Source organism: Trachurus japonicus, chromosome 12, assembly GCF_045865225.1.
Source record: "Trachurus japonicus isolate A0001 chromosome 12, Traja_1.0".
In the NCBI taxonomy this organism is placed as follows: Eukaryota; Metazoa; Chordata; class Actinopteri; order Carangiformes; family Carangidae; genus Trachurus; species Trachurus japonicus.
Genome location: NC_140918.1, coordinates 6035150 through 6179328, shown reverse-complemented (window position 1 = coordinate 6179328; position 144179 = coordinate 6035150). Strand labels below are relative to the sequence as shown.

Sequence of the window (144179 nt, the reverse complement as noted above, 5' to 3'; positions counted from 1 at the left end):
ATTAAAACACCTTCTATTAGGGCAAAAAGTTCTTGATTAATCCTCTATAAAATGTCATAAAATAGCTCCATAATCACTGTCGTATGAATATTTTATCGCTTTTAGAGACCAAAGAGGAAAAAGCCGCCAGGTTCTTCTGCTGCTTTTTTAGATTCACTCTCCATGAAACGATTCAGCCGATCACACAGAGAGAAGAGAAACAAACTGAAAATACGTGTTCAATACAGATGTTTCCTGTAACATAAATAATCAATGTAACGTAAGAGGAGACCAACGCTGTGTGACAACAACAGATCTTGTTTTCTCAGGCTTTTCCTGACAACGCAGTACGAAGGGAAGTGGAGAACCTGTCGGCCGCTTGCATCAACGAGAGCTGCACATGGAAAGGCAGCATCAAAGAGTACGAGGTGAGACACACACACACACACACACACTCACTCCACTGTCTTCACTGTGTGTGTGTTCGCCTGCAGCCCAGCTCACACTCTTCCTCTCTGTGTGTGTGTGTGTGTGTGTGTGCAGCTGAACCACGAGGGGAAGTGTGAGTTCATGATCATCCCCTGTCCGTCCTGCAAAGAACGAATCCGCTTCAACGAGCAGGAGCGCCACAACGAGCGCGAGTGTCCGGAGAGGACGCTCAACTGCAAATACTGCAAGGAGCCGTTTCACTTCAAGAACATCAAGGTTAGAAATGATTTAAGACGCTCATCATGTCGTAGCAGCAGCAGAAACACTCACACTTTCCTTTTTTTTTCCTTCTTCTCCTTCCTCTCCAGGCACATGATGAGATCTGCCCCAAGTACCCGATGATCTGTGAAGGCTGCGCCAAGAAGAAAATACCCAGAGAGAAGGTGAAGGAGTGAAACGTGGTGCAGACCGACCGGACGGAAACGTTCTGCAACGGAGAAGGTCACGGGGTCGTGGAGCTGCGGCTCCGCGGCTCGTTGGCTCCGCGGAGCCGCAGCTGCACGACCGCTCACCTTCACCTGCGTCGATGACGTCACAGCGCCGTGACAACGAGGCCTGTCCCCCAAAATCGAAGGCTCCTCCTCCAAATCCGGCCTTCTCCAGGAGGATGCACCGCACCTTTCCTCCTTTTCCTTTTCCTCTCATGCTGCATTTAAAACAATTCAGAAGCCGGAATTCCCAAAGCGTAATCATTGCGTTCACGCTGCAGGAACTCGGAAGAGAAGTTTCGCTGAATATTAGCTGAATATATACAGTATATCGCTGAATACGAAAAATATATGCAGCAGCAAATTATGTTTATTTTGGAGGCAAATGAAGAGGAGAGGAGACGCAACAGATGGGTGCACTTATAATGTTATAGCCTAGATAACCAATAAACATTATTTCTGTTGCATACAAGGACGACAATTTCACACAATACAACAATCACAGCTTAATATAAACGTATTTCATATACTGCAATATTACACAAAAAAATGCATTACAGCCTCAACAAATAACTTAAAAATTTTAAATTCTAACCATTTAAGACGACGGCCGCTATGTTTTGATGTTGCCATGACGGAAAATCGGAGCTCTGAAATGATACCTGAGTTTCCGACCTGTAATTTCCGAGTTCGACGCCGTTCAATTTTGAGCTCGTTTGTTGCCAAATTCCGGGTTGTTATGAACGCAGCATTAATCGCCGTTAATTATTAGCCACCTGGAGCTGAGGAGCCATTTTCAAATGTTTGACGTTCGGACGTTGATTGTGTTCGTACGCGATCAGGAAGTGCTCCGAAGGCTAGACCTTTCCTTCTCCAAAGCCATTCCCTCTGTAGACGGCGTCGCTGCGTCCTCCGAAGGATCCAGCTCCTGGACTGGGACACAGCTCTTTTCTTTAAACATTTAGTCGTTACTTTTGCGTTTAAAAAAACTCCCATATTGGGATTTGGTTCTGATCCAACAACCATATTTTATTTGCTCATGTGCATAAGAGTATAAAACAACATATAAATAGAAATTAAACAGATGTCCAGACGCCTCTATAGACTGAGCTGCTCCGCCGTCGCCATCTTGGCAGCACCTGACTCCGCCCCCTAAAACCCAGCTACTCCAAATTTGGGCAACAATAAACAAACATAATTGTTCGATGCAGAAACTTGAGACTGTTTTTGCATCAACATGTTTTCTATCTGCTGGTATTTACCTCATGTTCCTTTGTTGTTGTTTTCTAGTACGTGGATCACATCAAGTTCTGCAGCAAATTCAGAACTCCGTGTCGATTTCATGTGGTGGGCTGTGACATGTCTGTGAGTAACTGACTTTTATATTGTGGAAAATGATTGCATGAAAATGATCAGGATCAGGTTTTTCGCTGAATAGATAAAATTACATCACATTATTTTTGGAAGATGTCATAGAAACAGCTCTAATAGGCCGTGTAGGGCTGCAACTCATGATTATTTTAATGTTATCACTGCTCTATTATTAGTTTGAATAAAAACATTCATTTCTAAAATGATTAATAAATAAATATACATTTCTAAAATTATTAATAAACATGTAAAAAGCTGGAAGAATTTGTGGCATCTGAGCTTGAAAAGTAAACAAGACAATTATTAATCAAAATAGTACGAGTATTAGGGCCACATTGAGAGAAAAAAAAACACAGACTTCAATAAAGTCATAAATTTACCAGAATAAAGTCGTACATTTCCCTACGAGAAAAAAGTCATAACATTACGAGAATAAAGTCGTACATTTACGAGAATAAAGTCGTACATTTCCTACGAGAAAAAAGTCATAACATTACGAGAATGAAGTCGTAAATTTACGACTTTATTCTCGTAATGTTGTGATTTTATTATTTGTCCACGTGGCCCTAATACTCTGTCGCAAAATAGTTTTCTGTCTGTGTCATTGATTTCGATCTCTGCACCTGGAGCTGGATGTTTCAAATCAGACGTCTGATCTCCTACGTCTCATCATTACACATGTTTATTTTTATGAAGTGAAATCTGAGGCTGAACTGAAATGAGAGCAGATGATAACGTTGTTGTGCTGTGTTTATGTGTGTAAAGTAAAAACTGTTGTTGTGCCGCTTCCTGTAGGTGGAGAAGGAGAAGATTCACGACCACGAGCGCTCCTACGCCTACGAGCACCTCAACCTGCTGCTGCACTACATCATGGGCATGAAGGTGAGCATGGAGGGGCTGCAGCCCCCGGGCCTGGAGCTGGCCGGACACAAACTGCTGGAGCTCCAACAGTCGCTCAGGGAGCTGGAGGCCAGAGTCTCCCAGCTCAGCACCTCCTCCTCTGGGCCTCCCGTGCAGGGAGCCACCGCCGCCGCCGCCGTCGCCTCCTCCTCCTCCTCCTCCAGCTCCGGCCCCCCGGGTCCTCCGGCTGCAGCCCCTCTGCCTCCGCCCCCCACCCTGGCTCCCACCCTCTCCGTCTCCACCTCCTTCACGCCTCTGCCCAGCTCGGTGGGCGCGGCGCTGGAGCTGCAGCTGCACAGCGAGAAGACCAAGGTGGCCGAGCTCGGCCGCCGGTGCACGGAGCTGGAGGTGAAGTCTGGAACGTTTGAGAACGTGGTGTGTGTCCTGAACCGGGAGGTGGAGCGCTTCGCCACCACCATGGAGGCCAGCAACCGGCAGCACAAACTGGACCAGGACAAGATCGAGGCTCTGAGCAACAAGGTACAGTAGGACTGAGACCACTTAGACTTAAAGGGACAGTTCAAATACTCCTCTCACCATAATCCCTATAGTCATAGCAGTAGGTTCATTACCTTTAATTATTGGTGCATGTTGTTTTGAGATCGGCGGGGCAGAGACGTGAGCTGCTCAGTGAACACAATGGAGGTGAACGGTACAGGTCCCCTGTCCCTCATCAAACTGATCAAATACACAATCCAACAACTCCACAACGCTCTGGTGGACAAGTTGTGACCTGCACATTCACCACGCTATGAAATAATCATGTAACATTAAGAGACAGAGTTGTTTTAGAGGCAAATGCAGCCGGAACTACTTTCCAGACACGGCTGCTGGGCGGAGGGATTTCAAAAGTGCAAGAAATTCCAAGTATTTGCTTCATGTGTCGTAATGTTACATAATTATACATGATTATTTCATAGCGTGGTGAATGTGCAGGTCACACTGAGCAGCTCACGTCTCTCTCTCTATGACTATACGGATTATGGTGAGAGGAGGATTTACCAAAATGTTGGACTGTTCCTTTAAACTTAGAACACAACTTCATTTATTCCAAATTGGGCAGTTTGGTTTAAAGTCTACTAGTTGCAAGTTGTCAGACAGGAACCCAGAGATAGCAGCAAACACAGGAGCTACACATTGACCATAGCGCAATAAATATGAAGTAATAAATAAATGAATGCTTACCCCACAGAGCTCAGTCAAATCTGAACAAACAGATGTGCAGACGTCCAGTTAGAAATAGTTCGAAATAATTTTCATCTTTAGTTGTTTTTCAGTGTCAAAGTCAAAGTGTGATATATGTCTTTAAATCAGAATTCAGAGGGGCGGAGTTTAGCTCAGTTGGTAGAGCACCCGCCCCATGTGTTGAGGCTATAGTCCTCGCTGCAGGCGGCCCCGGTTCGAGTCCCGCGTCGGACGGCCCTATCCTGCATGTCATTCCCCCCATCTCTGCCTCCCATTTCCTGTCACACTCTCAACTGTCCTATCAAATAAAGGCATGAAAAGCCAAAAAAATATATATATATATAAATCAGAATTCAGAGCTGAGTCTATATATATAGTATACATGTGTAATATATATATATATATATACAGTTTATACAGTAAGTTGTAGCTCACTCACTGAATCCACTCGTCCTGTTCAGCAGCTGTAGTTTCTAAACTTAGAGCTCAGTCAGACCTAAAATAAACAATGACAAGTGAGCAGCAGTGACAACATCTATTAATACAAGTTTATTTTAAAGTTGTACTATCACTATTTTTAGACATCACAAAGCTCCAACGTGCTTTTAATGATGTAACAGCCCCAAAAGACTCAGACTGGGTTCAGTTTGGAGCAAATTTGACATTCTCCTGTCATGAAAACCTTCATATCTGAATCCAAAGTGACCAACAACAGCATCGATGGATGAAACTACAAACATCCCAGAGTGTTTCACTGCTGTAAACGAAGAACTATTATAGCCTAATGATGTTGTTGTCTTCTGTGCAGGTGCGTCAGCTGGAGAGGACGGTGGGGCTGAAGGACCTGACGGTGGCCGAGATGGAGGGTCGGCTCAGGGAAATGTCGGCCACCACCTTCGACGGCGTCTTCGTCTGGAGGATCTCCGACTTCGCCAAGAAGAGACAGGACGCCATCGCCGGTCGAGCGCCCGCCATGTTCTCGCCAGGTACTGTAACAGGTCGACGTCATCGTAAATGTCTTCACGGGTCCATGTGTTGGACGCTGCAGAAGCTTCACGTCTCTCTTGTTTGTCCTGCAGCCTTCTACACCAGTAAGTACGGCTACAAGATGTGTCTGAGGATCTACCTGAACGGAGACGGGACGGGGCGCGGCAGCCACTTGTCCCTGTTCTTTGTGGTGATGAGAGGACTGAGCGACGCGCTGCTCAAATGGCCCTTCAACCAGAAGGTAACACACACACGCACAGCTGTTAAAGGGGTAGTTCAACATTTTGGCAAATTGGCCCATTGCCTATAGTCATAGCAGTAGGTTTGTTACCTTTATTTGTCGGTGCAAGCTATTTTTAGAATGGCGGAGCAGAGCCGCGAGCTGCTCAGAGCCATGCTACAGAGGCTCATGGGATTTCTTGGTTTCCTTCATCAAACTCATCAAATACACAATCCAACAACTCCAAAACACTCTGGTGGACAAGTTGTGACCTGCACATTCACCACGCTATGAGATAATAACAGAACGTTACCAGACAGAGTTGTTTTAGAGGCAAATACAGAGACTGCTTACTGAAAAACTGCCTCCGATGGGAAGGTGTATCAGTGGTTTTGCATGAATTTACCTCTACAACAACTCTGTCTGGTAACGTTCTGTTATTATCTCATAGCGTGGTGAATGTGCAGGTCACAACTTGTCCACCAGAGCGTTTTGGAGTTGTTGGATTGTGTATTTGATGAGTTTGATGAGGGAAACCAAGAAATCCCATGAGCCTCCGTAGCGTAGCTCTGAGCAGCTCGCGGCTCTGCTCCTTCGTTGTAAGAACAGCTTGCACTGACAATTAAAGGTAACGAACCTACTGCTATGACTATAGGGATTATGGCAAAGGGCCAATTTGCCAAAATGTTGACCTATCCCTTTAAAAGTGAGGAGAAAAACCAAGGAAAACCGTCTCTTTGGTGTCAGGAAACATGTAGAGAAAATAAAAGTTTCAGTCTCACAACATTTCTCTAAAACTTTTTCACATATACTCTGACTCTCAGGAGGAGAAAAGAGAAAAAATCTTTTACTATATTTACTTTAATTCTGTCTGATCACAGATTTTCTTTCTGCCCTAGTCCATCTCTGTTTTTGCAGAACAACCTTGCATGTTTTTGTTTTCCACTCTTCCCTGAGACCTGAGTTTGACCCCTCCTGCTCTCCGTCCGTCCAGGTGACTCTGATGCTGCTGGACCAGAGCAACAGGGAGCACATCATCGACGCCTTCCGCCCCGACGTCACCTCCTCCTCCTTCCAGAGGCCCGTCAGCGAGATGAACATCGCCAGCGGCTGCCCGCTCTTCTGCCCGCTCTCCAAGCTCGACGCCAAGAACTCTTACATCCGCGACGACACCATCTTCATCAAGGCCATCGTGGACCTCACCGGCCTCTAAGGCGGCTTCACGGTGGTGAGGGGGGTCCAAGTTTAGCAACATGGCAGCTCTTTGACCATTACGGCTTCATTTTGGCTCAACCGTGGTCCTTTCAGGGCTCCGTTCAGGCTTCTTAACGTCCCCCTCGGAGCGCCGGGGGAGGGACGGGGGGACGTGTGTCTGCGACTGGACGCTGCTGCACGCGGCTGCAGTTTGCTCAGTCCAGGCGGCGCTGGCTTCGTCACACACACACGGTGGTTTTGCGAAGTAGAAAAATCCACCCACTCCCACACACCGTCACTGCTGTACATTTAGGTGTGCAAAGATTTATTTCCTGTTTTTAAAAAAAATCATCGCAGCACGACTCAGCTCGCACACACACGGGTGATGATGAAAGGTCGCCTGACTTCGTCTTCTTGCACATAGTTTCAGTTGAAGGTGAAGTGAAGCAGCGGTTGCAGATGCAGATGCAGATGTGATGATGATGGAGGGGGCAAAAGGGTGAACAGCATCCTCTCTTTGTGGGATGTTGTGGGTCTCGCAGGGTTGTAGATTACAGGCGGTAGACGTACAGTAGAGTTTAGAGCGTTGTGGTGGCTTGACGCCGTTTTTTAAGCTTTTTCTCTTTTTTTTTCCTCCTTGCAGATTGTGGATATTGTGAGCTTCTCAATTCCAGTGTCGAGTGAATTTGCATAGACAAACGTGGAGTTATGTTATGAATAAGATTACAGGCAATTATATCCTTTTCTTTTCTTTCTTTTTTCTTTTAATTTTTGCGCAAAAAGTGCATGCTGCTGGCGTTTTGAGTGTTAAAAAACTCGATTGAGCTTTTTTCCTGAAGGTTTTTTGATGTTAATAACAGTTGTTAGTGAACTAGCCATCCGTGATGGTGGACATTGCCTGCATGTCTTTTTGGAAACAGGCTCTTCTTCTTCTTTTACATGTAAAAGTTACAGTCAGTGTTGCGTATGTTGTTCCTGTTAGGGGTCGGTGGTTCTGATCGGTGGTTTGGTACATCTGTGGAAGATACAGTGAAGTTACCAAGGAGTCAGGGCAGCTTTGCCAAGTCGAGCCTGAGGCATAAAACTTAACGCATGTGTGTGTGTGTGTGTGTTTGTGTTGCTGTTGTTTTTTTTAGGACATGCACACACACACACACACACACACACACAGTTGTAGTTTTTCCCCCCCAGGATGTGCTCACTATAGCTCACATCTCAACACATAGTACTGTGCCCCCACCACAGACTGAGGTGAAGGAATTAGTCTGTTCCTTGTTTTCTGTCCATACCGTATCCAGTGCGTTCGTGTTTTCCTGCTGCTCTTAAGATAGAAAACCGATGTGACTCTTAATCATAATAATAATAACAATAATAATATATGTTGGTGCAAATATACATGTGTGGACGGCGCTTGAGAGGCGTCGTCGAGACGTTATTGTTGTCGACTGCGACGGGGCCATTGTTGACTTTATTTATCCCCCAACAAAGTTAGCCTAACGTTTAAACTTGTGTTTTAAGTGTTTTAGTCACAAATCAAACACAAAAACCTACAGTATATATACAAATATACACATATATATATATATATAAATATATATATCTTTATGTCATTTCTCTTCGTGTCCACCAGAGAGTGCTGTTCTGCTTACTTAGCATGCATGCTGAGGTTTTAAAAGGTTCACGCTGGCCTGTTTGAAAACCAGTCCCGACCCTGTATTGGAACCTCTCTGTGCATGGGAGGCTTCAATTCATATTCACTATGGAGTTTCACGCCCTCCCTCCCTCCTTTCCTCCACCTACCCCCCCTCTGCCCCTCCTACCCCCCCCCCCCCGCGAGCCGCGCGTGTGGAAGCATTTCTTTGTATTTGTTTGGGATGAAAACGAACGTTAAACCATAGAATAGTATATTATGTTATATACCCGGCGCTTGCGTCACTGCAGCCGCCTATATTCATATAGCAATTTATAAATATGTATCTTTCATAATCATAATGTTCGAAAATAATCTATATATCAATGTTAATATACGCGAGATCTTATAATAAACATAGTATTACTGAATACCTTATTAATTCTATATCTATATACCAGCCTTTTTGTTTCGTCGTGATGGTTCGAACAGGCCAGGACATCCACCCCACCCCCACCCACTCCACCCAACCCCCCACCCAACCCCTCTTTGCGCAGTAAGGATTTAGGATTTCTTCTAGAGTGCAATATATGATTATGTCTTAGTTAGATTGTGACGACATCTCGGCTTTAAAGGGTTTACAGAGTCCATACTCATACGTTGCCATTTGTTTACATTGCTCATTATGGCGCAAAAGAAGAAAAAGGAGAAGAACGAGAAGAAGAAAAAGAAGAACTGCAACCACATGGTGCTTTCCTTTTCCTTGTCATTAGGGCACGACGTTCGTTTGCTCTCCGTGAAACTGAACCGGCTAAGTGAGGAAACGCTGATATGAGGGAATTGTTCTTGCGGTTCACGCGGTTTAGTGAGGTTTCTTTTTCTTAAAACTTTCGGTGAAGACTGACGCATGTAATTAAGTATAAAAGGATTACATGAACTTTTTAAAATTTAAGAAAACCTTTAGCGTTCTTGTAATGTGCCAAAATCAAATATTACCTCCATATGATAACAATGTTGTATTTGCAAGTTGTATTTTTTATGTTCTATGCTAAAACATGGTGCCAAATATACAGTATTTATACTTAAGTTTGTATGTGTATGCGCGGATGATTGCGTGTGTGTGTGCATGTGTGCCAGTTTAATACAATGCATGGGTCACTGCTTCTGTGAGCACCAGAGGAGATGATGAATACTGTCCCATGATGTTACAGACCCTCCTGAGGTTTCTGAATGTAAGCTTTAATTCATTTGTTTATTTTGTTTTATCTTTTTCTATAACGACACAAAAGCAGTTCTGTAATGTGATGCAGCCGACTTGAATCGACTTTATTTGTGCACTTTGTATTGGTTGTTTGTCCAAACAGGGTATTATTTTCTTTGTTGAGTGATTTCTGTACCTTGAAATCAGAGCCATATATATATATATATTTAGATTCTGATGTTGACAATTGATGTATTATGCTAAAAAGGACATGCAGTAATAAAGTTTGTTGGTTTCAGCTCACTGAGTGTTTCATTAGTTTCATATTTCCCTTGTCTCCCTTGTGTTTTATTTTGAAGGTTTGATCCATGTGAAAAGATCTAAAAAAAACAAAACAAAAAACCATCTCTGTAGTTTTCCATCTCCTCTCTCAGCTACTCTCTGGAGCTCTAGTAACAACAGGCCGGTGTCAGCCAATCAGAAGAGAGGAGGCTCTGAGCCTCTCTTCTGATTGGCTGACCGTTTTCTAAAGTAATCCATTAAAAAATAGAGCAGATTTCAGAATAAGACACTCAGAGAAACCAAATCCTACAAGTTGTTGTATGTTTGGGTCCAAGTGGGGGCGGGGCTTTGGGTGATTGCTTTGTTGTGACATCACAAAGTGACAGGAAGTCCTAAAGGCTGGTTTTAAAGCTCAGTTTCTGAATACAGGCTGTGTGCATTTCTCTGTGGACTGAGGCTTTGATACTTTCACAGTATTAATATAGAACCTAGAGCTGCTTTATAATCACACTACACATGGACATCTACCTTTATACTGTATGGAGCTGTAACACAAACATCTACCTTTATACTGTATGGAGCTTTAATACAAACATCTACCTTTATACTGTATGAAGCTTTAATACAAACATCTACCTTTATACTGTATGGAGCTTTAACACAAACATCTACCTTTATACTGTATGGAGCTTTAATACAAACATCTACCTTTATACTGTATGGAGCTTTAACACAAACATCTACCTTTATACTGTATGGAGCTTTAATACAAACATCTACCTTTATACTGTATGGAGCTTTAATACAAACATTTACCTTCATGCTGTATGGAGCTTTAATAGAAACAACTTGGCTATTTAACTAATAAAATTGTAATCTTTTCATCTGAAAAGTCATCAGTAATTACATTTTTATAGGTGTAAAACTGCAAAATTGAGGCCTGAAAGTAAAAGTTACTCTCCAACTTATCCCACAAGAGGGCACTGTTGATCTGTTAACGCTTGTCCTGTTGTCCTGGATGTTGTCATAGGGCACTTACTAAAAATAAAAACCAGGGACAAGAGGGATCATTGTACTTTTACGGGCAGTGTAATTTAGAGATTACCTTCATTTTCAGACAAATGAAATACAGACCTCTCATTACTTGAAGTGAGCCACTGGGGTGCACTCATTAAAAAAATATATAAAGTCTGACCCACAAAACAACACTGTGCATTATAGGCTGCAGATGCAACAATTTCTATGGTGCACAAAGGACAGAGCTGCAGGACATGTTGTATAACACATGCACAGAACATTTTGGGATAAAAAGAATGATTCTATTTTATATCACTGGGTTTGATGCCATCTTTCCAGAGTTATAAATGCCCTGTAATGCTCACAGTGTGCTATTAAAGGGCTGGTTGGTTTGGTTGGTTTAATTAGGCACAGAGTGTATAAAGGAAGAGAACTGACGCAGTAGTGGTTACAGGATGTGGTCAGGTAAATGGATGCATGGTGACAGTGATGCATAATTATTATAATCGTTAATATTCAATTATTTTTAACTATGCTTTTCTGTCATTATTTGTAATGTTTAATGACATCCAATAAAATGCAATGCACTTCACTCTGAGTAAGTATGACAAGATAATCCCAACATGGTGTCAGTGGGAAAGTAACAAAGTAAATTTAATCAATTACAGTACTTGAGTATTTCCATTTTTAAGAATAGGAAAAAGAATGCTTTTATTCATCCCCAAAGGGAAATTCATTTGTCCGTCAGCTCATCTACCATATGCAAAAGAATTAAAAAGCCTGATGGCTGTGGGTATGAAGGATCATCTGTATCTCTCCATCTTGAAGGAGTATCCATCAGTAGTTGACATAAAATAAAATAAATAAATAAAGATTGAGTAAAAATATCAGAGCTACCAAACTTTGCTGCTAGAAGTAGATTATTGTACTTTTTTACTCTGGTACTTTCATTTGAAAGCGTCAGAAAGTTACCTTTTTCAGTCAAGTATAATACTTCCAAATTCTAATAAAATTACCCAATGTCAAGGGCATATTGTGCACTTTATTCAATGTAACTTAAGTTATTGTGAATGTAGGGGTAGTTTTTAATACGGATGTTCTACTTTTAATGTTGTAAATTATACTAATTAGCCTACTGGAAATCAGAATAAAAAAGGGAGCGTAAAGTGGGTAAGACTAAAAAAATGTAACAAATCATACAGTCAGTAAATTACTATAGTTTCCATTAGAGAATCACAACTTGGTGTCTGTGGGGAAAGTAGCTAAGTACATTTACTCAATTACAGTAGGCTGAGTATTTCCATTTTAAAGGCCCCATGGCATGAAAAATGTGATTTTAGTTATTTTTTCGTGCCTGGGGAGGTCTCTGGGCCACGTATATACTGCCTCATGCATCAAACTGGTCATAAACGGAGAAACGCACACCGCCCATTTGTAGGAACATTCTCTTTAAGACGAGCAGATAGCACTTCCTCCTTTCTGTGATGTCACACACAAGGTAACTCCGCCCACCATGACCAGTTGTTTTTTTTTCAATTCTTATGAATGCAGCTTAGGTTTCAGTTACTTGCCTGTGATTGGCCCGACCACATGCCACTCAAAAACAGTGAGCCAATCAGAGGAGAGGTTCTCATTCTCTCTTCTGATTGGCCAAATGACCTGTGCCTGCTAAAGCTCCAGAAAGAGGGAACAGAAAGGGGCAGTATAAACGATATTAAGCAGATCACAAGTACTCAAAACCAATTATACATCTTGTTAGGGATATCACCAGGTAAATAAACCCAGAGAAAAGTGCACAGCATGGGGCCTTTAAGTAGATTATTGTACTTTTTTTTTACTCCAGTACTTTCATTTGACAGCTGTAGTTAGGCTACAAGTTTTTTTTTGTAACTTCAGTTAGTTTGACAAAAGAAGAAACGTGAAGTGGGTAAAGAGTAAAAAAATAAAATAAAATCATATGTAACAGTATTTTTTTTACAGTCTACTCATGGATGTATTATATTTGGTAACAGTTGAGGATCTACTTCCTGTGTGTGCAGGTGAGTAAATCGAACGCTACGTCATCAATGCCGCAGTGATATGTAACGTTCGGACTAGTCATCCATAATGTGGCTAAAGGCTGCTAGGTCTCTTTGTAGTTAATCAAAAAGGGTCAACTGGAGAGATGAAGAGATGCTGTTACGGTGTTGGTCACTTGTTTGTTACCTGTTGGTCACCTGTGGCCGGAAATTCAACTTTAAACGCGGATGTTTTTTTTTTCCTGTCACCAGCGGAACAAGATCCAACCAGTCTCCTCCACTTCAAGTCAACAAAGCTAAGTATTAGCTTCTTATGCTAACCTTGGTATTTGTGTGTGTATCTTCTTCGGGGCAGTTTCTGGAAATATTATGAGCTGTGTGAGGCGACGAGTGTGTCTCTTGGTGGTTAACTGTGCTTCTGACTTAACTTTGCTCGCTTTTGTCGTGTTTTTGTTGTGTGTTGCTGCTCTGAGAGTTTAAGTTGAAAGTTACAGTAGCAACAACCAGCGGCTAAAGGCTAACGGCTAGCTAGAAGGAAGCTAACTCCTAGATAACTAAAGTTTGCCTCTGTATATTCAGTCCACTTTTATTTTATCAACACAGGTACTCAAATATAGGGTGCAATTGTTTCTTCCTTTTAAATATGAATTTATTCTGTTTGTTATAAGTTAGTGCTATACAAGTAAAATTAATTTTGATACTTAGTTTCATCTCTTTGGCAGATACCCCAACTTGCAAATAGCTTTTGACAAAAGTTATTATTGTGAACTGACCTGGAAAAACAAAAAATCAATATAGAAAAGACTTATTGTTTAAATATAGCAGCTTTATGGTCCACAAACTCCCATTTCCCTCTGGTTGCAATTTGATTTGAATCTTACTTTTATTTATTATTATTTTACATTATTGTTCCCACCTTAGTGAAATCATATTAAGTATATTTTTTGGACTTTTTGCCTTTAATTGATGGTATAGTTGAGAGACAGGAAACAGGAAGGCAGAGAGAGGGGGAATGACATGCAGCAAAGGGCCATCAGATTCAGGATTTGAACCGGGACCGACTACAGCGAGGACTGTAGCCTCTGCGGGCGCCTGCTCAACCCACTGAGCTAAACGCTCCCTGCCCACTGACATTATCTGAACCCATAAATTGATTTGTTGAAATCTGATGAAGTAGTTGTATTGTTGTGTGTAAATCTTAATCACAGCAGTGAGTGTCTCATCAGAAACTGGTTTTACTTTAGGAAACATGGTGTCAGATAAGAAATGACTAACATGTGTGTGTATTTGGACAAGTGATGTAGTGAGGCAGGCATGGGATAAACATTTGTGTTTTTCTTTCCAACATTGCTGAGTGGGAAGAGATGACACACTCACTCCTGCACAAATCTTGCCTGAATGAATCTCTGCAGAAATGTTGATGCTGTTGTCGTCGTTGTCTCTGTTGTTGAGGAGGTCGACCGATGTTTGGCTCGGTCCAGTTCCTGTACTGTTGTTCTTGTGAAGTGTTCTCATGCAACTGCAGAGCTCGTTACAGATAAATCACTTCGTAAACCTACTGTACTTCTTGGAGCACCTGGACCATAAATATAGTTTTTTTCTTATTTGTCTCAATAGTGCAACATAGCTGACAGCTTGAGGGTGGGCTGGAGGTGATGGGGTGTAACTGCTGACAGGAAAGCAGATGGAAAATTAATGAATTTTTTGACACACAAGCAGGGATGGTAGTACTGCATGTCATGCGATGCAATGATACACAAACCAACTGTGCTGCATTGGCTGTTATTGGAATAATTAAACTTACTATGGTTACGTGAACAGAGTAAGAGTGAAAGGTCTGGTTCACAGCCGGGCCACGGGTCACGACTGTGGTCGTTGTGCATCTGGATCTGTGTGGTGGTTTACGAGGGCAAGTCAGTGAAAACTGCTTTAATAACAATACTCAGCTTGTAATTGGACTTGTGCAGCCGAGACCTGTCATTGGCAGGTAGAGAAAGCAGCTGTGTGGTGTTTTTTCTGACTCTCAGACAGAGCAGGTGGTTTCAGAGGGTCGTCTGTCTGCGTCTGACTGAGACAAGGCAAAAAAACTGATCTGTGAATCTGACAGAGTCTTTAAATGCATTCATTCACATTTTATGGCCGTTTTCTAGGTTAGTAGACGGCTGGTTTTCAACATTTTAGCAAACATCTGTGATAATCTACCATGATTTAGCCTAACATTTAAAGGGATAGTTCAACATTCTGGCAATTTCTTCTATTGCCATAATCCCTATAGTCAAAGATGTAGGTTCATTACCTTTAATTATCGGTGCATGTTGTTGTGAGATCAGCGGGGCAGAGACGTGAGCTGCTCAGTGAACACAATGGAGGTGAACGGTACAGGTCCCCTGTCCCTCATCAAACTCATCAAATACACAATCCAACAACTCCAAAACGCTCTGGTGGACAAGTTGTGACCTGCACATTCACCACGCTATGAGATAATCATGAACAATTATTACGACATACAGTATTATGACACATGAAGCAAATACTCTGAACTACTTGTGCTTTTGAAATCCCTCCGCCCAGCAGCCGTGTCTGGAATGTAGTTCCGGCTGCATTTGCCTCCAAAACAACTCCAAAACCCAGAGCGTTTTGGAGTTAAAAGGAGAAGGTGCAAAATGAAAAAGTGTGAAAATTTAGACGCTTGATGGTTAAAAATTTTGAGTTTTTCAGTGGTTTAAAAAAAAAGTTACTAAACATAAAACTTATAAACCTTGAAATTAGTCATCATATTGACACTTCTGGTTCTCTTGTCCAGAGGTCATGCTCAGGAAGTTTTCATGTTTTATTATATGACAAATATATATTTCAGTTCATATCCCAGTCGTGATTTGACTTGTATAGCATTTTATGTATCTGTAAAAAAAAAACCTGTCAGTGGCTAAATGAGACCACAGGTTGTCAGAGATGTTTAACTTCATCACACTGAACATTAAAATCCAAACACAACCTAATGTCTATTCTTGCTCGTTTGCATAATATTATATTACCAAGTTTCTATCAAGAGGAAAAACTTTCAGCAGAGAAGTCAAAGGTCACTTGTTTCCATCCGACCACTACATCTTTGAGCTTGTACAATCCGTTCATGGTGCTCTATCGATTTTTGCCAGAGAGGTGAAGTGACACAGAACAGATGAGGTGGACGTCACTAGAAAAGGAAACAAACGAAGATGATGAGGCAGTAATGTGAACATAATCCAGACACTGAGGATGAGGATAAGGACGACAACGTCTTCAAAAGCCGGAACGACTCACCGCTCTTGGATCTGGACCTCTGATGCCGACAGAGTCGCTCAGACTAAACAACCAGAGCAATGAATGCGTTGTTTGGTTTCAGGGGAACAAGCTGCAGCTTTGAGCCTGTGACAGGACGTTGGAGCGTGATAGGCTTTTATTAAACAATGACTTCCATCTTTTATCTCTGTGGAGGTCAAAGATCAACCATTACACATGAACACGGATTGTCCAGAGCTGTTGGTGATTGGAGCTTTTTTTATCTATCAGTTTCTGATTATTATATCAATGGAGTCTTGTGTTTTATGTCGTTCAAGTCAAAAATCGACCCTAAGGCCTAAGCTTCTTCGTATGGAAAGAAAGAAAATATGGTAGAAATTAATTAGAAAAACAAAGATGGAAGAATTGAGGAAGTAGTTTAGTATTTGTCTTGTAGCATCAGTGAATCTTGTCCTCAGTCTTTGCAGGACTCGTCTGCTCTGCTTGGTTTTCCCGCTCTCCGTCTTCCCACAGATCGAGGTCAGCCAGTACGTGACATGTACAGTAGCAACAGCTGATGTCTGATGATGACCTCACCGTTTTAAAGACTCGACTGCGTAATGCAGCTTTAACGAGCGCCGAAGTTTGGAGCCCTCAGCTCATTTCCCAGTTATGCGACTGTTTAAAAGATGGTGGCTGGAGAGCAGCGCTGCACTTAATGACTTTTAAAACAAAGTGGTGTGTGGTGGTGCTGCAGGAAGCTTCAGTGAACAGACCTCTGGTTCCTTTTTTTTTTTTCTTTTTAGGCCAGAGAAGGAATGTGATGTGTTGGGTGTCAGAAGCGATTTAGCAGAGATGGTCGTGTAAGTTATTTGCCATGCAGATGTGGGGACGGTAAAGTCGGGTACTGGGTCATCATCATCATTATCATCCCACCGCTTTGGACCAGAGGGAAATGTCTATAAAGTATTGGTTCAAATTTGACATTTTCCAGAAGGCAGCTGGGTGAAAAGAGGGAGTGAGAAGAGTCTTTTATGTGTCATGATGAAGACGGATGGTTTTTTAGTTGTTTGATTGTGCCAGTGTAACTCTTTTATTCAAAATTACATAACTTTAAGCCTCTTTAAAGGGATAGTTCAACATTTTGGAAAATTGGCCCATTGCCATAGTCCCTATAGTTTTAGCTGTAGGTTCGTTACTTTTAATTGTCGGTGCAAGCTATTTTTAGAATGCCGGAGCAGAGTCGTGAGCTGCTCAGAGCTACACTACAGAGGCTAATAGGATTTCTTGGTTTCTCTCATCAAACTCATCAAATACACAATCCAACAACTCCAAAACGCTCTGGTGGACAAGTTGTGACCTGCACATTCACCACGCTATGAGATAATAACAGAACGTTACCAGACAGAGTTGTTTTGGAGGTAAATTCATGCAAAACCGCTGATGCACGTTACCTTCAGGGACAGTTTTTCATCAAGCAGTCTCTGCATTTACCTCTAAAACAACTCTGTCTGGTGACATTCTGTTATTATCTCAGAGCGTGGTGAATGTGCAGGTCACAACTTGTTCACCAGAGTGTTTTGGAGTTGTTGGATTGTGTATTTGATGAGTTTGATGAGGGAAATCAAGAAATCCCATGAGCCTCCGTAGCGTAGCTCTGAGCAGCTCACGGCTCTGCTCCGCCGTTCTAAAAATAGCTTGCACCGACAATTAAAAGTAACGAATCTACTCAGACTATATGGATTATGGCAATGGGCCAATTTGCCAAAATATTTAACTATCCCTTTAAAACTGAAATATCTCTAGATCCAATATCGATATATTTAGAGTCTAAATATATCGATATTGGATCGAATTGAATTGAATCAGGACCTTGTGAATCGGAATCAAATCGATTCAGTAAATCAGTAGCGATACCCAGCCCTAATGGTTAATATTATGGACAACTGAATATTTACTTATTTATAACGAGTCATATTGTCATTGCACATGGTACATTTTGCCTGTATAGGGAAATAAATGAAGGGATTTCTCTTCCTCACACTCATTTTTAATTGGAAATATTTCGTACAAGTATGAAGGTATGTTCAAACACTGCAACGACGCATTTTGGGATGTTTCCGTCCGTGGTATGCACTCCATCTTCTCTTCTCTACTCATGACAAACATAAATGATCTTTTTGAACCAGAGTCCACTGCTGCCAACAATATTATGTGTCCTTTGTAATCCAAACATTTACTGGAGCTGTCATAGCTGAGGAATGCTGCCCTCGTCCCGCTGACACAAAGACGTATCTTCAGAAAGGCGATCGTCATGGCACGACGCTCGCATCCTCGGTGTTTGTTGGCGTCGGTTCAGAGTGGATTAGACAGAACACCTGCAGTTCCTCTGTTTATTTAGTCGTCATACTTTTCAAAATCGTCTTCCAGGACCTGTGGACTTTTTTAAAAGCTCAGGACGGTTCGTAGTTTCCAGGAAGCGCCGCTCGACTCAACTGAAAACAGCCGACTGAAAACTGGCCCACGGTTGTATTATTGTGAAGCTCTCTGGATATTAATCTGCAGTCAGGACGAATCCATCAGCTGCAGAATAGTGCAAAGTACATAATTTCACACAATGGAGGTATGTTTGGAGGTTGCACTGTAAACAGCTCAACAGAAAGTAAAGCAACGTTGTGATCCCGTGGATTTTACAGGAGCACACACAGTTTCCATTTGCGTGTCCCGGATGCTGTTTTACTGCCTGAGCTGCTGCCAAATGAGCTGTGGCTGGAGTTTAGTAGCATGATTAAGACCATGGAAATGTCTCTGCTGCTGCGCTGCCTGTGTCTGACTGAAAATCAAGCATCATTTATCATCTATTGATACAAATACTGGACTCTTAACCAGTATAAGCTGTATTAACATCATACTAATAACTAAAAAATAAATGAAGTAGATGATTAGATAACAGACCGTTTGTGAGGATCTGCTTTTATTTAAGCTGTGTGTTTTTTTAATATGCAAAGTAATGACCTTTATCGTTCTTGCTCAACTGTAACACACATTAAATCCTAAAAGATATAGGATGCAACAAATGTGTTTCATGTCTTTCATGTCAAAAATTGGCCCTAAGGCCTGAGCTTGAAAAAAAAAGTGACATTTATATGTTTGTTTTATTATTTTCAATCATTTTTAGCTTTTGGTCAAAGAAATTTGAACATATCATCTTTTAAAAACATTAGTTTTAATCATTTATATTTCATTAACAGTTGCCCATACACAAAATTGTATTGTTTTCAACGTAAATTCATGCAAAACCGCTGATGCACGTTCCGTTGGAGGCAGTTTTTCATTAAGCAGTCTCTGCATTTACCTCTAAAACAACTCTGTCTCATCACGTTCTGTTATTATCTCATAGCGTGGTGAATGTGCAGGTCACAACTTGTCCATGAGAGCGTTTTGGAGTTGTTGGATTGTGTATTTGATGAGTTTGATGAGGGAAACCAAGAAATCCCATGAGCCTCCGTAGCGTAGCTCTGAGCAGCTCGCGGCTCTGCTCCGCCGTTCTTAAAACAGCTTGCACCGACAATTAAAGGTAACAAACCTACTCCTAAAACTATAGGGATTATGGCAATGGGCCAATTTGCCAAAATGTTGGACTATCCCTTTAAACTTCTGTATATGAATTATATATGAAATCTAGACATCAGAACAATTGTATGATTATATTGCAGATGTAGTGTGTTACTGTACATGAATATGTTTGTCCTAAAGCCTGTCAGTGTGTGTTGACATTATTTACAGTGGGTTACAAAAGTCTAGAACAGATTTATTTGTCTGGGAAGAAAGAAAATGTGGTTAAAATGAATTAGAAGAACACATTGCATAGCAACGATGGAAGAATTGAGGAAGTAGTTTAGTATTTGTCCTGTATCATCAGTGAATCTCGTCCTCAGTCTTTCCAGGACTCGTCCTCTCTGCTCCCACATGAGGACAGTTCGTAAACCTGCCACCGTTTATTGCCTCTCCAGTTATTTCACTACTTCAGCTGCTTTCACGCTCCTGCTCATCCAGGATGCTTCACATTGGAGTGGAGCTGTTTGCGCATTAGGTCATTTTCCTCCTCGGGGCCTGTTTACACTCTCTAATTCTCTAATTCTCCGTGTTTATACTGAAGGGTTTACTGAATCAAACCTGCTACTGTCCATCATCGAGTGGAGTCGGAGGGAGTCGGTAGTAACTCACGCTGCGGTCCAGTCCCTGTCGGCTGTGAGACATTTACCAGATTGTTGGATGTTAAATCACACAACCTGCTCCCTTGTTTTATTTAATCCTGTTATATTGTGCTGATTATAACACAAACACACGAAGAACATTCTCCGTCTCTGTTTTATCGCGTTCTTGTCTTGTCTGTCACCATGTCCCACTTTGACTAAATGCCTGTCAGCAGTGAAACCAGGTCACTCCCCGGGGGTTGCTGTCGATATATAATTAAAAAAGACAGGATACTTTCACACACTCTGCCCGCCGTCTGCACAGGAACGAACCCTCGGCCGTGGATGTAAAGATCTAATTCATATAAAACATTATAATTATAAGACTTATGACCGCGTACGACCGCACCCATTTGTCTCTACACCATCCAAGAGAGTCAGTCAGTTCATCAAATGCATATTAGTCATCAGAGCCGAGGTATAACGGCTGAGTAATGAAGGCCCTGCTGTCGTCAGTGGCTCCACTGGTGAAACTGGAGCGTGTGCGTGACCAGTGGGTAACTCATCTGCAGCTAATTCATCCTCCACCTGGACACAACTGAGCTCATTCACTAAATCCTCTCTGTTTTTTTCTGCAGTATAACTCATGAAATGGATTTGGACTCGTAAGCAAGGTTGTCTTAGGATGTTTCATATATTATTTTATCAGAACATGAAATGATTTGTGTCTGAGACTCTTTACGGTTTTTGGATTGTATCAGAAATAGCCAGTATACAGTACATGGCGTTTAGTTTAGTTTAGCTTAATTTTATGAGCGGTTTTCTGTTGATGTTTTGGTGACTATGTTGACATAGGTGCAGCAAATCGGAGTCTAACCAATTCTAATAAGTTGTTTTAGTACAGTCAGAGCTTCCTGTTTACACAATCTACTTACAGTGCACATAGTTGGTTGTTGAGATAGCAACAGCTGCCAGCAAAGACAACAAGGTTACTAACATGTTGTGATTATTTGTTAACCATGTTGCATTCACTGGTAGTCGTGACCGTTCAGATAGAGACTCAGGGAGCGGATGAGGTTGTCTAAGTCTTTTCCTGTTGTCAAGATACTGTACAACACAACCCTGGAGTTACTAAAAGTAGTAGTAGTATTAGCATGGATATGGATTTAAAGGGATACTTCACCCAAAATCAATAATACACCAATTTTCTACTCACTGTCATGCCAAGGAAGGGTTTGGAGAACTTTCAGAGTTATCAAAATGCTTTTGGAGTTCCAGGGGACCGGCTGGCATTGGATTTTCATTTAATGGCGGCGGATAGAGTTGTAAACCATTGGATGTATGATGTCGCAGCAAATCTCGCACATCTCGCGCAGCCACTGGGAGCTACTAGGGCTGTCACTTTTTATTCGACATTCGAATATTCGTTCGAATGTGGGGGGAAAAGTTCGTATTCGAGCAGTAATGACCTGCTCGATATGCAGGCTGCAGCAAAGATACTCTATTTACCGTCTTTGGCTGCAGTGCCCAGTGCCTGCATAGCGCCGCGGAACGGCCACCGGACGTGGAAGGGCCGCGAATAGCCGCAAAGAGCCGAGAAATGGAGCCAGTTTACTTTCTGTGCCCGTATTAACCGCTGGTGTGGTGTTGCGGCGTGCACCTCCGCGGCCGGCTCGCGCCGTGCAGCGTCTGGTCTATTTTGTGTGAGAGCCGCGAGCAATCGCGTCAAGCTGGGCAAGAAGTCAAACATGAAACAACAAGAGTATCCGGTCAATTTTCAAAATAAAACACCGCGACTGTGTGTGCTGCGGCTGTGGCGGCGGCGTGCGGGGGGGGACGAATTACGGGTCATTCAATATTCGTTCGAACCTCATTTTTCTAAAAACTGACAGCCCTAGGAGCTACTGCTACAACAAGGATAAAAACGGAGATCAAAATAATTTTTTCCCAACAACTTTTTCATGTGGCGGCTTCAGGACACTTGGGTCAGTACAGACGAGCAGTATGGAGGTATTTGGATGTTTCATAGTGTGTGTTTTGGACCATTCAAAAGTGAACTCTATCCGCCACCATTATATGAAAATCCCCCCTGGAACTCCAAAAGCGTTTTGATACTGTAACTCCGAAAGTTCTCCAAACCCTTCCTTGGCATGACGGTGAGTAGACAATTGATGAATTATTGATTTTGGGTGAAGTATCCCTTTAATTAAACATGTTGTATCAATGGAAACTTTTATGTTACAGCTTATAGATCATGAGAATAAAATAAAATCCTGTATCTTGAACTTTGTCCCTACATCAGTGTGCTGAACTAGACTGAGAGATGCAGTGTTTATTCTGTACCGTGTTTATACTGTACCATGGTTATTAAACCAAGTATTCCAATGTTGTGAGGTACTTAACTTTGGGTTTTAATGAGCTGTAACCTGTAAGCATTGAAATTGAAACTAAAACACCTTTAAATATCTCAAAAATATCTAAAACTAGTAATACAGATTACATATATACAGAAAGTTGTGATTAGTCAACAGAAACAACCTGCAGTGTGAGTGTTGACTTGGTGCAGTTTCCTCCGGTCTAATGAGGACAATATGTGGTGAACCTGTTGACACCGGGCTGGTTTGGTTTCCTCCTCTCTTTCCATGCTAGCAGCGAGTCATCATCACGATCAATAACATTATATGTGCTGCGATCAAATCTGAACGAGGGACTTTTATTTATTGGCAGATTTTACTACAATGCACTGCTGCAATGAGATAAAATAACGTTTTTATTGATCCCATGCAGGGGGAAGTGAGGTGTTAGAGCAGTGCAAGGAGAAACAGGCCAGTAGATAAAACATAAAGTGTTGGAATAAAAGAAATACATAAAATTGCAATGGACAGCAAGTAGAGACTTAACTGTACAATAAAATGAATGCATTTGGACAGTAGAACTAGAATAAACTGATAAATGGTGCGGAATATATATGATGACATAACATTTTAAGCATCACAGTAAGAATGTGTTATAGTTCAGCATTATGTAATGATAACAAGATAATAACTAATGATTCTCCATGCACAGAAACAGCAATAATATTATGACACTGAGTGTAATGACATCCAAAGAAGACTTAAGCTTTACATCATCAGTAGTTGTGAAACTCTCCGGTGCCCTCGGTGGAATTCACATATTCATTAATCACCAATATTGTTATTTCCAAAATAGCAGTGGTCTTCCACTCAAATAAATAAAGGCTCAGGTTCCAGGAGCGCCGTGTGTTTTATTGGTGTTCTTGGACCACGGAGCTGCGTTGAACAACTTCCTGAGATCTTCCAGGGCCACCTGGGGCCTCCAGCTTTTTGGAGAGACTCCTGAAGAAAGAAAAAAAGGAGTTTATAGTTTGAGGCTTTTCTATCCATTACATAATTAATGAGGTTGCCTGATACAGGACACTTATAACGAGGGTAAGACGTTGGTCACTTGATCAATTTCTGTTGGGGGGTAGAAAACCTTGTGGTTTTTCAGTATGATTTGATACATGAAATATCCTTGGTGATTAATGGCAGGATTACTCGTGTGTATGGGCACTCAACAGTTGAGCTTTACTGTTTTCATGACGTCAATAAAAAGCTAGATGAAAAATATAGTGATTGTTTTGGCATTTTATTTCAATCTGAGTCATTATTTCAGTTGGAATGATCGTTTTTGCACTTTATATTTTCTTTTTGAAATGAAAATGATGTGATATTTCTACCAACATGGTTTCTGTGTATTGCAGTTGGCCATATTGATGATTGGTTTCAATTATATTTCATTTAATTGCGCAAAAGCTACAACAATGTGATGTTACTAATGAAACCTCAATAAATCAGAATTTGCTGCTAACAAGGATTTTACATATTCACCTCCGTCCCTGGTTTGGTAATTAGAGCTTTTTTAAAGGATTGTAATCAATATATGTTTGATCATTAATTAACCTCATAGATCAGTTACCATCCATAAATTTTAACAACATTTGAGTTGCCAGGTTGTGTGGCATCTATATATTTTTTATATTTTTCTCCAGCACGACACTTTTATGAAGGTCCTCTTTGATCTCTTTCCTTCTGGGAAAGCTGGTGCTCTATTGATTGATATTTTTGCCAAATAAATAATTTATTCTGTGAAACTTTTTCCAGCTCCATTAAAATGGGATCACAAGTCCAAAACCCAAAATAGATTTATTAACAATGTTGCAGTATCGTTCATCAAAAATATTTTGGACCAGAAACCATTTATTTACTTTATAACATTAGTTTATAGTTATTAATTTTAATATTAAAAAGCAATTCATGTGACACCTTGAAACAACCAATAAACTACAGTATCATGGAGGCGGGAACACGGCGTCTGGACGTTTAAATCGCTCAGCCGTGACTTCCTTCTCTAAAATCCTGCTCATGCTCTTGCTTTGTCTGACCCAGTTTATTGTCTTTAAAAGTCTGGTGATGCATATAAAGTTATAAATTACAGTCAGTCGTCCTCCTCCCGCTGCCAGGATTCACATCTGCAGCGCAACTCCACTGAATTCTGTTGGATGTTGGATGAGAAATCTTAAACTCTGCTGCCGCTGCTGCTGCTACCGCTGGCGCCCGGCCACCGATGACTTATTAGAAACAGGACGTAGCGAGAGGTCAGCATCATGTGGTACAATATAGTTAATCTCATCCAGAACTGTTATTGTTACACTGAGAGTTTACAAAAATGCAGAGTAAGAGGACTGTTGTCGGCCAGTTTTCCCTGGAAACCAAATATTTAAAGCTCAGCTCAGAAAAAAAAAAAAAACATCAGGCGAGATGTGGAGATGTTCGGTGACCGGAGGGCATCGATGAGCAGGTTTTGTTTTAAAGTCAATTAAACAGTATAAACTTGGCTTTCTGCAGATCTGATCACTGTCGTGTTGAAACTTTTAGCAGATGCTCCCATTGTATAGATCGCAGATGGCTCGTGTTTTATCTGTCTCATTTACTCCGAAGAAGTTCCACAGCACAGACATGTTTGTTTGCTAGTGATGGTGTTGCTAGCTCAAGATTCAAAAAACTTTATTGTCTGTCACATAGTGTCAGGGCTCATAAACTCCACAAAGACACAAAAAACACATTTAAAGGAGACGTATTATTATTTTTCACAAGTTAAAATAGTTCCCAGGTGTAAAGACATATCTGTCACATGCTTCGGTCAAAATACCCCAAGGATCAAACATCACAGCTCTTTTCATGTTCAGAACGGCTGGTTTCAGTGCCTGTCCCTTTAAATGCAAATGAACCACTGCTCGCTCCTTTTACTGGTACCAGGTAGGGGTGGTATTTGGGTGCAAATTTGAAACTAATCATTGTCATACAACTGAGGGAACAGCTTGTAAAATCACATGGATTTTAACCTTGGGAGCCTGAAAATTACAGAAGCCAAGACAAACACGTTCAAGAGCGTTCAAAAGTGATATTTCCATAATATGTCCCCTTTAAACCAATGTCTTGTGGCGTTTATGTTTTGTGTTTGCATCTCAGTCAGTTTGCTGCATGGCAAAAAAAAAAAGGCTTAAGAATACTTTTGTTGATACTAAACAGTAGGCTACAGTAAGTATACAGTAAATAGACAATGGACATATTGCTCCCTTACGTGATCGTATCGTGATTGGTTATCGGTTCATTTAAACTCATTAATCTGCGATCGGCCCTAAAAATCCTGATTGCGTAAAGCCTCACATGAACTGAGCTGTTCTCAGGCTCTGAGCTGACGACAACATCACTCAATTAACAAAACACAACCTGCTCCGGCTTTTCCATGATTTTATTCTCAGATGGAGAAGCTCTGGAGCTGTTGGCAGCAGCAGCAGCTCCTTCATGCTGGAGTTACATAATGTTAATGGAACAACATGGACTGTGCTCTCTCCTCTATAAAAACAATAATACACCCTTTAATAACTGGAGACGGGCTAATCACACACATTAAAGTTCAACGCCAGCAAACCTTTTATCTCCGTCTGAGTTCCTCTCACGCTTTCTCCAGTGGAAATGAGATTATATCAACTGTGGATAATTGATTTTTTAGTATTGATACAGCAGCTCATCAAACTTCAGTTTTCTGTCCAAGTCGCTGTCTGGACTGTGTCAAAGATTGTCAGCGAGTGAGACAACATCTCACTCTGTTAGATCTCTGCTACGACCGTCACTGAGTTGATTGATCAACTAATTGGATCTGGATTACTCAAATAGTTGCTACTAGAAATTCACAGATCTAAACTCAATCTATGATTTTGTAGTTATTAATCACGTTGCTTAAGATTCAGTTCAAGATTTGGATTTGATTCAATAAAACACCATTGAACCCCAACCCCCCCTGTAACAAGGTGACATTTATTGCAAATAAAACACTTTAACATTGAGTTTCTTTGCAAATTATGTCAATTACTGCAGAGTTAACATTGAATAGATCGTCTGGAAATATCAGTTTATATGTAGAGAGATGTAACGATCCAACTTTTTCTTTTTGAGTGTCCAATGATGAATACAGATCTGAGACCATTGCTCTTTTTCCATAATCATAATATGCACTAACTTACTACATATCACTCATTGAGATCAATAAAAGAATATAATACACTACGGGATCCTGTACGTTTTCTGTTGGTCGTGACAATGACGAGGCTTAATAAGCACGTTTATAGATGCGATAGCTAGATTCCGATACGATCTAAAGCTTTAAAAATGACAGTACTGGTAATGATGGGTCATATACAGAAGTGTAAAATTGATGCATTTCCTGAGGTGCTGTTCTCAAGCATAGTTTTAAATCACTTGAAGTGTATTATGACATTTTTATGAGACTTTTAGTTTTGATCTGATAAGTATCTGATCAGTTTCTGAGTCAGAGAAGAATGTATTTCCTCCAATCTATAAACCCAAATCAAAAAACATTCAATTTTCAATAATAAAAATGAGATAAAAGCAGCAAATTGTCCGATTTAAGAAGCTTTAAAGAACAAAGGCGTCTTTGCCTGAATGATAATAACACGGATGACTGTGTGATAAATTCTATTATTGGTCGTTCTAATGCATGAATTGATTAACACTGATTTTCTCCTCTGGTTTCCTGTGCAGTGATTTCAGAAGATGACTGGCCTCTGGTTTTCTGACTGAGCTGTTAAACCATTCATGTCTCGTCTCCAGAGTTTTCCTGCAGAGATAGAGAGATCATTGTGAGGAGTGGTGGACGACGTTACACTGAAACTTTCATGACTAATGCATGGAAACAAGGTCGGACACTGGCCGAGTGTTCCCGTTCAGGAACATGATGTCAGCTGACGACACTCTGAGGTAACATTAAACATCCTCGGAGTACGAGAGAGAGAAAGAGAGAGAGAGGAAAACTGGTTACTCATCACCTCCAGGTCTCCAGATAAGAAGCCCTGAGGTGGAACAACGTCCAACTAAGGGAAACTCTTATTTTGGTCCTGGAAGTTACATAAGTGTTGTTCTCCGTTGTTCACAGAGGCTTTCCCAAAACTTTGTGTTTGTGAGGAACGACGTAAATCTGCAGCCAAATGAGTATTTCCCCCCCGGACGCTCCCACCACAACCACAACCTGAGGGCGGCCTCTTAAAGAGGACGGATCAAAGGCGGCAGTAAAGTATCCGTGTCAGCTTTTTACCTCTGACCTGCTCACTGATCCTCCTAACGCAAAATATTTACGACAGATTTAACGCAGGACCGTATACACACATGTATACTTCACTGACCTGCTCTCCTGCAGGACGCCACAGATGTGGGGTTTTAATATAATACCGGTTGTAACTTAAACCTGAAGCTTGTCTGGTTTTGTGAAAAAACATTTTCTCTAAGGGATGGTTTCCTTTTTCCTTTCACACATAAATCTACTATTATAAAAACTAAAGAAAACGTCACTTAAAGCTTCAGTTTTTGAGCTTCAGTCAGAGTTGAAATCAGCAATTTTAAAGGATTAAGACCAGGGATGCACGATAACGATGCTGATATTGATAACCGATGACATTTTTAATAGTTTATATTCACACCTGAAGTTATGAAAGACTAAAACAAATAGTATAATTGACATCATTACTGTTATCACAACAAAAACAAGAACAGTTATGACTCTTCAAAAATCAACATTTATTATTATTCTAAATCAACTTAAGCGGCAAACGGACTGAAAATTAGGAAAATAAAGGCGATGTTGTCTGATTATAAATGTCTCTAGTACTCAGACTTAACTGTGTATTTTGGCCGATAAGGGCAAGTTTCAACCAACTGTTTAGCATAGGTGCATTTATTTTCAAATGAATAGTTATAAGTAACAGAAAACTATGTAATAATAAATGTTTTTGTTGATTAAAAAGTTTTGCATTATGTTTTTAGTCTACAAAATGTTTTAAAACAGAAATGATCCAGGTGGTGATTGAAAGGGACAGTGTGATTGTTGTGTGGATCTGGTGTTAGGTTGGATTGTAAACGCATAACAATGATCAACAGATGTGTTTACAATCCACTCTTGTAGAATAATATTATAAATTTATAACATAAACTTGTGATTTATAACAAAATATTAAGAGTTGGTGACACGAGCTGGTAAATAATAAGTTGTTTGGTTATGAGTCGATCTTTAACGTCGTCTTGTTTGAAGCAGAAACAAAGCAAATGTCTTATGGTGACGACGGCAGCAATGGACAACAGAAACAGAATCAAACATGTGATCAGATGTTAGTCAGATTTTCCAAACGGCTTTGAAAGATAAAATCATAACTGTCATTCATTATTTTATCTTGGCTGCAGACGATCTGCTAAAATCAAATTCACATGCTTTTGTAAAAGCAATAAACTCCCAGTGTGTAGAGAATGAAGATTAGCTCTGAGAGGGGGGGGCGGGACTTATCCTCTGATGTGTGTGTGTGCTTGTGAGTTTATTAAACAATGTGCAAAAGTCAATAAAAAAGATAACCATCTTTAAAGCTTCCGAGATTTTTACACAATGTCTAATAAAAGAGGAAATGTTTGGTAGTGAAGCGGCTCCTCGCTCCTCAGCCCCGCCGGGCCGCGCTGCCCAGACGAGCGTGCCAGCTCTAATCTCTCTCTGTCTGGAAGCGCTGACCTCTTTTGTTCACTTGATGGCTTATTACCACTATTGATTTTGGCTCCTTTTATTTTACAGACTCCCTGCAGCGCGGCAGATGACCCGTGCACATATCAGCTCCGGCCGGCCGCCGACAACACCAACAAACTTTAGCAAATTCTTCTGCTCGAGATAAATCCTTTTTTTTTAAATTTTTAATTTTTTCTCTCTTTTACTTTTAACATCATCAGACGACCAACAGGATGAGGGATAAACTGTCTCCTGCTGTGGTACCGGGTCACGTCTGAAGGTCTGGGACTTGATTCTGTGTTTGAGTCTCATCACCTCGTTGATGGAGCTTCTACTTCAGGACGTCGTCTCATCTTCTTCTTCCTCTGTAAGTACAGAGACACGATTCACTTTGTCTGTTTTGCTTTGATGTTTCAGGGAAATAGAAAAACAAATGTTATTTTCAAACTTTATCCTTCGTCCTGCATGATATTTGTCTCAAAGAAGACAAAACTGGGACGATGAGTTAACAAATGGATCAAATACACTTCTTTTTCACCTTTTTGCTGTTGTATTGTTAGTATTTTAGTGAAGTATGAGTTGCACAGCTCAGTTGGCCTTGGGGGGGGTCGGACATTTCCGGACAAACTGTGATATTGATTGAGAGGACGACTGATCTCCAGTGATGCTGAAAATACATATCGATAACGTGTTTTAATGTGGATTTTAAACATTTATTTACACAACAAAACAAACAGTAAAACAGTCGTTTAACCATGAGTTTTCAATCAGCAGCGTGGTGATTTTAAAACTAGAGCATTTGTAGTATTTGTTGTCTTATAAATGCTAATAACTAGTAAACAGCAGCTGTAAAGTAACTTGGACTATTGTTTAGGAGCTGTTGAAAAGCAGCTGGATGATTTGTCAGCACATCTGTTTCAGCCCGACGACGTCCTCCTCCTTTTTTTTTTTTTCTTTCACGCTCACTGTTTGAGCTGTTTGTGTTTTCCTCACCATGGTTTTTAGAGACAGGAGTCACATTCTCCTGGAGATGGATGGCTGTTGAAGGAGAAACAGAGAGGAGACGCTAAATACAAGCCAGAGAGAGAGAGAGAGAGAGAGAGAGAGTCAGAGTTCAAACTGCTCAGGTCACGTCTCGGTGACCTCAGGGTGCCGACGGCAGTTTGTCAGGACGACACTTGTGCAGTTTGACGACTTGTAGTCAGTTGTACTGTAGTCTTCTTCTTCTTTTCTGTCAGAGCGTTGTTGCAGACAGTTGTCGTTATTATTAATACCAGTTGTTTTTGTGGCATTGACTCACCGATCGATTAATCACCTGATCGTTGCAGCTCCAATAATGATCAAAGAGTTTTGTTGCAGTTCTTTTTTCATTTTATTGTCCTCAACATGGCTCTTGGCGGTGGCCGTGGTCCAAACTGAAATATCTCCATGAAACTTGAAGGCATCATTTCACGTTCCCCAGAGGATGAAACATCTATGAGCAGGGATTCAGATTCACAAGGTCCCGAATCGATTTGATTTGATATTGATTCGTTTAGAGATATTTCAGTTTTAATACTTGGATATGAAAGAGATTTTCACAGAACTAAGAAATGCAACTCTCTAACCTGGTGCATTATCAAAAATATAAATGTTTACATAAAGAATTGAACCAAAAGCAGTTACATTAATGCACATTTATTTAACTGGAACCACTACAGAAGTGAAACAGTGAAACTCTTCTGTACAGTCGTGGGTGATAATCACAGATCTAACAGAGGAAACAGGAAATTACATTCATCAAAAGATCGATCTAAGGATTTTATGAATCAATATTAGATCTTTTAAATGAAGAAAAATATGAATCCGAAAATCTTTTTTTTAAAATCCAGCCCTACCAATGAGTCAGGTCTTGTCTTGTTCTTTAACTGGTTCGTTACCGGAGCCAACGAGACGTCTTCAAACTGTTTGTTTTGCTTTATGTTGTGATTTTATGTTGATGATGTCAGGGATGCAAACAGCGCGCCGAAAAGCGAAACTCGCTTTTTTCATGACCAATTAGGTGACTTGTGTGAATCGTTCAGATCCGAAGAGTTTTTGTTTTTGAGGTGGGGGGGGGGGTCTCAGCGTCTCAGCTGGGGTCAGTAAAATGTTTTTCTACAGGCTGAGACAGTGACAATCACGTGAAACTGAGGCGAACTCATTCATGGTTGTCTCTGATTATACTGGTAACAGCCTACCTCCAATGTAGACGCGCGACGTGCGCGCTCGTTACCCAAAGCGGCGCGTATCCGCGTGCAGTCGGTGCGACGGCGACGCCGTTTTTCCCCCCGTGCACCGTGGAGCTGCGGCCGCGGACATGCACGGTTCCCTACGTTGCTGTGTCAGGCAGGTGTCTCCGTGTTTCCCACGGAGCTCTGCCCCGTTTCAGAGGTGAAGGAGAGACGTCGCCTCCGCGATGTAGAATGTGTTCAATTAAAGTGAAACTAACACATTATACGTATGTCCATTACACACTGAATGAAACATCCCATGTCTTTTATTTATTCAGTTTATTTTAATAGTAATAATTATGACTAACATTCAGTGAAGACCTAAAATTCAGTATCTCCAAAATTGAAACATTGCAAAGGATTTTTTTAAGCATTTTTAATACGGTAGAAATGTTGGCCTTCTGAAAACTATGTCCATCTATATGCACTCAATACTTGGTTGGGGTTGAACTACTGGAAATGGACTTTTCCATGATATTGTAATGTAATCATTTGTTAATGGTGAGCACCCCCCCCCAGTTCCTCTCTTTTTTGGTCCTGACCTGTTTGCATCCCTGTGATGTGTTAAAAGATGGCCAGAATATTGGATTTGTGAAATAGAAAGTACAAAATATAATAAGAAAGAGGCCAAAAATGTTGCTACCATAATGCTCTTGGTTTTTTAAGTGTTTTCAAGTGGCTTTCAGGAGTTCTTGTTGTCAGCAGTGTTTCATGAGCTGTAACTTCTATCGTCTGTTTTTCTAATATTCACAGAGGGAGAATGTTTGACTGAAGTTGAGATATTTTCATTTAGTCACATTGAAACATATTAGCAATAAACTACAACTCTTGAAGCTCATTTTTCTGCTCTACAGTCTAAAACACTAAATTAACTGCAGTGTGAAATGTGGAAAAGTTGCAAATCTTTATTTTTTAGACACCAAGTTTGTGTATTCTTGATAAATGACCTAAAATCCATTAAATTGTGTTGATTCAAAAACACAAATCTTTGTGTCCACGAGAAGAATCCCATGTGACTGAACAGTAACTAGTTAGAGTCAGTTTAATATTCTGCAAAAAACCTCAATGATCACTTCTTTGATCAGCTGATTAGTCCCTATATAGTTGTTCACCACAGACTCTCATAGTCTGAACCCACTGCTGTGTGTGTGTGTGTGTGTGTGTGTGTGAATGAATGTGTGTGGTGTGTGTGTGTGTGTCTGTGCGTCACGTGAGCATCATTGATGAGTAACATCCATGGAAATGTTCCACCTCCCACAGTCGCCCACATCTGAAGGCTGCAGCGTGGTTGTCGTGGTAACCTCAGATTGTTTTGGTTGGGGTTTCTGATGAGGGTGGCTGTGGCGGTGGGGGAGGAGAGGGAGGAGGGGAGGGGCAACTCGCCCCCACTGACCCGATGTACATGGAAATTTTCGATCATCTGCTGCACCATTAACACCATCCTCCTCTGACAACACTTAAAGGGATAGTTCAACATTTTGGCAAATTGGCCTATTGCCATAATCCCTATAGTCATAGCAGTAGGTTCGTTACCTTTAATTGTCGGTGCAAGCTGTTTTTAGAACAGCGGAGCAGAGCCGCGAGCTGCTCAGAGCTACGCTACAGAGGCTCATGGGATTTCTTGGCTTCCCTCATCAAACTCATCAAATACACAATCCAACAACTCCAAAACGCTCTGGTGGACAAGTTGTGACCTGCACATTCACCACGCTATGAGATAATAACACAACGTTACCAGACAGAGTTGTTTTACAGGTAAATGCAGAGACTGCTTGATGAAAAACTGTCCCTGAACGCAACGTGCATCAGCGGTTTTGCATGAATTTACCTCTAAAACAACTCTGTCTGGTAACGTTCTGTTATTATCTCATAGCGTGGTGAATGTGCAGGTCATGTTTTAGCCTGTAACTAATTATCATTTTCATTATCAATTAATATCTACCACTTATAGTTGTTCTAAGATTTTTTCAATACTTTAAACACTGTGAAATTCCATAATATTGGGAATCTGAGATTTACTTGCACAGCTTGGCAGCAATCAAACGCACCACTGCTATCACCTGACAACATTACAACATTAGTACAGTTGTATCACGTCTCCTGCTGAAAGTCAACCTTCATTTCAGTTAATTTCACGGCTCCTTTTTTAGTTTAATTTCTGCTGACACTTCTTCTGAGCCTCGTCCACGGGACTTCACAGCCTCAAATATCTGACTTCATGTTTGGAAGAACATCACAAGCCTGGGTGGTTCGGTGCCCCGCCACAGTTTGTGGCACGTTCACTGTGCGTGGTCGACTGCAACTTTCTCCCCTGAAACGAACCTTTTGAGTTTTTGGCCTTGACAAATGTATGAATTGGAACAACGTGACGTTTGGTGATGCTTTCAAAGGATGTTTCTTCATGTTCATCTTAACACAACATGCAGCTGCTCATGAGGGCACAGAGGAAGATCCTTCCCACTGACAGAAACATAGGAGACAAAGCCACATTTTAAATGTTGGCACGTTTAATGATCACAAACAACATTTGGTTATAAATCAAAACATTCAATAGTTGGAAAGTACAATTTTAAAAGCAAAACTGTAAACCTATTGGTGCAAATTTACTGCTTGCACATGCGCAAGTAGATAGAAAATGTACTTGCACTGTCTTAAAGAGGAACTACGCAGGATTTTTATCTTAACTATGCTACTTTTTTTTTACCTTGATTAAACAGCTTCAGAGTAATTTTGATGCCGTCTCTTGGCTGAAAACCAACCTTGTAAGATCTGAGCCTCCAACCCGGTGGCCCCAATCTCTTGTTTATGACAGGTAAGACTGCACAAATATACACATCGTAACGTGTTTATGATATATGACGTTATGTACTGCTCTATTGATTGATTTTTTTCGCCGGTGTCGTTGTAAACAGATGCACATGGAGGAGAGGAGGGTTAGCAACACAGAGGAGGAGAGACCAGAGTTCCCCTTTTAAATGTTAGAGGCAAAATGCCCCCATTTAGGGTCAGTCTGGAGCCCTGCCTGACCGTCTGATGGTGCCAGATAATCAGTCTAAATAAACCTCCATCCGATAGTTGTTGAGATGATTCAGTCTGGAACAAACTGATCAAACCTCCCATGCTGCTAACGACCAGTTAACGAGGCTAAAAAGTTGAATTTCCATCCTTGCCCTCAGATTCCATCGGTGTTTATCCAGATATCAATCATTCGTGTGTGGGATTTTGTCATACTTTAGCTGTGACGCTGACCTTGACCTTTGAGCTTTTGTCTCTCCAAATAGAATCGGTTCATCCTTTTCGTCCCAGTGGAAAAATGTGAAATGATTTTCTTGGTGAGATCCCAACATGTTGAGCTCTCAAGGCTAAAAAAACATATTTTGTCAAGTCACAGAGACCCCGACCTCTGACAATAATTGTTGATGTTAAACTGAAATAAGACGAGGAACGGATCTGTGCACGGTCAGAATGAATAATGTCAGTCAGTCCTTTTAAACTGTGTCTGTAATTAATCCCATTAATGGACTCGGGCCTCGGTGATGTTTAACTAAAACCACAGAGCGTGTTTGTCCGGTAGTTTGACCCGCTGACCTTTCCCAGTAGCCTTGACGGCCATGACATCACCTCTCATGTGTCGTGTTTACAGCTCGAAGCAGCTGCTCCTTTTTAACGCTGCATGTTTGAGCTGACGTGAAATTATTTTATCATTCCACTCAAACTAAAGTCATGTTCATGTTTAACCAAAATCTATTATTAACGACGGCCTCCTGGACTCGATAAGAGGAATTCCCCCCCGCGAACACAAACACATCAACAACTCGACATGTTGAAGCTGTTTAAAACAAAAACACAGATTTTTCTCTCTTCTTTTGTTTTGTTTAGTATCGTGTTTTAGAATAAATCAGACATATTTGTGATGTGTTTTTGCGCCCTTACCAGTTTCTTCTCCTTCTACAGATGACGGCGACTGTGCCGTAGTGATAAACCTGCTTGCAGCTGGTGTGTGTCCTCCTGCACAGGATGTATGAGGTTTTCAGGGCATTACCCTCCTCGGCTGATTGGCACCTCGTTTTCTTTTTCTTCCCTTTTTCTAAATGCGTCTGCTACGCTTCTTGTAAATTTCGTGACCTCATGTGGTAAATATTTGGTTGTACCTTTGTGCATGTGTGTTAATGTTTCCTACCACATTTTTATACAAACAGAATCATGAGCAAAAAATGTGCACGGAGTTTCCCACTGTTGTGGCTTCGTCCTGCTTCAGACTGCAGCTTCCTTTGTCTTCTAGTAGAGGCTGTGTGCTGCTGACACCTGGATGATCTTTTGGTTTTTTTCCAGTGGGATATCACGGCAGAAAGTCACATGCGATGCCTTCAGTGGGCCGTCTCGTTGTAAAGATGTTCCTGATCAGGAAAACAGTCAGCGGTTTTGTTCTTCTGCGTCTTAATAGATGTTGCAGGGTGTTTTTTGGACCGGCCTATCTTTTGCAGTATCTGTTTCCGCAGAAGCTGGACAGCAGATGTTGTTCGGTCTTCTTGAATGAGACACAGCTCTGAGCAATTTTGGCTTCCCACCTTTTTAAGATAAAGCTCTGGAAGTGCAATAATGTATGTTCCAGTCTCATCTCCGTGTTTCATACTCATTTATTCACATAAACAGCAACAGCACTGGAGGATTTATAGGTTTTGCTGCCTCCCATTGTGTGGGAGACGGATCCAGATGCTTCCCATGCAAAAGGCGTAGGGAGGTGGCTGCACGCTGCTCTTTATCAGAGGTAGTCAGGTCAGTTAGTTGGCGTTCAGACCGACGTGAGAAGAAAAAAACCCAACCCAGTAATTTATTTGAACGGAGCAAGGTCGAGAGATGGCTTCAGGAAAACAGCTTTTGCTGCAGGCAGGGCTCCAGACTGCAGTTTGCCCCTAAAATTTGAGACAGCGAAAGTGAATTTTTCATCTACTTGCACATGTGCAACCTGTATTTTCGGTGAAATGTGGAAGGAGCGATTCAAACAATCTGGAATCAGTCATTACAGTGGTAACAGGTCAATGTGTGTGAGGATCATGAATGAAAATGAATTTACGGTGTGCGTCCCTAAATTTTCTGCTTGTGCTCCTGAAATTTTAAGTTAGGGGGCCAAATAACCGCTGATGTGCGTTCGAGGGCAGTTTTTCAGCAAGCAGTCTCTGTATTTCCCTCTAAAACAACTCTGTCTGGTAACGTTCTGTTATTATCTCATAGCGTGGTGAATGTGCAGGTCACAACTTGTCCACCAGAGCGTTTTGGAGTTGTTGGATTGTGTATTTGATGAGTTTGATGAGGAAAACCAAGAAATCCCATGAGCCTCCGTAGCGTAGCTCTGAGCAGCTCACGGCTCTGCTCCGCCGTTCCAAAAACAGCTTGCACCGACAATTAAAGGTAACGAACCTACTGCTATGACTATAGGGATTATGGCAATGGGCCAATTTGCCAAAATGTTGAACTATCCCTTTAACAAAATATCAGTCCTATTTATTTTTCTTTCCTATTAGACCTTTATTTAACCAGATAAAAGACCCGTTGGGATCAAGACTTCTTTCACAAGGGCGACCTGGCCAAGAAAAGCAGCACCACATGTCATAGTGAATAAAGACAGATAGATAACTACAACAAAACAAACACTGAATATAAAAGTGCAAGCACTTAGACAAGTAAAGTACAGGAGTTATGTAACAGTTTAAGAAGACAGGCACTGTTCAGTGGATTCCCGTTGTCGGTCTTTTAAGATAGAGCAGAAGGCGTCAAGTGAAAGTGTAAAAGAGAGGATGAGGGTAGGAACTTGTTCAAGCAACAGGTATTTAGACCTGCACAGAGAATTCAGAGTGAGTGTCGTCAAAACGTTGCAGTTTTACATCAGTGTCCAACTGGTTGTGTTGATGTAGATGTTAAAGATGTGTTTGAAGCATCCATGTTTTCACGGATTTGTCGCTTCTGTGTGGCAACGTCCATATTTAAAGAGTTGCGGACGGACGTGAGGCGGTAATTCAAACATGAAAGCATCTTGAAAGGATAACGATCAGCTGCAGACGTCTCCGTCCTCCCTGTCAGCTGCAGAGAAACATGGTGAATGTGTGCTGAGCTGACAGCCAGGCTGAGATATACCGTCTCTACATGATCCACATTTATTTTTAGCCTGCGTGTGCATGTGCATCTCCTCCATGCTGACAGTTATTGATGAGCGGAGATCAGTCAGCTTTTACAGAATGATATAGTGAGAATAATTAACCTCTGATCTCCGGTCAGTGGTGTAGATGTGTTTTGAATGTGCATTTCAATGAAATACAGTTTAATGGGATTCAATCTGTGCAAGTCAATTTATGCAAGAGCACATTTTGGTGCAGGGATGCTGTGCCAATACCGAGCATCTCTGAGTGAAATTGGCTGATATTGATCGTTCTTGTCGTGCATTGCTGATGTCGTATGTAAAACCAGTCTCACACACTCAGATAGTGACGTTGTTTTGTTATTTCTAATCCAGAAACCACATTTTAAATTAAAATCGGCTGCAACATTGATCTTTAGTGTTAAATTTTAGAAGCTGGCCTCGGATAGAGAAAGTGACCTCACCAGCTGTGTGTTATCATTTACCATTTCTTTATAGATTTCCCCACATAGATTTTTATGTGACTATTTCTTCGATGTATGAAAAAAAAGCTGCACAATGAAAGACGTCAATAGCAGCAAGAACGATCCCACACATTTTCCGCGTGTCACTGTCCAAGTGCAGGCCGCAGAGTTCCTGCATGTGTGTGAGCATAAAAGCGCTGAGTAGCTGCTAACGAAGGCCAGACTGAGTCGCCTCTGTGAAGACCGGCCATGTCCCACAGCGGGGAAATGTCAGCTGGATGGAATGAGGCCGGCCCGGAGAGACGGGGGAGGCCCCGCAGCACAGACACAGCACGGGTTATAACTTATCCGAGACTGCTTTCAGCTGCGCGCCGTGACTTCTGAAGGAGAAGCTGGGCAGAAAAAAAAAAAAAACATGTTTTAAACCACAGTGTCAGGCTGCCAACATATTAGAGTCAGTGGCCCATTGAAAGAAAGAAAGTAGACCACCGGGAAGAAGAAGTCCACCTCTGTAATTATAATCATTCTTATTAATAGAATGATGCACACAAGCTTATGTGTTTTAAAGCCCTGACCACACTGGACTGGACTGGAGCTGACACTGATGATGATGATAATGATGGGAACTTTAAAACTTGGGCTGAATGATGCGACCAAAAATAGAAGGTATATTGCGATTATGATGTTAATCACAATTTCAGATAGATAGATAGATAGATAGATAGATAGATAGATAGATAGATAGATAGATAGATAGATAGATAGATAGATAGATAGATAGATAGATAATAGAAACTTTATTGATCCCTTGGGGGAAATCCCTTCAGGAAATTGGAATAGGTTGGATGACCCACTTGGACCAATCAGATCTCACAAAGAGATGAGTAACATAAAAAAAATCATGGCATGCCACTATCGGTCAGCAACATGAAAAGACAATAAAATATGAATGTAGCTTCAAATAAAAGGTAACAGGTGACATAACAAGACATAAACTGATAGAAAAGTTGGAGCTAGAAAAATATCTCCAAAAGTGAGTTCCTAAACAGGACACAAGAAGAGACCAAGGCCAAAATGAAAATACATAAGTACACTATACAAACTACCCACAGACAATCTGACAACAAACATATCATAGTCACACATATAGAGAAAGTTCATCATTCAAGCCCGTAAGGTGCCAAAGTCTGTAATGTAAAAATCCAAAAAGCTTCACTTGAAATATTTAAAACAATTGCAGCTCCTGCTATTTGGCTACATTGCAATTTTGATAATATTTGACTTACGGTAATTGTTTTTGGCCCATTTTAATTCTTGTTTGTCAAATATAGAGATACAGATAAATCTTCAATAAACTGATATTTATGATTGCTGCTTTGCAGCTTTTTGCAAGTTTATTTTACATTTCTTGCAAAAAGTCGTCATGTCCAAAATGAATTCATAAGAAGACACTAAAGATGTTAACTGACCTTTCGCAAAAGCTCCACCCCCCTTAGTTACGGTTGCTAGCCCGACAAGCTTCTCAACACCGCCCGAGTGTCAACAGTGTTTTTATATTGAGCGTCTTGCTCCGAGGCATAAGCGCTATATTTATGGATATTGATAATCACTAAGCAATCTGACACCACTACAAAATTGCGTGGTCACAATGTAAACATAATGGTGATCAAAATACGGCTTTTATCGATTCATAAATTGCATGATGTAGCGCAGGGGTTTTCAAAGTGTGAGGCGCGCCTCCCCTGGGGGGCGCCAGAGAGTTTGAGGGGAGGCGCGACATGAGAAAAAAAGAAAAAGAAAAACTGAAAACATTCAAACAAAAGATGAGTTACATATCACTTGCACATAGGGCTAATGATTAATGTTTTTTGCAGTAGTCTATAATTTGCAATTATACTGCGATATGATAAAACACGATCTTGTTGTAACACACAGGCTGCGATTATGCTCGACTGATGTGTCAGGGAGCAACATACAGTCTTATCACTCCCGATGCGTCATAAACTGACGCTTGGTCAGGGCCCTTTCGCGTTGTGCACTGATGCCCAAGGTGCCCCTCAGCGCCTTATTTCTTTATTCCGACGCAGGGGGATCTCAATTGATTCCAATACAATCCCCTCCGCGGCGATATGTGACGCTCAGAGCAAGTGATCTGTGTTGCAGGGAGAGCGGAGCTCAGCTGGCCTTGGCTGAATGTAGCACTACTGTACATCGGCTGCGGAACTATTCTGGTTAGAAAAAGAAGAGCGTCAGGTGCTGCACAGCGTCAGGTAGCCTATAACTTCATATGAACGCAGCTCAAAGCGACCCGGTGCCTCTCACAGTGGCCAAGCTCAGATTTATACATTGAATCAGCTGTAGCACCGCGTGTCCTCCCGCGTAAAGCCGCAATATACCGCTCCTAAAAAAAAAAAGCACGTCGCGGCGGAGATGTAAATAGCGGAGTTTTCCTCTACTACAGCTGAACAGCTGACATGTGGTCAAGACGTACAGTGGAGACCTGTCACAGTGTCACCTGTGCATTTCATTGATATAAACTTCAACCTCAGGCTGTCTGCTTCCCAGATGATCACACATGGAGAGCATGAAGCTGCTTGTGTGATGAGTGTGTTACAGAGACTATATCAATGTTTAGGTTTATTAGTCAGTGCTTTATGTTGTCATGATAATTAATATATGCGTTTAATGAATCAAATATTGTTTTGGTCTTTTTTTTTTTGGGGGGGGGGGGCGCACAGCTGTTTATTTTTCATTAAGGGGGGCTCACTCTCTCACACTTTGAAAACCCCTGATGTAGCGTATTATATACAGTCTATGAGCGCATCTGCAAGTCTGGTCACTTCCCTGCTGTTTTGCTAAGTTTTGCTGTTTTTGTCCTCTGCATGTATTTTCAACGAAGCCTTTCATAATCAATCAGTGGATCGATGAATTATCATATGTTGATGTATAGTCTTATTTGTCATAAACAAGAAAAAAAAAAAAAAAAGGTACTTTATTAGTCACATATACAGCTAGTACAGTGAAATTCTTTCTCTGCATTTAACCCATCCCTGAGGAGCAGTGGGCAGCCGCGGTGCAGCGCCCGGGGACCAACTCCAGATTATGAGCCAGTGCCTTTGGTCAGGGGCACTGACTGGAGGATTAACCTAGCCGACATGTTTTTAGTGAAGAGAATACGGTAAGTGGTGTTTGTGTCGCGGACCGAGACCAGAGCTTTTTCTTTTCTTTTTTTCTCCCCACCGGGAGGAGAGCTGTGACACCATTCAATCTGTGTAAGTCACAGTGTTTCCTCATATGTACAGCTCCTTCTATTTTTTTTAATTGTCGCAAATACACCGCTGCATGTCTTCCGTTCATTCATCTCCTCATAGCGCTGTTTGGCATTGGCCTTCACACACAGAGAGAGGTTGCGGGGGGCTTCCACACGGTTTGACCCATTGTAGGCACCTCTCCTGTTGTGTTTTCAGCTTTGGGAAGGGAAAAAACACGACTCCCCCAGCCAAACTCTTCGGGCAACTACTGTCCGACAATACACTTTGCTTGTCGGAGGTCCAAAGCTTGACGGACCTTGTTTACATAGTAACGGTTGCGATGATGTCTGATTGGACAATGACCGTTCGGGGGCGGGGTTTTGCGAAAGGTCAATTGGCGTTCCCTTTGTAATAAATCCCTGTGTAAATGTCTGTGACTGACTGACTGAGTGATAGAGTTGCGCCGTTGGTCGGTAGAGTGTCAGACTTTTCCTGTTCCTGTCAGAAATAGTTTATTAGCTGTAATGGGGCGAGGCTCGTGATGTTTTTGTGCTGTACGATAATTGTCCCAAGGAAAAACTTATGACTAATGTCAGATAAATGTATCTGTTCAGTGCGAATTATTGGAAATGAGCGGAGAAGCAGACAGTAAAAGGGTCGTGACATGACTCCAAGTGGTTTGGAAACGGTTCTGGTTTCCTGTCATGATCAGACGTTGGTTTTGCTTTAAAGGGTCACATGTCAAAAAAAAAAGGTCAGGAGATACTGGTTTATTACATTCAAAGACACTGATGTGACTTATTATTTAAAAGTTCATGGCTCCATTGTCCATAGAGACATCGTCCAAACAGAAGAGAGAGTTTAGCCTGATCAAAGTTGGCTGGATGAATGTCATCGACACCCGGGAGAGGATTAACACCCTGAGGCAGCGCTGCTCTTTAATTGAGGCGTCGGCATCATTGTTCGACTTGACGTCTGAGTTGACTCATTCGTTCTGGGAGATTTTTGTCTTTCAGGATTTTTTTTTTTTTTGGCTTGTTCCCTAAGAAGATTTGTCGAGGGGGGGGGGGGGGGGTGAAAATGTATTTCCCACCGTGTCCTTGAGTTGGCGAGCGTCAGTGCTATTGTGACAGAAACACTGTTCCCATAGATGTGTCAGCAAAATGCATCAAAGATTTAGTACCTTGTCATCATTTGTGGTTTAAAAAAAAAAACTATACAGTTACTTATAATTAAGCAATTAGAGAAAATGCCGCCGCATGTAATGGGTTTATTATAAAACTGAGATGATGTCCACAGCTGAACTTTGTCTCTTGCTCTGAGGAAGCTCTACGTCGTTAACAACCTCTGAACATCTTGACTTTACAAGGCCGAGTTCACTGGGCCATGCAGCGCTGACAAAAGAGCCTCATAACGCAGTCGCCGCACGCTTTATATTTCTTTGTCTGCTTTAATTGACAAAGATAATTTCTCTCCCGGCTCCACTCGACGCCATTAACTCAGCAAATGGACTGATCCGAAGGGGAGAATGAAGTGTGGAGATTATTGTGGAGACGTGCGGAGCTGAGGTGGAGCGTGTTGACGGCAACACCAGAACTCCTTTTGTAGGTTTTAATGGTGCAGCAGTGTTTTCATGTAATTATTCATCGTTTATCTGAAGGAGTCTTTATCTAATATGAGTCGACATATTATTTTTATTAGCTGTCAGGGTGACAGTGTTGGTCTGACCGATGCTTTTTGGTTATGCTATGACGTTCATGGTCTCCAGAGGATGAAGTGAACGGATGATCTCATCTTTTATGTATCTAACGTCATCGACAACTTTCCACATCTGTCAGATGGATTGACACAAAATGTTGTAGGAACAGTCGTTTTTCCCAGAAGATACTTCTAATAGAAGACCTATTATTGCTTCTTTTTTTTTAGATGTCCCTCTCTTATAGTGTGTTCATGTAGTCACACCTGACTTGACAGTCCACCCACTTGTTGGATTGGCTAATAACAACATTGCTGACCTGTTAAATTGTATTATAAAGTGGTAAAATGAGGTCTGATCACTGAAGACGCAGGTTAAAACAAGGTCTGGTTGGTGGGTGTTGTTAAGACAAGCCCATGTGGTCTCTGTCTCTGTCTCTGTCAGCATCAGAGCAGAGAGGCGGAGCTTTAAGGAACCTCAGATGTATAGTATAAGAAAAACAATGTCAGTAAAAATGGATGATAGGTACTCTTTAATGACTTTTCCACTTAAGTTTGTAACTTGTCAAATACTTTGCTTTGTGACCAGATAATTACAAAACTGATGGTACTTAAGCTTTGATGGTAAATATTTTACCAGTTAGACACACTGTAATGGTGCTCCACTACAGGTAACTATTTTTTTCCAAACAAATTTTTCATGTGACGGCTTCAGGACACTTGGGTCAGTACAGACGAGCAGTATGGAGGTATCTGGATGTTTCATAGTGTGTGTTTTGGACGATTTAAAAGTGAAATCTATCCGCCGCCATTATATGAAAACCCGTTGCCAGCCGGACCCCCCCTGGAACTCCAAAAGCATTTTGATGAGTCAGAAAGTTCTCCAAACCCTTCCTTGGCGTGACGGTGAGTAGATGATTGGTGAATTATCGATTTTGATTTGAAGTATCCCTTTAAGTTGGCTGATTAATCGGTCGGGCTCTACTCATAAGAGATGAAAGCAGCGCTGTGACTCCTCCGTTTACAATGATATCAACTACATTGACAACTGACCACCTGATCTTATTAAGGATATCCGGCGCTGCGGGCGACTAAGCTGCAGCTCCACGCAGCCAAACACAGCTGTTCACAACAAAGGGTCACGACGCTCAGCGCAGATCGTTCACCACTAATCCTGAAACTAATGCCCGGTCGGACGACGTGCACATCCTCTAATCTGCAGAGCGCACACACACAAGCTCATTAGCTCCCACCACCACCACCACGACTACCACTCAGACAACAAAGGCGGAGGGAACTGGGGGTCTCATCACCAGTCTGTGGTTTGTGGTTGAAGCTGCAATCAGAAGCGGCGCTCTGGGCAGATGTGCTGGCGACCTGCGAGTGTTTTGTGATGCCTTCAGAGCCATATTAGTTCATGTTTGTGTGAGCGGTGACATGTCTGGTCTGCTCAGCGTCTGCAGCTGACTCACAGCGAGGCCGACGGAGGACGTACTGCATCGTATCGCCAACATTATGAGGAACGCCGAGCTCCTCGTCTCCGTCCAGCCTTCACCACAGATGTTAAACTGTCACTCAGCCACTCGGCACTGTTGATATTCTCAACGCGGCTGGAAGTCAAACACTATTTTGAGGGTTTCGTCAAACCGGGGCCTCGACGCGCTGCCAGTGTTTTGTCATTTGATAGTATTTAATTTATTCTGCAGTTAAATCATGTCCTTATTGCCTCACGTAAATCTCCAGCTATGTAGTTATTTCAGATATTTCCCAGCGGTTGGAGAGCAGCAGCTGCGCTCCTCCGGAGACAGACCGTACAGCCTGTGTGTCGTGTTTTCACAAGAGCTGCTCCGGGTCATTAAAACTAATGAGGTCATCTAAGAAGTAGCTTCTCTGTGTTGCTGTGTTTATGTGTTGCTGACAGTTTGTTGACCATAAATCTGATGATCCCACTGGAAAAAAACTCTGGAGACTCTCGGACTTTAAGCTAATTATTGTGTTGTTTTAATCTGTCTAGAGAATCGGCTCCTACCTGAGTGATAACACACACACACACACACACACACACACACATGTGGTGATGTATGTGCTGTTTTTGTTGGTGTTGCAGCGCTACAATGTCCAGGCTCCGCATAAAGCAGCCGGTGAATGTGAATATATTTAGTTGTGCTCAACCAAAGATGGTTTGTGCGGGAGGAGGCACCACTCTGTAACACTGCTGCACAGTCCTCCAACAAATCAAATCAATGATCATTCAATATATCATCTTTTTATAACATATAAATGACTTCAGCTCATTAACTTTATATTTTTAAAACAGCGTTTGGCTCAGAGTCTGTTCTGTCAGGTGAAACAGGCTGCAGCTGTTATTTTAAAGTATTAAATCATAATATAGAACTGAACTAATACCCAGTTATCAAGGCCAAAAATACTCAATCAGGATCATAAACTATAAATAAAAATGGACGTATCCTCCATAACCTCACCCGTAAACTTCTGCAGAAGCGCAGAGTGAGCTGCTTCACTGGCGCCGTCTTGGCAGCACCTGGCTCCGCCCCCTAACTCCCAGTTTCTATTGAACAAAGTGGCCACGCCCTCAATTCTACATCACTTTAAACCAGATGAGGAATATAAACAGTTTACATTAGCTGTACAGACCAAAATAGTTTTGTACCAGACTGTAAATATGTTTATTTGTGCTGTTTTAACATTGGTGTCTGACTCACTGTTGCAGCTACACTCCTAGTGGTCAGTGGAGGAACTGCAGATGTTCCTAATAATAAAATACACCAGATTCAGCTTTAGTGAGTCGTTGTCTTCCTGTTGAACAAACCAAAGCAACTCCCAATGAAAGAAGAAAAAGAAAAAAGGTGACAAGTAAATTTCCAAGTCAGCGAAGGTCTGAATGTTTGAGAGCAGTTACATCAGTCATTAAGGAATGGAAAGAGTCTGACACAGCTGTAAATCTAAACCATGCAGGGAGACGAGCGAGGAAACTGTTTTTATTCAGCCTCGTTTAAGAGAAAGGATGCAGCAAAGGGAAAAAAAAACTTCATCATGCATCAAAATAGGGTGAAAATAAAGTCAAACATACAGTCTAGGTGATTCTGTCAAGTAAAGACTCAGGAAAACTTTAATAGACGACATTTTCAGTTACTTTATTTCAAGGTCCACAGTCTTTAACTAGACTAGATCAAACAGCACGTACACTTGACTCTACCTCCTACATTGAATCCATTTGCAGTAACACACAGTAATTGTATATACAAAATGTTCCACCTGCATAATTAAACAGCATGTAAGTACATTTCAACGTAGTCGGAGCCTGGATGGAAAAACAAACCACGTCTCCTGTGGCAGCGTCATGATGATGATGTGATGTGTGTATATTTGAGAAGATGCAGCATTTTGTAGCTATAAAACTCTAAAATGTGCTCGTATGTAAATTAAATAGTGAAATAATTATTTGTAATATGTGTATTTAAACGTTAACTTTGTGGATGGGATGAGCGGTTGAGCCTAAACTCACCGTGACCCAAACAGCTCTGTGATTACAACCCTGCTGAAGGTCAGACAGGAGGAGACAGGACACGTCTCAGTCTCGGTCTCAGTCTGTTGAGATTACAGAGAACTGGGCCGAGCAGCGCCGGCCCGGCACCGCCGTATGGACGGGATCTGAATCTGCTGTAATTTCTAGGAAGGAACGCCACCGTGTAAACGACCAATAAATGTTTAGACTCGGGCAGGTTGTCAAAGCAAAGCGTCGCGTTGCACGGGACATTAGCGTTTATTTCACCGTCTGTGTTTTAATGCATTTGACAGAAGAGACTCTTTCAGCTGCCGTGTCTCTGGATTGATTTTATTTCTTAGTTGCAGCTCAGATATTCTCATTTTACATCAATTAATGAATTTATCAGTCGAAAGAAACATTAGAAAACTGTGAAAAATGGCCATCAACAGCTTAGTTTGTCCACAAATTAAACATAATCAACTTATTATCACACAAGATAAATAAGTTTGGACATATTTGCTCAAAAATGTACTTAAAATTCTGAAAACTATCAGCTGTCATGTTTCTGAATTGATTTTATTCCTTAGTTGCAGCACAGATATTCTCATTATACATGAATTAATCTGTCAATTAATTAACTTACTGGTCAATAGAAACATTAGAAAACTGTGAAAAATGGACATCAACATTTATAAACAGCTTATTATGTCCACAAATTAAACATAATCAATTTATTATCACATTTTGGACACATTTGCTCAAAAATGTACTTAAAATTCTGAAAACTATTAATCAAAACTGTAATTTTTCAGACATTTCTGCGTCTTTAAAGAGTTCCTGAGACCTCTTCCTCATTGTACAATCAGACTTGTATTTCTTTATTTATTTTTTATTCTGGCCACATGTTGAATCAAAGCTCAGAATGAGGAATCGGATCCTTTTAAGTTGAGGATGGTCCGTATCTGTAACGGCCACTTTCATCTCCAACACATGAACACCTGTGTTGTTTTAACAGTCGATGTGTTCGGTCTGGTCCGACTCTGCTCACCGAACCATCTGCACCGCAGGTTTAACTCCTGACTCACTCTGGACCAGAGACTGAAACATCTCATCCAACGTCCTGCTTGTTCCTTAGAAACACACGGTGTAATCTTAAACAACAACGACAACACTAGTGCCAGCGTTCACATGTACTTGTGTATAGTTTGTGCACTGAACAATGTGCAAAAGAAAATCTTATTATAGATTTTTTCATTTGAATTTCACAGAAGAAATTAAAGACACCAAGGAGTTTGTTTTTGGTTATAAAAGAGTCTCATATTAATGTGGATGAATCTACGTTACCACTTGTTAATGGGTCCATTTTCGATAAATATAGTTTTGTCTTTCTGGTTATTTTGTTATTATTATTTAGTGGTCAACCAGCATTTCCTACTTTCGGTTTCGTGGACGCTGCCTGACTGGTCATAGGAATAACGCCGCCGGATCGCTAATTGGCATCGTTTATGGTCGGACCTACGACGATGTCTGATCGTCTTCCAACCTCCGACTTTTATTCTTGATTAATGAAAACATTCTTTGCAAATGTTTTCGCTATCATCTGTCTTGCGCCGGTCCAAGAATTACACCATGTGTGCTGAGGCTCATGGGAAATGTAGTGTGAAAACACTTCGCTTTCCAAAACTCCTCGTTGTCCCTTTAAAAATGATGTGATTTATTTGTAGAAAGAAATATGTTGAGTGATGAAACTCAGGTTGAATCATTTGGGAGGAACATGCAGCTCTAAAATTAGGCCAGTGCATACCGACATCATCCCAAAGGTGGAATCAGGTGGGAGGCATCTTCGCTGCTCCTGGATCAGCTCCTCATCACGGAGGGGAAACTGAATTCCCAGGCTGACGGAGGTGTCGTCCAGGAGAATGTCAGGGTTTCTGTGCACCTGCTGAAACTCAGTGACCCTGAACATCAAAGGTAATCTGCTATAGGACTGAGGAAGTCCACTATCTGGGGTGGCCCAGACAAAACCCAGACCCCGACCCAGCAGAGACGCTGTGGACGGAGCCGAGCTGAGATTCTGTCCAGGAGGATCGGTCCAAACTTCCTGCTGAACACTGCAGAGCTCCTGAAGAGGCTGATTCAGGTTCAGGATCTTCACTCAGGGCTCATTGCTGCGTTCAATACCTGCACAAAACATTTCTCTTGTTGGTAACACTTTACTTGAATGGGTATTCATAAGATTGACATAACACTGTCATAACCATGACATAACAGCTGTCATAAACATCAATGAATACTTATGACAGCTGTCGTTAAGTGTCATTCGATAAGTTATGTCACTTTTAATGCGAAGTTGACATTATTTGAGATGTTTTTGATCTGACAACTTGACATAAAGACAATTTAAACTGTCATAGCAGACCTAATTGCCAAACTTTAAAAAATTATGTGAGGTTCTCATAATAAGGACATCTCAAATAATGTCAACTTTGCATCAAAAGTGACATAACTTACCGAATGACACTTAACGACAGCTGTCAGAAGTATTCATTGATGTTTATGACAGCTGTTATGTCATGGTTATGACAGTTTTATGTCAATTTTATGAATACCTATTCAAGTAAAGTGTTACCCTATTGTTTGTCTGACATTAGATCACAGACGGTGTGTTTGTTTACAGCTGGAACTTGGATGAGGATCAGATCACTGTTCAGTCCACGTCTAGAAACTTTATTTGTCTCCAGGTGGCGACTTAAAGACCTCAGGAAATGAAAAATGCCGATTTCTAAAACGACTCATCCTGCTCTCGAGGACGTTTTCTAATTTTGCATCCAATTAAAATAGTTTCTCTAAATTTTGCCTTGCTAACTCCTTGCTACAGTAGCTCTGCTAACCATCGGCTTTAGGCCCAAACAGCCTGAATGTGTCCCAGTCCAAAAACTGTAGCAGCAGCAGCAGCAGCAGCAGCAGCAGCAGACAATCCCACAGGTGATGCTAAATGTACATTGAATTTGATTGGCTGCTGTAGACAGCAATTAATATCCGTGATGTGACGTCTCTCCCTAGCTAGTAGCTTCGTGTTTTTACCAGAAACCCAGAAGTGTGTGGAGCAGCATTGAACTCTGAGAGCTGTTTGAGGACGTCTTTAATGTTGAACAATGTTTTAATATGAAAACTCTGATGTTGTGTGTGGAGAGCTGCTGCAGTGAAACCCCGTTCACACCTGGCATTAACATGCGTCTAGTATCCAGATTGGTTCTGGATACAGTTTTTTCAGACATTTCTGTGTCTTTTAAGAGTTCCTGAGACCTTGTTCTTATTGTACATCAGACTTGTATTTCTATATTTATTTTTTATTCTAGCCACATGTTGAATCAAAGCTCAGAATGAGGAATCGGCATTAACATGGGTCTAGTATCCAGATTGTATCCACATATAGTTTAACCAGATAGCATTTCCACCTGGCATTAATATGCATCTCCAGTGTCCACATTGAGATCCGATCACATATTTGTGCAGGTAAAGGAAAAAAGGAAAAAAGAAAATATATAGTAGAAGTATTTCCGTCTGTGTAGTTGTATGTGGATACAGGAAGCATTAGGTGTTTACACTTGTGACCAATGACGCCTTCTGAGGTGGTTTGGTCGATCGGATCACTATCCGTCCTCAATGTGTCTTGGGTGCATTGACACCGTTACTTTCATGTGGTCAAGCTCTATCTGATTGCATTCCGACCATTGAAAACACATTTTGGAAAAGGGGCCGATTGCCATAATCCCTATAGTCATAGCAGTAGGTTTGTTACCTTTAATTGTCGGTGCAAGCTATTTTTAGAACAGCGGAGTAGAGCCGTGAGCTGCTCAGAGCTACGCTACGGAGGCTCATGGGATTTCTTGGTTTCCCTCATCAAACTCATCAAATACACAATCCAACGACTCCAAAACGCTCTGGTGGACAAGTTGTGACCTGCACATTCACCACGCTATGAGATAATAACAGAACGTTACCAGACAGAGTTGTTTCAGAGGCAAAAAACTGCCCCCGACGGGAACGAGCATCAGCGGTTTTCATGAATTCACCTCTAAAACAACTCTGTCTGGTAACGTTCTGTTATTATCTCATAGCGTGGTGAATGTGCAGGTCACAACTTGTCCACCAGAGCGTTTTAGAGTTGTTGGATTGTGCATTTGATGAATTTGATGAGAGAAACCAATGCTAAACAGGATGTAAGGTGATGTAGCCTGACTGGTGGAGAGTTCACAGCCATCGACCGGTGTCAGACCCAAAACTTCTGCTGGTAACCATAGTTTATCAAATATTTCTGTCCCAGTCGTTGTGATGAAGCCGTCTTTTACTTGGAGCCTGTGAGTCCTGCGGCAGCGAGGGGCCTCAGCAGCAGCAGCAGGAGGAGGCTGATGGAGTGGAACCAGCAGGTTGTGGACAACATCACAACACTCTCAATGAAGGAGTAATAAAAGCTTTGAGGGTCCCTGCTGACCCCCCCTCAGAGGAGCTGCGGTTCGCTCATTTTACGAACCGTTAACGCAGAAAACCAGCTCTTCTTTTCCTTTTTCTTTTCCTTTTCTTTTTCTTGCCACTGCAGCAGCGCTCAGTCTGAACCACATGTGCTGCCGTTACCTCGGTGTGTGTGTGTGTGTGTGTGTGTGTGTGTGTGTGAAACACCTGTGGAGCCTTAAATTAAAAGAGGCCTCGGTGGTGTGACCCATATCCCCGGCTCCACACACACTTTAGAGACGTGTGAGACGTCGCTCACGTCGGCTCCCCGCCGTCTTCTGAGGCTCCGGAGGAGACGATGTGAGCTGATGAATGGAGGCAGAGTTTTCTCGTCTTCAGCACGGACCTGACCTCCGCTTCACACCGGCACGTGTTCCCATGTTTCCTGCTGCTGCACGTTAAAGACTCGTTGTCGTCTTTGTGTTTCTGAAGCTTTGTTCACCGTCCTTCAATGAAAAGTGGCAAATCTTCTAAGCTCGTTAGATTAATCAGGATTTATTGTTTCTGACTCTGATGTTTACCTCCATGTTTATAAAAACAAGGCCTGAGTTGTTTGTTTTGTTGAAGAAGCTACAGTATATTGTATCATTTTGCATTTGTGTATAAGCAAAAAAAAAAATCTATGATAGTTTATAGAATAGGAAGTTATTTATTTAAAACAGTGACAATGCACAAATTAACATTAATCTTGTAGGACAAGAAAAGACGTCTTGAGCCAGGTTATAGCAGCATTTGTTCATTTCCACCTGTTGTATTAACAGATGAGATCAACAGGTATGAACAGATGAAAAGATAACAATATAAAAATGGCTGAAATAAAACAGGATAAAAATGAGACGATGGCCATATAGAATATAAAAATAGACAAAACAACAGTTTAACATGGATTCAGTCTAGTTTTAACACCACACTGACTTTTCACCACTTTTCTTTGTCAGATCCAGGACTGAGCTGAACATCTTTGGATTTAGGCAAACAATTATTCTCTGTTTTCTGATATTTTAAACATCCAAATGATTCATTGATTAATCAGAATCCATCAGTTGCAGTCTCATCTTCAATACGGTGATAACTTAACCAAGAAACTCAAAACCTCTCATTCACTGTCTCTTCTTCTTCTTTTTTAAGAAGAAATGATGGAGTGAAGAAGGTTTTTGATTCTGTTTGCTGCTCTGCACATTAACGTGGATTTAAGCCTCTTTTCCACTGGTCAAAAAGAAGAAGAAGAAGAAAAAAAAGATGCCGCCAACATCTGCTTTTGTCGACAATGAAGGGAACAATCAGCGTTGGTTTTCACTCGGGTCGAGTTTCTCTGCAGCAGACGCAGGTATTTATCAGCTCTGGCTCCGATTAGCGCCCATTTTTAAACGCGACACTCGGAGTTGAACTCGCAGGTCTTTAGTCGTCTTCTGTCCTGGACGGTTAATACAGAAACACCACGGCCGTGCTGCGTTCAGGGACAAGAGGCTGAGCTACAGCAGCGAAATGCAGTTTTTTATGGGTTTTTTATGTCGGGTTATGACTTTATCTATAAAATAAAGCTGTAAAAACACAAAATCTGCATGGAAACGCTTCACATTGATGCTCTGAAGCCTGAAGAGGCTCAGAAAACCTGCTAATACCGGTTTGTTTTGGTGTAAAAAAAAGGTCGTTTGTGGCACGTCGTCTTCTTCTGCTTCAACATTCGTCTTCTTTTCATCAAATCTGAAATATTTCAACAACCATGTGGTGGATTCTCATTCAGATGAAAGTTTCCTCCTCTGGGCTCCAGCAGCAGATTGATCCGTGTGGGTTTTTGAGCGAAATATCTCAAGAACCACTGGAAGGACAATAAAGACGTTTAACATCCATGAAGACCTAATGACATTCCCATCGTCCTCTCTGCTCTCTGTGATGATGGGATGTGTCCATTTATTAGCCTCTCTGTAAACAGCGTTGAAGGCAAAACCACAAACTGTCCTGACTGAGGCCGACGGCTGCTCCAATGATCTCAATTAGGGTCAAGGAAGGAAGGACGAAAGGAAGGAAGGACAAAGGGAAAGATGGGAGGAAAGAAGGAAAGGGAAAAGGAAGGAAAGATAGAAGGAGGGAGGGAACAGATTGGGTCAAAAAGGAAGGGAGGGAAAAGGATTGTGGAAAGAAGAAAGGGAAGATGGAAGGAGGGAACAGATTCATTCAAGGAAGGAAGAAGGGAAAGAAGGGAGGACAGAAGGAAGGGAAAAAAGAAGAAAAGAAAGATGAAGGGAGGGAACAGATCAGGTCAATTGGATCAAAGGAGGAAGGAAGGAAGAAGAAGGAAAGGAAAAAGGATTGTGGAAAGAAGGAAGGATGGAGGAAGGGAACATATTGAAGGACAACAGAAGAGTTAATTTAACAATCAGACAAAACAACATGTTCTCCCACTTCGTCTTCTCTCACTTTAAAGATTTAAGCTCATCCTCATCTAATCATATTAAGGTTTAGCTGTGTGGAGTCTGTGTAACCGTATGGTGGCGCGTTGCCCGGCCGACGGTCGGTGCATGCTTTTATTTTAATCGACCATCGGTGGCTCGGCGCCAGAGTTAAATAAATATGTGTCAGTTTCCTGCTCGTCCCATCTGGTATGAAATGTATGAAAAAATGCGAGCGAGCGTGTCTGTCTGTCTGTCTGCACGAGAAATAAAACCGTCTGCGTCTGTGTCGGTCTGAGGAAGGAAGGGAAACATTTCCTCCGCTTAACACTTTTTATGACGGATAACGAGTCAATCGGAGGAGGAGGAGGAGGAGGAGGAGGAAGAGGAGGTGCAGGTTTAGGTGCTGGAGCTGCAGGAAGAAAAAAGTGGGTTTCCTAGAAGTTGACTTTCTTGATCAAAGCTTCAGATTTATTTTTGCAGCAAATCATTATTGCAAAGTTAATACGGTTGAAGGGAAACGTCTGTCGGCCATCTCCCCTTCTCCCCCTCCTCCCCTCACCTCCTCCTCTCTCTAATTTTCCTGCACAACCACAAGCTGCTGCTGCTGCTGCTGCTGCTGCTCTGTCATGACTCCCAGTCACATTGGCATCTCATTTAAAGGCAGCAGCCCAGGCTCCGCATCCATTAGTTACAGTAGAGAGAGGGAGTGAAGGAGGGAGGGGAGGGGAGGGGAGGAAAAGAAAAGAGGGTGGGAGAGTGACGGCTATTTAAGGGTTGGAGTTTAAAGCGAAAGCAATGGGGGTCAGACCTAAACACTCCTCACACTTTAAAAGACACTCACTCCCACTCTCCCTCTCTCTTCTCTCCCTCTCCCTCTCTTCCCTCTCTCTCTGTGTGTTGGTAGAGGAGCTGAACCTCAGCCCGAGCTGTGAACAAACGCCGAGGGGAGATAAGGAGCCGGCTGAGGGACGACCGACTGACTGACTGACTGAGCTGCCACCTTGCTGGAAGAGGAGCACAGCATCAATTTTTTTATATTTTTTTATTTTAATTTTATTTTTTTTATTGTTGCAAACATCTCATCATCAAACCTGCAGGAGGTCGTTGTGGTGGAAAAGAAGAAAAAACTAAAGTAGATTGCACAAACACAGGTAAGAAGATGCTGCTTCTTGTCATTCATTTTCTTTTCTATTGTTGTGTTTTATCATTTTGCTTCCTCAGTTTTCATTTCTATTTTATGCTGTGCAAAGAATTAGTTTGGTATTTGTATATTCGGAATAAACGGTACAAAAAGACATATTGATACATTATATTGACTATGAATTTTTAGCACGAGTTGTTGCATCAAATTGCAAATTGCACTAGAGGTCAGTGGAGCAGCAGAAGGTATTGATTATAGTTTATTATTGGAGGTGCATTCTTCATGTATTCTGTAACTTCTTCCTCTGTCTGACACTTAAACACACTCTTTCTCACACACACACACACACACACACACACACTGCCAGAGCAGCCAATGCAGAGATCAGAGGTGCTGACTGTCTGCTGAGGGAGTGAACATGTGGAAGAGTTATCCACAGCTTTGATCACCTTTAACACGCAGAGGGAGGGAGTAACCGCTTCAGGCCAGACACAGACTCTCACAAATGTTGTTAGGTTATAGATCAATAGCCTGAAAATTGAATATAAAACTCTCCATCTGTGTGTGATTCTGTGTGTGATTCTGTGTGTGTGTGTGCTGTTGAGGCTGTGCAGCGCCGATGATTCATCACATCACATTACCTTGGGCAGCGCGCAGTTCAGTTTTCATTTTCATTGTGTCGTTTTTCCATCGTGGAGATTAAACGGAGGGAAAACTGGGTGATGGTGCAGGGAAGATGGAAACAAAAACAACAACCAACCCCCAAATTCATCATCCATCCATCCATCCATCCATCCATCCATCCATCCATTATAACTCTGCTTAATTGAAATCAAAGTCTGGTTTAATTTTTTTGTCCACGTTCTGCACAGATGAATATTTCAGCTGCAGGAGATCGTAATCGTTCACTTCCTCTGATGTTTCCCGCTCCCCCTCGATTCTCCAGCTCACGTCATCATCTCAGCCCTGGGTGTGTGTGTGTGTGTTGTTGGGTTTTTTCTTTTTTTTCTTCTTTTTACGGCCTCTCTGCTATGTGCAGGGCGTCCCGGGATGTGAAAGGTGTCTGGGAGAACAAATCTCTTGTCAGAGGGACCAGCTGGTTCAGGAGCCGGGGCTGGAGACTTCTCCCCCCAGGGGCTCGGCCTACAATGTTTCCCTGCGTGTGACCTCTGCACACAGAGCCAGGGGTGGATCGTAATTCAGCATCATCACACGCCTCGGCATTTTATGTAAAACGTGTTAGATTTTTTTTCTCAGTGTCCCAAATTCCAGCCTCAGCGGAGGAACAGAGTTGTGGTTGTGCAGCGGCGGTCGGTGGCACTGAGGTTACTGAGGGCATCGGTCTCTGCTCTTATTTGTCCAGTCATCCATGTCTGGTTTCCTCTCGCAGCCGAGATAGATGGTGAAGTTGAAGTTCAGTCATTGTTTTACATCACAGAACGATGTTTATGTAACTGTGTCGGCTTCTGTGTCAACGTAGTAAATCTGTCCAGACTCAGGTGTTGTTGGTCATGAGGTCGACTGAACGCAGATGAGATGACAGCTTTTATTTTTTTTTAAAGGTCCCGGGTTTTCTTCATCTTCTTGTCTTGCGTTTTATTTTGAAGAGTTGATTTATCAGATGATGTATTTGTGGTTTTGTTTTTCCATCTCTCAGCTTCTCTCTGGAGCTCTAGTAACAACAAGTCGGTGTCAGCCAATCAGAAGAGAGGAGGCTCTGAGCCTCTCTTCTGATTGGCTGACTGCTTTCTGAGCGATCCGATAAAAAATAGAGCAGATTTCAGAGTAAAACACTCAGAGAAACCAAGTTGTTGGATGGTGGTAGGCGGGGCTTTGGCTGACAGTTTTGTTGTGACATCACAAAGTGACAGGAAGTCCTGACGGCTGGTTTTAAGGCTCAGTTTCTGAATACAGGCTGTGTGCATTTCTCTGTGGACTGAGGCTTTGATACTTTCACAGTATTAATATAGAACCTAGAGCTGCTTTATAATCACACTACACATGGACATCTACCTTTATACTGTATGGAGCTTTAACACAAACATCTACCTTTATACTGTACGCAGCTTTAATATTTATCCCAAAATCCTGCACAATATCATTATTATACGCTGGCAGAGAATGAAAAGCCAAGGCATTTTAATGTGCAAGTTAATGGATCTTTGCGTCAATGGAATATGAATAAATTGTTAAAAATCTAATTTCCCAGAGGCCAAAGTCATTTATTCAAATCACTTATTTTGTCCAGCCACCAGTCCAAAACCCAAAGACGCTCAGTTTATTAACATATCTGGTAAAAAAAGAAAAAAAGAAAAATAAAGAAAAGCAACAAATCCTCAGAGTGTAGCAGCTGAAAACAGCAAATGTTTTGGCATTTTAGAGTGAAAAGCAACTCCAACGTGTAAACGAGTGTGAAAATAGTTTAATTATCTGATCGGTTCAGCTCTAACACTTCCTAAGTATCTTAAACCTGTTCAGTCTGAACCTGGGAACACAATAATACAGCACGGCTTTATTATTCTTAACCGACCACTTGGGAATATCAGACCGTTAATGAGGTGTTGCTGTGTCTGTTATTGTTGTATCGACTACAGTTAAATTCTCCAATTAACTTTCTTTTCTTTTTTTTGGTGAGTGGATTTCCAGCTGTACCAGATGCTGTGAGAATCAGCTCTTCAGGCACATTCACGGAAAATAAAAATGTCACAGATGAACAAACACAGCAGATGCACCGGTTTAATGTTCGCCGCTGACCGCCGCTTCGAGTCCTGACACGCTGCTGCTGTCGAGCCTCACACACGCTTTCCATGATCGGCACAGCGTCGTCCGTCCAGACACTTGTATTGTTCTCGTGGATGACGTGCAACAGTTTGAATCCCCGGGACGGCAGCCATCCATCATCTGAGTGACTGTGCACACAGGGATGACAAATTAACCGTTAAACAGCAGCAGCAGCAGCAGCAGAACATCCAGGTTTCATTAAAAGGTAGAGGTAACCGAGCCATTGTCTGGACACAGGACAAAAAGCTCAGCGCTTGTGTGTTTTTTTTCTTTTTTCTATTCGACAAAACAGATGTCCTCAGAGCAGGGCCAACATTCCCAGTTTCTCTTTTCCACGTGGGAAAGTTCCCCTCTGGCTGCCAGCGAGGGGGAAGAGCTCTAAAGCTACAGCCATTCTGGATTATAGCTTAGTGAACAGGTTATATTTATTTCAATTTTCTCTCCAGATTGTCTTCCCACGTCCCCGTAGTCAAATGACGTGTCCTCAGTCAACCCCGAGGCCTGGCTGGCTGGCTGGCTGGCCGGCTACGCTACGCTGGCTGCGCTCAGTGGGCACCGCACCGGAGCGCTCATGGAGTGTATAGATGAGCGGCTGCAGCCAAAACAGCTCCTCTGTATAAACAGGAAATCTGTAGGTTTAGAAAAGAGACTTAAGAAACAGGAGGTGTTAAAAGTATGAAACATTTTCTCTGCAGTGTCTCTTTGGAGGAAGCTCTTTAATCCGATCTATAGCAACGACTGTTACAGGAGCTGAGCGGCTTAAAGACTCATATCAGTTTGAGCAATATACTAATTATTTTGTATTTAGTTTAGTCCAGAGTCGCCTGTATTGGTTTCCTGCATAGTTTTACATTCAAGTAGGAAGTACAGACCACAGGAGGTGAGGGTGTGGTGGTGTACACCTGGACAGAGCTGACACGCTCATACCTGTGGTCAGTGAGTCTCACCTGCATGTGTTTGGGTTGTGGGAGGAAGCAGGGAGCTGGAGAACCCACGCAGGGTCGTCTGAGGAGAAAATCTGAACTCTGAGGCCAACGTCAATACATTTATCCTCTTAAAAATGATGCAGTAGATTGATTAGTTTCTATTCAGTTAATCCACCCAGAACTTGTTGTCATTTGACAGAAGTAGAAACACCTTTTTAATTGCATCATCGCTTATTTATTGTTTATTAATGATGATTCTGAAGGCAAATATGCAATTTCAAAAGTCGCTGTACACTGAAAACTGCACGTTTGTGAGTTTTCCACCATCTTCCTGTGTGATATTTCACAATAAAAGCCCAATTAAGAAATTAATGGAGGCTGTCCACTGAAACATTAGGGCGGCTCATAATTTACCTCTAGGGGTCCAAGTACATAGAATATAATAAGGCAAGGCATCTTTATTTATATAGCGCATTTCATACCAAGGCAACTCAATGTGCTTTACATAAAGACAAAACATTTAAAAAGAACAGCATAAAAACAGTTTAGTAGCGCGATAAACGTCACAAAGTAAAAAAAATATATACCTTTCTCCACTGTTTTTCTGTTATCTCTTGACTGTCAAAAGTATGTTCAATCGGGGCGGTGGTTGGCGCAGTGGTCCATGTGGAGGCTGCAGTCCTCGACGCAGGCGTCCCCGGTTCGAGTCCCGTGGCGGGCAGAACTTTCCTGCATGTCATTCCCCCTCTCTCTGCCTCCCCTTTCCTGTCTATCTCACTGTGTTATCAAATAAAGGCAAAAAAGCCAAAGAAATATACTTAAAAAAAAAAAAAAAGTATGTTCAATCAATGTAAGATTGAACATCTTTTTATTTCATCTTCTAAAATAAAATTAAAAAATCAATGAACACCACAGAAACCTTATGTTTTAGACCAGTTTGACCAATGTGTATAATTTCATCACCTTTTCGAAGCTACCGAAGCAGATCGACCTGAAACACATGGCAACAGCAGCAACATTCATGTCGAGGGTTTTAAAAGGATTCACTTTTTACCTCCAAAACCGCAAATTATCGGTCTTAACGCCTTGTAAAAGATTTTCTACGGGGAGATCAGAAACATATTTGGAGACTTCAGTCTTGAGATTTACAACAGCAGTCAGGTAGTAACCTACCTTCACCTCGCCACTCACCAGATGTGCGAGGACTCGTGAAACTCTAGCTCAGTTTTTAATATCTGCGGCTGAACAGATACATGCAGCGGTGCACAAACACTGGTCAAAGGGGCGCATGATGAAGAGAGAGGTCAGGTCAGAGGTGAGGTCAAAGCTCCTGGCAATAAAGGAAGAAAAAGAGGATTGATGATGAGAGGAGTCCACCTAAAAGATTTAAAGTCACTGACATGACTGGAATATGTAACGCTGTATAATAGAAAAAGAAAGTAGGAAAAAAGAAAAAAAAAACGACGTTATCGCAACCTCTGATCTGCGTAAAGCCACCAGATTTCCTCTCAGCTTGTAGGACACATGCTGTTTTCAGAGAGCGGTGGCCCGAAGCCCACAACTTGTCACATCACTGTCTGTTGATTCCTGCTCCTTCTTAATCTGTTATTGTGGCTTTTCCCAGATATAAATCTTATGGGTATTCCACAACTGGAAAACCCATCATCAGAGTGAGTCTTCTTCGTAATTTGGAACAGAAGTGAATTCACTCGGGCTCGACCTGCCCATTAATCCTCAACCAACTCCGTCAATAATCTTAGCAACAACAACAGCAACAATGTGAAGCAGTGGACAAGTATAAAAAGTCCATGGAGATGCAAATATTTTAGAAGAAGATCCACCGGGATGGAAAGATTCCTGCGTTAATTTGCGCTCATGTCGGCGTGACATTTAAACGATCACTGTGAAATACCACAGATTGACAATAAAACACTACAGCCGTTCAATTTGGGTTTTTAACTGGGATGAGCCAATCGTGTTTGGCTCACATGAGACGTCTGTAGATTTATATTCAATTCCCTTATTCTACCAGGAGGATCCATAAAATTGGAAAAGATAACAGTCGATGTACCACATATTAAAAAAAAAAGATACAGAAAGCATAAACCACCAGATGTACACATGGTAGCAATTTATGTGTAAAGGACAAAAAATGACTTAAGTATGTAAAAACAAGCACTTTTTGTAATTTGCTGTGTTATGGAAGTGTAAATTATATTGTGTAATAGCGTCTGTATGTAAATTGTGTGCGGGGTGATTTATAGAAATATTTATTAGAAGAATTAGGAGTGTGTTGCTGTATTTTTAAAGCGCTTAAATTATCATATCAGATTAGATCAGAAAAACTTTACTAATCCCTGGAGTGAAATTGAAATGTCACAGCAGCAACAACGAAACGACAAAACAAAAACAGGTTAAGAAAAGCAGTGCAAAAAGATAAATACATAAAATACAGAAATATAAATTATACGTATAACAAGGACCCTACAACTACATTAACACTAATTTGATAATAGCTCGTACAAGTTGTTATCAGTTAGAAACGGCATAGCCTATAGCAATCTTGCTAACTAGCTAGCTGTCAGTTAGCTGTGAAAAATATTTATCTTACGAGTTTGCTATAGCTAGTTAGCCTATAATAACTGTTTTTCTATAATGTGCTGTGTGAGAACACTAAATTAGCCACTTAATTTGTTAGCTAGTTTAAGTTAGCCTAAGTTGTGCTTCAGTTGTGCTGTGTAACTAGCCAAACAGTTTTCCAGCTAATTAGCCTCTGTGCTATAATAACTCAGTGTTGCCAACTCCTCAGTAAGGAAAGTCGCTAGTGGCTGTCCTAAAAGTCGCTAGACATCACTAGAAGTCGCTAAATGACTGTGGCGGGGACTGCTCCATGACTCTACTGCAAGACTGACCTCCGGTGAGTGTTTTGAGACAGGAGCGGGGCTCACGGCAGTACCCGCTGTTCATTGAAGACAGCGGTGATACGTGCTTTCACGTCGGAGTATCCAAACCACAAACGTCTGTAACAACACCAGAAAAAGTCGCTAGATTTGTCGCTAGTTGCTTTTGACAAAAAAAAGTCGCCAAGAGGGTTGGGAAAGTCGCCAAGTTGGCAACACTGTAATAACTTGCTAGTTATGGTGCGTGGGATCTAACTGAAAGTAGTCAATCAGTTTAAGTAGGGATTGTAGCGATCGTTTTTTTCAGGGCCGATACAGATACCAATTAGGCTATTAATAATCAAGGAAACTGCTAACTGATATTTAGAGCCGATATTCATTTGCAGTAAAAATGAAAACTTTGGTGTCAAAATTCAGAATAACACATTGTAGGCTACTGTTTGTTTCTTTTTTGTACACTGTGAAAATCTGTGATAAAAACACTTAAAATTTTTGTAGAATGACACAAACGCCAACACAACTCCTGGTTCAGTGGTGACTTCAGGCAGAGAGGCAGCTGCATCAGAGCCAAATGACTTATTTTATCAGTTATAGATGAAAAGAATGGCTGATACCGATTATCGTAAAAATGCCAGATATCAGCCAATATTATTGGACATGCCGATAATTGGTCTATCCCTACTAATAAGCCTCTGTACGTGCTAAGATAACTTGATGTTGTTTTGTAGTGTGCTGTATGAGAGCTAACTGTGTGACTGACCTGCACATTTACTGTTCATGTTCAGAATATAGATGGCGCTACACAATGATGCTTCATGCTCCTTATTTACACAGTGGCCGTTGGTTCCAGATGTTCCAGATGTTTACCTTGATACCAGCGCTGTGGCCTCATATAGGACAGAGATTTATAGAGACATGTGTGGATTAGAGTCAAAGTTATTTATGTGCAGGAGCCATGATGTGTTTTGATTTCGTATCTGGAGGATGAGGTACAAACTTCTCATAAATAAACCAGTGTCAAAGATGGTGGTGGTGGTGGTGGAGGTGGGGGGGGGGGGGGTTGCTGTCATGGTAACACTGAGATGCAACAAATACTCCGCTGAGCCTTTTGTTGATCTACTCCAACCGAGTATCTCAAATATTTTCCAGAAGTCCTCATGAGAATCGAAATCCAAGTGCACTTTTGGTATTATCTACAACTGCGTGAACACACTCTGTCTCTGGAAGTCGTTTTTCATCGGCCAGCACGTGCAAAGTGCTGACAGCAGCAGCTTGACAGGTTAAAAAAAAAAATGTCTAGAGATCATCTCCTCCATCTCCTTTATAGAGGTGTAGTTTGTTTCCAAGGCAGCAGATAGATAGATGAGCTCGTAAACCATGAAATCACACATGTCTAGTTTTTACACCTTCAGATTTTCTCGGGTAATTCAGCACCATTTGCCTTTTGTTGTATCCTAAGAAAAAGTCTTTGAAGCGAGATGTTTCCAGCAGAGAGGATGAAGCCAGCGCTGTTTGGTCGGTTCACTGTGAGCCCTTTGTATTGATTTTTCACTATCCTGCGCTCAACCACCAGATCCTTTTGGAAACTGAGCAGTGAGTAATCCGAGGAGGCTTTCCCACGCTGAGGAAGAAGCTTGTCATTAGTTCTAGTTTGTCTCCCGCAAAATTACAGTGTTGCTCATGTCTAGTTGATGATTTCATCTGAGTGATGTGTGGGCGGCTGTGTGTATGGGATGAATAATAGCTGCTTCTTTTTCTTCTTTTTTTTACATTATTTGACCTTTATATGTATAGATTCTGCAGAGTGACGGCCATTAACACCCAAAGCAAATTCACAAATATGTGTAACAAAGACGTTGATGTGCCAGCACAACTGTGGACTGTTTGGTATGTTCACTGTCTGACTGGTTAACTCTCCAAGTAATGCACTAATGTACATCCCAAAAGTCGCTGTGCCATCGTTTGGATAAGCTTCGATAAGTCACAATCTTTTTTTTTTACGATTTTATTTCACCAAACGTTTAAAGGGATAGTTCAGCATTTTCGCGAATCAGCCCATTGCCATAATCCTTATAGTCATAGCAGTAGGTTCGTTACCTTTAATTGTTGGTGCAAGCTATTTTTAGAACGGTGGAGCAGAGGTCTAAAACAACTCTGTCTAGTAACGTTCTGTTATTATCTCATAGCGTGGTGAATGTGCAGGTCACAACTTGTCCACCAGAGCGTTTTGGAGTTGTTGGATTGTGTATTTGATGAGTTTGATGAGGGAAACCAAGAAATCCCATGAGCCTCCGTAGCGTAGCTCTGAGCAGCTAGCGGCTCTGGTCTGCCGTTCTAAAAATAGCTTGCACCGACAATTAAAGGTAACGAACCTACTGCTATGACTATAGGGATTATGGCAATGGGCCAATTTGCCAAAATGTTGAACTTTCCCTTTAAGTGATGGCCGATTACGATCATTCAAGATTATTTAAATGACCATATTTCTTCCTTGAAGATGATGGTTCCCCACTATCCTTCCAGTTTTTAGTAATGTGTTGGACAGTTCTTTTAGCAATCTCCTTAGATGTTTTATTTGCTTGATGCATGCCAATAATTTGACCCTTCTGAAACAGAGATGTGTCTTAAATAACTTAAATAACTTACTCTTACCTATTAGCTAAGTTAAATCCAGGTGGTGACTTCTGTTTTGGACAGGCAATGTATGTATATGAAATAACTAGGACAATCAGCGGAGTGGAGGAGTGGTTTATATTTTATTTATTATCATTGCTGACTGTAAAAAAGTAGCTGGATTTCATCTGACGCTTTAATATCTTCACTTCTGTTGAGTGATGATAAAAAAAAATCCGTCCGGCTGCAGCAGCTTGCAGTTTTCTGCATTTTACCCACTGGAAACTGTTTTATCTCCATGGCCAGGTTGAGAGGCTGCTACTGACCGAGCTGCAGAGAGAGACAGAGAGAGAGAGAGAGGAGTGGATGCTGTCTGACGTCGTTTCTCTCCTGGAAGTCATTCACATCGTCGCACTTGAAACGTGAAAATCGTTGTGTCAGGAGGGAACAAAAAGAGCTCCGGCTCCTTTCTCACCTCCACACAAGCTGAGCATTAGAAGTGAAAGCGAATGTGAATGCACAAAGGGAGGAAAAGGTGCAGGAGGAGAAAGAGCTATTCAACAACATCCTATAATAATAATAGTCACAATAAGCCCTGCACATGTCAGGGAGCCGACCTGAACAGCTCTCAGAGAGCTGAAGAGTTAAATGATCCAGTTATTCACAAGAGGAAAAAGTCTGAAGAAGCGATTTTTATTATTATTTAGTGGCCTCCAGATTAGTAACCACTGGTTTTAAAAGATTTGGTCATAATCCTGGAATATATTTATATTGTGGAGGGTTTTTCAGCTTTTCAGCTCTTTCTCTGTTCTCTAAGGATTGGGTCAGTTTGGGTTTGGATCTCAGTGTTGTTGTTGTTGTTGCTCTGATTTTTGTATCTTCAGCTTCCTGTTGAGCTGAGTGCGGATAGAAGACGGATATCAAACTCTAGTCCTGTATTTTAGTTGTGTTTTCTTTTCTTTTAAGATTTTTTCTGCATTTTGTTGCTTTTTTTTAAAATTAAGTATGGAAAGTACGGAGCCATAAACAAATGCACATGGCCAGGACGAGGGTTGGCAACAAAATCGTGTTTTTCGTGCTTTTCACATGTTCCTGTGGCATTTTTCTTATGTTAGAGGACATATCGGCAGAAAAGGAAGTGCAAAGTTTTTCTGCCTTCAAATTGCTGTGAACCAATGGCAGACGCAAACTGGCAGTTGCAGGGAGACTGGGGTTGACGTGTCACAACTCCTGAGGTGCATTGCTAATGAGCTGCTGGTGCTGTGCAGAAGAAGAGCCCTGGGAAATGGCACAGGTTTTGTGATTTTGGCTAAAAACTTCATAATCACAATTTAAAGACCACAGAGAATGTTTTAAAATAACCAAAAAGGGTCGCGGGAAGGGGACTTTAAAAAAGCCCCTGAAATTAGCATAATATTTCCTCTTTAATGTTGAATCTGTCACTATGTTGAAATTGTATGAGTCTGATTGTGTGTTTTCTGTCTGCTCTTACAGGACCTTCACCTTCTAACCAGGATCGGCCTTTCGTCTCAGCTCTGACTGATATTTATTTAAAAGTCCACATCCGTCACCTGTCATGGGTCCACGAGGCCGCCTGCGCTGCCTCCCCCCTCTCCTCCTCTCCCTCCTCTTCCTCCTCGCCGCTCTGCTCAGCCTATCGGACGCCGGGCTCGTGAAGAAAATCCTCCGGCACCGGCGCCAGACCCTGACTCTGTCGCCCCCTAAAGAGCACAACCTGACCATCCCCAGCCCGCACCACCCGGTCGTCTTCAACCACGTCTACAACGTCAACGTCCCGTCCAGCTCGCTGTGCTCCGTGGACCTGGACGCCCCGGAGAGCAAGCAGCTGCTCCCCCGAGACGCCCCGGCCTCGGCGGGCCACCACCACGTCACCGAGCACACCGTCGACGGGGAGAACCAGATCGTCTTCACCCACCGCATCAACATCCCGCGGCAGGCGTGCGGCTGCGGCGACGAGACGCCGGGTCTGAAGGAGCTGCTGAGCCGCCTGGAGATGCTGGAGGGAGAAGTCTCAGCTCTGAGGGACCAGTGCAACGGAGACGGCACCTGCTGCAGCGCTCAGGTCACAGGTGGGCATGATTCACCCGTTACAGCCATTGCCACGGGACTTTTTTTTTTTTTGCATTGAGAAGAGCTCCATTAAAGGAATAATTCACCAAAAAATGAAATTCAGTCATTAGTGCAGTGGTAAGTGCAGTTCCCAACCTTTTTTGGCTTGTGACCAAGGGGGCAGTTGTCGGTCTGAGAAGTGAAGCTCACTTCCGTGTTCAGAAAACTGCAATCCCCTCGGCTTCCTCTGGGGGCTGGTACCAGAAGGGAGCAATTCTCCATAGACCGCCATGTTAAAATAGCCAACTTTACATCCTCAATAAACATGATCAAAGCCTGGTGTCAGCACGTGTTTTGGTCTCAACCGATTTTCTACCCCCGCACACACTCTGAGGGGGGTGATTTAAAAAAAAAACTCTACCGTTTTACTATTATTAGGTCTAAAATTCTCGCCAATTAGGGCGCGGAAACGTTGAGTGACAGGTCCGGAGACCGCTGCTTCGAGGCCAGTGGGCGGGTTCTCGGCCGGCTAACGGCCGCACCGCTCCAAATATGGCAAGTAAAATCCAACATGGCGCAGCTCAAACCCCTGTAGTAGAGGCACAAAACAGACTCCCCCAAACCAATGGGTGACATCACGGGTGCTACGTCCATTCTTTTTACAGTCTATGCTTGTGACCCCATTTTGATATCACAAATTTCTGGCGACCTCGCGTCCGTCATTCAAGATGCGCCAGCTCAGATATTTTTATATGCTGCATTTGCATTTTGAACTCGATTTATGTTCAGTTATGACAGTGAAAGTATAGAATACAGCTGTTTAAGATAATGTGTGGTGTTTTAATCACAATTTTAAAATAATAATTGGTTAAATAAATATTTTTATCAGTAATTTTTTTTAAATCAATTACTAGACATTTCAGGCGACCCCACGTGGGGTCCCGACCCCAAGGTTGAAAAACACTGCATTAGTGACTCACCCTCATGCTGATGAATACTCCAGAGTAGTTTTTTATTCCTCACAGTGCATCTGGAGTAGCCTCGTAAACCAGCCTCTCGCGGAAATGCATTTCATTTCATTTCTCGGGAGAGTCTGGCCTCATCCCCCCTCTAAGCGTTTGGGGTGGGCGGCAGCAGGGCGGGAGTAGTAGCAAAGACGGTTTAATATCTTTGGTAGTAGCGTTGACAGACAACCCCATTCAGCCAATCAGCAAGTTGGTGTAGTGACGGGGCTTTGCACCAGTCGGTCCCTGATTGGCCAACGTGCTGTGTCAATCACAGCGGGTGACGCTGATTGGCTCGGCCTTCTGAGGGTTTCAGTCCAAACGCTTAGAATGGGGATGAGGCCAGACTCTCCCTCGGAATGAAATGAAATGCACTTCCGCGAGAGGCTGGTTTACGAGGCTACATCTGGAGACCCGGGAGGCCGGTTCGTAGTCCCACGAAAACTTTATATGAGAGTAATAGGGCCCGACACAAAACGTCCATAAAACTACACAAAAACCATTTAATATTCCTCCATACTGCTCGTCCACTGCAATCCAAGTGTCCTGAAAGGAGATAGTCCAGAGTTTACTGGAAACTTTAGTTTACTGGATGTCATTTACAGTAGGCAAGTCTGGTCATGTCTGCGTGCATCGCGTGAACGCACCCCAGGCAAATTCAATACAGGACTGTTTAGGCTGTAAAAATGTCCTAAATGACGTCGTTTCCAGTAAACTCTGGACTATATCCCTTCAGGACACTTGGATTGCAGTGGACGAGCGGTGTGGAGGAATATTAAATGGTTTTTGTGTAGTTTTATGGACGTTTTTGTGTCGGGCCCTATTGACTCTCATTTTATAGTAGTATTCATCAGCATGAGGGTGAGTCAATATTGCCTGAATTTCATTTTTTGGTGAACTATTCCTTTAAGAAAAACACACACAACCCCCGCGAGTCTCCTTCAGCGTAACACACACATCTGCTCCATTCATCTGCTCGTCTGAATCCAGTGTGTGGGTGTAAGAGCAGCGACTTTATTTGGCTGGAAAACACATGACATGCGGTTTCTGTAACATCATCATCATCATGATGAAAGTAAAGAGGCGTCTGAAGCAGCTGCCAAACGACGACGGCCTGAACCGTTTCTGAATGATGCAGAGAGTTAGGAAACAGAGAAATGAGGTGGAACCACAAATCTACAAAAAAAAGAAAAATCAACCTTTTGTTTTTAAACTTTGATGTTTTTATCGATTGAGGGAGTGAGACATAAACCTGTGTGTTTTATTACCTGCGGACAGATCCAGGTTTGCGGTTTTCCTCCATTTCCAGTTTTTATGCTGAGTTAAGATCACTATCTGAGTGCGATATCAATCTACTCGTCAAACTCTTTCCGATTCACAAGGTCCCGATTCGATTCGATTTTGATTCATTTAGAGTGATTTTAGTTTTAATACCTATTTGCTTGGTTATGAAGGAGATTTTCACAAAACTAATGTTGCAAATTATACAAAGATGCAGTTCTCTAACCTTGTGCATTATTAAAAAATATTTTTGTTTATATTAATTAAATTGACCGAAAAGCAGTTACATTAATGCACATTTATTTAACATGACCCACTCCAGAAGTAAACAGTGCAACAGTGCAACATTAAAAAGATCAATCTTAGGATTTTATGAATCGATATCAGATCTTTCAAATGAAGATTGATAGGAATCCGAAAATTGATTTTTTAAAACTCAGCCCTTATCAAAACAACTCTTCACCAGTGTTGGGCACCTTATTTTTAAAAAGTAATTAGTTGTAGTTACTACATGATAAAAGTAACTAATCAACAGGAAAATTAACTATTGCGTTACTTTTTAAATAAAATGTTCAAATATGTCAGATTACTTGGACTCGCCCCCTAACTACACCACTAACCAACTCACTCAGTATTCGCTCCACGACGCGCCGGTGTGGAGGAATACTGAGTGATTAGTTCCAGATAAACGGCTTTTTTCTGACTAGTTGATGGACTGAAAGAAAAAGTGTAAATTAACGTACACTTAAACGTTACTTGACTTCTTGAGTCCAAAACAGACTCAAACCGATACAGAGAAATAAAATGAATCAAAATCAAAACAACTCTTTGCCAGTGTTGGGCACCTTACCTTTTAAAAAGTAATTAGTTATAGTTACTTGTTACTTTCCCCAAAAAGTGACTCATTGCCAGGAAAAGTAAAAACTGTGTGTCTATTCTCCATGAACCTTCTGAATTGAACCAATACAGACAAATGAAATGGATCAAAATCAAAACATGTCTTTATTTTATTTATTTTATTTATTTATCAAAGGTGAGGTGGGAACCAAACCGTTCTGTAACGGTCATGGAAACTTCAGCGCGGGGACGTGTGGCTGCGTGTGTGAGCCCGGCTGGAAAGGACCCAACTGCTCGGAGCCGGCGTGTCCCGGCGGCTGCCAGAACCGCGGCCGCTGCGTGGACGGGAAGTGCGAGTGCTTCAAAGGCTTCTCCGGAGACGACTGCTCCCTGCAGCTCTGCCCCGTGGACTGCGGAGACCGCGGCCGCTGCGTGGACGGCGCCTGCGTCTGCTCCGACGGCTACGTGGGCGAGGACTGCTCCCAGACCCGCTGCCTCAACGACTGCCTGGGCCGCGGCCGCTGCGACGTCGACGGCGACTGCGTGTGCGACGAGCCGTGGACCGGCTACGACTGCTCCGAGCTCATCTGTCCCAAGGACTGCTACGACCGCGGCCGCTGCGACAACGGCACCTGCTACTGCGACGAGGGCTTCGCCGGCGAGGACTGCGGCGAGCGCACCTGTCCCAACGGCTGCCAGGGCAACGGCTTCTGCGTGGACGGCCGCTGCGTCTGCACGGCCGGCTACAGCGGCGACGACTGCTCGCGGCTCACCTGCCTCAACGACTGCAACGGCCGCGGCTCCTGCTTCAACGGGATGTGCATCTGCGACTCGGGCTACCAGGGCGAGGACTGCAGCCAGCTGGCGTGTCTCAACGACTGCAACAACCGCGGCCAGTGCATCAACGGAGGCTGCTCCTGCGACGTCGGTTTCCAGGGAGACGACTGCTCCGAGCTCTCGTGCCCCAGCGACTGCCTGCGCCGAGGCCGCTGCGTCAACGGCCAGTGCGTGTGCGAGGAAGGCTTCGCCGGCGAGGACTGCAGCATCAGGACCTGCCCGTCCAACTGCTACGGCCGCGGGGAGTGCGTGGACGGACGCTGCGTGTGTCACGCAGGTACGTAGGGACGTCAGGGTTATAGATGTTCTTGATACGATTATCGGTATCACGATTATTATGCATTAATTAATTTGACAACACTATGAATGTGTAAAATCAGATATAGTCAAAATATATTACATTATTAATTACATACACAAAATATTTGAACTATCTATTAATAAAGGACCAATAATTAATCCCCCAGGGGAAATATTTGAAATATTCAGGTCATTGTCATGTATGCCAAATGTTTCAGTTTATTTTAATCATTTTTTTAATATTCCAAATGATGTGCTAACATTTAAATTCCTACCAGTTCATTGTTGTGTTATGGTAAATTGACATCAACGTAATTAACGCAGGTAGTGATGTCACAATTATAGATTTTCTTGGTACCAATTATTGTCAGAGAAATAATCACGATATTACGATTATCATTATCACGATTATTATGCAATAATTAATTTGCAACACAATCTCTTTTGGAAAGTGACCATATAGATAGATAGATAATATACTTAAATGATCCCGAAGGAAATCCCTTTGTCAGTGGCTCCATACATTCTGTAGAAATACTAAAAAGAAGAGGGAGAGAAAAAAACACCAGTAAAAGAAGAATGCAAGATAAATATATAGCAGCAATACAAAAATAGTAATACTTATACTAAAACTAAAACTTATTAATATAAAAGAGGCAATTTGTTATTATTGACAAATCTTTACGATTAATTAATTGTGGCATTTAATTCCGTCGTTAATTGTGAAAGTAGCCCAGTAATTTTGACATCCCAACATGCAGGCTTCACCGGCGAGGACTGCGGCGAGCTGAGCTGCCCCAACAGCTGCAGGAACCGCGGGCGCTGCGTCGACGGCCAGTGCGTCTGCGACGAAGGCTTCGCCGGCGAGGACTGCGGTCAGAAGGCCTGTCCCAACGACTGCCTGGCCCGAGGGCGCTGCGTCGACGGCAGCTGCGTCTGTCAGGAGGGATACGCGGGCGACGACTGCTCCGTCCTCGCCTGCCCGGACAACTGCAACGACAGAGGGCGCTGCGTCGACGGACGCTGCATGTGCGAGAGCGGCTACGAAGGAGAGAGCTGCACCGATCTGAGCTGCCTCAACGGCTGCCACGACAAAGGACGCTGCGTGAACGGGCAGTGTGTGTGTGACGAGGGATACATCGGAGACGACTGCTCAGGAGGTAAGCAAGGTTGTTATGCTTAAAGGTGTTCAGAAATGGCCGTTGTTGCGCCGAGTTTCCACGAGTTGCCGCATTGAGTTTACCCGATTAAGGAAAACGAATTTGATTGGTCGCGACTCGCGGGTGGGATATTCAATGTTTAGGGTGAGACCGAGCTCCGTGTGTGTCTCAGACGTTTGATTGACGGATGACGGATGCAATAGCATTGGCTGATGAATCGTGAGCCGGGTGACGGATGAATTGTGAGCCGGGTGACGCATAATCCGTGCGCCTGCATTATCTAATGCGAAAAAAAAATACCACACTTTAATCCCGGATTTACTCGAAAATAGAATTTTGCACAAAGTTTGGGCTCCATCGTCTGATAGATGAGTTATTACACTAATGTTAAGACCCACAGTGGGCTCAAATTCAATTTTCTTTTCTGTACAACTTTAAAGGTTATAACTACAACTTTTTCATCAAAACGATGAATTTTTCAAATATAATACATCCACAGAACATCTAGAGGGGTGCAGAATAAAAGTATTAATTTTACTGATTTTTTTTTATAGTATATAAATAATAATTTGATTTAATTCAGTTTATTTGATAGGGACAATGCAGGTTAACATAGTGACACTTCCACTCGTTACAAACAAGTCAATGTGACTGATGTTCTGCATACAGAGATTATAGCTAATGCTAGTTTCCAACTAAATAATAGTTTTATACATTTTGACGGGTCCAAAATATATAAATATTTACATCTGGTTACGTTGGCAACAGCAGCATGAAAGGATCTATGTGCCAACAGCATTAGTACGTTGATGTCACGTGAGGTGGAGCTCAGGGGCCAGATCATGATAGCTCTGTGGAGAAATGTCATCGTGCTAATGCTAGTGCTAATGCTAACTAACGGTCAGACAGTACTGTAACGTTGCCGGTGCAGGTGTGATGCCGCGGGTTTGTCGGGTTCGTCTGCAGGTGAGTTAGTGTGAAATGATTCAGATGCGTTTCCAGTCGGCTGTCAACACCGGAGCTGCTGCTCGTTAAATACGGTTAGCATTAGCTTAGCTTTAGCTACTAGCTGCTCCCTATAGGCGTTACCTGGCAACCAGTACAATTAAAGGTTGGAGTGTTAGTGACACCTACTGGCCAGAAGGAATTAAACTTGTAGCTAACATCTTTAACTAAAACTAAAACTAGCAGTGAAAAAATAATTTTGTGAACTGAAATAGAAATAAAAATAAAAATGAGAACTAAATAAAAACATCAATGAACAATGTAAAACTAACTTAACTAAAAGATAGAGTCAGATAATATCAGCTTAGTTGTAGTTTTCTTGTCGATGTCTAAAGCTGCAGGAAGAAAACGCCACAGCTCAATATGGGACAACTTTGAGTACGACCCACAGGTAGAAAAGAGTGAATGGAACCTGACGAGTGATGGGAACATTATGGGATGCAACTAAAAGGGAATAGTCCCACAAATGTCGAAGTTCTTCAGAGTCTCACAGAGGCTTTCTCTTAAAACCTGAAAAACCGAAACTAAGACTAAATAAAAACTAAACTAAAACTGCTTCATCACTTGTTGAACAAACTAAAACTAAACTGAAGTTAAAAAAACTAATGAAAAGTTTAAAACTAACTATCTATAATAACCGTGGAGGTGAGACAAGGATTTGGCTTTCCTCACAGCGTCGGACAGTTTCCATGTGTCAACTAAAATATACTATAAAAACAAATCCTGGATGATGTAATTTCCTTTTTTTTCTCGAAACTCACTCAGCACTCACTCGCTTTTTAGAGAATATAAAAGAGGTTCTCAGTTTGTGTGTCGCCCTTGTCTGCACTTTGTTCGCACTTCCCTGGCAGCTGTTCACACCGCAGCCAGATGTGGCTCTGGAGTTTGCATTAGCTCCTTGTGGTGAATATTTAGTGACTTGAGGGTATGAGAAACTCTCCAAGTCACCACCCTCGGTATTTCTTTCATTCTTTATTTTTAAATCTTTCTTTTTTCTTTTCTTTTTTTCCAGTGTCTCCTCCAAAGGACCTGACCGTGGACGGGGTCACCTCCGACACCGTGGACGTGCACTGGGACAACGAGATGCTGGTGACGGAGTACCTGGTGACCTACGTGCCCACCAGCCCCGGCGGCCTCTTGCAGGAGTTCAACGTGACCGGAGACAAAAGCTCCGCCACCATCAAGGAGCTGGAGCCAGGCATCGAGTACCAGATCAACGTCTACGCCGTCCTGAGCAACAAGAGGAGCATCCCTGTCAGCGCCAGGGTGGCCACAGGTACCTTTAAGACAGTCAAAAGTACAAAAACATAACATAACACCACAATAAGAGGATGTTCAAACAAAAAACTGAACTATAAGTTACTTATTTTTATCTTTATTTACCTTATATTTTTCGTTTTCTCTTTTTTTTCTAACAATGGAATGAAGGACAATTAAAGCAGAAGTAAGCGGAATATTTGTGTTAACTCATTGAGTGCCAACCACGTAATTTCTCGTTTTTCGTTCCCATGCGTTGAGTGCCAAAAACGAGATTTCTCGTTTTTTGCTTTTTTTTTTAAATTATGAAACTTTATTATTATTTATGTAATTTACATATGAAGGAACAAACTGAAATTGTTATTATTTTGTTTTACATGTTTCGAAATAACATTTGGTAACGCTTTATATTAAGGTCCTTGTAATAAGCATTAGTTAATAGGTAATAAGGCCCTTATAAGTGATTACAAGATGCTTATTAACATTATTATGCATTTATAAGACTATATATGCATTAATAGACTCATTATAATATAGTTAATAGCAGACTATAAGAGATTTATAATAACTTATAATAAACTTAGTTAACTGTTTGTTGATGCTTATGAACATTAATAAAATCCTTATGAGTATCTTATAATTGTTCATAATAACATTACAAACACATATATTGACTCAACTAGCCCAATCATTATGTCTTTATTAATCTTAAGGTCTGTGTAATAAGCGTTAGTTAATAGGTAATAAGGCTCTTATAAGTGCTAACAAGTATTAATAGTCTCATTATAATATAGTTAATAGCAGACTATAAGAGATTTATAATAACTTATAAGAAACTTGTTAACTGTTGATGCTTAAGAACATTAATAAAATCTTCATGAGTATCAATCTAACCCAACCATGATGTCTTTGTCATGCCTTTATTAATCTTTTTTTGTTTGATACTTTATTGCTCATCTACGTATTATAAGTTTACTTGTTTACAGTAAACTGTGCTTTTTGCAGGTGTGGTATATTGATGTGTTGATGAAGAGAAGGGATCACCGCCGACACGTCTTTTCTTGCATTCAAAAAGAGTTTATTACAAGAAGAAGAACAGTGTACAAAAATGCCGAATCGTGGAGCATCTCTGGTGCCAAGAATTGAGATGACTCTCTCTTGGCCCAAAGCTCTAACCTTATATACGTTTTCTAAAACTCCACCTTCTCCCACAGAAGGATATAACTGACCAGGATGGTCAGACAAAGACAGGATCTAAAAACAGAATCTAGCCTATGCTTTCTGACATTTAACCTCTTGACCAAGCTAACTTAAGAATAGATAGTGTCGAGTATCCCCAAAAACTATGACCCACAGAGATGGGTAGATGACAAGAAACACAATTCTCAGGGTACATTCCACACTACTACTAGACACCTAATCTAAACATCTTGCTGTAAATGTATGTGTGTGCCTTTTCTCTTGTAACATCTGAATTTATTCATATTTATTCCATTTAACTATAAACTGTTACTTATTACAAATGAAGTTCCTATCCAAATGGTGACTTACTTCTGACCTATCCCTTAACTTTTAGGCTAAGAAAACACCATGAAAAACATAAGATAATTGAAGATATTAAAGCAAAAATGTTCAGGTGGAAAATACACTACACAGGTACTGGATCTAAAGCGAGAACAATGTCTTATTAAGGCTGATAAATCTTTTATTATGCATTTGATTTTGGTTTTCAGAAAGGTGCGTCGGAGGAGAAGAGCAGACTTGTGGAGTTTCTTCTCACTTGAAACATTTTACCCTTTCGCTTTTATTTTGAAGGCAAACAGCAAAACCGGAAGTTCCGGTTTAAGCTAGCAGCTGATAGCTTAACACATGCCCATGTGTAAAATGGAGGTAGTTGCCCAACATTTTTGCCCCCGAGTAGAATTCAAACCCATTCTGGGCCTCGAAAAGAAGCAGCTGACAAGAGGAAGCGTTGTGAGACGGAGGATGACTCTTCTGGTAAGTTTAACTGCTGCTAACTAGTTAGTACAAACTCAAACATGCATAGCTAACGTTAGCCGAAGCTAGTGTAGACCTAGCCGCCTCAAGACTGTTGCTGCCCTACGGAAGCGCTCCTCTGTGTATCAGTGAGAACGTTTTTATATTAAAATGTAGTTTATTTTGTCTCCAGCTAGGCTTATATACATACAGTGTACATTGTCGAAATATATAACTTCTCTCTTTCGTTGTGCACCGTCTGATATGTTCTTGACACTTTTCTGTACATGATAGCCTACTTACTGCTGTGAACATTCAGCACAGTCATTTGAGTTTGAGTTTAATGAAATGTGCTACATTAAGACTCTATTTAAAATGCTTGAAAATTCAACTGTAAAGTGTTATTGCAGGATATATCGAGACTTTTATTTTTTATGTTTTTACATTAAAAAAATGTCATTATGAAAACTCAGATGTAAATTTCCTCTATCCTCATTCTCTCCCGACCCCTCCTCAGACTCCTCAAGCTCCTCAAGCTCAGATGATGGCAAGAAGAAGAGGAAGAGGGAATTGCTTTTGATGCAAACAAGAGTGCAAAAGAGCAGCTGCGTTAAATGTTCAATGGAATTAAAAATTAAAAAAAATAAAAGTGTACTTTTTTTTCAAAGACCTGTTTTAGGTTATTTTTATACATTTTAAGTATAAAGATCATGTTGCACTTTGCAAAATTGCACTTTTTTGAGTTAAATTATTTGTATAATATGCCTAAATGTTTTAAAGGTGCTTTCTACCTGTTTTAGGTGATTTAGATTTTTATACATTTTCAGTAAAATGTCTCTTTACTTGACAGCAATGAATAAAACAATGTTGGGCTTCACTGTTGAAACATTTGTATTACTATGCAATCTTTTCTTTACATTTCATCAACCTTGACCACATGTATTGTTCATTACAGATGTGGAAGTTGTGAAAATCATTGTTAACCATTAATGAATGCATTACAAAAGATTTATTAGACTTAATAAGGCATTGTTCTCGCTTTAGATCCAGTACCTGCAAAAAGCATAGTTAACTGTTAACAAGTGCATAGTTAACTGATAATAAGGGCATAATAATGCACAATAAAAGATTTATCAGCCTTAATAAGACATTGTTCTCGCTTTAGATCCAGTACCTGCAAAAAGCATAGTTAACTGTTAACAAATGCATAGTTAACTGATAATAAGGGCATAATAATGCACAATAAAAGATTTATCAGCATTAATAAGACATTGTTCTCGCTTTAGATCCAGTACCTGCAAAAAGCATAGTTAACTGTTAACAAGTGCATAGTTAATTTATAATAGATGAGCAATAAAGTATATATTAATGTTAATAAATCAAACAAAAAAGATTAATAAAGGCATGAAAAAGACATCATGGTTGGGCTACACTCAATGTGTTTGTAATGTTATTATGAACAATTATAAGATACTCATGAAGATTTTATTAATGTTCTTAAGCATCAACAAACAGTTAACAAGTTTCTTATAAGTTATTATAAATCTCTTATAGTCTGCTATTAACTATATTATAATGAGACTATTAATACTTGTAAGCACTTATAAGAGCCTTATTACCTATTAACTAACGCTTATTACACATACCTTAGGATTAATAAAGGCATAACAAAGACATAATGATTGGGCTAGTTGAGTCAATATATGTGTTTGTAATGTTATTATGAACAATTATAAGATACTCATAAGGATCTTATTAATGTTCATAAGCATCAACAAACAGTTAACTAAGTTTATTATAAGTTATTATAAATCAATTATAGTCTGCTATTAACTATATTATTATGAGTCTATTAATACATATATAGTCTTATAAATGCATAATAATGTTAATAAGCATCTTGTAATCACTTATAAGAGCCTTATTACCTATTAACTAATGCTTATTACAAGGACCTTAATATAAAGCGTTACCTAACATTTTTTAACATTTACATGGACTTGAGTAAATCAATCAATCAGTCAATCATCAATCAAATTTTATTTATATAGCACCTTTCAAAGCAAATAAATCATGTTCATGTTCAAAGTGCTTTACATTTTGATTAAAAAAGTATATATACTATATAAGAAGTGAAACAAGAAGAATGACATGGAGACTAATGCACGAAGATTAAAAACAACAATAAAATATAGCAATAGTAAAAAATAAAATAAAAACACAATAAAAGATGATAAAATATAAAAAAAATAAAATAAAATAAAAAGTATCCCGGTTATGATCATATTCGGGATGCTGCGTTTACATGAACATAGAAAAACCTGGTTATTCATATCCCTGTTTACATGAAAGATAAATACCAGTATCCTGCTTTCTGACAGTTGCATCTTATTTGTGCAGGCGCTTGTGGTGTTTACTTTTTACAACACAAACTGCAGACATCTGTCCAAATGTGTCTTCTTGTGCGGTTGCCACTTTTAAATTTTTGAAATCGCGTTGCAAATATGGCTAAATAATAAGTTGTTTATAGCAACGGAAGTGTCAAGGTTTAGGGAAACGGGACACAAATGCAGAGAACTCAAAGTAACGGGCAACTAAGATATTTATTAAGAAGGTAAACAAAAGGTCTGCAAAGTACAACAGAAATTCATACAAGTAGAAAATAAGAGACTGGAAACGTGAGAACAAAGTGCTGCACATGGACAACAGAGGATTCGACAGAGACAAAGGGAGAACACTGAGGTTAAGTACACGGGGAAATGAGACACAGGTGGTGCAATCAGACACATGAGGTAATCACAGGAAGACAGGAAACTGAACTTCAAAATAAAACAGGAACTCAAAAGGGAACGAAAGGGAGAGATGGATGAAAGTATGGAGTCATTAATGGTGGGACAGGATCAGTTGTCAGAGACCAGGATAAGGCGTTTAGGCGTTTTCTTTCAGAGTTCTCCGGGTAGCAAGTTTCTGAAATCGGGATATGATGATGTTTACATGCACAAACACAAAAACGGGATACTCAAGTCCATGTAAACGCACTGATTGTGATTGTTTTCATTTGTGTCCATGCAGAGCTCCCACAGCCACAGGGTCTAAAGTTCAAATCAGTGAGAGAGACGTCGGTGGAGGTGACGTGGGACCAGCTGGACATCTCCTTTGATGGCTGGGAGATCTATTTCCGCAACACGGTCAGTCAGTGGGCACGTCTCTTTTTGAAGGCCGGCCCGGGGTTTTTTTTATTTTATATTTTTTTATGAACCGTCTTGACTGGGAGGGAAAAAAAGAGCGAGGAGAGGAGTGATAAATTATGCCAGCTTATTGGAAGTGTCAGCAAAACACGGATTTATTTCAACGCCAACCATTAAAAATTGCTTTGACATATGGAAAAACTTGAGTGTGGGCTTCGAGTCTGGACTTCACAGAGCTGTGGGTTAATCTTTTTCGCTCAGAATCTGAGGCAATAACTTTCTTTGAAAAGAAATGAAAGTGCCAGCTGATAAGTGGGAGAGGCCTCTGCGGAGTTTTTAATATGTGTGCGTGTCCTCTCATGACCTCTGAGTTAATTCTGATCATGTCGAGCTGCTGTTTGATGTCTCATATCATATCAAAACAACTTTATGTACAGTTTTTTATCAGGAAAAATTGCAAAAACTGGTACTGTGGTCTCTTAAACTTCATACGGTATAAAGGTAGATGTTTGTATTAAAGCTCCATACAGTATAAAGGTAGATGTTTGTGTTAAAGCTCCATACAGTATAAAGGTAGATGTTTGTGTTAAAGCTCCATACAGTATAAAGGTAGATGTTTGTGTTAAAGCTCCATACAGTATAAAGGTAGATGTTTGTGTTAAAGCTCCATACAGTATAAAGGTAGATGTTTGTATTAAAGCTCCATACAGTATAAAGGTAGATGTTTGTATTAAAGCTCCATACAGTATAAAGGTAGATGTTTGTATTAAAGCTCCATACAGTATAAAGGTACTGTAGATGTTTGTATTAAAGCTCCATACAGTATAAAGGTAGATGTCCATGTGTAGTGTGATTATAAAGCAGCTCTAGGTTCTATATTAATACTGTGAAAGTATCAAAGCCTCAGTCCATAGAGAAATGCACACAGCCTGTATTCAGAAACTGAGCCTTAAAACCAGCCGTCAGGACTTCCTGTCACTTTGTGATGTCACAACAAGAGCAGTCACACTAAGCCCCGCCCCCTCACCACCTGGACCCAAACATCCATCCAACAACTTGAAAGATTTGCTTTCTCTGAGTGTTTTATTCTGAAATCTGATCTGTTTTTTATTGGATCAGTCAGAAAACAGTCAACCAATCAGAAGAGAGGCCCCAGAGCCTCCTCTCTGCTGATTGGCTGACACCAACCTGTTGTTACTAGAGCTCCAGAGAGAAGCTGAGAGACGATTTTGCTTCTTAGGAACCACAAATGCGTCTTCTAGTTGATCAACACTTCAAAATAAAACACTGGAGGAGAAGAAAATATTTATCTTTAAACTTGAAATTTAAACTAATACACATCTGATCTGATGGAGAAACCAGATTATTTACAGTTCTGTGTCGTGTCATATGTTTTACATTTGTTTATTCACTGTGTGTCGATGCAGAAAGAAGAAAATGGAAAAGTGGTGAGCACACTTCCGCCCTCGCAAACCGAGTTCGTCCAGTCGGGCCTGGGACCAGGACAGGAGTACGAGGTCTCCATCAACATCATCAAGAACAACACCAGAGGACCTCCGGCGTCCAAAACTGTCACCACCAGTGAGTGAACAAACTTAAATTTCCTTTATCCAGATTATGCAGCTCATCATCTTGTGTAAAAAAAAAAAGAAAAAAAGATGACATCATTATGTAATTTTCCCGCTCTGCCTGGCAGCTTTTAACAGTTTGGGGTGTCGAGTATCAGTAATCTTTGCGTCAGGGTGAAAAAAAAAAGAAAAACATAAATGTGACAGAGTGAAATTCCACAATGAGGAGAAGAGTAACAACAGGAAATCCCTGCTGGCTCTCCCTGGTTCCCTCTGACTGATTTAAGGTCCGACCATGTTAGACCTGCTTTGTTTTTATTTAGTTTTTTTTTTTTTAACTTTTCACTTAATCTTGCTCTCAGCTCACTGAAACTTTTATGGCAGCGTTGCGTTAACATACGTTATGTTGTGAAATCCGTCCAGCTCGGTTGTGCAATCGTCACGGCTCAACTCAGCTCGGCCCGGCCCGGCTCGGCACACGGGGCCAAACAACCGTCTTTGTGCCTGGAAAAACCATTCAGTTTACAAGTCTGCGTCGTCTTCGATGGACTCCCGGGGTATCGCACCATTTCATCTCTGATGTCATTTATTTGTAGAAGCTGAAAACTCGACTCTTCGAAAGAAGAAAAGTGAAACCTCTCGTACTCCTTTAAAGCCCAGAGGTCCGTTTAGCGCAGAGAGAGAAAGAGAGAGAAGATGTCTCCTCCACATGTAAACACTGGAGGTTTGTCAGGTGGGAGCTCAGTGTGACAGTGAAACACAATCAGCTTTTCCTGTTTTGAGCCCACGCTTTTATCAGAGAGACCAGTTTTCCTGGACTGAACACACGTTGAGACTCAGTCCAGGAGTTTTCCATAATTAATTTGTGAATTAAACAGCTGATAAATGATCCCTGTGGTGATTGGACTAAACCTCTGATTTGAAACTTTTGCAGATGCTTAAAAGGAATAAAGCAGCATGACAGGAAAATAATCCGATCATCTGTTTACTGAGAATTCAATAATAAAAAAAATCATTCCCATGTGTCTTTGCTAAATATAAAGACTTTATTAGTTTAGTATAAAGAATAGAAACAGGAAACAGCTTCATCTGGCTCTGCAGATTGTTCAAAGCTCAATAATTAAGATGTTATGTCTTTTGCCTTTTGTTTAGTTATATTTTGGGACTTTTTAATGCCTTTATTTAATCTGACAAAGAGGAGAAACATGCAGCAGAGAGTTAAATGTGGTAAAAAATGCATCCAAACCGGTCAGCTATTGGTTTTACTGCACGTATCCCTGTGTGTGTTTAATGAGGTAATCTGTACACATGTGTTAAACCAGTCAGGGATTCACCAAAATTATAAATATTCCTGTAAGTACATAAACATCTGGACCATATTGCATTGACTAAAGCTCTTATTTCTCATGTATTTTCTATTAATATGTCAGAATAATCATTATTGTAAATGGACCAGAACAAGAGACAGGAAACACACAACCTGTCCTTTTTTTTATTATAATAGAAACTAGGTAATAGACATTCAATTTTGTTTCCTCTTCACTTTAAAAACTGATTTTGCACACAATATTTTTCTCCCTTTGCCACCTGCCCCCCTCACCTGGACTCCTGCGTATATACGTATACTGTAAAGTGATACCCAACATACAAACAACAAAAGAAAACATTTGGTGTTTGCCAGTATTCCTCTTCCTTGTTTTCTGTAAAAATCAAATCTTTACTTGTTTTTTTTAACAAGTTTATGCTTGGACGTTCTCCCCTCCACAGAGATCGACGGCCCCCGGCAGGTGGAGGTGAAGGACGTGTCGGACTCGTCTGCTCTGGTGAGCTGGACTCTGCCGGTGGCTCCTGTGGACAGAGTCACCATGTTCTACGGGCCGACGTCCGACCCGTCAGACGAGAGCAGCGCCGAGATCCCCGCCCCCGACAAACAGTACAGCATTGACAGCCTGAGGCCGGACACCGAGTACACGGTGTCGCTCATCTCCAGGAGCGGAGACGCCTCCAGCGACCCCGTCACCACCACCTTCACCACAGGTACGTCTGTAAAAACCTGTCACTTTATATCTTAAAGGGATAGTTCAACATTTTGGCAAATTGGCCCATCGCCATAATCCCTATAGTCATAGCAGTAGGTTCGTTACCTTTAATTGTCGGTGCAAGCTATTTTTAGAACGGCAAGACAGAGTTGTTTTCGAGGCAAATACAGACTGCTTGCTGAAAAACTGTCCCTGAAGGCAACACACATCAGCGGTTTTGCATGAATTTACCTCTAAAACAACTCTGTCTGGTAACGTTGTGTTATTATCTCATAGCGTGGTGAATGTGCAGGTCACAACTTGTCCACCAGAGCGTTTTGGAGTTGTTGGATTGTGTATTTGATGAGTTTGATGAGGGAAACCAAGAAATCCCATGAGCCTCCGTAGCGTAGCTCTGAGCAGCTCACGGCTCTGCTCCGCCGTTCTAAAAATAGCTTACACCGACAATTAAAGGTAACGAACCTACTGCTATGACTATAGGGATTATGGCAATGGGCCAATTTGCCAAAATGTTGAACTATCCCTTTAATGTATTTTAGATTAGATTAGACTTTATTGTCATTTCACAAAGTACAACGAAATTCACTACCTGAATAAAAGAAGCAAACAAATACACAACACATGCACGAACATAATCATTAGAGTCAAAATATAAATAAGACATTAAAAGACCATTTTGTGGGGGCGGTGCGTGGCGCAATGGGTAGAGCGGCCGCCCCATGTAGAGGCTACAGTCCTCGCCGCAGGCGTCCCCGGTTCGAATCCCGCGTCGGGCAGACCTTTCCTGCGTGTCATTCCCCCTCTCTCTGCCTCCTCATTTCCTGTCTATCTCTACTGTCATCACTATCAAATAAAGGCAAAAAGCCGAAAAATATATACTTAAAAAAAAAAAAAAAAAGACCATTTTGTGGACAGTATTGCATGTCTATGGTTCAAGTTACAGGATGAGGCTGTTCATTTTCTACATTTGTGTTGTTTATGTTTCTTATTCTACTCGACCACAGAGCTCATACAATCCTGTGGCTGGAAATTCGCTCCTCAAAACCAAATTTGTATTAATACGCAGCTGAAAATAGTCCCCCACCAGATGCACAGTTTATTCCTGTTTGAATGGGATCGGCCCCAAAAAAACATGACCCAGCTGTTCTAGAAAATCTCTGAGCCTCTTTTAAGATATAAAACTATAGACGTGTGACTGTTTGTCGAACATTTGTCATAAGAACATGAACTTCATCCTTAATTTTGATGTAAACATAAGAAAAAGCTGAAGTAAATCGAGTTAATGATAGTAGATGGATGTATTTTACAGTTTCCGTATCATTAGCAAACTGTTGTGGCCAAAATAATAAATGAATTCATTATAAATCTAAACTGATATGATACTAAATGTGTCTCTCTTTTAGCCCTGGACGCCCCCAGGAGCCTGCAGACGGTGACCCAGACCGACAGCAGCATCACCGTGGAGTGGACCAACAGCGAGGCGGACGTGGGCAGCTACAGGGTGAAGTTCAGCCCCATCTCTGGAGCCACGCACGGGGAGGAGGTGTTCCCACGAGGCCCGGGAGGAACCACCACAGCCACCATCACCGGTACACACTCAAAACAGACAAACATTTTATTTAATATGATCACACACACAAACACTGCAAAGAGAGAAAACACTGAGGAAAATGACTTTATACTGTACAAGTGAAATTATCTGTTTATGCAGCAGGATTGTATTGTATTTATTAGCACATGAAAGATATGTAAAAAAGCATATTAAAAAGTAGAACAACAACAACAAAAAAACATACAATGTATACAGTAGATAAAGCAAATGTGCAGGAGAAACCAAAAAAAACCCTAAGGGCTTGTCAAGTGGTCCTCCTAAAGATAAACATTCAACATAAATTTAATTTACAGTAATGTGAAGAACAACATAAAACAATTAGAAAAGAGGGAGAGAGAAAGGCAATGTTGTGTGATGATGTAAAGAAAATATGTGGTTTATGCATTGCTCAACTGGGCCAATAGAAAGTGTATTATTTGTTTCTTAAATGAATTTATGCTTGTGCAGTTTCTAAGGATCATTTTACTTTCTACTTTTTAATCTTTAATATGTCGATTCAGTCCAGAAATAAATCGACTGATCAGAGTTAAAAGGTTTGAAATGAGTAGAAAACACAGTTTTTATGTCAGTTTTAGGTCGATCACAGAGCCGACATTTACACAATTTAAATACACCAAGCAACTGTAATCTACTGTATCTTTGGACTCAAACCTGGAACCCAGAAATTACTAACCATTTGCATTCTCCTTTTTATTTTACTGTAGACTAATTTGAGTGTAACTTGCTCAATAGAGAAGTGTAATGATGCTCATCTTGAAGTGAAAACATACATCTTAAATCCAGGAAACTGTTACTACACAGAAATGGGCCCAGGAGGATATAAATGTTTAATACGTTTTAGCATTGAACATCAGTGTCCTTTTCATTTCATGCTGTTGAGCCATTAAATAAAAAAGTATTGTAGAATAGGACGCAGATTACTCAACGTTAAGATTTCCTGACGAACTGAAGCATAAAAGACACGTTCACGGTCAATTAAAGAAAAAAACTCTGGCTCCAAAGATGGAAACTAGTGAAAAACCTTGAAAACAAAACAATTAATCTCCTATTTCCACATATAATATTTTAAATCTCAGGATAATTGAGAGTGAAACCTCAGAGTGTTGACCTTCCTTCCCTCTCTGTGTCTGTGTGTGTGTGCATCTGTGTGTGTGTGTGTGTGTCTGTGTGTCAGGTCTAAAACCAGGGACGGAGTACGGGATCGGAGTGACGGGCGTGAAGAACGAGAGAGAGTCTCTCCCCGCTACAACGAACGCAGCCACTGGTGAGAGATGACGCCGAGCAGCTGTGAAAACACTCGTCCTTCACCACCTCTTCATAAACACACACACACACACACACGCACACACCTCCATCCAACGTGGGTGGTGAAATGAAACTAACAGAGGAGGAAAAGTGATTTATTATAAAAAATTGCATACTTACTGTGAAATAAAACAGGTATTTGGCCCAGAAAACTATGTTTTGTATAATTTGTCTAAAAAGAAAAGATCCCTGTGTGCTCAATTGAGAGCTGGTATTCTTGGTCTTCATATCGAGACAGGCAGATATGTTGGCACAGCAGAAGACGATAGGATTTGTAATTTATGTGACATCCAAGAGGTGGAGAATGAAATTAATTTTCTGTTCTACTGTCCTTTCTATGATTCTATAAGACAAAAATTGTTCAGTAAAGTAGATTCAAATAACGAATTTGTGTGGTTAGACAATGCTGAGAAGCTAAAACTTCTTTTTCATTTGAATATTTTTGCATTTTCTTTATTTCTTGAAAAGGTTTGGGCAATGAGATGAAGAGCGATACATAGTTGAGTACTGAAAGTTATCTGAATTTGTTTATTTATGTCACACCTGTGTGGCAGGTAACACCAACGGGAAGGACTGTCTAGTTTTTGTTTTTTGTATTTGTTATTGTGTCTTGTAATCTCGTATGGGATGGGCCACAGTGGTGGCATGACACGAAAATAAAACATTCATTCATTCATTCATATAAACTTTTTGTGTTTTTTCCTCGGTCAGATATCGATCCTCCCCGAGGCCTGGAGGAGGCCGAGTCCACCGAGACGTCGCTCACCCTCAGGTGGCAGAAACCTCGGGCCAAGGTCAGCGGCTACCGGCTGGTGTACGTGTCCCGGGACGGCCAGGTGGAGGAGGTGGAGATCCCGGCCTCGGCCACCAGCTACGTCGTGTCCAACCTGACGCCCGGGATGAGCTACACACACACTCTGACCGCAGAGCGAGGACACAAGAGCAGCACACCGGTCACGCTGACGGCGTCCACAGGTGGGTGGAGAACCACTCTGGCACAGGTTGATGGAAGAGTTTTGGTTTGTTTTGTTTTTTTCAGGTCTCTAACAAGTGAAAGGTTCATTTTATCTTTAATTTATTTAAAGGGATAGTTCAACATTTTGGCAAATTGGCCCATTGCCATAATCCCTATAGTCATAGCAGTAGGTTCGTTACCTTTAATTGTTGGTGCAAGCTATTTTTAGAACGGCGGAGCAGAGCCGCGAGCTGCTCAGAGCTACGCTACGGAGGCTAAAGGGATTTCTTGGTTTCCCTCATCAAACTCATCAAATACAAAATCCAACAACTCCAAAACGCTGTGGTGGACAAGTTGTGACCTGCACATTCACCACGCTATGAGATAATAACAGAAGGTTACCAGACAGAGTTGTTCTTTTGGAGTTGTTGGATTGTGTTTTGATGAGTTTGATGTGGGAAACCGAGAAATCCCATGAGCCTCCGTAGTGTAGCTCTGAGCAACTCGCGGCTCTGCTCCGCCTTCCTGAAAATAGCTTGCACCGACAATTGAAAGGTAACGGCTGCTAAAACTATAGGGATTATGGCAATGGGCCAATTTCCCAAAATGTTGAACTATCCCTTTAAGTTTAAACATTTAGATATTAATAATTATCTGTGTTAATCACATATTCAAGTTTTAATCCTTAAGATTTCCATGAAAATAATTGTTTATTTATTGTTTCTTCAGGGCAGATTTCTGTTTTAAATGGTTACCAACATAAACACAAGTCATTCAAAGGAAAACTAGGTTTTATTTTACTGATAAAAGCCAAATCAAATGACTTAAGGTGTCAAACTGGTGAAACTGAGAGGGGCTTTTATTGTGAAGCAGCCACAGGAAACTTCCTGTTTCCACCAGGAACCACAGATTTGAAACCTTAAGGATTAAAACTTTGAACACAGAGTTTTGAAGGCTGGAAAAACAAATAACCCAACAGGAAATGAGATGCTTCTTGATTTGTGCCCTTCTTTTTGTTTTGTTTTTTCCTTGTAGCCACTTTCACGTTTTATTTAGCCGACTCAGACGACCGCGAGCTAACGACCCCCACAGGCTCGGAGGACAATGTCATTAGCTTTGCGTATTTAGACCCGTCTGAGCCACCGTTCTCTGGGACGGAGCCCGAGGACGAGCGCGAGGGAGCGCTGACCGTCTCGGGCATCACGTCCGATGGATTTGACGTCTCGTGGAGACTAAAGGCTCACGACAGAGCTTACGATCACTTTGCGGTGCAGTATAAAGACACTCGGCGGTCGTGGCCGGCCAGAGAGCTGCGACTTCCTGGAGATGCCACGGGTTGTAGAATCGAAGGCCTGAAGGCATCGACAGAGTATCAGATAAAACTTTACGGGAAAACAAACAGGCAGAGGTCTGCGCTGCTTGACACTGTTGCTGTCACAGGTATAAGCTTCTCTATCAGACTGATTATTGATTATAGACGCTGAGCTTTTATAGATCATTCAGAGCAATGGCAGTGACTTGCATGCTCTTAGAAAGTTACCCTCAACACATGATACAGCTCTGGAAAACATTAAGATAACACTTCAAAATGATCAGTTTCTCTGGTTTTACTATTTATAGTCAACTCAACCCAAACTTTATTTATAAAGCACTTTAAAAACAACCGAAGTTGACCAAAGTGCTGTACAGATCAATGAAACATACCATATAGGTGTGTGTTTGAGTAAAACTAACACTTTTGTTTTATTCTGTAAAATACAGACAGCATTTCTTCTAAATTTGAAATAAAAATGTTGTCATTTAGACTCAAAATTTTAGAGCATTTATTGGCAGAAAATGGCAACGGGTCAAAATAACAAAAAAGTTCCAGTGTTTTCAGACCTTGAGTAATAATAACGCAAAAAAAAAAAAGTTCATATTAATGTTTAAACAACGCAACACTCATTTTTATACTATGCTGCATTTGATTGAACTCAATTTATATTCGAGAAAGTGAAAGTATTGGTGTTTTTAATCATAATTTTAAAAAGAATAATAATTAGTTTAAAAAAAAAAAAATTTTTTCAATCACTAGACATTTCAGGCGACCTCATTTGAATTCCAGGCGACCTTATGTGGGGTCCCGACCCCAAGGTTGAAAAACACTGGAATAACCCCAATTTTAATCACAGCAGTGGTTTTTATAAAAATTAATTAAATATGGTTTAATTCAGGTGATCAGTGCCTCTTTAAGTAGAGTGAGTTGTAGAGAAGCTGATTTATTAAGAACATTTTGGAGTGGACTCTTAAATTTTTCCAGAGCTGTATATTGTCCAACCTTTTAGCATGACACAATGTGATGACAAATCTGACAGAGGTATTTATTTATTTATTTATTTATTTATTTATTTATTTACACACACACATACACATCAAAAGCCCATGTGACCTCATCCCATCTGTCATCTCCGAGGCTTCAGAACAACGGCACGATTCAAACACAAGAAGAAATCGACAGTCAGATCAGATTTCTCCTTAAAGTTTGAGCCGTTTGCCTCTGAAAGCTTCGTGCCACTAATCCCCTCCACCACATCCATCCCCATTTAAAAAAACGACCCGCGGAAATGAGGAAATGACGTCATCATACGTCACTCGCATGTCAATCAGAGTGACTGGAGCGGTCACAACAACAACATGGCTGTGCATGGCTTCTTCATCCATTTGAAGACGACTGTGTACTTCCACCGTGGTGGGCTACTCAGGACCTTCAAAGGTTAATGACGCCGGCTCAGGGGTCATTAACGCCGGAGCTGATGCTTGATGACTGTAGAAAAAACAAAATCAATGTGGATCGAAGTGAGGGCTGTTTGCAGGATCATTTAAATCTAAATTATTCCTCTGTGTTTTCTTATTTTAACCCAGTTTTTTCTCCGCAGGTTGTTTCTTTTCCTCTCCTCAGCAGAGCCAGTAACACATTCATACTTTAACCTGCTTTTATTTACCGTAGCACCCCAGCCTACCTCCACTGATGTTCTCACGCTGAGCATCAGAGACGCCACCGCCACAAGCTCGCCGGATAATCAAACAGTTCAAACCCTGCGTCCTCGTCCTGTAAACACTGAGGCTCCTCCCACCCTCGGGGAGAGGTCCCCCCCCCCGGGGAACCTCTCGGTCACCAACGTGACCTCCACTAGAGTAAGCTTGGCTTGGTCGGCGCCCGACGGGGCGTTCGAGAGCTTTGTGGTGGAGCTCAGTTCTCCGTCAGGGGCCGCGCAAGGTCACGTGACCTCGTTACCAGGAAGTGTGAGAGAGGCTCAGATCGAGGGTCTGTCGCCCTCTACAGACTATGATATATCATTACAAGGGCTGGTGGAAGGGAAGAGATCTTTGCCTCTCAAAGTTTTTGCCACTACAGGTACATGAAGCAAATATTTCTCTTTTTTTTTTTTAGGAATTCATCCTCATCATCAACATCATCATCAGCACTTTCATTTATCTTTAATGCCTTAAATATTTCAGGATGGCTGCATGGTAATTGTCTTTTCCACAGATGGTTTTATTTTGAAATTCTCCTTCATCCCATATCTTCTCAATCCCCTGACTCTTCTTTACATTGATGCTACAAAAAAAAACAGAGATTTTGAAATTAAAGTCAAAATATTGAGAAAATAGTCGTGATTCGAGATGTTGTGTTTCAAGAGTCGTAATATTTTGAAAATATTACAATATTTCAGTGTTTAAGTCATAATATCTCGATAATAAGTCATTTATATGTCCACATTAAACACTAAATTGAACAAAAGTCACAATACTGAGAAAAATAATTATAATTCATGGTTTTATATGTAATTCTGTACTTTAGGAATCTTAATATTTTGTGAGTTAGTCACAGTATTTCATGGTTTATGTCAGAATATATTGAGAATTAGTCAAGATTAAACAAAAAAAAAATCTGAATTAAAATAGATAGAAACCACATAATTAAGAAACTGATTGTTGTTACATTCAATGTCATTGCACAGTTTATATTTTGTTAATATATCATCATAATTAAGATTCTAACACTGGAAAATATAAAATTTGATGTCATCATAGTCATTATATTTCAAAATTAAACACAGATGATAACAACATTAAAGCTCCAACATTTTGAAAATGATTAAAGTCATAATATTTGTCCAAATTAAAGTCACAGTATTTAAAGTTTTATGTCTTAAGTCATTATTTGAACCAAAAAATGATGTAGTGTCAAATTTCTTCTCCAAAATATTATGACTCTTTCCTGTGAACTTTTTGTTTTTAACTTTATTCTGATAAAAGTTTGATTTTAATTTCAAAATCTCTCTTATATATTTTCCTGTTGTCTTTCATGATGAATATTGTAAAGGCATGTAAGGGTCTTTTTTTAATTTATTAATGAATCATCCATCTTGCCACTCAGTTGACTCCCCCCTGTGATCTGTCTATCTACCAGCGGAGCTGAGGCCCGTGGTGGTGAACCTCACCATCTCTGACATTACATGGGACGGCTTCACTGCGTCCTGGAGCCCCTCGGGGGCCGAGGAGTTTGACTCCTTTGTCATTGAGGTAACAAACTTGGAGAATTACGCAGAGAGCCAGAACCTGACTCTGTCCGGCGGCGCCCTGAGCCTGGCCATCACAGGCCTCAGCGCCAACACCAGCTACATGGTGGGGCTCTATGGGATGTATCAGGGCTCCTTCACTGAGCCAGTGTACAGTGAAGCCACCACAGGTACCAGACACCTGCAGCGCCTCACTCCTTCACTCTTCTTCACTCTCTCTCTCTCTTTCTTGCTCTGTACCCGTCAGTATCTGAGCAGCAAACACACACACACACACACACTCTCACACACTCTCACACTCACAGAGCACCGGTACCTCGCTGCATGAAACAAACGAGACCGACATATTGTACGTCAGGGGTGTCAAGTTCAGGGGCCACAAACTGTACAGCGCAATTTGCTCTCATGTGGGCCGGACCAGTAAAATAACAGCGTAATAACCTTTAAACAAAGAGAACGCTACATTTTTTCCCCCTTTGTTTTATTGCAAAGAAGTACAAGTACCTCATTGAGATGCTTACAGTTAATGAACTATCCGGTAACCATTTAATTTACAGGCCGCTAATTACGTGATAATGTCAAGAAATAGCCAAGAAATAACAGTCACTTTCATAGAAATGTTCATTATTTCATTGTAATGTCATGTTTCATTGTAATGTCATGTTTTTCATAAAGGCAAAATATTACACATGCTTTTCAGGCCTTCAAGTCCTTGTAATTGGTTGTTATTTCTGGCCCATTTCTACGCAATCAATTGTTATTTCTTGGCTACGTATATTTCTTGACATTACTATGGTTATTTCTAGGCTGTTTCTAGACATTATGACACAATTACTTGTTATTTCTTGGCTATTTCTTGACATTATCATCTCATTAATGGCCTGTAAATTAAAGAGTTACCAACTATCCTTTTACAAAATATTATAAACAACCTGAATTTTTGAGAAAAAAAGGCACAATTTCAACAATATTATATTATGTAATTGTCTATGTCTGTGTAATTTTCACACTTTGGCAAATTCATCCCTCTGGCGTGTTTGACACCCCTGCTGTACATAATAATAACAACCCAGTTCCTGTTTTTGTTGTCCGTCTTGTGACTGTACGTCCATCACCGTGGCGACGTCAGTGTACTGATACTGAGCTGCTTCATCTTAACCAACATGCCATGAAAAAAACAAAAAAACAAAAACAAACATCCTTTCACCCTCCGGCCACTGTTTGTGTCTGTAGCTGAGAGAGAGAGAGAGAGAGAGAGAGAGAGAGAGAGGGGGGCAGGGTGGTGATGATGGCCGCCGCCCGAGCTTCATCACCGAGCAAAACCTCCTCCTCCTCCTCCTCCTCCTCCTCCTCCTCCTCTTCCTCCTGGACTGCTGCTGTCTCCATCCCAGTTACCAAAGTGCATGAAAGTGCATCCCTCCTCCTCCTCCTCCTCCTCCTCCATCCCTTCATCCCTCCATCCCTCCATCCCCTGCATCGTGGTCAGGTTTGACGCTGATGTGCTGCAATGATTGCAAAAGCAAAACCAATAACTTTCACTCCCCTCCCTCTCCCTCCTCCCCCCTCCTCCCGCCCGTCACACAGCGACCGACCGCGTGATCATCTCATTTCATCCCATCATCCCCTCATTCAGTGCGTTAATTGATTAACCTTGAAAGATCATTTGCCCGTGGATGTTGTACAGCGCTCACTGTCTGGTGTGAGTCGTGGTGAATGTAGTGTGAGTTGTGACACCGACACAGTTTATTATTTATTTTTTTCACAGAAGTTAAATATCATCATTTCCTTTTTTTAACAACTAGGTGGCAAATGATTAAAACGCCCTCTCTTGTCGTTGTCAAGGTAAAACGCTGATCATTTAATCTGAGGTTAAAACAGTAACAGTGACGCCATCTTGTTTTCCATCTGATAAAAACAGCTGCATGTTTGTTTGTTTGTTTATTTGCCTGGATATATGAATTTCTCATTGCATGTACAAACAAAAAACAAACAAAAAAAACCCATAAAAATATATAGTGGGGCGGCTTAGCTCAATGTATCACAACAGTTGTTCATCTTGTGATAAAAGCACATCATTTGGTACAGTAGATGTGTTCATGGATATGTTTGAAACAAATCTGGATATTGGGCCATCACAAAATAGTTAGTGGCCGTAGAAGAGATTTGATTTGTTAAAATGAACAAAAATATCCAAATGACTCATTAAAATATTTTTTAAAATGCCAAATACACATTAAATTATGAAAATGTGGGACACAAAGGATGCTTTAGTTTTTATCCAACTAATTTATAAGCTTGTGTCAGAAATGTTGCTCTTGTTTTTGTACTATACATTGCTATATGTTATCAATTGGGAACCCCAATCAAAATAAGAGACCGTTGACTGTGAAGGGGAATCTTAGAGCCAATAAGAAGTTATAAAGAGTTTATGTTCTGTTCAATTACATTGTAATTAGACTTTCCCCTCTTTAAAAAGTCTCTAAATTATATTTGTGGTGCTGAAAACATGAATTTTGAAAATGGCTGCCACAGTCGTAAGGATAAAAATTTGCGATGGCACAATATCCAGATTCATTAAATATACAGTATATTCAGCAATGACTGAACCAAATATGATGCTTTTATCACAAAATGAACAATAGTTTAGCTTTGCTGCCACACTGATATGTTTTTTATTGAAGTTTAACTTTAAGTGCTGATCTGCTTGGAGCTGCTGCGGTGCGACATTATGCAGAAACGATCCTGAACTCAAAGTGCATGATCAGATCTCGCTCCGTGTGCATGAAGAAGACTTCAGATCCTCTCCTTATTCACATCTCACATGTAAAATCAACACTTGCAGGCAAATATTCTCCAGCTCTGAAGGCTTTCTGTCTCTCCTCTTTGGCTTTAGATGACTCTTATCATTATAAGTATTTATGTATCTATTTATTAAAGAAAACTAATAGTTTGAATTGGTTTAAAGCTGCTGGGTGAATTACGGTGGTGGACTTTCTATTTGCATGTATTTAATCTTTTATTGAGCTACTCAGGAATTGGGAGTTGGTGCTGGTGAGTGTCCTGTAACTCTGTCCACTTTTATTTTTTAATACGAAAAACCAATCAACCAACTACTTAGTCACATTTATATACAGCTGCGGAAATGATTGAAGAGACCACTTTTACAAATGTTTCTTAAAAAACATCTCTACATGTACGGCACTCACTCAGTCCATTCCAGTTTTTTTATTTTATTTGAAATGTCAACACAAACACAACTCATTCTGCTTAATGAGACACTGATTGAGATGATTGATACCTGAACCACATCTGGTTTTATAGGAAGATTATAAAAACCACTGCTGGGATTAAACATTGACATTATCCCACCAAATTGATTTACAAACTCTTCCTAAGTTAAAATATTTGTGTTGTGTGGTTTAGGAATGAACATAAACATGTTTTTCTTTTTTGCATTATTCAAAGTCAAAATGTCAATTTGACTAGTTTTCTGCCAATAAATGCTCTAAATGAGAATATTTTTATTTTAAATTCTGGGAGAAATGTTGTCAGTAGTTAATAGAATAAAACAAAAATATTCATTTTACTCAAACACATACCTATAAATAGTAAAACCAGAGAAACTCATCATTTTGAAGTGGTCTCTTAATTTTTCCCCTGGCTGTATATATACATACTTATATATTTATAAGTCCAGACTTAATGTGATCTTTAAAGTGGTTTTGATGCAAAACTAACACTGGTTTCTTTCTTTAGTGAATGAGCCATTGGTTGGCAAACTGTTTATCTCAAACTTAACGTCAGAGAGCTTTTCAATCCTGTGGAACGCCACTGAAGGAGAGTTTGATGGTTTTATCCTGGAGATTATTGATTCTGATTGGCTGATGGAGCCAAAGGAGTATAACATATCCTGGGATGTAACGTCCCACCACGTCTCAGGGCTCAGGCCCAGCACTGATTACATAGCCTACCTCTATGGGACGTTCAAGGGATCCCGAACCAGAGCTGTCAGTATTGTTGCATCAACAGGTATTTTTTGATTCTCTGTGTGTTTATTTTTTATTTTTTTTAGTCAGCTTTTATTAATATTGTAAAGTTGACGTGGAATAAATGAATATATACCATATCTTTCTCTCCCCTGTAGCTGAAGAGCCTGATTTATCCAGGCTAGTTGTTTCTAACATTACCTCAGACAGATTCTCTCTGTCATGGCGGACAGGAGAGAAGGCTTTTGATAACTTTATAGTAGAAGTCAGAGAGTCTGCTTTGCCCTCGCAGGCAATGGGGCGCGCTCTGCCCGGAGACGAGCGCTCCACAGTCATGGTCGGGCTCAAAGCGAGCACAAGCTACAACATAAAGCTGTACGCCAGCGCTGGTGGCCACAACACGCAGCCTCTATTTGCTGTAGCTACAACAGGTATCACCGCAAAAATAGCATGCATGTGTGGACACTGCATGTGTGTATGCACCCAAACAACAACACAAATTTACTGGGTAACGCTTTCATTTACAGGCCGCTAATTACGTGATAATGTCAAGAAATAGCCAAAAAATAACAAGTAATTGCGTAGTAATGTCAAGAAATAGCCTAGAAATAATGGTCAATTTCATAGTAATTAAGGATGTCACAATTATAGATTTTCATGGTATGATTAAGAGATAATCATGGCATTACGATTATTAGGCTATGCATTGATTAATTTCACAACGCTATGAATCAAATATAAGTCAAAATATACTTACGTTACTAATTATTAATACACAAAATATTCAAAGTATCTATTAACTTGAGCAATTATTAATCCTCCATGTTTGAAATATTCAAGTCATTAATTGTCATCTAAATGTTAAAAAAAATAGCTTGTAAAGAAAAATTGAATTAACTTATCTATCAGGAAATTGGTGTCCGTGATAGAAGACAGACTGGCTAAAGAGCGGTTGAACGGGCATTACATGACATTCCCGAAAAGTGGTGAAAAATAATTGTTTTGGTCACTCACAATAGCTAGCTAGCTGACGACGCTAGCTAAAATTAACGTTAGCTACTAGCTAACATTAACGTTAGCACTAGCTAACGCTTAATCTCCGCCAATCTCCCATTTCTTCCACCTTTTAACCATATTGAAAAATTAAAAAGTAGTTTTTGCCGGAAAAAATTGCTGTCTACCTAGCTTGTTTCATAACGGTTTCATCCCAGGGTTGTCCAACCTTAGAACGTTGCACAACTCGTGACATGGAGAGAAGCGCTCTGATTGGTGGATCACAGACCAATCAGAGGGCCAACAAAGGGTGAATTGTTATTTCTTGGCTATTTCTTGACATTATCACGTAATTAGCGGCCTGTGAATTAAAGGGTTACCATTTACTGTCACGTACCAGTTTTAACTAAAAATCGCCGTGTTCTGTTGTTTTGTTCAGAGGACGTCCCACAGTTGGGAGCCGTAGCTGCTTCGTCTGTGAGCCCACATGACCTCAGCGTGTACTGGAGCGCTGTGTCAGGCCACTTTGATGGCTTTGTTGTGCGGGTCAGTGACTCGGAGCAGCAGTCTGACCCGCTGGAGTTCAGACTGCCCGGTGACAGCCGTAACGTTACCGTCTCTAACCTGGTGGACGCCACAGGCTATGACATTGAACTGTATGGTATTTCTCATGGGCGACGCACTCCCTCTGTGTTAGCCCACGCCGTCACAGGTACTACGTATGTTACTCATCATCATCAACATCATCAACAACATTTCAAAGGTTTTGCATCAGGTCTTTTAACGGACTTGAGCTTCTTAGTCTCCTGGTGTCAGCAACAATAGGTACAACAGAATCAACTCTGAGAGCCATTAAGAGCAAATATGACCTGCATCATATACACCTGTTAAAACCATTTGATTTAACTTTGACATTTCCACAGCACTGTACTTGTTTTTCCAAACAGATGCGACAACACAGCAACAAAAGGCTGTAAATACTTAAAACACAAACACAAAAACAACACTTCCCATCCACTTCCCATTAACCTCAAAGATGCTAAGTATGGTTAAATCAGTATAAACAACTTGTATCAGTTTTATATTTTGACCTCAATTGTCAAAAACTGCAAATATAGTCTTGATTTACATTTGTTTTATCTTATAATTAGTTAAAGAGGAACTCTGCAAGATAATAGAGAAAAGGCAACTGGACTTGCATAGTTCTTTAATAAATATTGGCTCCACTGTCATTTAGTTAGCATTATGAGCATGATAAAAAGGCTGAATTTTATCTTCTACTGTCTGGAGTGCACATAACTGTCAGAAAAAGGCACGAAGCGATGAATCTGAGCTATAATCTGAGGAATGCACAGGAAGTGTCTGACGAAGCAGTACCACTAACGGCCACTAGGTGTCTCAGTAGATTTCTATTGAAAAAGAGCCAACTGCTCTTTAAAGAAGAGCTATACAAGATTTTTACCTTTATTAAATTTTAATTATACATTTATTTAACAGCTTCAGAGTAATTGTGATGGTTAGATGACTTGTTACGGGGAGAATGGAGGCTCTCTGCCTTCCACCAAGCGTCTCTTGGCCGAAAACCAACCTTGTAAGATCAGAGCCTCCGACCCGGTGTCCCAGCGGCACCGCAACACAAACACGCCCCATCACCCGTAATATTGTTTATGACAAATAAGCTTTCACAAATATACACATTGTAAATAATGTACATGATAAATAACCTTATCCACCGCTCCATGGATTGCTTTCTCACTGGCTTTGTTGAAAACAAGCAAAAAACACTTCTAAAAACCTCCTAAGGCGATCTGAGAAAGTTGAATCTAGGTCGACTGGACTTGGTTGTAGATTCTTGAAGGTGTTTCACTTCTCATCCAAGAGTTTTTCTTCAGTTCTTCAGCCTGTTGGATTAGAGATGAAGCGTCTTCGACCAGGTCCAGTTGACCCAGATTCAACTTTCTCAGAGACCTGTGAGAACCTTCACAGAGTCCAGATGTGATGTTTTATCACATCCTCAATCACTCATGTGTTGGATTCACAACTCTAGACTGTCAGATCTAACCCCAGCTCATTGAGTAAAGACAATAGTAGAAACAGTAAAATCCTATGGTGCGTGTCTTATTTGCCCTTAGTGTGTTTTTAATTGTCTTTAATCTGCTGACGACTCTTTGATCCTTTGAAAAAGACTCATCACCTCAGGAACAACAACTTCTTTGATTTTGCTTTTGCAACCATTGCACACATGATGCTCCTAATCCAATCTTGTTCCCTTCCCTCTCACAAAACTATGAAACTCACCTCCCCTCCCCAACCCCTCCTCCCACCTCCATCCCTCCAGCCTCTTTGCCTAAAGTGGAAAACTTGACCATTTCCAACATAACTCCCTACGGCTTCCGTGTGTCGTGGGAGGTGAAGCAGCAGCAGCAGCAGCAGGAGGAGGATTCACCCCCCTCTAGTGTCGGCTTCAGCCGCTTTCAGATAGTGGTGACTGACTCGGGCTGGCTGCTGGAGCCTCAGGAGTTCACTGTGCCGGGAAACCAAAGTCGGCTGGACATCTGGGGCCTCATCACCGGCATAGGATATGAGGTCAGGCTGACGGGGGTGTCAGAGTCAGGGCTTCTCTCTCGGCCTCTGACCACGGTGGCTGTGACAGGTACCGCTCAGTTCCCTGCCAAGCCCCTCCCTCGAATCACTTTAAACAAAAAAACAAAACAAACAAAAAAAAAAGTGCCGGTCCTCGTTTTATTTGCAGCTGCTGTGTTTTAAGATCCAACTCTGAAGTTTCACCATCACAACCCTGGCTGGTCTTTCCTTGGGATGCACCGATGCATCGGCTGAACATCGGTATCGGCCTTCGGAGAATAATGATGACAATGGCCCATGTTTATCTGTCAAGTGCCAAGATGCAAGAGAAGTCAATTGAGCGAAAATGTCGGTTGTGTGGTAATAATGAAGATTTCTTTCCTTCACACCAAAGAGGAATAAATATTTGGAAAGAAAGAAGTTTTCGCAAAGAAAAAACATTGGTACCAGCATCGGCCAAATTGTTATTTTAAACATCGGTATCGGTATCAGCCCAGAATTTCACAATCGGTGCATCCCTAGTCTTTTCTTAGAATAACAGAAATCCCTATTGGATGTTGACCAACGCCTTGTTTGGATGGTGAAGCTCCGGCTCAGTACTGTGACTGTAACATTAACAACTTTGTTCCCAGAATGACCTCCTCTTCCTCCTCCTCCTCCTCCTCCTCCTCGTCCTCCTCCTCACTCCTTCCTGTTTGTTTCTTTGTTTGAAGCGTTGTTCCTTCTTGGTTATGCTGCAGCTTCGTCACCGGGGAGGATGAGATGCGGAGCTCCCAGTCTTCTTCTTCTTCTTCTTCTTCTTCTTTTTACCTCCAAAAAATATGAGCAAGCAAATATTTGTTTGTTTTCATATTTTAAAATGTGTTTTCCTCCAGAAACCTTTTTTTGATTGGGTAACAACTAGGGCTGACCTCCAAAAGTCGACGATTCGACGATTCGATTCGGAGGGGTCTGATTCGACTATGAACCTCGTAGTCGAATCTAACTAAGACCGTACCATTCTGACTATATGGGGGTGCCCACGGCTGCTGAGCATAAATTGTTACATAGAATGTCTTTTTTCGTTATAAAAAGACTATTTTGATACAAAATCTGCCTACTTTCTGTTAATAAAGAGTTCAAAATTGTGTGTGCGTTTAAACGGTAGTCTTACGTATTAATAAATCACCCACTGCAGTTGCACAATTAAATGAGCGGAGGTTTTTTTTTTTTTTTTTCAAATGAGCGGAGGTGAGCAGTAGGACCGTCAAAGTCACTGCAGAACACTCACGGAGTGGCAAAAAGACGAGGGGCAGAGCCGCCAAAGTTTAAAATCAAGGAAGTCTGACAGTCTAACTTTGTCAACATTTATCATGCATGACCTGACAGAACAGCAAAACATTGTGAGGATATCTGACTTTGACCGAGTTACATTCAAGAACCTGCTTTCAGTCACGGAAAATAAATTAACTCCAGCGGTGATTTTTTTTTTTTCGATGGATCAGCTGTGTTTACCGTTTCAAGTGTTAATAGTTCTGATGGTTAGACAGATGAATTATTCCCTAACACATCCTAAAGTTTGACATGTCAGAGTTTTTCAGAAGAGGAACTTGTTTTTTTTTCCGACTTCCGAGTTGTATTGAACGCACCATAAGTGTCGGGAGTCACAGCTGTAATCTCGTCCCTCTGCAGCCTGTCTGTCTCTCTGCCGGTGCCGCGGTCACACTGTGTGTGTTACAGGATTGATTAACGTAATGTACGGATTGTCGAGTCCTTCTGACCTCAGTTTGTTTTGATACTACATGTTTTACCCGGTTTCTCTGTGTCCACGACCACCGCTATCCTTCACCACGTTGAGGGATGAGGGATGACTCACAGTCCGAGCAAAAGGAGCGTTGTCCAGGGCAACGTAACATAAACGCATACCCTGGCTCACAATGGCTACTAAAAATCATCCAAAGTGTGGAAAATAAATAAAGGTATTTGTTTTACACCTACCATATTTTTGGGGTGTTTTAGCTCTTTTGTTTGAAACGGAAAAAGTCGCAAATTTGCTGCTATCTAAAAAAAAAAAAAAAAAAAAAAAAGGTTCGACGATCAGTCGACTATGGCAAAATCTGACGAATCAGATTCGACTATGAAAATCCTTAGTCGAAAACAGCCCTAGTAACAACATGATCTTTGTCGTATCATGTCTGTGGACGTCTCGTCTTCATCTCTTGGTCGTCTTTTTTTTTTTTTTATAAACTAGGTCCAAAACAAAACAAAAAAACAAAAGTGGGAAAACACTGATAAATCAACAGCCACTCTGAGCATGAAGTGTCTGTTGATTTAAACCTCTAATCTCATTCGTTTCATTGTCTGTGAATGCACTGACTGGCCTTCAGGACGCATGGGGACCTCGTCTCGACTGGTGTTTGCTGAAATCCTTCCCACAGATCAACTAGACCCTTTTCACTGGAATGTGAACCTCTTAACCGATCTAAATAAACACCTACAAAAAAAAAAGCATCTCGTCTTCTTTAATTCTCCCTCACAACGTGGTCCCTGCACTAACGGACGCCTCAGCATGCCCAGACCGGAGGTGATGGACAAACGGGCCTTCAGGCTGGACTCTAACCGTCTTGACCGCCGCTGACTCTTCGTCTTCCTCTTTCGGTCATCTTTTCATGATGAATATAAAAAAAAAAAAGCCCACCAAAAACCAAAACCTGCTGCAACGTTGTTGTCTCCTCTCCTTGTCTAACCAGAGGCCGAGCCGGAGGTGGAGCATCTCTTTGTGTCGGACATCGCGGCCGACGGTTTCCGTCTGTCGTGGACGGCGGATGAAGACCTGTTTGACAGATTTGTGATTAAACTCAGAGACAGCAAAAGAGTAGCTCACCCTCAGGAGGTCAACGTCCGCGGCGACGAGCGGACCAAGGTTTTAACTGGACTCATGAGTGGCACTGAGTATGAAATCGAGCTTTACGGGGTCTCGTTGGACCAACGCTCCCAACCGATTTTTGGTGTTGCTCAGACAGGTACATGACAAGATACTAACCACTGAACTGTCTGGGTGTGGGAGCCACTAATCGTCTTCATCCCTCTGGTTTAGGATTAACTCCACGTCCGTCTAACGGAGAACGGTCTTCAACGTTTCCTCTTTGCTCTCATTCACCTGTTTTTGTTTTTTTGTCCTGCACGTGTCTCCTCACGCTGTCTCAGGCCTGAGCACGCCACGAGGTCTTCACTTCTCCGAGGTGACCGACTCCTCGGCCGTGGTTCACTGGTCCTCGCCTCGCGCTCCCGTCGACAGCTACCGCATCGCCTACACGCCCTTTGAAGGAGGTAAGAGGTCAATCAGGGTCACCGCACCTCCTGTTGCTTGGTGACATTTAATTGCAATACAAATACTTGTACATTTATTTTAATTTGTAGAGCTATAACTGTTCAAATGTGTTAAATAAAGCTGATTTTAGCCACATTTGTGGTTTAGTTAGGATTTTCTTTAATATCAATAATATAACACATCTTCTTATGACAAAAAGGTGATGTGATAGGAATCACAGTGTTATGTTTTACATCCAAATTGCAAAGTGAATCCATATGTTTTCAATCAATATGAAATAAAACTTTTCAATTACACTTATAGTGAGGAAAATAAGTATTTGATCCACAGTTTGATCTCCCACAGAGAAATGGACGGTCTATAGTTTTTATGGTGAGTTTATTTAAACAGAAAGAGACAGAATATCAACAAAAACATCCAAGAATAATATTATCATATAAAATGACATAAGGGCAAAAATCAGCAGGGGATCAAATACTTTTTTCCCCACTGTACATGTAACATAAAAACAGCATTTATGCACATTTAAAATAGCAAGTAGGTACATATTCTCCAGAGGTGGAAGTCAGATGAGTTATTTTATTTGTTTGTCAGCACAGGAGATAAAAACGGTGAGTAGAGGAAGAGCTACAGATCACCTCACTGGTAGAAGAACATAGTCATCACTGAAACCGAGATAATCCAGTAAAAATCAACACTTAACTCTATATTTAAGACTTAATCTGTATTTTCTATGGAAATCCACCAGGGGCCTAAACAGTACAACTATAAAGACGATGAAAGGAACGATATGTGACGTTTCCAGGTCAGGACTCGTGTTTAGTTCCTCTCTGCTCCACAGGAAGCCCCATGTTGGTGACGGTGGACGGCGGTGTGTTCGAGGCCCTGCTGCCCAACATGGTCCCAGGGAAAACCTACCAGGTGACGGTGAGCGCCGTGAAGGGTCTGGAGGAGAGCGACCCCAGCACCGACACCGTCACCACAGGTCGGCTTCACCTCACACACACACACACACACACACACAAACACACACACAAACACACACACACACCTGGCTCAGGTCATAGACACATGTCCTCTGATGCTCTTTGTGTGTGTGTTTCTGTCCTCCAGCTCTGGACCGACCTCAGGGTCTGACCGCAGTGAACGTCACCGACACCTCGGCTCTGTTGCTGTGGCAACCGTCTGTGGCCACGGTCGACGGCTACGTCATCACCTACTCAGCTGAAACAGGTTCGTTCATAGACGTCACTGATACGACAAGATGCACAATTCAGAAATATCTTTAAAAATTGTCTTAAAAGGATCAGATGCGTTAAAATGTACATTTTGTATTCATTATGACATTTGAACCTTTTTTTTTTAAAGGGGAACTAAACCCCTCAGTTTTGGATGACGTGCTCTAAGCTTGAAATTCAAAAAATGCCTTGATTATGGGCGGGACTCCAGGAGCACTCTCCGACCCCCCCTCCCCCCTGCGCCCCATTCACACCCGCGAAATCACACAAAAGAGAAAAAAAAGTAATAAACACACATCAACACTTCTGCTAGCGCTAACGAGCTACTAACGAGCTACTCTAACAGCACTAGTAGCGTGGACACTACTAGGAGAGGACGCCAGAGCCGTGACACAGCATCTACAGCTGATCCGCCGGCTCGTTAGCTCGTTAACGGCTCGTTAGCGCCGGCCGCACTAACGATTCCCGTTCAGGCAGCTGTTAGCAGCCGTTAGCCGCAGCAGAGCAGCTAGAGCGCCTAGCAACCGTTAGCCGCAGCAGAGCAGCTAGAGTGCCTAGCAACCGTTAGCGGCAGGCAGCAGCCGGTGCTGATTGGTCGGGGAGCTAGTGGCCGGTGACGAAAGCTGCCTCCAAAACGTCATCTGCCTCCATCTCAGCCAATAGAAAAATTCGATTGTAATAGCCGTGTTTCAACCCATAGAGGGCAGTCACTCTACATTTTTACTACAAAATACACCAAATTGAAATATTTTGACTAAAATGTCAAAAGTTGGACCAGAATCAACTGACAACACTACCTTATACCCAAATACATTTGTTTTCAGCAGAAAAAAGTGGTTTAGGGGTTTAGTTCCTCTTTAAGTATATTTTTGGGGTTTCTTCGCCTTTAATGGACAGGAGAAAATGTTAACCATTTTTAACAAAAATCTGACTGAATGCCCTGAAAATGTCACATGGTGTAACCACAGAAGAATGATAATATTAAATATTCTACAGTGGATTTAAGTGTACTTATAAAAAAATATACTTTCTTCCTGGAAACATTAAATTGAAATAGTTTTGTTGTTGTTGTATTTCTATACTGAGCAGGACATAAACCAAAAAACACCACTTCTTTTCTAAATAATGTGACAAATTATGTAAAATTTGTTAAGAAACATAGATTTACATTTATTCTGCATTTGAGTCCAGGTTTATTTTCAGATTTTTATGAAAAACTCAAGAGTACCCATCTGAGGAAATCTGGTCAGCCCGAAGTTTGTAGCCGAACTAAAGTTTGCCATCCACCATAAAACGCTAGTTTAAAAAAGTATATATATTAAACCAAGTGGATTATGGTGATTAAAACTGAATAAGTATAAAAGAAGACAGGAGGACGTTTGTCTTCCCTGTGTGTTTATTCTGCATGAAGTGGCCAGATTTAAAACACTTTAACAATCACTCACAGAACTTTACGCTATGTAAAACTGAGAAGTTCGTAAAAAGAAGGAAAAATAACAATCACAGAGTTACAATGTGTCATCATCGTAAATAATATAATATAATATAATATAATATAATATTATATAATGGGACCTCCGGTATAGACTGGACCTATGGCGGCGCCCGTGTCGGCCATCTTCCCTGCAGACCGGTTCCTCTTGAAAAACTGTGTGTGTTTCTATGTGTGTGTGTGTGCTGCAGTGTCTCCGGTGGTGGAGCATGTTTCAGGAAACACGGTGGAGTTTGAGATGGGCTCCCTGGTCCCAGGAACTCACTACATGGTCGGAGTTCACGCCATGAAACAGGCTCAGAGGAGTGAATCTGCTGCCACAGAGTTCACTACAGGTGAGTGAGGACGACTGACGGAGAAGTGACCAGGAGCTGTGGAGCTAAGAGACGTTTCTACTGTGTAATGTGTTGAATGATGATGGATTCACTACCTGTCTGGATAAAGAGTGAGTGATTTAACCTTCCCGTTGTCCTCCTGGGTCAAGGAAGGAAGGAAGGAAGGAAGGAAGGAAGGAAGGAAGGAAGGAAGGAAGGAAGGAAGGAAGGAAGGAAGGAAGGAAGGAAGGAAGGAAGGAAGGAAGGAAGGAAGGGAAAAACAAAGGAAAGATAGAAGGAGGGAGGGAACAGATTGGGTCAAAAAGGAAGGAAGAAGTAAGGATGAAGGAAAGGAAGGGAGGACCAAAGGGAAAGATGGGAGGAAAGAAGGAAGGGGAAAAGGAAGGAAAGATAGAAGGAGGGAGGGAACAGATTGGGTTAATTGGGTTAAAAAGTAAGGAACAGATTCGTTCAAGGAAGGAAGAAGAAGGAAGAATGAAGGAAGGAAGGGAAAAGGATTGTGGAAAGAAACAAAGATGGAGGGAGGGAACAGATTCGTTCAAGGAAGGAAGAAGAAGGGAAAGAGGGGAGGAAAGAAGGAAGGGAAAAGGGAAGGAAAGAAAGATGGAGGGAGGGAACAGATCAGGTCAATTGGATCAAAAGAGGAAGGAAGGAAGGAAGGAGGACAGGAAGGTTAAAAGGAAAGAGAAGAGACTGAGTTTTTCACTTCTACTGGATTAATGATGATGGGGGGAAAAAAAGTCAGTTATTGCAGATTTATTTTATCGACGTTGTGTCTTCAGGTGTGGATCCTCCTCGTGACCTCACAGCGGTGAACATCCAGACTGACGGAGCCACTCTGACGTGGAAACCTCCTCAGGCGGCCGTCACCGGATACACACTCACCTTCTCCTCTGCTGACGGCACGATCAGGGTGCGTTCGCTACGGTCACTACGTTCATCATGAGGGACGTTATAAAACTACAGATGTTAACTTGTCACTGAGCGTCATTCTGCAAAGTGTAACTTTTTTTTCTTGCCTGGCTTTTTTTTTTGGCTGGCTCTAATACTCCTTCGTAGATAAAAAAAAAAAAAACTGTCAGGTTTCAAAAACAAAAGTTACACCTTGGGAAGTGATGTTATTTTTATTTAAAGCACAAGTAAAAGTACTAATACCACTGCTCTATAGTACTCTAATGCCAGTACAAGGACAGTACCAGTTTATGTGCTCAACAATCAACTCAACAATACTGCAAGTTAAAGTACTGCTGCTACACTGAATGATACTTTTTATTGTCCACGATGCTCCTGCTCTCTGTTAATGCTTTGTGTGTGTGTCTGTGTCTGTGAACTGTGTGTGTGTGTGTGTGTGTGTGTGTGTATCTGGACTCAGGAGGTGGTGCTCAGCCCGACAGCCTCCTCCTACAACATGGCTCAGCTCAGCGGCTCCACAGAGTACACCGTCAGACTTCAGGCCATCGCCGGAGCTCAGAGGAGCCGACACGTCACCACGGTGTTCACCACCAGTAAGACCCACCGCACAACTACCACACAACTACTACACAACAACTACACAACTACTACACAACAACCACACAACTACTACACAACAACAACTACACAACTGCACCGCCTGTGAGATCTTCATGTTGAATGAAAACATAGAAAAATATTGTTTGATTTTTCTCTTTCACTTCCTGTTGTTCCCTTTCCTTTTTGATCTTTGCTCTGTTACTGTTGATAGTTTTTATTAAAGGGATAGTTCACCCAAAATTCAAATTCCACTCATTATCTACTCACCCTTATGTCGACTAAGGGCTGGGAGAAGTTTCAGAGTCCTCCGTGCCTTCTCTGAGTTACAGGGGGGCTCGGTAGCGAACGGGGCTCACTTTTCTTTGTCCAAAAAGACACACCAAAAAACATCCAAATACCTCCATAGTGCTCGTCTGTAATGTCCCTCTTGTATTGAAGCCCCAACATGAGAAATTGTTCCGAAAAAAATTAAATAAGTCTATATTTTAAGCTTGTTTGTAGCGGAAGCTCCCAGTGTCTCAGTTCACTGCTCTTCCTGTGTCAGTGCAAATCTCGCAAGATTTGCACTGACACAGGAAGAAACTTCTCCCAACCCTTAGTCGACATGAGGGTGAGTAGAAAATGAGTGAAATTTGAATTTTGGGTGAACTATCCCTTTAAAGTGTAAACACAGAAATCACTTCCTCACCCTCAGTTTCCAGCGACTCCGTCTCCGTTCCGACGCCGACTCGGTTTAGTTCAGTTTGACGTATCAAACCTTCAGCCACTGGATTCGTCGCGTCTCTGATCCGTCTCTGAGATCATGACAGAAGAACTACAAACTATCGTGATAACAGCCATATATAAAGTGAGATTAAAATATAAACAACATTGATTTGCTGTTCAACATTACTTGGTGATATTTTTTATTTTTACTTTCCGTTTGTATTCTTGTAGAACGAAGTATTGCAGTTTTCCGCCTCCATGATTAATATTTTTTCATCCATGACGTCCTGTTAAGCTCTGATTGACTGATTGATGACTAGAAGTTTGTCCTTTGTGTTTTATTTTGAAATTTTCCCGGAAGCTCTGGATGCAAAAATAGACGTAGTGGAAAAAGCTGTGATTGACTTGAATGGGATCGAACAGAGTGGAAACGGAGTCGGTGGAAACTGTCGGTTCTGTGTGTGTGAAGGTTTGAAGGATCCGATTCTTCACATTTCACCTGATCCAGTTTCTTTTTCCTTCGGTCTGATGGAAAAATAACGTTTCCATCAACTTCTCTCTTTCCATTCTCCTTGTTTTGTTGCATAAGAGTGATGAAGCTGCAGCAGGTGTCCTCTGTGACGTCTCTTTAATGTCTCTGTCTCTCAGTTGGACAGCTGTACAGATGTGTCTCTCAGTTGGACAGCTGTACAGATGTTGTCTCTCTGTCTCTCAGTTGGACAGCTGTACAGATGTTGTGTCTCTGTCTCTCAGTTGGACAGCTGTACAGATGTGTCTCTGTCTCTCAGTTGGACAGCTGTACAGATGTGTCTCTCAGTTGGACAGCTATACAGATGTGGTGTCTCTGTCTCTCAGTTGGACAGCTGTACAGATGTTGTGTCTCTCTCTCTCAGTTGGACAGCTGTGTACAGATGTTGTGTCTCTGTCTCTCAGTTGGACAGCTGTACAGATGTTGTGTCTCTCTCTCAGTTGGACAGCTGTGTACAGATGTTGTGTCTCTGTCTCTCAGTTGGACAGCTGTACAGATGTTGTGTCTCTCTCTCTCAGTTGGACAGCTGTACAGATGTTGTGTCTCTGTCTCTCAGTTGGACAGCTGTGTACAGATGTTGTGTCTCTGTCTCTCAGTTGGACAGCTGTGTACAGATGTTGTGTCTCTCTCTCTCAGTTGGACAGCTGTACAGATGTGGTGTCTCTGTCTCAGTTGGACAGCTGTACAGATGTTGTCTCTCTGTCTCTCAGTTGGACAGCTGTACAGATGTGTCTCTCAGTTGGACAGCTATACAGATGTGGTGTCTCTGTCTCTCAGTTGGACAGCTGTACAGATGTTGTGTCTCTGTCTCTCTGTCTCTCAGTTGGACAGCTGTACAGATGTTGTGTCTCTGTCTCTCAGTTGGACAGCTGTACAGATGTGGTGTCTCTGTCTCTCAGTTGGACAGCTGTACAGATGTTGTGTCTCTGTCTCTCTGTCTCTCAGTTGGACAGCTGTACAGATGTTGTGTCTCTGTCTCTCAGTTGGACAGCTGTACAGATGTGGTGTCTCTGTCTCTCAGTTGGACAGCTGTACAGATGTTGTGTCTCTGTCTCTCTGTCTCTCAGTTGGACAGCTGTACAGATGTTGTATCTCTGTCTCTCAGTTGGACAGCTGTGTACAGATGTGGTGTCTCTGTCTCTCAGTTGGACAGCTGTACAGATGTTGTGTCTCTGTCTCTCTGTCTCTCAGTTGGACAGCTGTACAGATGTTGTATCTCTGTCTCTCAGTTGGACAGCTGTACAGATGTGGTGTCTCTCTCTCTCTCTCTCTCAGTTGGACAGCTGTACAGATGTTGTGTCTCTCTCTCTCTGTCTCTCAGTTGGACAGCTGTACAGATGTTGTGTCTCTGTCTCTCAGTTGGACAGCTGTGTACAGATGTGGTGTCTCTGTCTCAGTTGGACAGCTGTACAGATGTTGTGTCTCTCTCTCTCAGTTGGACAGCTGTACAGATGTGGTGTCTCTGTCTCAGTTGGACAGCTGTACAGATGTTGTCTCTCTGTCTCTCAGTTGGACAGCTGTACAGATGTGTCTCTCAGTTGGACAGCTATACAGATGTGGTGTCTCTGTCTCTCAGTTGGACAGCTGTACAGATGTGTCTCTGTCTCTCAGTTGGACAGCTGTACAGATGTGGTGTCTCTGTCTCTCAGTTGGACAGCTGTACAGATGTTGTGTCTCTGTCTCTCTGTCTCTCAGTTGGACAGCTGTACAGATGTTGTATCTCTGTCTCTCAGTTGGACAGCTGTACAGATGTTGTATCTCTGTCTCTCAGTTGGACAGCTGTACAGATGTTGTGTCTCTCTCTCTCTGTCTCTCAGTTGGACAGCTGTACAGATGTTGTGTCTCTGTCTCTCTGTCTCTCAGTTGGACAGCTGTACAGATGTTGTGTCTTCGTCTCTCTGTCTCTCAGTTGGACAGCTGTACAGATGTTGTGTCTCTCTCTCTCTCAGTTGGACAGCTGTGTACAGATGTTGTGTCTCTGTCTCTCAGTTGGACAGCTGTACAGATGTTGTGTCTTCGTCTCTCTGTCTCTCAGTTGGACAGCTGTACAGATGTTGTATCTCTGTCTCTCAGTTGGACAGCTGTACAGATGTGGTGTCTCTCTCTCTCTCTCTCTCTCAGTTGGACAGCTGTACAGATGTTGTGTCTCTCTCTCTCTGTCTCTCAGTTGGACAGCTGTACAGATGTTGTGTCTCTGTCTCTCAGTTGGACAGCTGTACAGATGTTGTATCTCTGTCTCTCAGTTGGACAGCTGTACAGATGTGGTGTCTCTCTCTCTCTCTCTCTCTCAGTTGGACAGCTGTACAGATGTTGTGTCTCTCTCTCTCAGTTGGACAGCTGTACAGATGTTGTGTCTCTGTCTCTCAGTTGGACAGCTGTACAGATGTTGTGTCTCTGTCTCTCAGTTGGACAGCTGTACAGATGTTGTGTCTCTCTCTCTCAGTTGGACAGCTGTGTACAGATGTTGTGTCTCTCTCTCTCAGTTGGACAGCTGTGTACAGATGTTGTGTCTCTGTCTCTCAGTTGGACAGCTGTACAGATGTTGTGTCTCTGTCTCTCAGTTGGACAGCTGTACAGATGTTGTGTCTCTGTCTCTCAGTTGGACAGCTGTACAGATGTGGTGTCTCTCTCTCTCTCTCTCAGTTGGACAGCTGTGTACAGATGTTGTGTCTCTGTCTCTCAGTTGGACAGCTGTGTACAGATGTTGTGTCTCTCTCTCAGTTGGACAGCTGTGTACAGATGTTGTGTCTCTGTCTCTCAGTTGGACAGCTGTACAGATGTTGTGTCTCTGTCTCTCAGTTGGACAGCTGTACAGATGTTGTGTCTCTGTCTCTCAGTTGGACAGCTGTACAGATGTTGTGTCTCTCTCTCTCAGTTGGACAGCTGTGTACAGATGTTGTGTCTCTCTCTCTCAGTTGGACAGCTGTACAGATGTTGTGTCTCTGTCTCTCAGTTGGACAGCTGTACCGTCTCCCCAGAGACTGTGCTCAGGTTCTGCTGAACGGAGAGACGACGTCTGGAGTTTTCACCGTCTACGTGGGAGGAGAAGAAAGTCAACCGCTCCGAGTTTACTGTGACATGAGCACCGACGGAGGAGGATGGATGGTGAGAGGGGAGGAAGGAGGGATGAGGGAGGGAGAGGAGGGGAGGATGAAGAGAGGGAAGGAGAGGAGAGAGGAGCTACTGTAACATTGATGACACTGGTTAAAGGCTGAGAGGGAGAGAGGGATTGAGGGAGGAATGGATGGTGAGAATATCAATCTGCTACGATTGGTGGATAGATTGAGTGATGGGAGGAAGGGATAGATAGATGGAGAGAAACAGAAGAGTAGATGTAAGGATAGATAGATAGAAAGAAAGAAGAATGGATGGATGGACGGACGGACGGACAGACAGACATACAGATAGATAGAAAGAAGAATGGATGGATGGACGGACGGACGGACAGACAGACATACAGATGGATAGAAAGAGACAGACAGAGAGGGGGAAAGAAAGAAAGGTAAAAGACAGATAGGGGGTACAAAGAAAGAAGTAAAAAGACAAAGAAACAGGGTAGATAGAAAGAGAGAAAGAAAGACAGAGAGGGGGATAGATAGATAGATAGATAGATAGATAGATAGATAGATAGATAGATAGATAGATAGATAGATAGATAGATAGATAGATAGATAGATAGATAGATAGATAACTTCTCCTCCTCTCTCAGGTTCTCCTCCGGCGTCAGAACGGGAAGCTGGAATTCTTCAGGAACTGGAAGAACTACACGGCCGGCTTCGGGAACATGAACGATGAGTTCTGGCTCGGTAAGACCGAAGACCACTCCTCCTCGGTGGCACAGTGGTTAGCACTGTTGCCTCACAGCAAGAAGGTCCTGGGTTCGAATCCCGGGCCGCCCAGGGCCTTTCTGTGTGGAGTTTGCATGTTCTCCCCGTGTCTGCGTGGGTTTCCTCCGGGTGCTCCGGTTTCCCCCACCACTAAAAAACATGTCGGCTAGGTTAATCCTCCAGTCAGTGCCCCTGACCAAAGGCACTGGCTCATAATCTGGAGTTGGTCCCCGGGCGCTGCACCGCGGCTGCCCACTGCTCCTCAGGGATGGGTTAAATGCAGAGAAAGAATTTCACTGTACTAGCTGTATATGTGACTAATAAAGTACCTTTACCTTTACCTTTACTTTCCTCTCCTCCTCTTCTCTTCACCTCCTCTTCTCCTTATCTTCTCCTTCTCTTCACCTCCTCTTCTCCTCTTCTCCTTCTCTTCACCTCCTCTTCTCCTTCACTTCACCTCCTCTTCTCCTCTTCTACTTCTCTTCACCTCCTCTTCTCTTCACCTCTTCTACTTATCTTCACCTCCTCCTCTTCTCCTTGTCCTCACCTCCTCTTCTCCTTCTCTTCACCTCCTCTTCTCCTCTTCTTCTCCTTCTCTTCACCTCTTCTTCTCCTTCTCTTCACCTCCTCTTCTCCTCTTCTACTTCTCTTCACCTCCTCCTCTTCTCCTTCACTTCACCTCCTCCTCTTCTCCTTGTCCTCACCTCCTCTTCTCCTTCTCTTCACCTCCTCCTCTTCTCCTTCACTTCACCTGCTCCTCTTCTCCTTGTCCTCACCTCCTCTTCTCCTCCTCTGCACCTCCTTCTCTTCACCTCCTCTCCTCCTCTTCTTCTCCTCTTCTCCTTCTCTTCTCCTTCTCTTTACCTCCTCTTCTCCTTCTCTTTACCTCCTCCTCTTCTCCTTCTCTTCTCTTCCTCTTCACCTTCTCTTCTGCTTCTCTTTACCTCCTCTTCTCCTTCTCTTTACCTCCTCTTCACCTTCTCTTCTCCTCCTCTCCTCCTTCTCTTCTCCTTATCTTCTCCTTCTCTTCACCTCCTCTTCTCCTCTTCTACTTCTCTTCACCTCCTCCTCTTCTCCTTCTCTTTACCTCCTCTTCTCCTTCTCTTCTCTTCCTCTTCACCTTCTCTTCTGCTTCTCTTTACCTCCTCTTCTCCTTCTCTTCTCCTCCTCTCCTCCTTCTCTTCTCCTTATCTTCTCCTTCTCTTCACCTCCTCTTCTCCTCTTCTACTTCTCTTCACCTCCTCCTCTTCTCCTTCTCTTTACCTCCTCTTCTCCTTCTCTTCACCTCCTCACCTCCTCTTCTTCTCCTCCTCTCCTTCTCTTCTCCTCCTCTTCTCCTCCTTCTCTTCTCCTTCTCTTTACCTCCTCTTCTCCTTCTCTTCACCTCCTCCTCTTCTCCTTCTCTTCTCCTTCTCTTCACCTCCCTCTCTCCATCACTGCTGACTCACACACCTCCTCCTCTTCACCTCCCTCTCTCTCTCTCTCCCTCTCAGGTCTGTCCAACCTCCATAAGATCACCTCCTCCGGTCACTACGAGCTGCGCGTCGACCTGAGCGACCGCGGCGAGACGGCCTTCGCTCAGTACGACAAGTTCACCATCGCCGAGCCGCGGACGCGCTACAAGGTCTACATCGGAGCGTACAGCGGGACGGCAGGTGAGGGGGACGGGCGGGTGGGGTTAGTCCCAGGGACGGGTGGAGACACACTAATGCTAACGCTGATGCTAATGCTAATGCTAATAGAGAGCCTAAGCGGAAGCAGGAAGTAACGTCGCCATGGGACCTCAACTCTGAAAAACTATCCATGCAAGTGAACGGGACTGAAAGTTTTATTTCGTGATCCGATTGAATTGTGCCATGAGAAAAAAATATGACCTCTACCCGTTTAAAATATCACGTTTCATCCGGGGAAAAAAAGCAGTTTATCGTGAAACGGCAACGGAAGAATGTATTTTGTGTGACGACGCTCTGCAGACTACAGATCTGTGTCCCACAAAATATACGTCACCAACTGACACGGGAAAGGGCAGCATTTGGTGTGTGACGTCACCTACACCACCTGTAGTCTTTCTGGTCACAGATTCTTCCGAATTTTATTCTACAATAGCTTTACGATAAACTGCTGATTTCTCTTCATGAAACGTGATGTTTTAAACAGGTAGAGGACAGATTTTTTTCTCATGGCGCAATTCAATCGGATCACGAAATAAAACTTTCAGTCCCGTTCACTTGCATGGAGACTTTTTCAGAGTTCAGGTCCCATGGTGACCGTTACTTCCTGCTTCCGCTTAGGCTCTCTATGCTCATGCTAATCAGTGGCGTTTGTCCTCCAGGCGACTCGATGACGTACCACCAGGGTCGACCCTTCTCCACCTACGACAACGACAACGACATCGCCGTCACCAACTGCGCCCTCTCCTACAAAGGAGCCTTCTGGTATAAAAACTGTCACCGTGTCAACCTCATGGGGAAGTACGGAGACGACAGCCACAGCAAGGTGCGTACACGGACAGGAGAGAGCCGTCAACATGAACCTGTTTTTATTTTATTTTATTTTATTTATTTATTTAAAAAGGACAATGTACATTAATAACATCAGCTCTTTTCTCTTTTTAAGGAAAAGAGAAAAGAAAAGCCCAACGTAAATGTACCGGAGTTAGCAAGTAGCTAATTTTCACCCGCTGTCCTCTGGCAGTTTACATAGAAAACCTGTTGTTTCTGTCAGGATTTTATGCAGCAGATAAAGGAGAATTCCGGTCTTTTTTTTTTTAAGTATATTTTTTGGCTTTTTATGCCTTTATTTGATAGCCATAGTATAGATAGACAGGAAAGGGGGAGGCAGAGAGAGGGAGAACGACATGCAGGAAAGGTCTGCCCGACGCGGGACTCGAACCGGGGACGCCTGCGTTGAGGACTGTAGCCTCTACATGGGGCAGCCGCCTTAACCACTGCGCCACGCACCGCCCGGAATTCCGGTCATTTTCTAAATAACGCTCCACAGCTCTAGGTCCACGAGTGCGACCATAGGAAAAAATCTGAGAAAAATATGTGCAGACCGGACCTAGCTCTCCTCCTGCTAGCTGCGCTACGCTGTAGTTAAACAGCAAAGTAATGGGGGCAGTTCTTCTAACCGCGACTTTGGCCTCTATATAACGCTCAAAAATATCACTACAAATGCTTTGCAACATCCACCAGTTCCTTACCACACAACACTGAGTGTGGATAACTCTGTTTATATGAGAGAGCAGTGTTAACGTGTGTTTTTATCACGTCGTAGACCTTACTAGTCGACTGTCGAGCTCGGGACTGTTTCCATATCAACAAAGACAAAAACGCAAGGAAAACATGGATTTAGGAGGAAAACAATGATTTTGGATGGGAAAAAGCCATCAATATGGATATAACAGCTTTTTTTCCCCCATCCAAAATCATTTTTTTCCTCCTAAATCCATGTTTTCCTTGCGTTTTTGTCTTTGTTGATAGCAGTGGAAATGCACCTGTGCATGTTGTGATATTTAAAAAAATAAATCTAACAGCTAATGATCCCGACTATTCCTTCTTCTTCTCCTTCTTCACCTCCTCCACATCAGGGGATCAACTGGTTCCACTGGAAGGGCCACGAACACTCGATCGAGTTTGCAGAGATGAAGATCCGACCGGCCAACTTCAGGAACTTTGAGAGCAGGAAAAAACGATCATAGACTCGTCCTCTTCCTCCATCCCTCCATCCCTCCTCCTCCTCCATCCCTCCATCCGTCGCCAGCAGCAGAACGAACATCTGTGTCCCCTCCATCTTCAAGTATTCTCTCAAATCACTCACACACCGAGGCGATCACACAGAGTGTAATCAATCAATCAATCATTCAATCAGTCCAAAAACCAATAAGTGTTGATTACACATCTCTTGTGTTAGTGTGTGTGAGTGATCGTTATTGGGACTTCAACATCTGCATTCGTTTGAGAATTAATTGTAAAAGTTGTGTAAATGGATCCACTGAAGCAGAAACATGTCAAAGGCACATAGGAGGCGTCAGTCAGGGTGAGAAATAGGCCCCGCCCCCACATGATGTCATCACCATACGATGTCATAGTGATTTTAAAACATTTTGTGATACAACTGCAAATTATGTCCTGAAAGGGAAACATCTGTGTCAACATCTGTTTTAACCAATAAGATAAAATAAGTTCTCAGTCTGTGAGATGTGACAGACTGATCGACACAGGCAGAAACAGTCAATTCATATTTGTTATTTACATAATAAAAGATCAATACTTGGTGTCTGAGTATCAATGCAACTTGTATGTTTTGTCAAATCCCCCGTGTCAGACTTCGTCCTTCACACCCTCCGAAGTAGCAACAAGTTAATTCAATGGTGCTAAATTAGTTCAAGTTATTGACACTGTTATTTTATATCAAACAAACACCGGTAAAACCAAAATGTAAAATAATAAATAAGTGAATAATAAATATTCACTGGGTTTAAATGGGGAAATTTCCTTCTGTTAAATTGAACTAATTGAATAAATTCAAGTCTCAGAACTGTATTTTTCCTGTAAACATGTTTGTTTCCCACAAACTAACAGACTCCTCTTCTAATAAATGAAAATGATCTGGTCTCAGTCAACATAACGAACTCTTACAGTATGAAGTGTAAGCGTTGTGTATTTTATTGTACAGCTGAGACGTTTTCAGGCCGTCGTTCACCACCACTGATTCATATTTAAAGTGTTTTGATAGGAAAAAACAAATCTGATGCTCTGTAACCTTCAATACTAATAAACTGTTAGTTTGATAAACGTGTGTGTGTGTGTGAGCTCCTGTTCTTCTCAAACTAGGTCTTCAGTCTGAGCAGCACAAGCATCTGAACCAACAGTGTGTCAGTGTGTCATTGTGTGTGTGCGCTGCTCTGTGCTGCCTCCCTGTGGTCGAGTGGACTCATGGAGAAGGAGAGAAGGAGCGAAGAATGAAACAGCTGATAGCAGGTAGACTGCAGGTATGACATCATGACGATTACAGATGTTCAACAACTACGGTCTCAATTCTGACTGGCCAGATGTGGTCCAGACAGATGTCAGGGTTTGATCTTCTTTGAGAAGAAGTATAAAGTAACATAAAATGGAACTAGTCAATTGTTATATATAATATATGTACACAACTACAATATAAAGTTTTCATATATAAAAAGTAATTATATAAAATGTTATTCATTAATTATCATTACTAATAATGAGCAGCGACACATTTGCTTGTATGATGCACCAACAATTTTCATTAGACTATACACACATGAGAATTGATTAGTGTAAATGAAACAATAGTGTGAATTCAGTCTAGATGTGTGTGCGTGTGTGTATCTATTGATATAGATATCTAGAGATATAAATATATTTATGCATATATAAAATATGTACGACTTTTGGTCTCAACCGTGTTTGAGCACTCTAGTATGTTCTGGACAGTAGGCTACTCCCAGAAGCTGAATATGAATAAATAATAATGTGATTAAAGCAGAGTGATATAATAAGTTTAAAAAAGCAGGGAACTAGGCTATATAAGATAAAATATGTCCATCTTGTTTACAACCAAATATTCATAGGGAATAACTCAGACTTTCTTCCATTTTATATCATGAAAAAAGAAAAAAAAATCCTATATAATGACAATATCAGTATTTTATTAATTAATTATTCATTCTTTTTTTATTAGTTTAGTTGTTTATTTGTACATATAGCTAGCCTACATAAAACAATCAAGTTAAACATTGTGCAGGAGAAGTGGACGCCAAAAAAGACTTGAAAATACCTTCCCTATGTCAAAACAGCAATGGTTGTCAGAAAAAGATAATACCTAAATTCATTCAACAACAAAAAATGCAATTTACATACAAATTGAAAGATTAGATCAGTGCTACAAATCTTTGCTAAAAAAAAAGATTTTTTTTCAGTTGTTACTCTGTTGAATTTTAGAAAAGTAATCACATACATGAACATTAACAAATATACAGTTTAATAATCAACATTAAAAATTTAAAAATGTAATATTTTTGACTGTAGCCTCTATATTTATTTATATCAACGACAGATCAGACCACAGACGCTTCCTCACGTTGAGGACGCCGCCGTCGCCCGCGCATGCGCAGCAGCTCCCTGTCTCCTCTATGACTGACCGATAGTGACCTCGGTTTCTGCAGCAGCAGCACCACCAACACCACATACACACGCACGCACACACACACAAACACAACACACGCATATATACACACACGCACACACACGCCCCACGCAGCGGGAGCGATGGCGGGGATTTTCGGGAAGATCTTCGTGGGTATTTACGTGGAGATCAAGCGGAGCGACGGTACGTTCTCACACTGACACACACACACACACTCACCACGGCTGGTCCGGGGGAGCGGAGCTGGCGCTGACCGCAGCGGGGAGTCGCTGCTCGCTCGCCGGCTGAGGCTGCTCCGTCGACCGCCGGCCGTCGCTCGGTGCTCGGTTCTTATGTTTCTTCAGCCGTTAAAATTCAAAAATTAGAATTCGAACGTCAACGGCTGAAAATTCGAATTGACGGGCACGCGGCGGCGGCTGCTGCTGTCGCCTGTCAGTCACACCGACTCACACCGGTCAGCCGGGCGGGTCCATAGTCCATCCACCTGCCGTTTAAATTAAGAATAGGAAAAAAAAAAAAAAGATGTCACCTGGCCTCCAGCGCTCTGCACCCTGTGTCTCCTCAGCTAACCCCGAGGAGGATGCGAGGCAGCCGGCACTGCATCACCGAGCAGTGGCCTGGAGGCTGGATGGAGGGATGGAGGGATGGGGCCTCTCCCCTCTCACTGCATCTCAGCTCAATGCCACAGAAAACAGCCTCTTTTTATAGCTCATTTTCTTCCATATGCAGATTAAAATTAATAATAATAATAATAATGATAATAATCATTAATATTATTGTTACTAATTAACCGAGCTGCTGCTTTGAAGCGTTCAGCTGCTGAGGTGATGAGACAGATAATGAAGTAAGAGGTGTTATCATCATCCATCATCCATCAGCAGCAGCAGCAGCCACACCCAGCAGCTTCTTACTTTACTGTTTAAACTCTGATTGCTCCATGAGGCATGCACGAATACTCACTGATCCACTGTCAGATAGTTGGTGCATGGTTCATTACATGTGATTCACACACTCATATACACACACAGTCACATTGTTATGCACCATATATAATATATCCTGACCTATAGGATCCCTTTACGTTGTCACTGTGTCTGTGCGCTGCAGGACGGATCCACCAGGCCATGGTCACATCGCTGCACGAGGACAACGACAGTGTGACGGTGGAATGGATCGAGAACGGAGACACCAAAGGGAAAGAGGTACAGCTGCACTTCCTGTCCAAAAATACTAACAACAAGGTCACAAGGTTTCATTTATTGTCATTCAACTTCAAGTTGTACATGACAGAACGAAATTTGTACTCAGGTCCCAGCACAAAACTACAACAGTAAAGATAAAAAGTAAAGAAATCAAATCTAAGGACAACTACATAAAAAAATACATTCACTTAAAACTGGCGAGAGGTCAAAATAAAACAAGAAAACCAAACAACATCTTCATCTGAGTTTTTTTTTTTTTTTCCCAGATCGACCTGGAGAGCGTCTTCGCTCTGAATCCAGATGTTGCTCCAGATGAGGAGATACCACAGAGTCCTGAGGCTCCTCTTCCTCCCTCCAACGTCGCCAAAACCAGCAAAGTCCCCAAGGTCTGCTCCTCCATGTTCTTTTCATAAGTAGCTTTGGGATCTTTGGGGCTTTTATTTTGAAAGGTGAAGGTTTCTGGCTGTATATATTTATCAAGTCATCAGCTAATAATTTTCCCAGAAAAATCTGTGTTTTTTAAAAAATATATGTCTCACAGTCATAGTGTAAATCTAATGTTAATGATTTTTATAGATGTATAGATTTACCTCCTTTCTTTTCTCTTGTTGTTTTCAGACCAGACGGACAGCAATACCCAAAGCTGAGAACCCTCCACGGGAGAATCGAGGTGCGTTTGACAACAACAACAACTGACCCACAACATCAACATTTTATTATATTAACGTCAGAAAAAAATAGGAAATGATTTTATTCAACCCTCACTGGAACAATTTACATGTAGAAGCAGCTCAAGAAGATGAGATAAAGGGAATGAATATGTAAATATGTGCTGAAAGAAATGAGAGCACAACAATAAAAGTATAAGATAGTAAAACATTTATTTCAGGAGAGAAGGATAAAAACATAGACGATAAACATAATGCACACTTTTTATATGGGAATGGAACCTGAATATGAATATATAAATGACAGTGATGTAAAAACTGTTTTTTATTTTTTGGACTCAAAAAATCAACATAAAACCTCTAAGTCCTGTGTGAGCAGCTGCTGTTGTGACATGATAGTGAAATATATACGTAACGTATATACGGTATACATTATGAAGCTTTTCTTGTCTCAACAATCTGCAGATCTCACTGTGTCTGTGGATCCGAGACCAAAAACAACAGCAGCACAGGAAGCATTAGAGGCTCTTTCACAATAAAAGAATCAAAAAATAGAAGCAAATCAAGCAACAAAAACAACAACACTCAGGGTTAAAAAGCAGATTTTCTCCGTTCTAACAGATTTTATATGTGAAGCAGAAACACTTCCCACTGTGTGTGTGTGTGTGTGTCTTCACTCTGGTTGTAATTAGTGCGACACTAACGACTCTGTGCTCCTCAGCGGCGGCGGTGGGAACCACCCGGGCCCGGCCCAGTCAGCACAGCCAGTCGTTGGAGGCTCCGCCGCCCGCCATCGCTCCCCAGCCGGCGCTGACCCAGGCCCAGATCCAGCAGCAGCAGCAGAACGGTAACACACACACACACACACACACACACACACACACACACACTTTAACCACGAGGTTCACATCCACACACACCCTTCAGTTCTGTGTTGTTGTTGTTCTGTGGTGTAGGGTGTGTGTGTGTGTGTGTGATGTCATACCCTCACACAGCTGTGAGTGTGTGACGGCCTCAAAGGCTCTTTCTCTGCTCCAGCTCCGGGTTCAGTCGATGTGTGTGTGTGTGTGTGTGTGTGTGTGTGTGTGTGTGTGTGTGTGTGTGTGTGTGTGTGTGTGTGTGTGTGTGTGTCTAAGACCAAAAACAACTTTAAAAAAGCCTGCAGCAGAGGAAGCTCCAGAGGCCCTTTCACAATAAAATAACCATAAATAAAAACAACTAAACTCATGATTTAAAAGCAGATTTCTAACGTTTCCTGTTGTTGTCAGGGAGTCTTTATTTAAAGGGACATTGTGTAACTTCTCCTGTTATCTATTCAGGTAAATCGATTATTTGGTTCAAAAGTATGTTTTTCATTAATCATTCATATCTACATGGAGCGGGTAAGCTCGGTGCTGGCTGCCATGTGGTGTCTCCATGTTTTTACGTTCAGTGGCAGCGTGACGGTAGGAAACCACGGAAACTCAGCTGAGACACCGGAGCTGTCGGCTCAGGTCGAGGTGGCGTCTGTGAAAAGTCACCGCGGTAACGCAGTGAGGAGGAATGGAGCGTTACACTGACGCTGCATTCACCTGCAGTCGGGCAGACGGCCGTCGCTAACAAACCAGATGTCATTTTAGTCACAGAAGTCGAGAGAAAGCCGGTAAAACGTGGGTCAGGTAAACAATACGACATCACCATGACAACATATTGTCACGTGTATTGTTTTGCCTCGTGCTGACGGACCACTTGTTTACATAGAGGCTTGTTTATGCCGTTACGTGCAGCAGCTGTTGTCCGTCTGCCGTCTGCCCAATTTCACGTGAATGCAGCATGAAAAATACGATTGAGTTGCTTGAGATATACAACCGCAACGCTAGATGGGAGTAATTCCTACACAATGTACCTTTAAAGTGTGTTGTAACAGCAGCAGGTCATTGGGTCATTTATTTAAGAGAGCTTCAGAAAAATAGTTATAATAAACTTATTTTATCTAGCACCTAGGACATAGTCAATCATTATAAGTATTTAGGCACCATCCTGGACGATAAACTGTCTTTTGAGACCAACTCTGCAGGAAAGTAAATCAGAGGTTGTTTTATTTGAGGAAATTGAGGTCTTTTAATGTCGACAAGAAGTTTCTTAAACTGTTTTACTTCATCTTTTATTGAGTCTATTTTAACTTTTGCAATGATTTGTTGGTTTGGGAACCTCAGCATATCAAATAAGAATAAGATGAAGAATGTGGTCAAATTCTGCCAAAAAACAATTGGCACTAGCCTGAATGACCTTGATAATGTTTATCAAACCAGAGCCACTCAGAGGGCAAAATCCTTTGTCCCGTCTGCCATTTTTAGGCTGTAGGCGAACCTGTTGGGAACGATGTACAGTACTGTAATTTGTGATGACTATGTATTTATTTGTATTATTGTGTGTGCTATGTGAGATCTTACTGTGTCTGACTCTGAACTTTTGCTGCAAACCAAATTGCCCTCCGGGGGTTTTAAGAATAATGATAATAAAAATTGGAATTCTATGTTAACAGTAAAACAACCTTTAAAAACCAAAGAGACTTCAAATGTTAAGCTTGTTAATAAATGCTACAGAAGATCAGAGTGATGTACGAGTCCGACTGTAAAATATAAAAGTGTCAGTAATGTATTTAAATAGACAGATAGATCTTCATCATGCAGAGTGGATCCTGTCAGTGTTGTTATGAATTATTGATCTGTTTCTTATAGACGCATGTTGTTGTTGTTCATGTTGGAGCCTTTTAATTTAAAGTAAGAGGAGTCTTGAGCTGATGGAGTGAAGAGACCTCGAGCAGCTCAGAGTGAAAACACTGAATAAATGAAGTACTTCATTACTTTCCACCACCGTTCAGTCAATGTCGTTGTCACTGGATACAGACTCTGTCCTGCTAGAGCACTAAGTGTGTATCAATCCGCCTCTGAAAATAGTTCCCAACAAATGCATTACAGTGTCCTGCTGTTTCAGGAAATCACTGAGCTCTTCTTACAAAATGATGATTTATAAATACATGTGATGTGTTTTTAAAACTGTAATTTGCCGGTTGAATCAGTAGAAACGGTAGAAACGAGTCCTCGCTGTGATGATACAGTTTAATAAATCTGCTGCTCCTCCTCCAGCGCGCAGGAAATCCAACTGTGTGAAGGAGGTGGAGAAGCTGCAGGAGAAAAGAGAGAAGAGACGACTTCAGCAGCAGGAGCTGAGAGAGAAGAGAGCACAGGTTTGACACGTCAACAGATAATACACATTTCACTTATACTTTCTGTGCCAGGGGGGAAATAATTGTAATTGTTCACAGAAATTAACAGCTTTGATGTAAAATATCTCACGTGCACCGACTGACGGCCATCTCTGTTTTCTTTCTGTCCCGCTGCAGGAAGTGGACGTCCATCTACCAAACTACGAGATCATGTGTATGATCAGAGACTTCAGAGCCAGTCTGGACTACAGGCCTCTGACCACCAACGACCTGGTGAGTCTGCTCCATCGTACAGCATTATTAACCATAACTTTGCTCTTTTTCTTAAAGGGATAGTTCAACATTTTGGCAAATTGGCCCATTGCCATAATCCCTATAGTCATAGCAGTAGGTTCGTTACCTTTAATTGTCGGTGCAAGCTATTTTTAGAACGGCGGAGCAGAGCCGCAAGCTGCTCAGAGCTACGCTACGGAGGCTCATGGGATTTTCTTGGTTTCCCTTTATCAAACTCATCAAATACACAATCCAACAACTCCAAAACGCTCTGGTGGACAAGTTGTGACCTGCACATTCACCACGCTATGATAATATAATAACAGAACGTTACCAGACAGAGTTGTTTTAGAGGGAAATTCATGCAAAACCGCTGATGTGCAGTCTCTGCATTTCCCCTGAAAACAACTCTGTCTGGTAACATTCTGTTATTATCTCATAGCGTGGTGAATGTGCAGGTCACAACTTGTCCACCAGAGCGTTTTGGAGTTGTTGGATTGAGTTTGATGAGGGAAACCAAGAAATCCCATGAGCCTCCGTAGCGTAGCTCTGAGCAGCTTGCGGCTCTGCTCCGCTGTTCTAAAAATATCTTGCACCGACAATTAAAGGTAACGAACCTACTGCTATGACTACAGGGATTATGACAATGGGCCAATTTGCCAAAATGTTGAACTATCCCTTTGAACTACTAAAACATTTTAACCATGCAGCCTTTAACACTGTTAAAGGTCAAATAAATGTATTTTGAATTTGAATTTGTTTACAAAGTTGTTAACAGTTGTTTGTTTTTTTTACCTATTGACGTCTCAGATCGAGGAGCACAGGATATGTGTGTGTGTTCGCGCTCGTCCTCTCAATAAGAAAGGTAAGAGAGCGGTTTTATATCTGTGTAGGTGTGTGTTCAGAGCTGCTGTCACACACACTAACACAACCCTTCTCTGTGTGTGTGTGTGTGTGTGTGTGTGTGTGTGTGTAGAGGTGTCGGTCAAGGACCTGGACGTCATCACCATCCCCAGTAAAGACGTCGTCATGGTGCACGAGCCGAAGCAGAAGGTCGACCTGACGCGTTACCTAGAGAACCAGACGTTTCGCTTCGACTACGCCTTCGACGAGAACTCCACCAACGAGATGGTCTACAGGTGACGGCCACTCTTCCTCTTCCTCCTCCTCTTCCTCTTCTTCCTCCTCCTCTTCGTCTTCTTCATTCTCCTTTCTTCCTCCTCTTCCTCTTCCCCCTCTTCTTCTTTCTCTTCCTCGTCTTCTTAGTCTTCTTCCTTCTCCTTGTCTTCCTCTTCTGCTTCTTCCTCGTCCTCATCCTCCTCCTCTTCTTCCTTTTTTTTCCCTTCTCTTCCTACTCTTCCTCCTCCTCTTCGTCCTTCTCTTCCTTCTCCTATTCTTCCTCCTGCTCCTCTTCTTCTTCCTCCTCCTCCTCCTCTTCATCTTCTTCCTTCTCCTTTTCTTCCTCCTCTTCTCCTTCCTTCTTTTCTTTTTCTTCCTTCTCTTCCTCTTCTTCTTCCTTCTCTTCTTCCCACTCCTCCTCTTCTTCTTCTTCTTCTTCATTCTCCTTTCTTCCTCCTCTCCCTCTTCTTCCTTCTCTTCTTTTTCTTCTTAGTCTTCTTCTTTCTCCTTGTCTTCCTCTCCTGCTTCTTCCTCGTCCTCATCCTCCTCCTCTTCTTCCTTTTTTTCTCCCCTTCTCTTCCTACTCTTCCTCCTCCTCTTCTTCCTTCTCTTCCTTCTCCTTTTCTTCCTCCTGCTCCTCTTCTTCTTCCTCCTCCTCTTCATCTTCTTCCTTCTCCTTTTCTTCCTCCTCTTCTCCTTCCTTCTCTTCTTTTTCTTCCTTCTTTTCCTCTTCTTCTTCCTTCTCTTCTTCCCACTCCTCCTCTTCTTCTTCTTCTTCATTCTCCTTTCTTCCTCCTCTTCCTCTTCTTCCTTCTCTTCTTTTTCTTCATTCTCTTTGTCCTTCTCTTCCTCCTCCTCTTTTTCTTCCTCCTCTTCCTCTTCCTCTTCTTCCTCTTCCTCTTCCTCCTCCTCATCCTCTTCCTCTTCCTCTTCTTCTTCCTCCTCCTAATCGTTCTCATCCTCCTCTTCATCCTCCTCTTCGTCTTCTTCATTCTCCTTTCTTCCTCCTCTTTCTCCTCCTCTTCCTCTTCTTCATTCTCCTTTCTTCCTCCTCTTCCTCTTCCTCATCCTCCTCTTCTTCTTCTCCCTTTTCCTCATCCTCCTCTTCTTCTTCCTCCTCCTCTTCTTCCCGCTTCTCATCTCCCTCTTCTTCCTCCTCCTCTTTTTCTTCCTTCTCTTCCTCTTCATCTTCATCTTCTTCCTTCTCCTTTTCTTCCTCCTCTTCCTCTTCTTTTCCTTCCTTCTCTTCCTCCTCCTCATCGTCCTTCTCTTCCTCCTCCTCTTCTTCTTCCTTCTCTTTTCCTCTTCTAAGTCTGTAGTTGGGTAGAAGGAACAGCTGATAATGTCCTGTGATTGGTTGTAAAAATCAAAAAATCTTCCCCTCCTCTTTTTCCTTCTCCTCCTCCTCTTTGTCTTCGTCATTCTCCTTTTCTTCCTCTTCTTCCTTCTCTTCTTTTTCTTCATTCTCTTCCTCCTCCTCTTTTTCTTTCTTCTCTTCCCCCTCTACTTCTTCTTCCTCCTCCTCTTCTTTTTCTTTCTTCTCTACCTCCATCACTCCCTCCTCTACTTCTTCTTCCTCCTCCTCCTCCTCCTCCTCCTGTAATACGTCGCTCCTCCCTCAGGTTCACAGCTCAGCCTCTGGTGGAGACGATCTTTGAGCGAGGGATGGCCACGTGCTTCGCTTACGGACAAACAGGAAGTGGGAAAACACACGTGAGTTTAGTTTTTTATCTTTATTGAAAATATACAAGAGGAATAATTAACACAGAGGAAGTCACATTGAAAAGAGTTGTTGATACAGAAAAATCAATATTAGAACCAGAGGGAAACGTCACAAACAGCAGCTTTCTCTTATCATAATCAATTTTTCTGCCCACATAAACCACCAAAAACAAACTTATTCACCCTAGAAAACAAGTTATCAACTTATTTATTTATTATGTTAACATTTAAGGTATGATCTATTGTTTCAGAAGAAAAACAAAGGAGAAACATGGAGAGGAGAAACATGTATATATGTAGATATATAGTAGATATAATATAATAATATGTGTTTACTTTGACGTCGTCTCCTGTCAGGTAATCTGATGTTATTGAAGCGATTCATAAAATGTTTCCAAGTTTTATATAAAAAAAAAAAAGTAATATTTCTTGAAAAATATACAGATTCTGAGTCGACAATAGTTTTAAACAACTGATTTAATCTTCAAAAAACCATAAACAAAATCTCATAATGACTGGATTTATTCATGGTTAGGAAATAAAGCTCAAATTTAAATCAATATTGATCAGTTTTATTATTATTTATTCTTAATAATAATACCAAACGGTCCAGTTTCACAGTAAATAGAGCAGTCAGCGTAGTTTATTTTCTTCACTTCCTGCTTCCTGACTCTTGGCTCCTCCTCCTCTGCAGACGATGGGCGGAGACTTTTCGGGGAAGAACCAGGATTGTTCTAAAGGGATCTACGCTCTCTCCGGTCAGTGTCCTCCTCCTCCTCTTTCTTCACCTCCATCTCCTCTCTCGTTCCTTCTCACCTGTGACTCTTTCCTGTTTTCTTCTCCTCTCTGAGCAGCCAGAGACGTTTTCCTCATGTTGAAGAAGCCGAACTACAAGAAGCTGGATCTGCAGGTGTTCGCCACCTTCTTCGAGATTTACAGCGGGAAGGTGAGATCAGTCGTTTTTAAATTTAATCAGTTTGTATTTAACTCTTCTACTGCTAAAGAATATTTCTAAAACCACACAACGGACTTATTTAATGGGGAAAATTGTGATCAGAAGTTTACTCTTTGGGCGATCTACGGTGAGCTCGGGGCATTTAAAACCTTTCGAGAAGGTTTTCAATCCAGCCATTAAGTGTGCTGTTTGTGGGGTTCTTTTTTGGGAACTTCCTACAGTAAATCCACTGTGATTATTTAAATATATATAATATATTTTAAATAATCGTTTCATAGATGCATCAAGATGTCACACAATCAATTTTTAAATTCAAATAATTCACTCAAGTTTATTGATCAATGTTGTTCACATACAGAGATGGTGATTTATTTTATTTTAAATCACAATGTTAAGCTAAAAAAAAAAAGCTAAAATACGGGAGGACACGCTACCGGCGCGGATCAGGTGTAGCCTATTTGTCAAAGCTCGGTCGCCGTGTTGAGGCACCGGGTCGGTCTGAGCTGCGTTCACGAAGTTATAGGCTAAAACTCCTCAGGTTGGTCGTCTGCGTTTTAGCGATCGTACAGGGCTGAGGCCAGTATACAACAGGTACGTAACAGTGTTGTTGTCTCTTTTCACCTCCTCTCTCCCTTGTGTGATCAGTGCGCTGCGCACACGTTTAAATAGAGATTCCGCTACAATGCAAGACAGTCAATTAAACACAGTTAATTAAACACAATTCTCACCAGACACTTAACATCGATCAACTTTCCCGCAACGCTTTTCAATTCTGAGTTTCCTAATAATAAAAAAAAGTGCAGATTGTGCGACTGAGATGTCATCACGCGTCATCACAAGAGTTCTGTGTTTTGCAGGTTGCTGATGTGAAAAAAAAAAGAAGTTGTGGGCTATGACTTGTCGATTTGTATACAGATGCACGGAAATTTTACTCTCGTTTGATCCACTTTATATGGATTTATTTTAGGAACAAAATGCGAATGAAAGGGTTTCAATCCGTGCTCGCACGTGTGCTCCCTTTTTATTTTTTCTACTCGGACAATCTATTTTTAGGCGCATATGCGAGTGAAATGCTCACACTGTACAGCCCTGATTTATCTGACTATTTATCTTAAATAAGGAAAAAGCCACATGTGGCAACATAGAAAACCGAGGATGTGATGTATCGTATAAATGAGTCAAATCGTAGACTGATGAATCGTAATCGAATTGAATCGTGAGGCCAGTGAAGATGCACAACACTACTTTTTATTTATTACATTTTCTGATTAAAAACGTGTGAGTTGGATCAATATGTGACCTTGTGCCCCTCCCCCCCCTCCAGGTGTTTGACCTCCTGAACCGTAAGGCGAAGCTGCGGGTGCTGGAGGACGGGAAGCAGCAGGTGCAGGTGGTCGGGCTGCAGGAGCGCGAGGTGAAATGCACCGAGGACGTCCTCAAGCTCATCGAGGTGGGGAACAGCTGCAGGACGTCGGGACAGACCTCGGCCAACGCCCACTCCTCCCGCAGCCACGCCGTCTTCCAGATCATCCTGCGCCGCCGCGGGAAGATGCACGGGAAGTTCTCGCTCATCGACCTGGCCGGGAACGAGCGAGGGGCCGACACGTCCAGCGCCGACCGGCAGACTCGCCTCGAAGGAGCCGAGATCAACAAGAGTCTGCTGGCACTGAAGGTCGGAGCATCAACGTCCTGTTGGTTTATTAAACAGAGTTATAAAAAGGAACCTTGAATTCTGTAGAAATTAGATTAAATATAGAATTTAATTTAAAAAAAACTTAAATCTTTGGTGTAAAAATAGATTTTTGTGCAAGAAACATCAGGAACATGCACCAGGACGGAAAATGAAGAGATGCAGGGTCTTAAAAAGTCTGTAATCCCCCAAAATCTACATTAAAAAAGTCTATTTTTAGTCTCAAATACAGTTTTGACAGGTTTTAAATAAAAAGTGAGTAACATTATGTTTATAAAGTAACAAAGTTCAGTCTTTATTTTATTTTAAGAAATGTTTTGATTAGGCTGTAACAACGAAAGCAAGCAGGATGTGTCAGGATGTTCAGGTTCAGTCTTAAAAAAAAAGTCTTATGACTTGTTGAAACCTGCAGACGCCCTGTGATTAGAAAATGTAATTAAATTAATTTGTACAGCACCAATTCATAATATGAAAAATCTCAAGGCTCTTTACACATTAAAGGGACACTTCACCTAAAATGGATAATTCACCAATCATCTACTCACCGTCATGCCAAGGAAGGGTTTGGAGAACTTTCAGAGTCATCAAAAGTTCCAGGGGGGGTCCGACAGGCAACGGGTTTCCATGTAATGGCGGCGGATAGAGTTCACTTTTGAATCGTCCAAAACACACACTATGAAACATCCAGATACCTCCATACTGCTCGTCTGTACTGACCCAAGTGTCCTGAAGCCACCACATGAAAAAGTTGTTGGGGAAAAAACTTACTTGATCTCTGTTTTTAGCCTAGTAGCTCCTAGTGAGATGTTCTTCCGTGTTTACATCATACATCCAATGGTTTACAACAACCAACGAACATCTGGCACATGTGCACAAACATCAACAGCCACTGGGAGCTACTACTACAACAAGGCTAAAAACAGAGATCACATTAATTTTTTCTGAACAACTTTTCCATGTGGCGGCTTCAGGACACTTGGGTCAGTACAGACGAGCAGTATGGAGGTATTTGGATGTTTCATACTCTGTGTTTTGGACGATTCAAAAGTGAACTCTATCCGTCGCCATTATATGAAAACCCGTTGCCAGCCGGACCCCCCCTGGGACTCCTAAAGCGTTTTGATGACTCTGAAAGTTCTCCAAACCCTTCCTTGGCATGACGGTGAGTAGATGATTGGTGAATTATCGATTTTGGGTGAAGTATCCCTTTAAGAGGAAGAAGCCCGAAACAGAGCTGGGCTCAGGGTGGACGGAGCCATCTGATGTGTCGTATTACATCATAACCTTGTCTCTCTCTCTCTCTCTCCAGGAGTGCATTCGAGCTCTGGGCAGAAACAAACCTCACACTCCGTTCAGAGCCAGTAAACTGACTCAGGTGCTGAGAGACTCCTTCATCGGAGAAAACTCCAGAACCTGCATGGTGAGAAAACAACAACCACACTCTGTAAACATCTGTTAAAGGGATAGTTCAACATTTTGTCAAATTGGCCCATTGCCATAATCCCTATAGTCATAGCAGTACGTAGGTTCGTTACCTTTAATTGTTGGTGCAAGCTATTTTTTAGAACGGCGGAGCAGAGCCGCGAGCTGCTCAGAGCTACGCTACGGAGGCTCATGGGATTTCTTGGTTTCCCTCATCAAACTCATCAAATACACAATCCAACAACTCCAAAACGCTCTGGTGGACAAGTTGTGACCTGCACATTCACCACGCTATGAGATAATAACACAACGTTACCAGACAGAGTTGTTTTAGAGGTAAATGCAGAGGCTGCTTGATGGAAAACTGCCCCCGACAGGAACACGTATCAGCGGTTTTGCATGAATTTCCCTCTGAAACAACTCTGTCTGGTAACGTTCTGTTATTATCTCATAGCGTGGTGAATGTGCAGGTCACAACTTGTCCACCAGAGCGTTTTGGAGTTGTTGGATTGTGTATTTGATGAGTTTGATGAGGGAAACCAAGAAATCCCATGAGCCTCCGTAGCGTAGCTCTGAGCAACTCGTGGCTCTGCTCCGCCGTTCTAAAAATAGCTTGCACCGACAATTAAAGGTAACAAACCTACTGCTATGACTATAGGGATTATGGCAATGGGCCAATTTGCCAAAATGTTGAACTACCCCTTTAACATCATCTGGACTGATGTGATGATGTCATGTTTTACCGCTCAGATCGCCACCATCTCTCCTGGGATGGCATCGTGTGAAAACACCCTGAACACACTCCGATACGCCAACAGGTGAAAACACACACACACACGTTTTTATTTCTGCTGTTTTTCCTGCTGCTGCCTCCTCTTCTTCTTCTTCTTCTTCATGTGTGTGTGTGTGTGTGTGTGTGTGTGTGTGTGTGTGTGTGTGTGTGTGTGTGTGTGTGTGTGCGCAGGGTGAAGGAGTTTGGCATCAGTCCCTCCGACATCCCCTTCACTCAGAGCGGAGGAGGCGGCGGCGGCGGTCGCTCTGAACTCTCTCCGACCTACGAGTACGATCTCCACGTCCACTTCCTCTCAGATCAACTACATTACCCATAATCCCCTGCTCCTTGACCCACTTCTGTTTGTTTGTTTTGCATCAGTTGTTTTTTTTTCTCCTTCGTTCATTTGTCGTTTGTTGAAGTTGAATCTTTTATTATTTTTTTTCAGGCTTCATTTTCCTCCTGCATGAGGTTTGTAACCTTCATCATCCTCATCACCTCACTGACGTCCACACCTGTGTGTGTGTGTGTGTGTGTGTGTGTGTGTGTGTGTGTGTGTGTGTGTGTGTGTGTGTGTGTGTGTGTGTGTGTGTGTGTGTGTGTTAGTTACTAAGTGAGACAATTAGTTACTTAGAGAGTGATTTATTTAGTTTGTCACTTAGTTAGTTATCCAGTCAGTTACTCAGTTAGTGATTAAAGGACAATTCCGGGCAAATTCAACTCGGGGCTGTATGTTCCTATCATCTTACTGTAGGTCTAAAAGAATGAATCTGAAGATTTTCAGTTTAATTGCTCCTGTTTTGCGGTAGTTGCATCTGTCCCCGCATCGCCACGGCAGCAATGAATGGGAGTGGATGTAAGTTCCGCTGTTTAGGCTGTTTCCAGCCCTCAAAGCCACAATTTATTTCCACAGACAGCGTCAGATGGCGACTCAAACATGTACCGAGAAGTTTATTTACTTCAAGCAAGCCGACATGTTTGTAAAACTAGATCTAATTCAAAGTCTCCCGGAGTCTCGCGCGAGACCGAAGTTGCAGTGCTGGTGTGTTCAGGAGCAGTAGGAGCTACCGCTTGTGTCATAAACACAGGAATATCAACTCTTTACTTGCTTCAAGTGTACATTTTTTTCCACAGACAGCGTCAGGTGGCTACTCAAACATGCACCAAGACGTTTATTTATTTCAAGCAAGTCAAGAGTTGATATTCCTGTGTTTATGACACAAACGGAAGCTTCCGACTGCATGTGAACACACCGAGCACGGCAACTGGGTCTCGCGCGAGACTTTGAATTAGATCTAGTTTTACAAACATGTCGGCTTGCTTGAAGTAAATAAACTTCTCGGTGCATGTTTGAGTCGCCATCTGACGCTGTCTGTGGAAAAAAATTGTGGCTTTGAGGGCTGGAAACAGCCTAAACAGCGGAACTTACATCCACTCCCATTCATTGCTGCCGTGGCGATGCAGGGACAGACGCAACTACCGCAAAACAGGAGCGATTAAACTGAAAATCTTCAGATTCATTCTTTTAGACCTAAAATGATAGGAAAATACACCCCCAGTTGAATTTGCCTGGAATTGTCCTTTAAGTAACTTCGTTACAAGTTATTTAATTTGTTAGTTACTTACTTTGTCACTAAGTTTGTCAATTAGTTACTTAGTTACCCAGTTAGTCGTTTAGTTACTTGATTACTTAGTTATTTAAATTGCTGGTTACTTTGTCACTTGCTTTATTAGTTAGTCAGTTACTTGGTCAGTTATGTAGTTACTGTCAGTCAGTTAGTTACTTACTTTGTTAGTTACTTACACAGTCAGTCAGTTAGATACTTAGTTACTATGTTAGTTACGTAGTTATTTACTCCGTGAATCAGTCATGTAGTTACTTAGTTACTTAGTTATTTCATCAGTTACTTAATTGATCAGTTATTTACTTAGTTACTTAGTTGCTTAGTTATTGTGTGTGTTGTAAATTACCCATCAGCCCCTGCTTCTCGTCCTCAGGGTGAAGGAACTGTCCGTGGATCCGTCCTCGGTGCTGGACGCTCGTCAGGGTCACGTGACCCAGCTGGAGGTTCTGGAGGCTCAGTGGGGCGTCGGCAGCTCGCCGCAGAGAGACGACCTCAAGCTGCTGTGTGAACAGAACGTGAGGCTGACGCGCACACACGCACACGCACACACTCACAGACAAACACACACAGACACACACACACTCACGCACACGCACACACACACACACAGACACACACAGTCACGTTATATCTCCGTCAGTAATCATTAGTTACAGCAGGAAGTTTACAAAGAAGTAAATATGATGTAATGATGTCATAAATAAATTAAGCTTGTGATTTTACATCAATTTCACGCTTGATCATTAAAGGGATAGTTCAACATTTTGGCAAAAAAAAGAAGTGGAGACTGCTTGATGAAAAACTGCCCCTGAAGGGAACATGCATCAGCGGTTCTGCATGAATTTCCCTCTAAAACAACTCTGTCTCATAACGTTCTGTTATTTTATCATAGCGTGGTGAATGTGCAGGTTACAACTTGTCCACCAGAGCGTTTTGGAGTTGTTGGATTGTGTATTTGATGAGTTTGATGAGGGAAACCAAGAAATCCCATTAGCCTCCGTAGCGTAGCTCTGAGCAGCTCACGACTCTGCTCCTCCGTTCTAAAAATAGCTTGCACCGACAATTAAAGGTAACGAACCTACTGCTATGACTATAGGGATTATGGCAATGGGCCAATTTGCCAAAATGTTGAACTATCCCTTTAAACTGGAGGTTTTTAAAAAGTTAAATTACAGTAAAAGTCGCAAATTTTCACCTCAGCAGGATCTTGTAGAGTTTTTAGTGCTACAGATTGTGGAAATAACACTTTCTGAAGGCTCTTTGTTTGGCTTCCAGCCCCTAAAATGTGAGAATTATGTGATAAAAAGGAGCATAAAGAGTCCCGGTCTGGGTCTGACGGGTCGGTGCTGGTCTGTTTCAGGAGGAGGAAGTTTCCCCGCAGCTCTTCACCTTCCATGAAGCCGTGTCTCAGCTGGTGGAGATGGAGGAGACGGTGCTGGAGGATCACCGGGTCGTGTTCCAGGTGCAGGACCACACCAACGAACCAGAACCGAATCATCTTCAACAGGACGACAGAGTTGTAACGTTTGTGTGTGTGTCTGTGTGTGTGTCTGTTGCAGGAGTCGATCCGCTGGCTGGAGGACGAGAAGGTTCTCCTGGAGATGACGGAGGAGGTCGACTACGACGTCGAGTCCTATGCAACTCAACTGGAGCAGATCCTGGACCAGAAGATCGACATCCTCACCGAGCTGAGAGGTAACAGACGCAACACTGACCTCTTCTTATGAAATGATTGTGACAATGTGATTAATTCTTGATAGATAGTGTGGATATTTTCTCAAAACCAGTATCTGGGACTCAGTATGTGATCACTGCTGTGTATAAAATAGGAATAAAAAGAGGACATGTGTGTGAAAACGTTATGGGCAACAGTGCATATTTAATTTCAAATGCTGTGGATTTCCTCTGAACCATAAAAGATCATAACTCTGTCCTATAAACACTAACAGTTAATTATAAGAAAACTCAGGCTTATACACTGTTGCCCATTAAGTTGTAATAATTTTATTTTTTAGACACAATTCTCTTTTTATTCCTATAAAGGTTAATTGTGGGTTCATTTTCACACTGTGATATGTTTGGAAGAGATTGATCAATACATTTTGGAGAAAATATCTACACTTTATCAAGAATAAATCACAGATAGATAGATAGATAGATAGATAGATAGATAGATAGATAGATAGATAGATAGATAGATAGATAGATAGATAGATAGATAGATAGATAGATAGATAGATAGATAGATAGATAGATAGATAGATAGATATTCAAACTTTATGGGCAACCGTGTGTCAGTTCAATTTTTTTAAAAAGGAAAAAACATTAAAATTATCATTCTAAATAGTAATAATTTCTTATTCTGTGATATTTTGTCTTTAACCTTAATCGCAAAAATGAACACATTCATTTTGACATTGAGAATTTATATTCACAACATTTTTTTACAGTTAATTATATATAGATTGTGTTGTACGATATGTTATTATTTAATGTTTAAATGTGTATACAAAATTAAATCAAATGAACTTTATTTGTCCGGCAAGGGGAAATTTGTCTTGGGCAAGTGGCGTCGTAACAGCTACCTTGTCCATGCAATACATACATACACCATACATACACTTAGTGAACGGATTTTATTACTTTTTAAACATTTTAACACCATAATAAAAAAGTTGACAGTGATCATCAGTAAATTCCTGCACAGTTTCTGTCTGATAAAGAGTTAAAGCTTTGCTGTGTGTTGTTGTTTCATGTGTGTAAACCTCTTGTCAGACCCTAACCAGTCTCTCCTCTGTGATGTTTTCTTGTCTTTCAGATAAAGTGAAGTCGTTCCGCTGCACTCTGCAGGAGGAGGAGCAGGCGAGCAAACAAATCACCCCCAAGAGGCCTCGCGCTCTATAGAGACATGACAGATACAGAAACTGACCTGAGACCAGAGAGGTGACGGCTCCGCTCTGCTTTTACGACTTCCTCTCTCCTGTATGTGTGTTCTCCCTCTTCCTCCTCTTACTCCTCCTCTTCTTCTTGCTTCTTCCCATCCTCCATCCGTCCACCTGTAAAGCCAAAGAGCAGACGGTCGATGCTCTCCATCCTCCTGTGAAGTGTATTTACCAGCTTTCTCCGTATGTGTGTGTGTGTGTGTGTGTATGTGTGTGTGTGTGTGTGTGTGTGTGTGTGTGTGTGTGTGTGTGTGCGTGTGTGCGCTACGTCACAAGTGCTTCATTCAAACAAAACAAAAACAAAAAAAGGTGGTGAATAATTAAATTATTTGTTTTAAATGAATTTTTATAGAGTCAATCATCGCTTATCTTCTTCGCCAACGGCCCAATTTTATAAACAGCTGTTGCCATTTTGTGCAACATCTGGAGGATCCGTCCGTCCGTCCATCCCTCTTCGATGAACCAACAGGGCATGCTGAGTTTGTGTGTTAAAGATGAGCCACTGCGTGTTTGTGTGTTGTACTATAGGTCTGACTGAGAGGAACGAAAGCCTAAGGCACAAAAATAACCGTTACATTACATCAGCTGACCTGACGAGGGCGCTATAACCCCAGACAAAAAGCAGTTGATTCCAGACGACATTTACAGAAAAGAAACAGTGTTTTTTCTTTTTTTTTTTCATTTGCCATAATAAAGAAATGCTACTTCTTGTTGCCGCACTTGTTTTTATTTATTCATTTATTTATTTATTTATTTATTGATGTAAAATCTTAAAGGGATAGTTCAACATTTTGGCAAATTGGCCCATTGCTATATTAATCTCATAGTCATAGCAGTAGGTTCGTTACCTTTAATTGTCGGCGGAGCAGAGCCGCGAGCTGCTCAGAGCTACGCTACGGATGTTAATGGGATTTCTTGGTTTCCCTCATCAAATACACAATCCAACAACTCCAAAACGCTCTGGTGGACAAGTTGTGACCTGCACATTCACCACGCTATGAGATAATAACACAACGTTACCAGACAGAGTTGTTTTAGAGGTAAATTCATGCAAAACCGCTGATGTGCGTTGTGTTCAGCGGCAGTTTTTCATCAAGCAGTGTCTGTATTTCCCTCTAAAACAACTCTGTCTCATAATGTTCTGTTATTATCTCATAGCGTGGTGAATGTGCAGGTCACAACTTGTCCACCAGAGCGTTTTGGAGTTGTTGGATTGTGTATTTGATGAGTTTGAAGAAATCCCATGAGCCTCCGTAGCGTAGCTCTGAGCAGCTCGCCGCTCTGCTCCGCCGTTCTAAAAATAGCTTGCACCGACAATTAAAGGTAACGAATCTACTGCTGTGACTATAGGGAATATGGCAATGGGCCAATTTGCCAAAATGTTGAACTATCCCTTTAAATTTCATCCATCAAACTAAAAGAAACCACACAAAGTCTTGTCGAGTTACCGTCCAATCGGTTTTATTCCACAGTACAGACAATGGTTAGAGAGCGCCGGGTGTGAACTAGGAGACACCAGCACCTACTGTATCCTCAGTCCCTTTTTTTAAATTTATTTATTATAATTATTATTATTTAATCAGTGTTTGTCAATGTCATGATGGTAAAAGAGTCACACTGTCAACAACATGTAGAAATGGGTTGTGATCGTCTGTTTACACCGGCCTCATATTATTTATTTAGCATCTACAAGGAGCAAATTAACACTTAATTAACTCTTAATGGTCCGAGTCGCTGAGTATTTAACATATTAATGACATAAAAGTTGTAAATGTGAATAAAAAGGCAGATTTTTTTTAAAGGTTTTTAAATTTTTTCAAATGCAAAATGATTGTATTTGTCAAGCGTTAATGAATCATATAGAAATACATCAAAAATCCATCTTTTACAGTGAGTTTAAAACTATTAAGTGTTGATATACTGCTCATAAATGCTAAATAAAAGGGAAATTTGAGCATGTTAATCTAATTTCAAACACTGCATATATCCAAAATATATATGAATTATTGCCACCGTTACATTTTGTCACAGACCTACTGCTCTATAGTATTTATGATGCTTTATTACAGTTGTGTATGTACAGATGTGTAACAGCTGCTGTGAGATAAATAACAACCTGTAAATTATAATAAATCACATCAAATCTTGGTGAAACTTTATAATAAGGCATCCTTCATAAAGGCTGTAGAAGCTGACAGTGGTTTATTAATGGGTAATAAACAATATAAATATAATAACAATATAAACAAATATATAATACTACAATTTTTGGGTTGCCAGGTTGTGGAAAATACCTTCGATTGGTGTTCAATAATCCTATTTGGTAAAGATCTATGCATAAATGTTAGTAAATGTTTCTCAAATAAACATCTAAATAATTTTATTCGTCCTGATTTAAAGATTTTAGAGACGACATCTGAAAGCACATCCTGCTATAAAAGATTTTAATAATTTCGTCTCTAGTTGTAAATGTTTTGAAATATGAATAAATACTTTTTTGTCCAGATAATCTGCAGTAAAAATGTTTAGGTTTCACAACCTGGCAACCCAAACACTCTTATTAATGGGTTGTAATGTATCTCTAAATCATAAATAATTAATTTATTAACATTTTTTGGATCAAGACTTGAAAAAAATTCAAATTCTGTTCATGTATGTGTAGAAAAACTTGAGCATAAAAGTAAAAAAAATGCTATTTTATGGAGACTTACGTGAGACCTGTTGTTCCTCATCACTTACAATATCAGAAAAGAAAAGAAGAAAATGTATGAGCAGTATTGATCTGTTCATTTAACAATTACTATTAACCTTTCATAAATGGCACCTTGATATAAAGTGATACCAAAACGTTTCACTGTAAAGTGTCTGTAACTAAAACTGAACACTTAACACTGTAGGTCTCCATTACATTTTATCCAAAAGTGGCAATAATCGCAATAATCTCAAATATAACCAGCAGAATCTTTATGTATATATACATATACATACTGTATATATATACTATATATATATATATGTGTCATTAAACAGTGAGGACATAGTGGACAACATAACTGGTTTATTATTGTTAAGCATGAAGGTTACGTATTTCCAATCTGACTGGATGACATGCAACAGCTTGTGTAAATAGAGCTGCTTCTTAATGGGCTTTTTATTTCATTTTTTATTTTATTTATTTTTTCTTAACTTCATGCACCCACGATTCAACGACTGAAAAACCAGTCTGGACTCGTATTTCAAAGGTTCTGTAAAATACTCCAGTTTGAAAAATAGGTACAGTACGTCCTATAAAACACTCAGCGGTTGTTGTAAAGAGACAGCAGAGGTCGACAGCAGCTCGAGTACAAAGAGTTTCCACGAGGTGTGAAACACAACTGCAAGTTGGTGTGTGTGTGTTTTGTTTTTTCAGTGTGTGTGTGTGAAAGCTTGTATAGGTGTAGTAGATTGTGCCCCTGCTGTGATAGTGGTTTATTTTGCCTGGCTGTGATTGGAACAATAATATTGCACTGACTGGTAAAAACAAAAAAATAAAACAGAATAAAAACATAACATAACCCTTCCTGTGTTGGTCCATAGCCTTAATAATAACAATAATAACAATAATAATAGTAATGACTGCCCAAAATAAAAATGCTACATATTTCAAATATATTTCACCTGAAATTTCCATAGTAACATCATGATCTTTAGGTAAATAAATAACTCTCAACCATGTAAGGTCCTACATATACATCTTTACAGTATGTACACACCGACATATCCACGGCTCCTGGACACACTCAGGATCCTCATGTGGGGAAACATTCAACTCAGCAGCCGATAAAAGGCCAAAGGATGGAGGTTATAGGAGGGGATGGGGGGGTTGGATTGGATCAAGGTGGGGTGGGATCAATGTGTTTGAATTCACAAGCCCATCACCCACCACAGCACAGCAGAAACTCAACGCAAATGCAACAAAAAAAGTCCGTTCAGCAAAAGAAAAAACAGCTCATTGTCTGTCCATGATTACAGAAACTCACTCGACCTCTGACCTCAAGGAAAAAAAGCTTTAAAAACAGATTCATTTCTTCTGTTAATAGAACAGAGTATCAGGGCCACATTGAGAAAAAAACATGTTTTCACAAACTAAAGAGAATAAAGTCATAATATTACGAGAATAAAGTGGTAATTTTATGAGACAAAAGCAGCGGTTTCCTCCAAGTCTTTCTGCAGAATAGATGCATTTTCTTGCATATTCTTCTTTTAAAGTCCGAATACTGATGACAATGTGGTGCTGATGAGCCAAAAGCTGAAGCATCTCCTTGTTTGTGAAACGTATACTGAAGTACAAATTCACGAAATGCTCCATGGCCCTCGTTTTAACAACTTTCTTCCTCTAAAACAACAGGTTGAAATATTATGACTTTACTCTTGTAAAAATTATGACTTTTTTCTCGTAAAACTGTGACTTTTTTCTCGAAGTCTGTGAAAAATAAATTTTCTCAATGTAACCCTAATACTCTGTCGTCTATTAAAGCCCAAATCAACACAAACATTTACAGCTCCTCTTCTTCAACAGTATAAATGAAGGGGTTTTCAAACAGACATGAGACAAAGACACTTGTTTTTAAAAGGGATGATACCAACCTAGCCTTGGTCAGTAATTAGTGAAAGTTACTAGAGTTACTTTCACCCAATAAATAACCAAGTTTCTACATTATAAAAAGCAACTAATTACCAAGAAAATGCTTTTATAAAATGCTCCAATATGTCAAATAACTAGGACTCGCAGTCGCACCCTAACTTCCCGTTTATCTGGAACTAACCAACTCACTCAGTATTCCTCCGCACAGGCAGAAACTATCACTCCGCCTCTACCACACACAGCAAACGGCCCGTTTCCGACCAGTAATGTGTATATAACATAAACACTTAAACTGGTGTATTATTATTCTGTGATGGGACTTATTGAGTCAAGAAACGGCGCATTTTATTGTTAGTAACAGTAACGGCGTTGTAACGGGGAAACGGTAACTTTTTTGATCTTACTGAAGAAAGTAACGACTTAGTAACCAGTGCTTCTTCTCTGAGACACATCTCAGTCAAACCTGCACACACAGACATAATAGAGACATTTTTAGATCCGTGGTGACTTACAGTTTCTAGAGCTGTCGTTGTCTTCCATGTTCGGAAGTGAATAAACGTCCAAATATCCGTTAAAAAAAAGATCAATGCTTCTTTAAAAAACGCCAGAACTCGCCTGAGAATCGTTGCATTTTTAAGTTTTCTACAGTTTTTAACTAAGAAACCGACAGTTGTCTGAGCAGCCGTGAAAACACTGTAAACAGCAATTGTTAATACCTAATTCAGTATAATTAAATGCCGCCATTCTGCCAAAATACAAACAAATCTTCGCTGGCGCCCACTGTGTAACTCACGATGGAAGCCGAGAAGGACATAAATTACACAGATTTCCTTGAACTGATTGAATAATTACGTCGTTATCGATTAACAGAGCTTTGTTTTCTTGAAGTAACGGGATATTTGTCACGTTACTGTGTCAATACATCAAAGATTTGATGATAAAAAAATATTTTTAAAAAAACATATTTTTGTACCTAACGGCCGTTCCATCATCTCACGCTCAGGAGTTGATGCGAGTTACGTCCCAAAAGCATTATGGGAGCTGTAGTTTAAGAACACGGAGCAACATTATCTCCAACTAGACGTAGGATAAACACTAATAAAGTGACAGTAGGGGGCGCCGTTGTCTCAGTGTCAGACTTTGAAAACCCCTAATGCAATATACTCAATGTTTGGCACGTTACCTTGCATTATTTTCAATATCCTGACAAAATATGCAGATGTGTGCTCTTGCAGCCTGCACCCTGAACATGAGATGGTCACTACAGTCTATTCCCACTGTAAACTAGTGCAAAAAAAAACAAAACAAAACACAAAAAACTAAACAAAAATGAGGTTACACAGTTGATTTAACTACAGTATCAAGAAGAGAATGATTTTGGCTTCTGTGGCGGGTTGAAGACGTTCTCATCACACAGAGACTTAAACTGGAAACAGACAGACACTCGCTCTTTGTGCAGTGTGGAAGCCGGGCATGAAACAACAGCACAACATGAAATGAACAGGAGGTAAAACTGTTTTTAAAGGAGACGCTCACAATTCTTCAAGTCCGTCTTAAAACAGTCAACAAGTGCACGTTTGAACATTTAACCTTGTAGGAACGACTCCTCCAGACGAATCCAGAGTCTGTGCAGAAATATATTCAAAACTAATCTGACGCAGGGGTCAGAGAAAAAAAATGATTCATGCATTTTTCATACAATTTGGATCGGATTAAAGTAGTTTGTCAAAACTTCCAGAGAGACTATTTTATTTTATTTTATCCAAATAAACAAATTTCAATCACTATTTGGAGTCCAGAATAATTTCTAATAACCTCAAGAAAAAGAGATCATGAAGTTTTCAAAGATTTGCATCCTCAAAACTCATTCTTTTGTGCTACAAAAAAGAACAAATTTGCAAAAAATCTTATTGAAAGTTTCAATTTATATTTGCACAAACCAAAGACTGTGGAGTTTGTCAGCTATTAGGAATGATTAAAAGAAGTAAAAACCCGTTTTATGTTTTATGCATCTGATTGTTTCTAGACAGGCTTGAGGAATCGATCCTTCACTGAGTGAGGGTGGGAAATGTGACTGTTTGATGCACATTGTCAGTTTTTTGGGGGGGTTGTTGATGTGTCCATCTTCTTCCTGTGTGTCCCCCTTTGGATGCAAATACACATAGTTCAACAGCAGACAGAAGCAACAAAATGATGTTTTTGAGGACGCCGGCGTTTTCCTCCCTCTCTCCCTCTCTCTCAATCCATCGATCAACATTCATGGCTGAACCACGTCCGGCCCGTTCAACAGGTCTGTGTTTATTGGGTCTCCACACGTCCTGTCCATCCTGTTTCATATCACACGAGGGGCCAGACGAGCAAACAAAGCCGGGGAAACACCTCAGGAGTGTCCACCAGCAGCAGCAGCAGCAGCAGCAGCAGCAGCAGCAGCAGCAGCAGCACATGTGGGGGAAACAGACAGAAACTCCTGCCCCCAACAGGCAGATCAGAGGTATTGCAAGCAGATGAATATATAAAGGGATTGTTGCTGTGGACTGTACAGAGTCTCAGTTGTTGCTTTAAAATGCTGCATGCCCTGTTTGTTTGTGTTTGTTTTTTGTTTTTTCCTGCCTCCTCCTCCTCCAAAGGTCCGTCTGTGGAGCAAAGTGTCTGGTTGGTTGGTAAAGTCTGGTTGTTGGGTATTAATTAAGGCCTTGGAAACGGCCCAGAGGCCACACTGAAATAAACACTACAGAGTCTCACACACACACACACAGTGGGATGAAAACCGGAGCTATTTTAGACTTATAGACAGAAGTAGAGAAGAGAAGCACATCAGTGGTGAAGACGACCGAGACAAAGAAGTACAAGTTCCTCTCCGATATCGTACGACACGTTTCAAACCCGGCTCGTTCATGTTTAAAGGGTCAGTTCATCCAAATTATAATAAAATCCAACATGTTATCTGCTTCCACCATCAATACAAAAGAAATTATTAAAGGATTCAAGCTCATTTGGCAGTTTATCAGGAACAACTACCTAAATCCTAGCTGGTGGAGAACAAACTCGGAGCTAAAAGAGTGAGAAAATCTGCCTTGACACGACCTCCATAACTTATTAATTTAATTATACAATCAAATACACTGCAAAAACTCAAAATCTTACCAAGAATATTTGTCTTATTTCTAGTCAAAATGTCATTTCTAGTCAAAACAAATCTCATTATACTTAAAATAAGACTCATCCCATAAAAAGTAGCTTGTTTTTAGACATTTTTTTTACTTATTTCAAGCATATTTACACTTGAAATAAGTAGAAAAATCTGATAGTGGAGCAAGTTTTTCTTTCTTATTACAAGCACAAAAAACTTGCTTTCACTGGCAGATTTTTCTACTGAGTCTTATTTTAAGTATGATGAGATTTGTTTTGACTAGAAATGACATTTTGACTAGAAATAAGACAAATATTCTTGGAGAGATTTTGAGTTTTTGCAGAGTATGTGGTATGTTCAGGTGCAATTTAGAAAATGCAATCTTAAAACTCATATTCTCACATATTTCTTTACATAATAATAATAATCATCATCATCATGATTTCCTAATCCCGTTCTCCTCTGTTGCACTGAGCTGGAGGCAGAAATCTTTGATAGAACCAGTTTGTTTCTTTGACTTTAAAACCACAACAGGTAAAAACTAACATGTATATTTTTTTGTGTAATTCAGAGGAACTGACTCTTTCCCACTTTTCCTCTTCCTCTTCCTCTTTCCTTTCGTACTTATTGCCAGTCATCGCTGTGAATGGGACAGAAACAGAGGTGAAAGTCATCGTTGGCTTTTAGTTTTTTATGTTGTTGATGTTCTTGTTGTTGTAGTTTATTTTCATAATGGCTGCCAAACTAACGTGGCCTGGAACCCGTGTTTGACTGTTCAAAGATGCCTCTGGCTCTGCAGTTTGTCCTGAGCTCATGAGTGGACAGTGTGTGTGTGTTCGTGTGTGTGTGCTGAAGAGGGGGTCCCGTTTTACGAGATAAGTTTAAGGCTTACAATATTTCACTTAATCCTTCCTTGTTGTTGTTTTTTTTTTTTTAATAGTGACGTATCCTATAAAAGTATTACTGTAAAAGAGTCATGCTACACAACTGTCTTTTTGTTCGCTGCTGGATCCCTCGCGGCCTGATTGGTCCACTCCTCCTGGACACATCCTCTCATCCAATCAATCTGTGCTACATTGCAAAAACTCAAAATCCTACCAAGAATATTGTCTTTATTTCGAGTCAAAATGTCATTTCTAGTCAAA

General features: G+C 41.5%; 3 protein-coding genes across 7 annotated transcripts in view; all 3 read left to right on the top strand.

Moving 5' to 3' along the window:
- Nucleotides 1–6913, top strand: part of LOC146976972 (TNF receptor-associated factor 2-like) — an 8328-nt gene extending 1415 nt beyond the window's left edge. Inside the window, exons 3-10 of the mRNA XM_085792764.1 lie at nucleotides 309–407; nucleotides 523–684; nucleotides 777–851; nucleotides 2187–2261; nucleotides 3063–3647; nucleotides 5161–5338; nucleotides 5432–5580; nucleotides 6554–6913. Coding sequence (XP_085648890.1) covers nucleotides 309–407; nucleotides 523–684; nucleotides 777–851; nucleotides 2187–2261; nucleotides 3063–3647; nucleotides 5161–5338; nucleotides 5432–5580; nucleotides 6554–6772 — 1542 coding nt within the window. The 3' untranslated portion in view covers nucleotides 6773–6913. The remainder of the gene's footprint in view (nucleotides 1–308; nucleotides 408–522; nucleotides 685–776; nucleotides 852–2186; nucleotides 2262–3062; nucleotides 3648–5160; nucleotides 5339–5431; nucleotides 5581–6553) is intronic.
- Nucleotides 6914–54477: 47564 nt separating this feature from the next.
- On the top strand, nucleotides 54478–115801 carry LOC146976971 (tenascin-like). 3 transcript variants are annotated; one of them, XM_085792770.1, is made up of 30 exons: nucleotides 54579–54834; nucleotides 65539–66134; nucleotides 69433–70350; nucleotides 71135–71533; nucleotides 73551–73814; nucleotides 78845–78960; nucleotides 80388–80541; nucleotides 82296–82565; nucleotides 83971–84156; nucleotides 85354–85443; nucleotides 86196–86459; nucleotides 87475–87879; nucleotides 89426–89833; nucleotides 90893–91171; nucleotides 94758–95030; nucleotides 95146–95418; nucleotides 96420–96692; nucleotides 98319–98633; nucleotides 101293–101565; nucleotides 101750–101872; nucleotides 102715–102858; nucleotides 102987–103106; nucleotides 104795–104938; nucleotides 105721–105851; nucleotides 106311–106443; nucleotides 110638–110789; nucleotides 111394–111490; nucleotides 113005–113166; nucleotides 113844–114007; nucleotides 115101–115801. In XM_085792770.1, the coding sequence occupies exons 2-30, from the start codon at nucleotides 65621–65623 to the stop codon at nucleotides 115209–115211; spliced, it is 7155 nt and encodes a 2384-aa protein (XP_085648896.1). In that variant the 5' UTR covers nucleotides 54579–54834; nucleotides 65539–65620; the 3' UTR covers nucleotides 115212–115801. The 3 variants fall into 3 exon arrangements, with proteins under 3 accessions (XP_085648897.1, XP_085648896.1, XP_085648898.1); XM_085792771.1 differs by lacking the exons at nucleotides 87475–87879; nucleotides 89426–89833; nucleotides 94758–95030; ... (1 more) ...; nucleotides 96420–96692; nucleotides 98319–98633 and having other exon boundaries at nucleotides 54478–54834; XM_085792772.1 differs by lacking the exons at nucleotides 87475–87879; nucleotides 89426–89833; nucleotides 90893–91171; ... (2 more) ...; nucleotides 96420–96692; nucleotides 98319–98633.
- Nucleotides 115802–117656: 1855 nt separating this feature from the next.
- Nucleotides 117657–135993, top strand: LOC146976970 (kinesin-like protein KIF2A). Of its 3 annotated transcripts, none has more exons than XM_085792763.1 (20): nucleotides 117657–117865; nucleotides 118790–118884; nucleotides 119151–119270; nucleotides 119503–119554; nucleotides 120274–120399; nucleotides 122681–122781; nucleotides 122938–123033; nucleotides 123844–123898; nucleotides 124010–124172; nucleotides 125775–125865; nucleotides 126569–126632; nucleotides 126729–126820; nucleotides 128154–128501; nucleotides 129829–129939; nucleotides 130692–130759; nucleotides 130906–131001; nucleotides 132712–132853; nucleotides 133699–133800; nucleotides 133898–134033; nucleotides 135157–135993. In XM_085792763.1, exons 1-20 carry the CDS (start codon nucleotides 117805–117807, stop codon nucleotides 135240–135242), a joined length of 2205 nt encoding a protein of 734 aa, XP_085648889.1. In that variant the 5' UTR covers nucleotides 117657–117804; the 3' UTR covers nucleotides 135243–135993. The 3 variants fall into 3 exon arrangements, with proteins under 3 accessions (XP_085648889.1, XP_085648887.1, XP_085648888.1); XM_085792761.1 differs by having other exon boundaries at nucleotides 123835–123898; XM_085792762.1 differs by having other exon boundaries at nucleotides 119151–119275; nucleotides 119505–119554.
- Nucleotides 135994–144179: the final 8186 nt, after the last annotated feature.

Excerpts from the sequence above, each read along its gene's own strand:
- LOC146976970 (XM_085792761.1), top strand. The coding sequence starts at position 117,805 with ATGGCGGGGATTTTCGGGAAGATCTTCGTGGGTATTTACGTGGAGATC. Across the intron at positions 120,400-122,680 it reads CCAGCAGCAGCAGCAGAACG|CGCGCAGGAAATCCAACTGT; the intron begins GTAACACACACA and ends CTCCTCCTCCAG. Across the intron at positions 123,034-123,834 it reads CTCTGACCACCAACGACCTG|ACGTCTCAGATCGAGGAGCA; the intron begins GTGAGTCTGCTC and ends TTTTACCTATTG.
- LOC146976971 (XM_085792770.1), top strand. The coding sequence starts at position 65,621 with ATGGGTCCACGAGGCCGCCTGCGCTGCCTCCCCCCTCTCCTCCTCTCC. Across the intron at positions 104,939-105,720 it reads TGCCACAGAGTTCACTACAG|GTGTGGATCCTCCTCGTGAC; the intron begins GTGAGTGAGGAC and ends TTGTGTCTTCAG. Across the intron at positions 114,008-115,100 it reads GAGACGACAGCCACAGCAAG|GGGATCAACTGGTTCCACTG; the intron begins GTGCGTACACGG and ends CCTCCACATCAG.